Consider the following 104,062-nt stretch of genomic DNA (forward strand, 5'->3'; position numbering starts at 1 on the left):
TGCAGACTCTGATGTAGGGGGGGGCCTCTGTGCGGACTCTGATGTAAGGGGGGCCTCTGTGCGGACTCTGATGTAAGGGGGGCCTCTGTGCGGACTTTGCTTTTCAAACATTTTTATTAAAGTGTGGGTAACAATACAGTCAAAGTAAATACAGTAATCTTAACCAAATCATATGTATATTCAATCAGCAACTGCCATAAACACGGAAATATCAGTATATCTTCTATTGGTATTATCACCTTAGGCTGCTAGTTGCTATTATAATGTAAACCAAGTGAATATGGCGTGTTTAGAGCTAGCTGTACAACTGTGATATTCTTAACAGGATAGGCAGCTAAGTGTAAGATATGTAGAGGTTGAACATGCCTCTCGGGTAATGAGTGGGGATTTCACGGAGCGCCGATCCTCAGTACGAGCAGTGTGCCTCTGTGCGGACTTTCATGTAAGTGTAAACCTCTGTGTGGACCCTGATGTAAGGGGAGGCCCTCTGGGGACCCTGATGTAGGGGGGAGACTCTCTGGGGACCCTGATGTATGTAGGGAGGCTCTCTGGGGACCCTGATGTAAGGAGGGGCTCTCTGAGGACATTGATGTAAGGGGAGGCTCTCTGGGGACCCTGGTGTAAGGGGAGGCTCTCTGGGGACCCTGGTGTAAGGGGAGGCTCTCTGGGGACCCTGGTGTAAGGGGAGGCTCTCTGGGGACCCTGGTGTAAGGGGAGGCTCTCCGGGGACCCTGGTGTAAGGGGAGGGTCTCTGGGGACCCTGATGTAAGGAGGGGCTCTCTGAGGACACTGATGTAAGGGGGGCCTCTCTGGGGACCCTGATGTAGGGGGAGGCTCTCCGGGGGTGTCTCTCTGGGGACCCTGATGTAAGGGGGGCTCTCTGGGGACCTTGATGTAAGGAGGGGGCTCTCTGGAGACCCTGGTGTAAAGGGAGGCTCTCTGGGGACCCTGATGTAGGGGGAGGCTCTCGGGGGGGCTCTCTGGGGACCCTGATGTAAGGGGAAGCTCTCTGGGGACCCTAATGTAGGGGGAGGCTCTCTGGGGACCCTGATGTAGGGGGAGACTCTCTGAGGATACTGATTTAAGGGGGGCTCTCTGGGGACCCTGACGTAAGTGTCAGGTATGACTGTGTGGCAATGGAAAATGGTTTACATAGCTCACGGCATCACAGGGCAGGTAGAGGGCCCCTTTGCAGAATTTTGCTTAGGGCCCCAGGGAGTTCAGGATCAGCACTGCAGAGCACTATTGCTGGGACCCAGCAGAGGTAAGAAATAGAAGGGGGCTGCTGACCTTCACACTGAAAGTGTATCTAGTAGGGATGCACCAATACCATTTTATTTTTTACAAGTACCAATCCTTTTTTTTTTCTTAGTACTTGCACGTACAAATTACCGATACCACAACTGTTTTGTTTACATTTCAGCTGTCAGCAATAGTACAAAGCATTGAAAAGTTATTTAACATTTCTTTGTGCACTTTTTTTTTCAATGGAAACATGTAAAAATATGTTAAAGGTGTACAAATATAACAAACAAGTTAGAATAGATACCAGCTATCATTGTCCCCAATGTCCATCCCAACCTGGCCTGTGCATCAGAGATTGCTTCAAAAATGATCACACAGCCATCAGATATATTTTCCCCTTATTATTAACAGACTGCCATTTCAAATACCATGTTGCTATCTTCCATGTTAATTAACTGAGGCTGGCCTGTTTACCGACTATGTCTTTGCCTGCCGACTTAAACCAAGTTTCTGACTTCCACATGCACCAACCTCAGGCTGTTTACCTACGATGCCTCTGCCTGCCATTTTAAACCATGTTTCTGACTTCCACGCGCACCGACCTCAGCCTGTTAATCGACCATGTTTTAGCCTGCCACTTGGACTGATCTTTTGCCCTTCTACTTTAGTACACAGGGGTCTCACATATGTGAGGGGCTTCAGAATAGCGTTCTGAGTAGAGAAAAACATTTTTTTGTTTTCTGTGCTCCCAGAACAGGGCCTGGTTGCCCGGACACTTCAAAGAGATTTGGCTGGGAGAAGCCTCTACCCCTGTCCCCCCTGGCCCAAAGCTTGATGGTCCTTCCTGCTGCCTGGACCAATACTTTGGCTGTGCTGTCCATGTTGCTGCCTGTAATGACCCAGGACATTATGGACTATGTTTCTTCCTGCTGCTTGGACCAATACTTTGGCTGTGTTGACCATATATCTGCCTGCTGCCTCTACTGATGATGGACAGTATTTTTGCCTGGACACCTCTGCCTGCTACCTGGACCAATTCTTTGGCTGTGCTGATAGTATCTCTCTCTGTAAGAACTATGGACAGTATTCCTGCCAGCTGCCTGGATGATTGCTTTTGTTATAGCTGACCACATCCCTGCCTGCTGCCTGGAACAATTCTCTCCCCTGTGGAGCACGGCACTTCTAAAACAACAGATAATCTTTTGTTATTTGGTATGTACCTGCTATGTGTTAGACATTTGAAGGGCCTTCAAAAATGTGATCGGTAGTTAGAAAATTATATGTGTAATTTATGCTCCTAGAACACCTGGGGGTGCTACTTGGATGTTGGGCCTCTGTATGGGGCTAGGCTTTGTAAAAGTCTCACATGTGGTATCATCATACTCAGGAGGAGTAGCAAAATGTATTTTGGGTTGTCATTTCTGCTATGTACATACTGTGTGTTAGAAATATCTTATAAATGGACAACTTTGTGTAAAAAAAAGAAAATGCATTTTCATTTTTTTTCCACATTTTCCAAAAACTTCTGGAAAAAAAAATGAATTGTTCAAAAGACTCATTATGCCTCATAGATTATACATTGGGGTGTTTGCTTTCCAAAATGGGGTCATTTTGTGGGAAATTCCATTGTCCTGGTGCTCCAGGGCCTTAATAAGTGTAATAGGTGGTTGAAAAATGAGATGTGCAATTTATGCTCATAGATCGCCTGAAGGTGCCACTTCAATGTTGGGCCTCTGTATGTGGGCAGGCTGTGTAAGTCTCGCACGTGGTATCGCCATACTCAGGAGGAGTAGCAGAATTTTTTTGACGGTGTAGTTGCAATTATGCATATGCTGTGTGTGAGAAATAACATGTTAATATGACAAGTTTGTGAAAAAAAATCTTAATTTCTTAAAAATTCTAAATTCTTAATTTTCCCAACTTCAAAAAACTCACCATGCCTCTTAGTAAATACATTGGACTGTCTACTTTCCAAAAAGGGGTCATATTGTACTTGTACTTTCCCGGCTGGTTAGAGTCTCGAGAAATGAGGCTGTCAGTACATCAGGTGTGATCAGATGGGATCAATTTTCAGTGATTGGCACCATAGCTTGTAGACTCTAATATTCACAAATTTGGGTTATTTTTACCAAAGATATGTAGCATGTAGCAATTTATGAAGAAAAATTTACTTATTTGCAAAATTTTCCAAATAAACTAAAAATATGTGGGGGTTTTTTTCAAAATTTCTGTTTTTTTTCCCTTTTATATCGCAAAAAAATAAAACAGTGGTGATTAAATACCACCAAAAGAAAGCTCTATTTGTGAGAAAAAAATGTAAAAAATGTTGTTTGGATACAGTGTAGCATGAGTAATTGTCATTCAACCTGTGAGAGCACTGAAAGCTAAATATTGGCCTGGAAGGTGCATAAGTGCCTGGTATAGAAGTGGTTAAACACCCCATAATTGCTGGCTTTTTTTTCTTCTTCCATCTTAGCTGTTAGTGGGGGAATCCACTGACAGCTGAAAGAACCAAGCTGAAAGTATTGGTTTCAGGTATGGGTGCATTTGCACTTGTAATGATCGTGCAAATGCTTAGTATCACCACCAATACTGATATTGGTACAACCCTAGTACCCTAGTATCTAGTAGCCATAATATGTACATCAAAAAGTGGAGTAGAGATGACTGAGAAGTGAGGAAGGAACTACAGGGCACCAAGGGATAGTGGGAAATAATTAATGAGGAGGGAATGAATGAAGAGAAGGTGGATGGCTGGGGAGGGGCGGGGAAAGTCTTGCTCCATCCTCATGAAGCCAAAGGACGAAGGGGGAAAAGAGGGTACCAGTCACAGGGAGACCAATTCTCTGAACTCTTGGAAATACTGGAACACCATTCAAGTGGCCCAAGTTAATGTGAATTGTTCCACCCTATCACACTCTGCAGCCAAAAGGCGTTCTAGATTCATGAAAAATTCAAATTCCATCGCCCATTCTTCCAATGTTGGGATCTGGGAGAAGTGCTAAAGGCAAGAATGTGGCAGGGCTCTATTAAAATGGTTGCAAAGGCTGAAGGTTTTTACCTTAATGCATTCTATACATTAAGGTATGAAACCTTCTCTCTACAGCTCCCCAGCCCCCACCACCCCTTTATACTTACCTGAGCCCAATCACCATCCAGCGATTTGCACGAGAGCAGAGTTTTTCTCGGCTCTCTCTCTGCTCATTAGCTCAGACACAGCAGTGGGAGCCATTGGCTGTCAATTGCAGGCAGCGTGTAGGGAACGGGGCCAGGGCCAAGCCACGCTCTGTGTGGCTATGTACACACAAAGGCGGCTCACAAGCGAACCTGCATGAGTGCCCCCCTATCAAGCGGTTTGCTATGGTGGGCACTCTGTGGGGGCGGGAGGAACCAGGAGCCCCCCAGGGGGGAACCCAAGAAGAAGAGAATCGGGGCTGCGCTGTCCAAAACTATTAAAAAGAGTAGGTAAATATGACATCTTTGTTATTTTAAAAAAAATATGCCTTCACAATCACTTTATTTTTTTTAAAGCTGCTGATATTCTGACTTTTGTGCTGCTCATACACATTGAGATTTCTCTTGATCTGCCCTGTAAGTTGAGGGAGAGAAATCACTAAATTTCCATATCCACGCTAAACAGGGTTGATTGACAAATATGCAAAGTCAGCTATTGTATTCTGACAGTCGGCACCCATGCTGTGTGAGCTCTGAGTAGAGCGACTTTAGGCGTTTTCCCTTTACTAAGGCTTGCAATTAAGTTGACCTTTTGCCTATATAGGCAAAGCACAGGTTTGCTTAAGGAATGCTTTTTTCATTCACCCTGCCCCATTTCTCCCCACAGGACAATGCACAGTACCAAATATTTAGGAGTTTGGGTATAGACTGGAGGATATAAGGAGAGGAATACAATGTGCCTTGGCTCCAGAAACTCATTATTATAGGTGTAGCGCCGTCTCCTGAAGAGCACGCGCTATGTGTTTTTGTCATTTAATATTCCTGGAACCGCAGTTTGGTTTTGGGTTCATTTACACCAAATTTTGGTCTCGGTACCAGTCTAGCTGGATTGCATTGTGTTCTGCTTGACCATAGGTGGCGCTGGCAGGTGCAAGAACGCAGTCCAGTTAGGTGCATTGAGTGCCAATTCTTTCTCGGAACCAGCCCAATGGGAGTGTCATCCTGCTGTGCATTCTGGGAGAGGGTACTTAAGGTACTGACGACACGTGCTTCGGGTTCTGGTCCAGAAGTGCTTTCTGTCTGTTTGGTCCTGGTCATCCTGACCAGCCCCCCAGGGCTCTCATGGCCTGGGGTGCGGATCCATCCAATTCCGAGTCTTGGGGCTGGCTAGCCCGAGGCAAAGTAACTGGAAGGAGGATTCAGAGGTGGTCCGGTGCCATCTCGGTTTGTGGAGAGGCCCAGCAACTGGAGAAGCATCCAGGGGAGGACTGTTCGGGAGAAGGCCATGCAAAAGGCTGGCTTCTCAGAAGAAGCCTGGAGGCTTAGTTAAAAGACCCCAAGCGAATCTGGTCTTGTATGGTATCGCCGGACCGGCTGCAAGATCCTGGTACCATACGAGGGTTCTCTAAGTTTGTCTACATCCTTCAGTTATTCAAGTGTTCTCAACAAGTTTGTGGCAGAGACTTTGCTTTGCTTGAGCACTCTATCGGCTGCTAGGCCTAGTGAGAGAAGGACTATCTGATAAGGGTGAGGATCCAGTTGTGAATGGCTATTCTCTGGATTTTCTAATGTGAGAGACTATACTATTTGATAAGTTCCAAGAGTACCTGGACTTTCTACCTAAACCCTCTAACCCTCTTTGAGAGACCTGTGTTTTGTCTACTTCTTCCTTGCAAATAAAAATCCCTCAAGTGGATCTGATGTCAGTCTCTGCAGTTTTTGGGCCATCTACCTCGGGAAACCCCTAGACATACACGAGGTCAAGAAGGTAACGGTAAGCCCAATTAAATCAGCCGCTCCGTCGGGGTCAGTGCTACATAGGTTTTTTTTGATATGGTGAACTTTCTGTGGCTTAGTCATGTAAAACGAAGGTATAATCCAGAATCCTTATGGTGCTCATTTTTTTTTTTTTTTTTTTTTTTTTTTTTTTTAGCAGCAATTATAGTTGTGTAAAGTCACCACAGGTCTTCTTTAGAGTGGATCTGGATACAGACAAGTCAGATTTAAGAGCTGTGTCAGCCGTTATAGTTAGCCATTACTCTAGGTCCAATTTGTCAGCACTCTGTGGTTGTGAGGAGGCCACCATATTAGTGGAGGCGGAAGCTATCATCATTGTTTAAAGTTGTTGTAAACCCACAAAGAAAAAAAAAAAAACTGCAAGACAAAGGCATGATGCACTAGTATGCATAGCATACTAGCTGATTATGAAATACTTACCTTAGATTGAAGCCCCTGCAGCGGTCCCGGCACACCGCTGTGGCCAATGGCATCGCTACCGGAGTTATTTCTGGGTATTGCGGGCTCCGGCACTGTGAGCTGGAGCCAGGATGACATCATTCATCGGTAGCGGCACAGCAGCTGAAGAAACGGCATGAGCAAGCTGTTTCTTCAGTGCGCATGTGCCAATGATGTCAGCACATGCAGATACAGCGAATATCTCCTAAATGGTGCAATATTAGGAAATATGCATGGTACCTACAGGTAAGCCTTATTATAGGCTCACCTGTAGGTAAACGTGGTGTGTAAGGGTTTACAACCACTTTAATGTCACCACTCTAGAATCTGTAGTCAAGGTTTTAACCAGATGGTACTTTGTACCTTCCAGACACGCCCACGTGGGCATTCTAAGTTCTGTTTTAGAGGCTACCAGATTGTTGGAGATGTTCTTCATACTTTGTGGTCCTGCCCAATGCCGGGTCATTTTTGGACCAGAGCCTTCACTCTTTTGCACAAATTGTTTATGTCTGACTTGCCAACAGCATGTAAAAATAAACTTGCCTGTGTCTCTGAAGTTTTGTGTTGATGCTTTTTTTGTCAATGAGCAATTAACTAAGATTCTCAAAAATACAAATGGCAAGGTCTGGGATCCATGGATTTAATTTCACCATCCGACCTTAACAACCAGGAGCCAAATGGCCCCATAAGACACTGACCACGCTAACTGGAAATCCCCTGAGCCGCGCTTCCCTTATACCCCCTCCCCTCCACCTAATTCCATAACTTTCTTTCTGTGTCCACTTTCCATTCTCTTCACTCATAATTGGTGTCCACTCTCTCCATCGCCACCCCACCCCCCCCACCTCAGCTCCACTGAATCAGGGACTATTGAATTCCAAGACACAGTATATCTGTTTTTCTTAAACCAAACCTTCATTCAATTAACTTGACACTGTTTTCTTATATACCACACTGTTTTTTGTCATTTTGCATTTGAAAAATTGGTTACAATTTTTTATACCCAAAACAATTGCTGAACATTTCTGATAGAGCTTAAAAACCATTAAAGATATATGGAATTTTTTTGGCACAGCTTTTATGGAGGGAAAAGCCTGAAGGAGCTTTTCATTTCTTATGGGTGTGACAATGCTGCTTCTCCAAATATACTTTAATGTATGAGTGTCGTCACCCCTATGACGGGAAGTGACAGGAGCAGCCAGGAAAAATAAAGGGAAAAAAAAGCCAGACAAAAGAAAACAAATGCAGCCACCACATCTAAAGACTTGAAAATTGTTATATATTACATTTTGGTTCCTCGGTTTAAATACCCAAATCTGTGATGAAGGGTCATCGCCAATCCTTCTTCTGTGTAGGTGTTGGTAGCAGTCGATTTAACCTCCCAGAACTGTATAATTTTACTTTCTAGTCAGGTATTAATGCAGCCTAGAGCATTAACCTACTTCAGCTGCCCTGTGACATGGCACTTAATGAAATGGTCAAGGAGTTTGCAATTTAAATGTAAAGCAAGAGGTGTTATAAATGGGCTCGTTAGTACGGAAACTAGGTGTGACGAATGGTATTAGAGGGAATAAAAATTTTCCCCCAGCTAAAAAGGGAAAGTCTTCCAAAAAAAAAAAAAAAGAGAAAAATCCCAGTGTCTCCTGCGTACTATTGAATTTAATCACCTACCAGCTTTGTGAATCTTCCTCTGGCTCTAAACCCTACTGTTCTGGGGGGTTCCCTGCTGTTGTGGTTCCAAATTAACTTGAGTTTCTCTGATATTAAAAGCAGTTGTGTATTCATTAAATTAAGAAAAAAAGGGAATATGTCGACAGGCTGTGGCCTTGTGTATCGATGTCATCAGTTTGGGAAGCTTGTGAGATCATTCAGAATTCATCAACTGCTTTAATGTGGGTTTTACTTTCCCATAGACGTGTATGATATTGCAAAACTCTTCTGATGTGAACAGAAGCCCATGGACACAGGCCCTTAAAGTGTTACTACACCCAGGACCCTGCATTCACTATATCTGGTCTCCCACAGTACATAGAACATGGAAATGCAATGATTTTTGTAAATCTAAACTGCTAAATACCTTTTCTCATCTGCCATATATATAGCAGTCTTTTGTGACTTCTATCAGTATCCAGTCAAGCACTGGTTAAAGCTTGTAGGAGGCTTTTCATTCTACTCTGACTGCTGCATGACCCCTGACTTTCTGCCTGGACAGTGCTGATTGGCCCTGTACTGATCACATGCACCCTGAAAAAAAACTCTCTAGCAATGCACACCAAACTGAGCATGTGCAGAGTGCCCCCAAGGGTTTGTACTACTAGCAGATGGCTTGGGACAGTAAAAGAAAGGGAGGATCAGAGAAGACAGGATCAAACAAAATGCAGTGGATTCACCCCCTTAGCTTCCACAGTGAGTATAACCAGCATGCTTTACTGCATATACAGACTGATTTTATTGTTGTGGGTTTAGTAACACTTTGGGGGGGTGGATGTGTATGGACATACACAGCCTGGCTCAGAAGCGAGTCTGCACGTCTGCCCACCATTGCAAGTGGATTGCTATGGGGGCAGACACAGAAGAGGAGCTGTTAAGATCACTGGTGGGGGGACACCAGAAAAGGAGGTAAGGGGCAGCTCTGTGCAATACCATTTCACAAAATATGTAAGTATAAACCTGTTTATTATTTTACAATAATAATTAGACTTTACAATCAACTTAATCAGGGTCATCTTAACAGCATCATGGGCCCCTGGGCAAAGTAATACTCTGGGGCCCCTTTCAGCTTCCCCCAATTTACACACCAACCCTTAAGAATTCAAGTATTAATAGTTGATAGAATTAAGCATATTTTTATTAGTGCTTTCAATAAAATAGCTTTTAAACAACAAGAAAACATGTCGTATATCAAAGACTAATCAGCACAAAGAACACTGTATGAGGGGGCGGCAGAAGGACACAGTACAGGTTCTGGGACACTCAGGGCCATCTTTAATATTGATTGGACCCTGGGCAAAATTTTTCTTGCCCCCCCCCATGCAATTTCACTCTTCACCTGCCCCGAGACATACAATAAAAAGCAGCTAGACTTAAAATCAGTTTACTGTATCAGATCAGTCAGCAATTGCGATTGGTTGCCAGCAGTTATAGCATATCATTACTGCTTGCTGACTGGTTGCTAGAGGTTAAAACACACAATACAGCTCACTGATTAGTTGCTAGAGGTTACAGCACATCATCTCCTCACTGCAGGGGACCATAATATACATATGAATGCCGCCGGATGCAGCTATTATATACATATCAATGCCGCCGGCTGCAGCTATTATTTACATATCAATGCCGCCGGCTGCAGCTATTTACTTAGTAATGCTGCGGCTATTTACATATGAATGCCGGTTATTTACATGTAAACACAGGTCTGCAGATGAGTCATCTGTATACAACAATAGGCCAGAGCTGGGCAGCGTTAGTACCAGAACCTCACGCTGAGATAACGGGACACAGCACAAGACTGAAACTTCAAGGGAATTTAAACTGGGATAGTTGTCAAGTATGAGGGAGCTGCTTTGGGCCCCACAACGACAGGGCCCAGGGCAGCTGCCCCTTTTGCCCTGCCTTAAAGACTGCCCTGGGGACACTTCCAGGGACACAGCCTTCCCGGGACAGATTAGTAAAAAGCGCGACTGTCCCGGCAAATCTGGAACAGTTGGCAAGTATGATGTAATGCAAGATTATCATGGGAAAAATCAAGCAAAGGGCCACATCTGGCCCCTCAGGGCGCAGTTCGGAGACCACTGCACTATAGTATAGAAAGTAATTTGCACTCCAATACATTTTATTATGAAAACTTCATAAGGCCAATGCCAATGGGATGAGGCATTGCAGGATTCTGTTTCCATGAGACTGATGCCCTGAGAGCTCCCAGTACTTAGTCATTGATCCTGTAATTTCAAGTTTTCACAGTAAAATGGCTAAAAACACTCTGGATTGCTGGTCACTTTCTACACTTTTTTCAGGAGTTTAGTACCTGGCTGTACTGGTCAACAAGGGGTGTCTAGATAACAAGCTTGACGGAAGAGAATTTCCAATCCTTTTGGCAGGTCGAACAGTTTCCAAATATGTATTTTAACTGTGCATTTAACCACTGGGCACTTAAACACCCTTAATAACCAGACCAATTTTCAGCTTTAGGTGCTCTCACATTTTGAATGACAATTACTCAGTCATGCAACACTGGACCTATATGAAATTTTTGTCCTTTTTTTCACACAAATGGAGCTTTCTTTTGGTGGTATTTAATCACCGGTAAAAAAATGAATTTTTCTTTGTTTCTGTTATAAAAGTTAGCAGATTAGTAATTTTTTCTTCATAAATTTTGGCCAAAATGTATACTACTACATATCTTTGGTAAAAATAAGTACAAATTGGTGGATATTATTTGGTCTTTGTGAAAGTTATAGAGTCCACAAGCTATGGTGCCAATATCTGAAAATTGATCACACCTGAAGTACTGATGGCCTATTTCAATTCTTGAGACCCTAACATTCCAGAAAAGTACAAATACCCCCCAAATGACCCCTTTTTGGAAAGAAGACATTCCAAGGTATTTAGTAAGAGGCATGATGAGTTTTTTGAAGTTGTCATTTTTTTTCCACAATTCTTTGCAAAATCAAGATTTTTTTTACTTTTTTTTTTTTTTTTCACAAAATTGTCATATTATCAGTTTATTTCTCACACACAGCATATGCATACCACAAATTACACCCCAAAACACATTCTGCTATTACTCAGGAGTACGGAGATACCACATGTGTGAGACTTTTACACAGTGTGGCCACATACAGAGGCCCAACATGCAGGGAGTGCCATCAGGCGTTCTGGAGCACCCAGGACAATTCTGACATTTCTCTCCTACATGTAAAAATCATCATTTATTTGCTAGAAAATTACATAGAATCCCAAAACATTATATATGTTTTTTTAGCAAACACCATGCAGAATACAATGGTGGTCATTGCAACTTTATATCTCGCACAGTATTTGCGCAGCAATTTTTCGAATGCTTTTTTTGGAAAAAAACTGTTTTGTGCTTAAAAAAAAAAACACAGTAAATTTAGCCCAATTTTGGCATAATGTGAAAGATGAAGTTACGCTGAGTAAATAGATGCCTAACATGTCACTCTTCAAAATTGCACACGCTCGTGGAATGGCGCCAAACGTCGCTACTTAAAAATCCCCATAGGTGACGATTTAATTTTTTTTTACTGGTTATATGTTTTGAGTTACAGAGGAGGTCTAGGGCTAGAATTATTGCTCTCTCTCTAATGTTCGCAGCGATACCTCACATGTGTGGTTTGAACACCGTTTTCATATGTGGGTGGGACTTACGTATGCGTTCGCTTCTGCATGCGAGCACATGGGGACAGGGGCGCTTTAAAAAAAAAAATTTTTTATTGTTCATTTTACTTTATTTATTTTAGTTTGACATTTTTTTCCCCCAAAAATAAATTTTTTGATCACTTTTATTCCTATTACAAGGAATGTAAACATCCCTTGTAATAGGAATATGGCATGACAGGTCCTCTTTACAGTGAGATATGGGGTCAATAAGACCCCGCATCTCACCTCTAAGCTGGGAAGCCTGGAAAAAAAAAAAAAAAAAAAAAGATTCTGGATTTGATCGTATTGGCGAGTCGGTAGAAGCACCGGAGGGCGGCGGGGGGGCGGGGGGTGTGTCTATGGCTGGGTATTGCAGGGTATCACCGACTATGGCTGGGTATCTCAGAGTATGGCGTTGCAGAGCATTGCAGGATATTGGCGGGTGTTGCAGAGCATTGCAGAGTGTTGCAGGGTATTGGCGGGTGTTGCAGAGCATTGCAGAGTGTTGCGGGGTATTGGCGGGTGTTGTAGAGCATTGCAGAGTGTTGCAGGGTATTGGCGGGTGTTGCAGAGCGTTGCAGGGTATTGCAGAGCGTTGCAGGGTATGGCAGGGTATTGCAGGGTATGGCAGGGTATGGCAGGGTATGGCAGGGTAATGCAGAGTATTGGCAGGGAATTGCCCACATCGCTGCTGACACCGATCTCTTCCCCCTCCGCTGTTCCGATCGGTACAGAGAGGGGGAGGGAGGAACCGGCGTCATAACATGACGCCGGTTTGTTTACAAGTGATCACTCCGTCATTTGACGGAGTGATCACGTAGTAAACGGCCGCTATGAGCGGCCGTTTACCGTGATCCGTGATGTGGACCCGGCGGTCATGGATGCTCTCGAGTGCGCGCCCCAGGGGGCGCGCAAGAGCGGAATTCTGGGAGGACATCATATGACGGCCTCCCAGAGTTAAGAAACCGCCCTGTAGCCGTCATTCGGCTATAGGGCGGTTGTTAAGTGGTTAAAGTGATTGTAACAGCAGAAGGTTTTTAATCTTAATGCATTAAGATACTTGTTTTGAGTTACAGAGAAGGTCTAGGGCTAGAATTATTGCTCTCTCTCTAATGTTCGCAGCGATACCTCACATGTGTGGTTTGAACACCGTTTTCATATGTGGGTGGGACTTACGTATGCGTTCGCTTCTGCATGCGAGCACATGGGGACAGGGGCGCTTTAAAAATTTTTTTTTTTTTTATTGTTCATTTTACTTTATTTATTTTAGTTTGACATTTTTTTCCCCCAAAAATAAATTTTTTGATCACTTTTATTCCTATTACAAGGAATGTAAACATCCCTTGTAATAGGAATATGGCATGACAGGTCCTCTTTACAGTGAGATATGGGGTCAATAAGACCCCGCATCTCACCTCTAAGCTGGGAAGCCTGGAAAAAAAAAAAAAAAAAAAAAAGATTCTGGATTTGATCGTATTGGCGAGTCGGTAGAAGCACCAGAGGGCGGCGGGGGGGCGGGGGGTGTGTCTATGGCTGGGTATTGCAGGGTATCACCGACTATGGCTGGGTATCTCAGAGTATGGCGTTGCAGAGCATTGCAGGATATTGGCGGGTGTTGCAGAGCATTGCAGAGTGTTGCAGGGTATTGGCGGGTGTTGCAGAGCATTGCAGAGTGTTTCAGGGTATTGGCGGGTGTTGCAGAGCATTGCAGAGTGTTGCGGGGTATTGGCGGGTGTTGCAGAGCATTGCAGAGTGTTGCAGGGTATTGGGGGGTGTTGCAGAGCATTGCAGAGTGTTGCAGGGTATTGGCGGGTGTTGCAGAGCATTGCAGAGTGTTGCAGGGTATTGGCGGGTGTTGCAGAGCATTGCAGAGTGTTGCAGGGTATTGGCGGGTGTTGCAGAGCGTTGCAGGGTATTGCAGGGTATTGCAGGGTGTTGCAGGGTATTGCAGGGTATGGCAGGGTATGGCAGGGTATGGCAGGGTATGGCAGGGTATGGCAGGGTAATGCAGAGTATTGGCAGGGAATTGCCCACATCGCTGCTGACACCGATCTCTTCCCCCTCCGCTGTTCCGATCGGTACAGAGAGGGGGAGGGAGGAACCGGCGTCATAACATGACGCCGGTTTGTTTACAAGTGATCACTCCGTCATTTGACGGAGTGATCACGTGGTAAACGGCCGCTATGAGCGGCCGTTTACCGTGATCCGTGATGTGGACCCGGCGGTCATGGATGCTCTCGAGTGCGCGCCCCAGGGGGCACGCAAGAGCGGAATTCTGGGAGGACATCATATGACGGCCTCCCAGAGTTAAGAAACCGCCCTGTAGCCGTCATTCGGCTATAGGGCGGTTGTTAAGTGGTTAAAGTGATTGTAACAGCAGAAGGTTTTTAATATTAATGCATTAAGATACTTTAAAAAGCCTTCCGTGCACAGTAGCCCCCCTCAGCCTCCCTAATACTTACCTGAGCCCCATCTTAATCCAGCAATGTTGCACAAGAGACTGCTGTCCAGGACTCGCCCTCATCATTGGCTGAGACAGCAGCGAAGCACCATTCACTCCCTCTGCTGTCAAAGTCAGTGAGTCAATAAGGAGAGAGAGGGGACGGGGGTGGGATGCGGCTCCGTGTCTGAATGGGGACACAGAGCAGCGGCTGGGTGGTTGCTGTGGGGACACTCAACAGAAGGGAGGGGCCAGGAGTGCCGAAGGAGGACATGAGAAGTGGAGGATCAGGGCTGCTCTGTGCCAATCCACTACGCAAAGCAGGTAAGTATAACATGTTTGTTATTTTGAAAAAAATAATGAGACTTTAGTATCACTTTAACGACTTGCCTGGATTGAGCATGAAATAGAACTGCTTTAATGGTTTACTACTATAAAACTTTCTGCATCTCTGTAGAATGACTTTTTGATATGTTGTTGGATTTGTGTATTGGTGCAAGCAGCACGCTTTCCACTAGGAGGATGATGTGAACCTTAACGTGGTTGTAAACCCTCCCTAGTGACTTTTAACTATAGACTAGAATAAGGCTTATCTCTAGGTAGTGGAAATATCTTCTAAACGTGAGGTGTTTAGGAGATATTTCACTTGTAGTGCGCCGATGATATAATCAGCAAATGCGCTGTGAAGAAACGGACCTCCGTGCCATTTCTTCCCCCCAGCATGTGCTGTTACTGATGACTCCCACGTGCATACGCCATCAGTAATGCATGCATGCGCGGGAGTGATGTCGCAGGACTCCAGCCAGTCACAGAGCCGGAGCCTGCAGCCCCTGGAAGGAAGAGGGGGGAAGATGGACGCAGATTTTGTTGAATCTCAGTGCTGCTGATCTTTTGCTGATCTTTTGAGGCCCCCTTTTAGCCACTTTCTGTCTACATGCACTCTCCAGCAATGACTGCATGGTATTTTCTACTGTGGCAATAGTAGTTCATGCCTGTGTAATATGTGTTAAAGTGGCCACTTGCAGTTTTTGTTGGAAGTTTGTCTGTCAGGTGACAATGCAAGAGCACAACTGAGTGATTGGGACAGAGCATTGTCGCCAGGCATATACTGGCCATCGGGACTACCGGGAGTTTCCCGGTGGGCTGATGGCTCAGTGGGCCACTCTGATGTAAGGGGGCTGCTGATGGGCCACTCTGATGTAAGGGGCTGCTGATGGGACACTCTGCTGTAAGGGGCTGCTGATGGGACACTCTGCTGTAAGGGGCTGCTGATGGGACACTCTGCTGTAAGGGGGTGCTGATGGGACACTCTGCTGTAAGGGGGTGCTGATGGGACACTCTGCTGTAAGGGGGTGCTGATGGGACACTCTGCTGTAAGGGGGTGCTGATGGGACACTCTGCTGTAAGGGGGCTGCTCATGGGACACTCTGCTGTAAGGGGGCTGCTCATGGGACACTCTGATGTAAGGGGGCTGCTCATGGGACACTCTGATGTAAGGGGGTGCTGATTGGACACTCAAAATGTAAGTGGGCCAGTCTGGATGAAGTCCAGGGCCAAATTTCTGTCCCAGTCCAGCCCTGATTGTCGCTCTATAACAGGAAGTCCCTGAACAAGGACCTTCATACAGGTAGCAGGCTCACCGGGCATAATAATAAAAAAAAAAAAAACTTTTTAAATGATATTATTGAAGCTTTTATGTGAAGTTTTCATAATTGGGTGTCCATATCTAGCACCCTAAGAAACATTTAGTTCTTAGGTTTTATTTCTTTGGTTTTTACGTTTTTTCTATAGGTAGGTATAACATTTGTAGAGCAAACTAAAAGATTGTTTTATTGGGATTCTGGGCACTTATAAGGCGGTATAAGTGGATGCATTTAAAAACTTAGCATAGAGAGCATAAATATTCCCAGGAGCGCAAGAGCCAAGCTTTCTTGGGTTAAAATTGGAAGAAGGATCTCAATCTTTCACTCCTTCATTTTTCAATAGCACTTGAAAAATTAAAATTAATCTTTTACGCGGCGTGACAATGATAATCTTTCATGCTACATAACCATGTCGGCTGAATTGCCATGACAACCTTCTACTCCAGTTCTGAGAATTCCCAGGAATAATTGGCACATCACTTACTACAAATGAGATGACATGCACGCAGCTAATCCCCAAAGCAAACAGGAGTAGACTTTTACCTAAGCATAGTCTGCTTTTCTCTTGTGTAGTCCATATAAATAGCCTAAAATCAATTCTTGTGTGCTTGAGTGACTCTAACCTGGTTTGCTACAGAATAATTCATTTGCACCTGATAACACACTAAGAAACTCAATGCAAAGACACCGGTCAGGTACACTGCAGCTCAGTGTTTGCTACGGTGGAAGTGAATGCTTCAAGAGCCTTCCTAAGGGTTTGGGGTTTACTGTAGGTGCTTCAAATATCCTCTCCTAGGCATGGCTCTAATGTACCATGAAGGTGGCTTGGGTACCACTTTTGCAATGTTTTTAGAATACATTTTGAGTATCATTTGATATTCTGTACCTATGGTGCTTGGGTTGTGATGATGACCAATTCAGTTTTTTTAGTCATGGTATAAGATGGGTTCTAAACCAGGGTTATCCATAGACATCGGGAATATGAGACTGGATCTCTAATGCAGTGGTCTCCAAATTATGACCCATGGGCAAGAACTTGCCCGCAACAAGATTTTATCCAGCACATGGCCAAGGGGAGTAGAAAAACCCTAATGTGCACAGACTGATGATTCAGGTAAGCAGGGGTTGCCTATAGTCTCTGCTTCAACCTGATGTAAGGGGATCTAATGAGGACTCTGATGTAAAGTTGGGTTCACAGTAGTGCGAGTCAGGAACGTGTGCATAATTGTGTGTGTGTGTGTGTGTGTGTGTGTGTTCCTGACCCACACTGAGAAGCACTTCACTTTAGCAGATGTGCAGGGGTTCCTTTAATTCTTAATGACACCCCACCCAAATTGCAATTTAAATAAAGGGTCAAGGACTTCTTCCCTGTGTTTTTCATGGGTACAAACAAATGCCCACTGCCCTCACCTATAACTGTCTTTTACAGCAAGGAGCACATGCATGCAATTCAAAACCTTTGAGCCTGGAGGGAGCCCACCCCTCCTCTTGGTGAGGGGATGCACTGGACACCTTTGCTGCCATAGTGCTACATGCTGGGTGTCCAGTGGGCCCCTGTGCCTTTAAGGAGGGGTGGCCTCTCTCTAGGCTCAACTGCCCTCCTCCTATCCTTTACAATGCATGGGTTTCCACTCTCAAAATTTAGAGTTAGGACTACAGATACCAGGGTGCCTTGATGGGGCTCTGTGGATTACGCATGTTTTTGCAAAATATGTGCAAACTAAACTCCCGCTTTTAACGCAAACTGTTACAATTCGGTTGGTTAGCAGGCTGGTTGGTAAGTTGAGTCAGGAATTTCTTTGGTTTTACTTTTTATGGATACAGCAGCCAATTTAAATGAATCGGTTGCTGTACCCACGATGTGTGCGCACCACACTAATGTGAACAAAATGTTAGAGGGTATTCTGATGGAGATCCTGCTGTAAGGAGGCACTCTGATGGGTGCCCTGAGGTAAAGGGGGACTCTCATAGACATAAGAGAGGGCTTTACTGGAGACCCCAATGTACGAGGAGGCCATGATTTAAGAAAGCACTTTGATGGGCATGTAAGGCAGGGTCTCTATTGGAGATCCTGATCTAAGAGGGACTCTAATGTAAGAGGTGACTATGATGGGGACCCTGATGTATGAGGGAACTCTGAGGGGGACTCCTTTTTATTTATAAAACAGATTTTTTTCGGCCTGCGAATGTATGTGACCCTTGTACTTAAACAATTGTAGACCCCTGCTGTAATGGATTAACCAAAAAAAAAAATCCATCTATTAAATAAAACCATGCCATTGACATATTTTGAAGCCATATTGATAACTAATATGACTGGTGATGATGATGATTTGGACAGCCTGGTTAAGGGGTATGGGAAATTATTAGGCAATGCATTGGGGGTCTGTAATGATTTAAAAAAAAATGAACAAGCCGCTGGTGAAAGGGCGTGAAGGAGTAATTGCAGTCATAGCAGTCTGAGGAACGTAGACATCAGAGAAGGTGAACAAGACTCCAGCAAACGGGCAAACTGTTATGTTTCATCTCACATTTATCCATTGCTGAGAAATTTCATAACCGAAAGAAACCCAAGAAAAGCTTATTACACCCAAACCCTTGACCTCAACATACCCATTAAACCTTAACCAGGTCAATAGACATGAGCTTAGATCGACCCTGTAGTTAATTGCATTCACTGATGCCTTGTACACACGATCAAACAATCCGGTGGAAAAGTCCGGCGGACTCAAGGCCGCCGGACAATCCCCCCGTGTGTGGGCTCCAGCGGACTTTTTTTAGCCAAAAGTCCAGCGGACTAAAAGTATTTTTGCACTTCAATCTGTCCGCCGGACTCGCATTTCGGCAGACAATCCGGCTGTGTGTGTGCCAGTCCACCATACTTTTGAAATGAACAGACTTTTCCCGCCCGGAGAAAAGTCCGCTCGTTTTGAGCGCGTCTCCAGGTAGCCGGGACTAGCGAAGAAAACATTGCTGGCCCCGTCACCTGGAGTTAAATGGGAATCCCTACACTGAAAAATCGGTGTGGGGGTCCCCCCCTAGGTCCATATCAGACCCTTATCCGAGCACGCTCCCCGGCCGGCCCAGGGAAGGGGGTGGGGACGAGCAAGCGCCCCCCGCCCCCCCAAGCCGTACCAGGCCCCACCCCAAAGCACCTTGTCACCATTTTGATGAGGACAACCCTGGCCGACAACCCTGGAGATGTTGCCTCATCGCTGCCTATGGTCACAATTGCAGGGACGCAATTTATATAGGGACATCACCGGATGATGTCCCTGGCCATTATGATGTCACAGTCCCAGAGGACTGTATTAAAAAAGTGCCGTGTGTGGGCAAGTAGCTCTTTCGGAAAGTCCGCCAGACTAAGTCCGCCGGATAGTCTGCTACATGTGTACGCGGCATTAGTTTTACTGAATTTTTTTGCCCATTGTCTGCTGAAGTCCCTTCAGGGGCTGGCCCTAATATTAGCTGTGCAGGGGTACTCATGTGCCAATAGCCCCTTACTATGTATGCTTGATGTGCCAGTCTGATCATGCTCAGATAAAGGTGGATGAGTCAACAGATCAAGAACTATACATCAACATCAGCCAGCTGAAAATGAACCTGACTGGTATTGAACCTAGAGCAACGGGTTCTTAACTCTTGATATTTGTACCCCTGCCGTGATGAGAACTGTATGACTTGCCTTATGTAGTACGAAGTTCATTAAAATAGGTATCAGGTGGATGACAACGACTCAGAAATGAGGCATGAGCTGGGAATGTTTAACTACTGAGGTCCTCAATTAGCAGTCACCTCACATACAACAACGTGCAGTAACCATATTGGTGTTTACTTACAGGGGATAGAGAGTCCAGCCTATGTCAAAGCAATAGAACTTCACAAAGGTCACTGACCCTTAAAGCTGGACTCAGGCAAACCACTTAATACATATCTGAAACACAAACCGTCTTTGTCTCTAAAAAATGTGACCTTCTGTTTAGCCCGTCTTGGCATCCCTATAGCAGCAATAAGGCAGCATGGTCAAAAACACAGCTACGTAGCCTGCTAGTTGGAGAATGAAAAAGTAGCTGCACACTGCCGTTATCCATCTGATCACTCCACTCTTCCATTTTCCATTTGATCACTCTAATCTTTCCTTATATCGGCATGGTCCCTTTCTGCACATGTGCACTGACCTTATTGGCTCCTAGGCCTTTGTTACATTTCTAATCTTTCAATGTATTTGTTTTAGAAGACTATAAATCTCAACGCCCTCCGTCTTTTTAAATGACCGTATACATACCCCCAAATCCAGCAGTATTTGGTTTGGTTACTAGTCTTTATGGATCATTTCCCTTTACTAATGTTGGCGCTCCTTACACTTATAGCAGTGACTCTCTAAGGCAGTGGTCATCAACCCTGTCCTCAGGGCCTACTAACAGGTCAGGTTTGCAAGATAACTGAAATACATCACAGGTGATATAATTTGCTGCTCAGTGATTGCAGTATTCTAGTCTGCATCTCCCCAGGGTAATACATAAAACCTGGCCTGTTAGTGGGCCCTGAGGACAGGGTTGATGATCACTGCTCTAAGGAGCTACTGGATTTAATTGGGTTATTCTGCCTTTTCCAGTGGTGGCGCACCTTTATCTGGATCCAGAAACACACTGACACACCAATAGTAATTAAATGGGCTTTGCTGAAGCTGGAACATGTCCAAGGGGAATCTGGGGGTCAACAGGCTGCTGCAATCAGATGTGGCAAAACACTGCTCCGGACACAGCAGCACTCTATGGTGGCATACAAACTGGCCAATTGGCTACAGTAAGTTTGTGTGTACTCTGAAATGCCATCCTGAATGCACACTGCATCCAGGGCCAGTCCGTATTCCTAGTTGCATTTAACTGTGAAAAAGACAGAGGTAGAACCGGGCAGGCTGACATTTATTTATACAGGATACTGGCCAGGACTATGCCCACACACTGTGTGCATGCCCACTGACAAAGAATTGCAGATTTTTTGCTTGCATCCACCCTACATCATACGTTTGAATAACCCCTAAAAGAGGAGTACTAGAGGAGCTATAGGCAAGCAAAAGAGAATGAGTTTAGTACAGAAATTACAGGAGTAACAGGTAAATACCCTGGTAAAATAAGGTAGTGATTCTGGCAATGCAAATTATAGTGCAGCCTAGCTACTACGGTATGTACAAGCCACTAGCCAGTGGAGTAACAAGCATTGGTGTGGCCCTCAATGTGAGGGTATTGGTAATCCAAAAGCAGTGGAAGGAATGCCTTTAAACTTTCCTGGGCAGAGCTCTACTGGAAAAGGCAAAGTTCCAAAGACAACAATCCATTTAAGGGTGGCCAAAAGTCTCTCACCACACTGATGATACACAGATGTCCGCTGGTGAGCAGTTTGTTCCCCGATGACCACTTTTGTAGACTGGATGGAAGTAGGCCTCAATGCCTCTGGCTAGATAAGGGCAGATGAGTGTTGCAGTCAAGAACTATCTCTACTGGCCTCTGCGCTACAGGCATGTCTCTGGGGGTCAGGCAACAGGCAGCCCACAATACCCTGGGCCGCCACACTCTAGACTGCACCTCTTTCCCTGATGGAATTGTGGGTTCCTGTTCTGCTCCTTCAAAGTTATATGTGCCCATCACTCTTCTTCCACTCGGCTCTCCTTGTGCAGCTCAGCACTGCTCCTATGGGCTCCTGCTGGCTTATACCCCCTCTGCCCAAAGCTCTCTCCCTCTTTGTAGCCTGGGCTTTATTTCCTCGCTATCAATCACATTTTCTGCAGGCTCTGGCATCTTCATTCCTTTCCGCCATTCTCGTTTCTAGGGTCCAATGGTGAGGCTTAGGTTTTGGCCGGTCAATCACTTTCCAGCTCCCTGGTCTGTTAGTCTAACAGTCAAGGAAAAAATGGCAAGCCATGGGCATCAATGTTAGTGCCTGGTCTGTGTGGCTCCCATTGGTCAAAGTAACTGCCAGCCAGAACACTCCTACGCAGAATGGTATTTGCATAATATTGTGTGAATGCTGCTCTGCAGCAGCACTTTGAGTTCAGGCCAGTGCAATTAAATACCCCAAGGGTGTGGTTCTAGGACGATAACAATCCTCTGCACATCTATTTCTACTGTGGTTCCAGGACGACCTGAGCTCACTGGAAATGGGTTAAATGATGCTGGTTTTATGACAACCTGAGGTCATAGCAAATACTATTATTAATGCTCGGATTAATTCAACCTGGAGGAGGACTGGAGAAGTGAGTCTTCAGGGGACAGAGCTAAGGAGATAAGGGGACTTTTAACTGTTTTTGTACACAGTGTAGCACTCTTTCTACCCCTTATGCGCTCAACCATTAAAATTAGCCAGCATGGATCAACCCACTTGTGCGCCATCTATAATGGCTTTAGGGAACCGATAAGGTAAGAAATATGGAAAACGCAGTTTTTAAATTGGGTTTGAAGGTGCAAGCTCTCAACTTGCAAGCTGCAGGTCATTGGCTTGCTAAGACGTAATGTTCAGATAAGAATGACAACCATGGCGCCTGCAAGTCAGCCACATTAGGCCCTGTATTTCTATCCTCATGTTAGTTACCAGTCTACCCTGACATCAACTTTGTGATGTAACACAAGCAATTTAAACAATGTTGTCTTAGTTTTGTGCAGATAGCAATAGCCAGGCTCTTCTCGTTAAATGACGTCTGTGTTGCAGTCACTGGAGGGGACACGGAAGGTGCCAGTTTTCCGTCTGCCTTCGGATCAGGACTTTTCATTTCACAGCCATGTCTGGTGCCCACAATGCCGTTATCTCCAGCCGCTGGGAATCATCAGACTGGAGAGGGATAAGATTCCCTCTGCTGCCTTCAAGCAGCATTTAATTGAGGAGCATCCACACCGTGTAACGCTTTGTGAAATGAAAACTGTGTTGGCTAATGAGCGCTTATTTAAATGTCGATGCTACAAAGACAACAGCCATCGCATTTTAAATGGGTCAGTCCATCTCAAAGTGATATTTCAGTTTTTTGTAAATACTGGAGCTGAGTGTACGTAAACCTGAACAAATTCCTCTTATTTGCTCTCTTTTGGTTGGTTAAAGCTGAACTCTGGCAAAATAATATTTTTGGACATTTACTATTTATAAATTGCCTCTTTTTGCACGGAACAAATATAAAACAAACCTGCCACGTCCTTAGCAACCAATGACCACACCCGGCAAGGAATCCCCAGCCACTTTGTTTACAAGCAGAACGATGCGGCTGGGAGCTGTCATTTACTGGAAATTTAAACTGGTTGCAGAGGGTGATTTTTTTTTTACCTTTAATGCATTAAGGCAATAAACCTTCTGCATGCACCCCCCCCCCCCCCCATATACTGTACTTACCTGAGCCCAATCTTGATCCAGCGATGTGCACGAGAGCAGCGTCTCTCCACTCTCTCCCTCCTCATTGGCTCAGATACAGCAAAGGGAGCCATTGGCTCCTGTTGCTGTCAATCATATCCAGTGAGGGGGGAGCGGGGGGGGGGGGGCTGGAAACGTGCATGCATGAGTCCCCCCATAGCTAGCAGCTTGCTATGGGAGCACTTGGTGGGGGGGGGGGGGAGCCAGAAGCACCTTGTGCAAAACCATCACATGGAGCAGGTGAGTATAACAGGTTTATTATTTTAATTAACCACTTACACACCGGAAGATTTGGCTGCTTAATGATCAGGCCATTTTTTTGCGATACGGCGCTGCGTTGCTTTAAGTGACAATTGTGCGATCGTGTGACGTGGCTCCCAAACAAAATTGCTGTCCTTTTTTTTCCCACAAATAGAGCTTTCTTTTGGTGGTATTTGATCACCTCTGCTGTTTTTTTATTGGTTGCGCTATAAACAAAAATTAGAGACAATTTTGAAAAAAAAACAATATTTTTTACTTTTTGCTATAATAAATATCCTCAAAAATGTTTTTAGAAAACAAATTTCTTCCTCAGTTTAGGCAAATATATAGTCTTCTACATATGTTTGGTTAAAAAAATTTCAATAAGAGTATATTTATTGGTTTGCACAAAAGCTATAGCGTCTACAACCATTTTTTTAGCATTTTTATTATTATTTTTGTTCACTAGTAATGGTGGTGATCTGTGATTTTTAGCGGTACTGTGACATTGCGGCAGACAGATCGGACACTTTTGAGAGACCATTGACATTTATACAGTGATCAGTGCTATAAAACTACTAATACTGATTACCTTGTAAATGTCACTGGTAGGGAAGGGGTTAACACTAGGGGTTAAATGTGTGTTTCCTAGGGGTGTTCTAACTGTGAGGGGATAGCACTGACTAGAGGAGGAGACATATTGTTGTTCCCACTTAGTAGGAACTAAACTTATGTCTCTTCTCTCCTGACAGAACAGGGATTTGTGTGTTTACACACACAAATCCCTGTTCCTGCTCTCGTGCACTCAGTTGTGCCCGCTGGCCAGGTGCATCGGGTTCACTGCCATGCAGCGGGCACACGCACGCCTGCTATTGCCCTTAAAGATACAGACCTACCCATACGACGATTCGTGGGAACGAACCACTTTGCCACTGTATATTGGTTTGAGCCAGTCGGCAAGTGGTTAAAAAGAAAAACCTGGCATTTACAATCACTTTAAAGTGACTGTAAAGTTAGTTTTTTTGGTTAAAAATAACAAACATGTTATACTTACCTGCTTTGTATTGGTTTTGAACAGAGCAACCTGGATCCTTCTCTTCTCGGGTCCCTCTTTGGTACTCCTGGCCCCTCCCTCCTGTTAAGTGCCCACACAGCAAGCAGCTTGCTATGGGGGCACCGGAGCCGAGTCACAGCTCTGTGTGTCTATTCAGATACGGAGCCGCAACCCGGGCCCACCCCCTCTCTCTTCTCATTGGCTCACTGAATTAAATTGACAGCCAATGGCACTGCGCTGCTGTCTCCGCCAATAAGGAGGGAAGGTCTCTATCGCTGGATAGAGATGGGGCTCAGGAAAGGTTGTTTTTTTTTTTTTTTTTTTATATATCTTCATGCGTTAACCACTACAATACGGGGCACTTTCGCCCCCTTCCTTCCCAGCCCAATTTTCAGCTTTCAGTGTTCTCACAATTTCAATGACAATTGCGCGGTCATGCTACGCTGTACCCAAATTAAATTGTTATCATTTTGTTTGCACAAATAGAGCTTTATTTTGGTGTTATTTATTAACGACTCCGTTTTTTATTTTTTGTGATACAAGCGAAAAAAGAGCGTAAATTTGCAAAAAAAACTATATTTTCTTCTTTCTATTTTAAAAGAAATCCAATAAAATCGAATTCCCGATCATCTGAATGTTGCAGTTGAAATGGAGACTCATCAGACTAGGCAACATTTTTCTGTAGTGGTTAGTTACAACCCTTGCTGGATGACCTTGACTTGTTGGGCTTACCAGTTACCTTCTCTTGGCCTGCTCTTCCATGTCTAGGGGTTCCCAGGGTTGATACCCAACGACTTGAACACTGACACGAATAAAGTCCTTTTAACAAAGGTTTTATTTTGCAGTAGTAACATCCAGTAACACAGTCTCATATAGGAACAGAGGGCACCGGTGAAGAACTCTGGCACCTTGAACTGCAGGTCTAGCAAAGTCTCTAATTCCACCCAGAGAGTAGCCACTCGCAGCTGGGTACTTCAAGGCTGAACAGATCTCTAGCCAGAGATCATGGCAATCAGCACGTTGACTCAAAACTTGAAGCAATCCTATGAACATGTACAAGTTGTAACTAAGGGTGAACAGGAACCTTTTTCCTCAGTACCTGGAACGTTTCCCGTCTCCTCAATGGTACTGGAAAAGCGTGGATGTCCTTCCCAACTCAGTAACCAGGCACTTCCCAGGATGCCACTTGCCGGCCCTCCTCCGAAGAGTCCTCCCCCGGTTACTTCCACGAGCTGTGGTGTCCCTCCAAGATGAGAGCACAACCGGACACCTTGAATCCTCCCTCAGTTACTGTGCCTCAGACCAGCTGGGTCCCAGACTCGGGACCAGACGGATCCCTTCCCCAGACCCGACAGGTCTATCAGGGGCCTCCAACAGGAACATGTTGCGGGGTGTCAAACACCCCGAGACAGGGACCCCTCATGGGGCTACCCCGGTCCTGGAACCAGAACAGACCACACGGGTCCCACAAACTCCTCTCCCCTGAACACGTGACCCACACCTCTTAAGTACCCCATCCCAGACTCATCAGTGGGCCCTGGCACTCCCACTGATTGGTTCCGAGAAGGTTGATACCTAAACATTCAACCAGGCCTGGTTCTGGCCTGTCATGTGCACCTCACTGTTCACATGACAAGGCAGAACTTCCAAACACAGCCTGACCAGACTGATGTTAAGGCCAACCTATGTAATCAACCCTCAGAACCCCTACTGTTCTGAAGCAAAAACTAAATTTACATGCGTATGACATTTTGTCCAAAATGTCATCCTCTACATTTCCAATCTTCTATTGTTTGATTTTGGTGATCTGTGCAAATTCTAGCCTCAGTTTCCTGTTCTTAGCTGACAAGAATGGCACCCGACTTGGTCTTCTGCTGCTGTAGCCCAAAGTTTGATGTGTAGTGCATTCAGAGATAGTAGTCTGTATACCTTGGTGGTAATGAGTGGTTATTTGAGTTACTGTTGCCTTTCTATCATCTCAAACCATCTGCCCATTCTCTTCTGGCCTCTGAGATCAACAAGGCATTTTCCTCCACACAACTGACACTCACTGGATATTTTCTCTTTTTTAGACCCTTCTCTGTAAACCCGAAAGATGGTTGTGTGCGTGAAAATCCCAATAGATCAGCAGTTTTTGAAGTACTCAAACCAGCCCGTCTGGCACCAACAACCATGCCACGTTCAAAGTCACTTAAATCCCTTTTCTTCCCCATTCTGATGCTCGATTCGAACTTCAGAAAGTTGTCTTCACCACGTCTAAATGCATTGATTTGTTGCCATGTGAACGGCTAAATAGCAATTTGTGGTTCCAAGCAATTGAACAGATGTACCTAATAAAGTGACCAGTGAGTGTATACCATACAGATGTGCCACTTCACAGGCAGGATAATGGCATCCCTCAGGCATGTTATTTAGCTTAAAATTTAGCAATTTTATTGTTGCCCCTTTAAGCATTATTAAAATCGCTGCTCCCCGACAAAGACATTTTTTGAAAACCTTTTCTTTTCCTTCGTACATGTTTCATAAGGCAGTGCCCAGCTCCCAGTGCCATTTGTTTAACAGTGATTACCACTAATAGAAAAGGTATTATCAACCCTTGACTATTAGCTTAAAAATGGTCATCACTGTCACCTTCCATTGAATTCAGGGGGGTGTTATGTTATGATACCCAAACTTATGACAGGTAAGTTCTTCTCATCCCTCTCTCCTGCCCAGGCTGCCTTGATGATGATCCTGCTCTGCTCTGTACTATGGCTCTCTGTGCTACAGATGAACCAATCTATGACTTGGAGATTGTGAAAATGTAGAACATCCATAAACTAACATCACGCATGAAGCTGGCAGGAATTCCTAACATTTTTATGTAAACTTCGTAGAGAAGAACACAACCGTCTTTCTCTGGGATCTCTCAATGCAAATCTCCGCTAACAATGGGCACATTAAATAGAAAACTTGTTCTCCAACGCATTGTCTGTGGGAGGACCGAGAGAGCGCTAGATGCCTGAATATTTACCCCAATCTTGGGGGACACAGAGTTTTTACTATTATCTGCTTTTATATTGTTTTCTATTTGGTGAAGGGTTTCATATTAATATGTAGCTATGTAACAATACATACAGTGTAATATGTGTGTGTCCATAGCTTACATTGTTGTTAAAGTATCTAAACCCAAGAACAAAAAATATAATATATTGCAGCTTACCCAGTCCTGAAATGTTCTGGCTGCATTTGTTTTCGTTTTACAGACTTTTTTTCCTTTCTGGTTTACCTGGTGACCCTGTCAGTAACACTGTTCTAGAGTGACAACGCTCACCAACTGTAGATGGAGGAGCAGCATTGCCACCCTAAGAGCGGACTACAAGCAGTCCCCCTATCTCATGTTCTGCATTACCAAAAAAAGAGGGGTTCGATAGTCCTCAAAGAAGAACATTGTAACTGATCAGAATAACGCACATGAGCATGGGAAGTTAAATTAGAACTAAAGGCAAAACTTTTTTTTTTTTTTTTTTTTTTTTAGTTTTGGATAGAGTGAAGATGGATTAGAACACTTGTCCGTTTTTATTACGGTCTGTGCCCCCTTTAGGGAGATTCACCCTCTCTAATCTGACACTACCGGAAATGTGTTGACTACTGAGCCTTCTTCAATAAAAGTATTTGTTCCCCAAGAAAAACATGACTTAGTACTTGGTGGAGAAACCGTTGTTGGCAAGCACAGAGGACAGACTCTTCTTGTAGTTGGTGACCAGGTTTACACACATCTCAGGAGGGATTTTGGTTCACTCTTTTTTACAGATCTTCTCTAAATTCTTATGGTTTCTTGGCTGATGCTTGGCAACTCGAAATTTCTGCTCCCTCCATAAGTTTTCTACAGGATTAAGGACTGGAGACTAGCTAGGCCACTCCATGACCTTAATGTGCTTCTTCTTGAGCCACTCTATTATTCCCTTGGCGGTATGTTTTGGGTCATTGTCATGCTAGAAGACCCATCTTTAGTGTTCTGGCTGAGGGAAGAAGGTTCTTATCCAAGGTTTTACAATACATGGCCTCGGCCATTGGCCCCTCAATGTGGAAAAGTTGGCCTGTACCTTTAGCAGAGAAACAGCCCCAAAACCTAATGTTTCCACCTCCGTGTTTGAGTGTAGGGATGGTGTTCTTAGGGTCATAGTCAGCATTTTGCTTCCTCCAAACTAGACGAATCGAGTTAATGGCAAAGAGCTCCATTTTGGTATCATCTGACCACAGCACTTTCTCCTAATCCTTCTCTGAATCATTTAGATCAGCGGTCTTCAAATTACAGCCCTCCAGTTGTTCAGGAACTACAATTCCCATCATGCCTAGTCATGTCTGTGAATGTCAGAGTTTTACAATGCCTCATGGGATGCGTAGTTCCGCAACAGCTGGATGGCCATAGTTTGAGTATCCCTAATTTAGATGTTCATTGGCAAACTTCAGACGGGCCTGTACATGTGCCATCTTGAAGATGGTGACCTTGCGAGCGCTGCAGGATTTCAATCCATGGCAGTGTATTGTTACCAGTGGTTTGTTTGGTGACTGTGGTCCCAACTGCCTTGAGATCAGTCACAAGCTCCTCCCGTGTAGTTCTGGATTGATCCCTCACCTTTTTCATAACCATCCTTACCCCATGAGGCGGAATCCTGCTCCATACGATTGATGGTTATTTTGTATACCTTTCATTTGTGAAGTATCCCTACAGCAGTTGCCTCATTCTCACCAAGCTTCTTGCTGATGGTCTTGTAGCCCATTCCAGCCTTGTGTAGGTCTACAATCTTGTCCCCGACGTCCTTTTACAGCTCTTTGGTCTTGCCCATGATGTTGAGGTTTGAATGCAAGAAAAAGATTCTGAGGACAGGTGTCTTTTATACACATAACGAGTTGTCATTAGGAGCACCTTCTTACATTGACAGGACTAATCTGTGTATCACATGAGTACATATTGTAGCCAGTCTGTGGGAGCCAGAATTATTGTTGGTTGGTAGGGCATTAAATACTTATTTTACTCACTGAACTGCAACTCAATTTATAACCTTTGTATCATGTGTGTTTTTTCAGGATTTTGGGTTGATATTGTCTCTATAATTTTTGTCATAGGTGTATTTTAAATGATAGACACTTCATTTTTTTTGTAAGTGGGCAAACTTACAAAATCTGCAGGGGATCAAATAATTATTTCCCCACTGTAACTTGAGGCAAAACTTTTTTTTTTTTTTTATTAGTTTTGGACAGAGTGGAGAGGGATTACAACACCTGTCAGTTTTTATTGCCATCTGTGTCCCTGTTAGAGTGAGATTCACCTTCGCTATTTGACCGGTTAACCATTATTATGGAAAGTAAAATAAATATTTTGATACAGCAGCATTATGGCATGCTCGTTCAACAGACCTTTATCAAATACGACAGTTTTTTAACAATTTTCTAACCATGTATGGCCAGGTTCAGTTCTGTTGTTGATGGATCACTAACCAATCCGTGACTTCTGCCCCTCTCTGCTAATCCCTTCACTGGCTTCCCCTACCCCACCGTATAAAATTCAAAATGCTAACCACAACATATAAGGCCATCCACAACATCGCCCCCATCTACATCACCAACCTCATCTGCAGATATCGCTCTAATCATCCCCTCCGCTCCTCCCAGGACCTCCTCCCACACTCGCCTTCAGGACTTCTGCAGAGCCTCTCCCATCCTCTGGAATTCCCTGCCCCAGTATATCTGATCAGCCCCTAACCTGTCCACCTTTAGGAGATCCCTGAAAACTCATTTATTCAGGGAATCCTATCCCACACCCACCTAACAACTGTCCCCGAGCCACCCTATCAAATCATTCTCTGCAGCTATTAACTTTTGTACCACCACCCCCTCCCTTTTAGAATGTAAGCTCTATGAGCAAGGTCCTCCTGTCCCTTCTTTATTGAACTGTACTGTAATTGTGCCGTCCCCCTCTACATTGTAAAGCGATGCGTAAACTGTTGGTGCTATAAAAATAGCGTATATAATATATATATATATATATATATATATATATATATATAAAATATATAATGGATAAAGCAAAGTCTATCCAATTCAACCCACAGAGGAAAAAAAAAAAAACACAGATCAAAAACCTCCCATTATACAAAATCCAAAAACACAGTTGATCCAGAGGAAGGCAAAAAAAACAAAAACAATAAAGCATGATCCAGGGTGGGGGGGATTCCTTCCCAATACCATAATCCTGATCCAGCACATTCACATTCCCTAGCAGCTTTGGGATGAAACCTTCTTTTATTGTTTTTTTTTTTTTTGTGAACTGAGTGGTGTCGGCCCTGCCCAGTGTCTTTTGATAAACTACTCAATCACTCTCACACTTTTGGATCTCTGCAACGTAAAGGCTAATCATTCTATAGTCTAGGAAAAGGACTAGGAAGGACAAACAGACTATTTGAGATGCAGAGGACACAGGACAGCTCAGAATTATTGGGGTTTTTATTTTATTTTTTGTAATTATCGAACAGATATAGCAAAATACTTCCAATGGTAGATTTAAAAGAGAGACGTTAAGATTTCCCTAAATATATATATATATATATATATATATATATATATATTTTATAGTTGTGCTCATAAGTTTACATACTCTGGTAGAATTTGATTTCTTGGCCATTTTTCAGAGAATATGAATGATAAAACAAAAGCTTTTCTTTCACTCATGGTTAGTGTTTGGCTGAAGCCTTTTATTATCAATCAACTGTGTTCACTCTTTTTAAATCCTAATGACACAGAAACTACCCAAATGACCCTGATCAAAAGTTTCCAGTTCTTAATACCGTGTATTGCTCCCTTTAACATCAGTGACAGCTTGAAGTCTTTTGCGGTATTTGTGGATGAGGCTCTTTTTCTTCTCAATATTGAACCCTATGGACTAAAACTGGGATGCCATTAAAGATCATGTGCGTGTAAAGGCGGACTTCCTAATACTTTTGGTAATATAGTGTGTGTATATATAAAGTTTTTACTTTATCAATGCAAACATTTTTTTTGTCGCTTACATATTTTTGTTGTTGTATCAAATGTAGAATTTTGTAATTTTGTCCATTAGAGGGTAACACACACATATATATATAATAGGGCTGTGGAAATTAACGATTAATTGCTTGATTAATCGTTGACTTCTTTGATTGATCAAAATAATTTTGATTGAGGACGATCCACCGATTGAGCTTCGGATCGGCGGCCATCTTGGTCCGCCCGGCGGCGGCCTATTAGCTGTGCGCTGACATCATCATCACCCGCCTGCTTGTGCTGTCTACTCTGTGGACAGGTCTGCCTGCTGTCTATTCCGGACAGAGTGGATAATCAGAGATGTGGATATTACGGTATGGGGGGAGATGTGGATATTACGGTATGGGGGGGAGATGTGGATATTACGGTATGGGGGGGAGATGTGGATATTACGGTATGGGGGGAGATGTGGATATTGCGGTATTGTGGCAGATGTGGACATTACGGTATGGGGGGGAGATGTGGACATTACGGTATGGGGGGGAGATGTGGACATTACGGTGTGGGGGGGAGATGTGGACATTACGGTGTGGGGGGGAGATGTGGACATTACGGTGTGGGGGGGAGATGTGGACATTACGGTATGGGGGCAGATGTGGACATTACGGTATGGGGGCAGATGTGGACATTACGGTATGGGGGCAGATGTGGACTTTACGGTATGGGGGCAGATGTGGACTTTACGGTATGGGGGCAGATGTGGACTTTACGGTATGGGGGCAGATGTGGACATTGCGGTATGGGGGGGAGATGTGGACATTGCGGTATGGGGCGGATGTGGACATTGCGGTATGGGGGGAAGATTAATTTAAAAAAAAAATTGAAAAACTGTATGTGCGTTATAATTAATCGAAATTAGTTGATTAATCCTTTTTTTTTTTTTCTAAACGATTAATCGAACACGAAAATTTTAATCTGTGTGTGTGTGTGTGTGTGTGTGTGTGTGTGTGTGTGTGTGTGTGTGTGTGTGTATATATATATATATATATATATATATATATATATATGTGTGTGTGTGTGTGTATATATATATATATATATATATATATATATTTATTTAACATTACATAACATATTTAACATGTTAGTAACCATATTGAGCTAATGTTGATTTCTATTACATGTATATGCAAAAAAAAAAACAAAAAAAAAACACTGAAGACTTAATTGCAGTTTTGAATTTACATTGATGGTTGCAAATGGTAAAATCAATAACATGTTTTTTCATATGAAGTCTTTTGAAATTTTGCAAAAAAATCAGGGTTGTGGACATTTTGCAAAATATATAAAACTTGCAAACGTCAGATGCACACAAAAGAACTCCGCACATATAGACTGTAAAAACAATTTTCTTTAATATTTTATTACTGATGCATTGTCCCCGCTAGAGGTGTGATATGGGATTTAGTGGTATTTGTAATGCTGCTGCCCTCCTGTGGACAATGAAGGCACAGCATCTGCCCTTGGCCAAGGAAGCTAGAATGTCTTTTTTTTTTTGCACCCGTCTGTCTGTATACAGTAATACAGCTGTGGTCATCATTCACTTTGTATATATGCATCAGAAGTCCTGCATAGTGATGGTTCCACCAAATAATCCTTGCGACAAGCCGGTAGAACAGGATGGGACTTCTCCCAGACAGACGAGGTTACCTGAACAAGTCTGCTAAAAGTGGAGTTCCACCCATAATTAGATCTTTAGCTCAATCTGTCCATTCCAGCAACATGAACAACATTTGGCTATTTTTATTTTTTCCTTACTTTGTGAAGCTTGTTGCTAGGGTGTCTCCTGTATTCTGCCTCCTTCCAGGCTGTGGCACTGTACGTAATTTCCTGTGGTGCCAGGGCTTCTGGGAGATGTGAGTCAGTGGGCATCGCCGCATGATAACAATGGGGTGGGCACTTCCTCCATTGATGCCCATCGTGGTGGCAACCAGACACACTGCTTGCGCTACACCCTGTGTAGAATGCGTGAAATCAGGAGGTGCCAGCAGCACCTTATTCTGGAACAGAGTCCTACTGGGCTTCAAATGCCCACAATTAAGACGAAAGCCCTCAGGAAACTGAAAACTAAGGTAAGTAAATAAAAAATGTACTTCAAAACATGCTTTACAGTATGTTATTCATACAAGCAGAGCGGATGAAAAAAAAAAAATGTGGGCAGAACTCTGTTAAACTAAATCAGTCACAATAGTTACCACTGATCACCTCTAGGTGTCTAGAAAATCCAAGAAGGTAACGCTGTTCCAGGTGATCACGATGATGGATCCGGATGTGCTGGGTGCAAGCCACGGCTCACCACTGAAGTATAGGGAAGAGTATAGGCTGCAAACCGGCAATATCGATCCAACAGATTTATTTGAACAAAATTGGTCTCATGACTGCCACCAAGACAACAACCATGGAGGGCTGACGCGTTTCACATTGCAATAGTGGTTCTTCAAAGCTAAGCAACGACTGCCTTCTCCTCTGCAGGTGAGAGTTCATGCAATCAGCCTCCCAAATGCCTGAGAAGCAGGTATAAGACATACATACTGTATATACACCCCCCCAGTGAATAAAACACCAAAGGCAATGTTTACCCAGCATCACTTGATTAAAAACATATATAACCTTCATATGAATAAATATTAGGTATGCACTGATAAAATAATTTTTATTTTTATTTTTTTACAGTGAGTACGAGTACCGATTTTTTAATAGTACTCGCCGATACCTACCGCAACTGTTTTCTTTTAACTTCAGCTGTCCGCAATGGTACAAAGCATTGAAAAGCAATTTACAAATAATTTTTAGCACTTTTTCAATGTGAAATGTGTAAATATATGTTTGTTAATATATATGTGTGTAAAAATATTCACTAAGCAAACAAAGAAAAAGTTGAAATTGTTTATCGTTTATAAAATAGACGTGAACAAAAGAAAAAAAAGCAGGAAAATAATAATTTAAATGGAGGAGAATAGGGAATTTAATTAAGGCTGAGTAGATTAAGGGGTTAAACAGAGGAACATTTGTTCATCCTTTTGATCTGCAGATGTAGAAACAGAAAGATACAAAAAGAAACAATGTTTCTTTTTATTTTAGTGTTTCAGGGCTGAGCAATGGTTGTAAAACATTGCCGGCTGCTTTTTTTTTTTTTTTTTTTTTTTTACACAGCTCCAATTACCGGACTGCTTTAACACTGGGGAGACCCAATGACTGCTCAAAGAGCCAAGCCTTGAAAGTATCAGTTTCAGGTATTGGTGCATTTGCATGAGTACTGATACTTGTGCAAATACTCAGTATCGACACCGATACTAGAATCGGTGCAACCTTAATAAATAGTATTAGGAAATTATATATATATATATATATATATATATATATATATATAAATAATCGATCGGCGTATAACATGCACTTTTTCCCCCTTAAAATTGGGGGAAAGTCGTGGGTGCGTGTTATATGCCGATCCCCACTGTCTGCGAGTCAAAAATACCGACCCGACTTGCTCGGCTCCGCTCGTAGTCCCGCCTCCCTGCTGTTTCTGGAGCGAGCGCTGCCGCAAAAGACCGAGCCGACTGTACTGTGTACTCAGCTCGGCTTGGCTTGCAGTCCCGCCCATACTGGGAGGGACTGCGAGCGGAGCCCAGCCGAATACACAGTACAGACAGCTTGGTCTTTTTCGGCAGCGCTCGCTAGAGAAACAGCAGGGAGGTGGGACTACGAGCAGAGCTGAGCAAGTCCGCTCGGTCTTTTTCGGCCCCGATCGGTATTTTTCGACGGCGCTCGGTGTTAACCCTGCAAATATTGCTTTTTGACAAACAGAAGTGCAACTTTACAATATTAATGACAAAACTGTAAACTCTATTGGCTATAATGCAATTGCACACATTACCTGAATTACCTGAATATATTACCAATATTAAGGAGAAAAAAAAAAAGTCTTCCAGCAGCTTAGGCTTACAGTAGTAGATGCCCCCTACTTATTCTTATGTGGTAGTGCGATACATGTATAAACCTTTCATGCCTAAGCATATTTCTGGCATTTGTTGCTTAAAGAGGAAGTAAACCCTGATGAGTTTACTTCCTCTTTCATTCCCTGCAAAGGTAAAACATAATGGACTACTATGCATTGCATAGTAGTCCATTATGTGTCACTTACCTGACACAGGAGCCAGCGAAGTCACCGCTGTCCCCTGTAGTCCGGCGCATCCATCTTCTCGGTGGGTCTCGCTGCTCCGCCACTGTCATTCGGCGAAGCCGCGATGACGTCACTCCCACGCGGGAGACGCCACTCGCGGCATATCGCCGTTGACCGCGGCACGCTCAGTGCGCCGCTGTCTACGGCGCATACGCCTGTCTTTCGGCAAATATCTCCTAAACCGTGTAGGTTTAGGATATATTTCTTGGACCTACAGGTAAGCCTTAATCTAGGCTTACCTGTAGGTCAAAGTTGGTTGTAAGAGTTTACAACCACTTTAAAATTTGTATTTTTTTGCTAGAAATTTACTTAGAAGCCCCAAATGTATATTTTTTTTTTTTTAGTATAGACCATATAAAATAAAATGATGAACCTTGTAATATATCATGTCACGCGGTATTTGCACAGCAATCTTTCAAATGCAATTTTCTGGGAAAAATACACTTTTATGAATTAAAATAAAACGAATCGTTAAAGTTAGCCCAATTTTTTGTATAATGTGAAAGACAATGTAACGCCGAGTAAATAGATACCTAACATGTTATGCTTTGAAATTGCGCACACTCGTGGAATGGCGGCAAACTTCGGTACCTAAAAATCTCTGTGGGCGGCGCTTAAAAAAAAAAAAAAAAAAATGTAACGGTTGCCAGGTTAGAGTTACAGAGGAGATATTTTACTAGAATTATTGTTCTCACTCTGGCGACATCACATGTGTCTGATTTTAACACAGTTTATATATTCTTCGCTGCGCAAGCTCACGGGGACGGGGGTGCTTTTATAAATCAATACATTTTTTTCTTATTTTAATTTGCTTACATTGACACTTTAAAAAAAAAAAATTATCACTTTTATTGCGGTCACAAGGAATGTAAACATCCCTTGTGACAGTAATAGGTGGTGACAGGTATGCTTTATGGATGGATCGGGGGTCTAAAAGACCCCATATCCCTCCTTTGCACTTCAAAGTATTCAGATCACCAAAAACAGCAATACTGAACACCGTTTTTTTTTTATTTATTTTTTTAAACTGCGCCATTGGCTGTAGAGTAAATCGAAAGTGACACTGTGACATCGCTTCCGTGTTTACAGAAAGAAGACTGGAACAAAGCGGTTTCCGGCTTCCCTCCAGTCTTACTTCAGAGCGGAAGTGCCGGATCGTGGATCGGGTCTCCTGGTGGGATGGGAAGCCCAGAGAGAGCGACGGCTGCGGAACGTCTCTCAGTGTGAACCGGGGCTAAAACTTGCAAGCCGATTGGTTACTATGCACAGCTGCACCAGATTTTGTAACTCTTCCCCCAATGTGTCCTTCACCAAGTCTAGGGTACTATTAACCACCCAATCACAGCAAGTATACTGGCACATGTGTGTGTGAGCTGATCATCAGGTGGGTGTGTACACACGAGTATCGGTGAATGCTCATTGATCGGTGAATGTGCAATGCAAAACAGAGAACCAGTGGGCAACAGACTCGGTTTCTGACCCAATCTGCCAGACTTAATATTATTATGTAAAAATGACTCAAACACAGAATTAGAAAAGAAACATTTTACTGTAACAGTCTTTTTTTGTTTTCATTAAGGCACTTAAATACCCAGGAAGGATGGCACATATGGGCAACCACAAAGCGACACAGAACAGCCAAAAGGGGGTCTTATTTATATATAAAAAATATTAAAATATGGAGGAAAGAAAAATGTATGTATTGCCCAAAGCAACCAACCAATCAGATTTGGTCAATCTAAAGTAAAATAAATGGAAGCAGAGATGTTATGGATAACACAGATGCCATCTGTCCCAACAGTCTTTATAACCAGACCCCCATTAAGAGGAATAGTCCAACAGTACATTTAGGCTACAAACTTCAAATACTAAGCCTCAGCCCTCGTTCACATTGAAATCACACGACTTGATCTGATCTTGCACAATTTCAAAGCCGCATTTCAGTTCAACTTCAGGGAGGTGGGGTGACTTGAAAGACATTGTGCAGGTTCATGCACAGATGTCTATTGAAGTCGCCAAAAAGAACACTTACCCGTTCTATCCCTTTAAAGTGACACTCAGCCCCTGTTCACTCTGGCGCGATTTGACAGTTCCAAATTGTGACGTCGCAACTCATTGCCGGCAATGGAGCGGTTCAAATAGCTGTATAATGACGGTAAGTGGTTAAACTAGTGGATGTGTATAGTTTATAAGGATATAGTTTACGGTCATGTTAATCCATGTTACCAGCAACTGGCTAAGGCCCCATACACACTATTAGATTTTCTGCCGATTTTTGTCTTCAGATTTATCAAAACCATGTAGTGCAAGGGCCTGCCTGATTGCTTACACATTGAAACTCTTTAGGTTTGACCTCATATTATATGGTTTTGGTAAATCTGAAGACAAATATCTGCAGGGGCAGCTGTAATGGGTTCTGGTGTTCTGAGAAACTAGGATAGAATGAGTCAAGACACTGAAAAGAAACCCGTACCAAGAATCATATGTAGGCTACCGCTGATCTCCCCTCCTAAAACTAGTTGCCCAACTGTCAAGCTGATCCAATGGCTAGAACTCTTGCTTAAAATGGAGTTCCATCCAAAAATGGAACTTCCACTTTAAGTACTGGTGACTCCCTGACGTGGCACATTTGGCATGTCATTTTATTTGGGGAAGGAGCAGCTACCCCATTTTTATGGTCACCCAGCGCTCCCACTTCCTCCTTGGCACGGGAAGGAAGTTCATCTCTCCCCCCTCCCTCCCTGAAATCTTCTGGAAAACGTCACAGGTCCCAGAAGACTGCCTGGCTAATCTCAGTGCACCCAGCTGTGAAGCCAAAGCTGGGCGCCCACAGCAACAATGCCAGCGCCATGGAGAGGATCGGGGCTCCGTGTGCCCGCATCGCTGGACTGTGGGACAGGCAAGTGTTTGATTATTAAATGTCAGCAGCTTTTTGTAGCTGTTGACGTTTAAACGAGTGGAACTCCACTTTAGGAAGTAGATTACTTCACTGGCTACACACTTGTTCCAGACCATGAACTAGGAAAATACACTGCTCAAAAAAATTAAAAGGAACACTTTTTAATCAGAGTATAGCATTGAGTCAATTAAAGTGGAGTTCCACCCATCGGACCCCCCCCCCCCCCCCCCCCGGTATCACAATTGCCACCTTTCAGGGGGGAGGGGGGTACAGGTACCTCTCTAAGACAGGTATTTGCACCCACTTCTGGGCACAGACTCCCACGGGTGTCTATGCTTCTTCCTGTCCCACCGCGCTGTCTGCTGGGACACACACAGGTCCCAGAGACAGTGTGGCCCATTCCCATTGTGCTACGTGACTCGCGCATGCAAAGTAGGGAACCGGGAAGTGAAGCCGCAATGCTTCACTTCCTGATTCCCTCACAGAGAATGGCGGCGGCAACAGCCAAGAGCCGAGCGATCGATCGGCCTTGGCTGCCGACATCGCTGGACCCCGGGACAGGTGAGTGTCCATTTATTAAAAGTCAGCAGCTGTAGTATTTATGGCTGCTGGCTTTTAATAATTTTTTTTTTCCAGTGGACTCCCTCTTTAAACTCCTGGGATATTGATCTGAGTTAAAGCGGTTGAAAACCACTGCACTTTTTTTTTTTGCAAGGCAAAAAGCATAACAGCACATCATGTGAAACTTGCCTCAAAAGGAAGCCCTCCAACGATGCGAATCACTGTAGACGGCATCCATCTTCACCCTGTCTTCCTTCCGGGTTTGTGGACTCCGGCTCTGTGACTGGCCAGGGCAGCGATGACGTCACTCCAGCGCATGCACGCGGGAGCTGCTAGTCACTGCACAGGGCTCTGAAGAAACGGGCGACCGTTCCTTCCAGTGAGGTTACTAGCTGCATGTACAGTAAATATCTCCTAAACGGTGCAAGTTTAGGATATATTTACACTACCTATAGGTAAGGCTTAAAAGATGGAAGTTTACTTCCTCTATGTAACAGAGGGGATTGTTAATTGGTGTCAGCTGCTTTGGTGTTAACTAAATTAACAGGTGCACTAGATGGGCAACAATGAGATGACCTCCAAAACAGGAATGGTTTTACAGGTTGAGACCACTGGTATTTTTTTCCCTACTCATCGTTTCTGTTTTGCATTTGGCTAGGGTCAGTGTCAGAACTAGGAGGCGATACTTGGACCCTATATTAGAAAGGCAGTCCAACTGCTCCCGGATGGCACAACATCAATATGTGCCATTGCCAGAAAGTTTGCTGTGTCCCCCAGCACAGTCTCAAGAGCATGGAAGAGATCCCAGGAGACAGGCAGTTACTCTAGGAGAGCTGGACGTGGCCATTGAAGGTCCTTAACCTATCAGCAGGACCGGTATCTGCTCCCTGTGCAGGGAGTAGCACTGCCAGAGCCCTACAAAATGACCTTCAGCAGGGCACTGGTGTGAATGTCTCTGACCAATCAGAAACAGACTTCATGAAGGTGGCCTGAGGACCCAACGTCCTCTAGTGGGCCCTGTGCTTACTGCTCGGTGCCGTGGAGCCTGTTTGGCATTTGGCACTGAACACCAGAATTGGCAGGTACACCACTGGCAACCTCTGCTTTTTACAGATGAGCGTAGGTTCACCCTGAGCACGTGACAGACATAAAAGGGTCTGGAGAAGCCATGGAGAACATTACGCTGCCTGTAACATCATTCAGTATGACTGGTTTGGTGATGGGTCATTGATGGTCTGGGGAGACATATCCATGGAGGGACACACAGACCTCTGCAGGCTGGACAATGACACCCTGACTGCCATTAGGTATCGGGATGAAATCCTTGGACCCACTGTCAGACCCTACGCTGGTGCAGCGTGTCCTGGGTTCCTCCCAGTTCATGACCATGCCCGACCTCATGTGGCGATAGTATGCAGCAAGTTCCTGGAGGATGAAGGAATTGATACCATTGAATGTGCCCCCATGCTCGCCTGACCTAAATCCAATAGAACACCTCTAGGACATTATGTTTTGTTTCATCCAATGCTACCAGGTTGCACCTCAGTCTGTTCAGGAGCTCAGTGATGCCCTGGTCCAGATCTGGGAGGAAATACCCCAGGACATCATCTGTAGTCTCAATAGGAGTAGCCCCACTGTTGTCAGGCATGCATACAAACTACTGAGGACTATTTTGAGTTGCTGCACTGAAATTTAAGAAAAATGGAGTCGCCTGCTGCATAATTTTTTCACTTTGTTTTCGGGTGTCTTTGAATTCAGCCCTCTTTGTACATTGATCATTTCCATCAAATGATGTGGCATCCTTTCGTTCCTAACACATTACCCAGCCCATATCAGTGTAGAGATGCAGCGTCACAATTTTTTCCCCATTGAGATCTGATGCATTTTCAAAGTGTTCCTTTCATTTTTTTGAGCAGGAAAAGTCCATCTGCCATGTCACATCTTTTTATAGACCTGTACCCCAGAAATGTAATTATTTTGTACTGGGAAATACTTTAACATTCATTTTATTTTGAATGCTTCTTTCTGCTCTTCCGTGCTGGCAGAGCCAAGGAACGACCACACCCTTTACTACAAGGGTCCGTGTATAGAAGAAGGAAAGGGACATGTCTAGGTCTATTATTGATTTTGCTGGGTCTAAAGCTGGCTACACATTCTACAATTGTATTGTACAATTTTCCTATAGATTTACTAAAACCATATAATAGGAGGTCAAAACTAAACACTTTTAAATTGTATGCATCAGGCCAGCCCTTGCACTACATATTAGGTAAACAAATGGTGCGCTAAGCCAATTAAAAAAATAAATTTTAAATTGGTAGATTCCTTCACCTTTTATTGTGCTACTATTTAGGTAGTAGCCCCTCAAACTGTCAATTCCCTTAAGACAAGTAACGCAACGCGTTGGGAGGAGCTGGTGCCATCGCTACTTGTGGCTTCCGGGTATACGAGACACGGGGAGGAGGCAAGCTCGCCAAGGCTTTTAATGTTACAAAGGTGATTTTACAAGATGTTCTACATGTGAGTGGGCACTTTTTATATGTTTAAAAAAAATGCATATACATTAGCACATGTCTAGCTCCAACAGCAAATTGCGGCCACTAATGTATAATCTCTCATGCAGCAATCGCATGCGAATGATCAGCTCTGGAGCAGTCTACATCCAGGGCTGATCACTCACATGTAATCACTACATATGCGATTACATGCGAGTGGCCGCAATTCGCTGTTGGAGCTATTTGTTTTAAATTCTTTTTTCAATGAAATTCTGCAAATTTGTTAATTTGGAAATATTCAAATTAACGAAAACCCATTTAATGAATTTTTCGGGAAAAAAAAAAAAAAAAAAAAAAAAAAAAAAAAAAAAAAATCGAAAGAAAATTTGAAAATCTGAAATAAAAAATAACCAATACTAACTATTCAATGATAGATTTTGGAATTTTTCTAAATTTGGCTGTTGGTGAACATAGTTAATACAAAATGTATGAATTAGCCGAAATGATGAATGCGCAGGGGGCTTGGAGGATCAGGTTAGTATATCTCATCTCCACTCTCCTCACCCCTAGGTAAAAACAAGGCGTTAACCCATGCAGTGCAGCCACAGTCCCCCCCATAGTTCCTCTTTAAGAATCCAATACAACAGAACACATGGAGATAGAGCACAGCTGTCTGCATTGCTCATAGCAACCAATCAGCACCTTTTTTTTTCTTCCTTGACCTTTACCAGAATGCCAAACAAAAGAAGCCTGATTGTTTGCTTTGGGTCTTTTTTTTTTTTAATAGTCCAATTGTATGCTGTATCAAATCCTCTTGGAAATAATTAGGTTTCATATACAGTCTTTTGTTCAGAAAATACTCTAACATCCCCTTTCATATCAGTTTCCAAGTACAGACAGGGACGGAAATAATGGATTTTCTGACATCAACCACCAAAAATTGCACAAAGGCGTGCAATAATAAATAGCACCTGTGTGTGTTAACGGAAATGGAGATTTACCTTATTAAAAAAAAAAAAAAAAAAAGTATATAAAGCTTCTTGAGGTCCTCCTCCTATAACAAGATTTTGGCTTCTGTTTTGCAGTCCACAGCAGAAAACCTCTTAAATAAACGTTGGGTCAGGAGGCCGAGGTCTATTTCATGAGCACAGTCTGGCAAACAGATCGCGGAGACTCGCGAGTCATAAAACTGCCTTTTAACTAAAAAACACTTTCAAATACTTTAGGAAAAAAATAAATGTATACTGTAATGGCAGCTTGGTTCCCTCAAGAAAATGATCTGTGGCAATGGATCCCTGATTCACAGATTCCATCCAGGCAGCAGTCTGCAGGTCAATGTCTGTGTTTCCGTTATAATTCCGTTTTTGTTTGCAGAGACTCCAATGGTGGTCCGAGGACCCCTTCCTTGGAAGTGTCAGAGTCTGGAGCAGTCGGTGGCTCTGGTTGTGTAGCAGAGTCCACAGGGCCATCAGATGCATGCTGGGCGTTGCCACCTTCTGAAGGTATTCTCTCGTTGCTTAAGAATATTTCCACGTCTTCTGTGTTAAAAAGCATCTTTATCAAATCATCTGCTTGGATCCGTTCCTGAAAACACCAAAAAGGTATTAAAAAAAAAAAAAAAAAAACTGTAGAATTATGGCCTCTTATTAACCACTTACCGACCACCTCACGTAGATATACTGTGGTTCGTACAGGCAGAATCGCGTACCTGTACACTGCCCTTTAAGAGGCAGCTTGGGGGCGCCCGCTGAGACTTCGTGAGCGTGATCGCGGGTCCCGCAGACTCTGTCCGCGGGGATATCCACAATCGTCTCACGGAGAGGAGGAACTGATTTATAATAAGCATCTCCCCGTTCTGCGTAGTGACACTGATCACAGCTCCCTGTAATCTGGAGAGGTGATCAGTGTTGTGTCACACACAGCCCCTTCCCCCACAGTTAGAAACACTCCCTAGGACACACTTAACCTCCCTGGCGGTATGATTCAGTCCGGTTTTAGGTGCTGAAAGCGGTACAATTATTTTGCATGGGAATTTGGCGTTTTATTTTGTAGTCCTGTAATTCTTAGGAATAACTCTCTTAAATCTGTTCAAACCAGAGTCTAGCAGACATCCCGGGTATGATAAAGTTTATAATATAATAAAGAATAATAAAAAATTATTCAATAATGTAAATCAAATCCAAAAACACTGAAAAAGGGACACTTTTTGGTTGCTATGGGCAATCTCCAAATTCCAGGCAGAAAAAAACAGTATTTATAATATAAAAGTGCATGCCGGGCACTGCACAGACCACTAGGGACAAAGGGGGTGTGTATTTAATACAGTACTGTAATCTGTAAGATTACAGTGCTGTGTGTGTTTTGTGTCTTTTTACTTTTTTGAATTTGCCGCTGTTCTCCGCTCCCGTGCGCCGTAACGTCGCAGGGAACGGAGCTCGGCGGCATTCGGCACTGTGAATCGAGCGGAGGACAGCTCGATCACACAGTGCGGGGGACATCGCTGGATCCAGGGGACAAGGTGAGTAACTCTCCCTGTGTCCTCCCTGCATCCAGCGAAGCCATCCCGAGTCTGGCTCGGGGTTACCGCTTCTATCAGAAAATTCCTAACCCGAGCCAGACTCGGGATTACCGCTAGGGGGGGTTAATTCCTACAGCGCCACCTAGTGCTTAACCCCTTCACTGGCAGTCACATTTACACAATTATTAATGCATTTTTTAATTGCAATGATCGCTGTATAAATGTGAATGGTCCCAAAAATCGCACCAAAAGTGTCCGATCTGGCCGCCATAATGTTACAGTCACGATTAAAAAAAAAATTGCTGATCTCCGCCATTTCTAAAAATAAATTTATAATAATAATAATAATAATAAAAATTCCATAAAAATATCCCCTATTTTGTAGATTCTAGAACTTTTGCACAAACCAATCAATATACGCTTATTGTAATTTTATAATTTTACCAAAAATATGTAGCAAAATACATATTGGCCTAAACTGATGAAGACTACTTTTTTTTTTTAAATTGGGGATATTATAGCAAAATAAATTTAAAAAAAAGCGAGTTTTTGAAAATATTTTTGATAACGCAAAAAATAAAAAATAAACTGCAGAGGTTATCAAATACCAAAGGAAAAGCTCTATTTGCGGGAAAAAGAGGATGTCAATTTTGTTTGGGTACAACGTTGCACGACTGCACAATTGTCAGTTAAAGCGACGCAGTGCTGTATCGCAAAAAATGGCCCGGTCATTAAGGTGGCAAATCCTTCCGGGGCTGAAGTGGTTAAAAGGGAATTAGGGGCTCACTGACTTTCTGGAGTAACAAGTATTTCTGTGTACTTGGGATAAAACATTGAGAGGGGTGGAAATATTACTGCATATTTTTTTTTTTCTCTTACCAGGACACGATTAATCAGCAGCATACAGACCTGTTTAACTTCTATTTGTTCCATGATGTCACTTACCCTTTCATTATGTCGGGGGTCCAGTGTAAACCACAATGCCACAGCACATCTCTGACCCTTAGTGACTGCTTTTACTCCATGGGGGTTCTCTGCTCCGGAGGAGAACCCCACCATTCGCCCACACTGTGGCCTGACTTCAGCCTATAGATAAAACAAAATTATATCAGATGTTTTGGACAATTCCATTCGAATGGTCCAAAAATCTCCAAATTGTGTGCACATGTACACTTCATTCAGACTTCACTGATGCCTACGAAAAGCAACCAGAAGTGGGGATCTGAGTACCCCCCCCCGGTGGCCACGTCATCGGATTTGACAGCAGCGGGGGCCAATGGCTGCGCTGCTAACAATCTATCCAATCAACAGCCAAGAACCCCCTAGCAAAGAGAAGGCACGTCCCCGTGGGACAAGGTTGAGGGTTCAGGTAAATAAAAACTTGGGGGGGGGGGGGGGGGTCGCTAACAGGTGTTTTTTCACCTTAATGCATAAGATGCATTAAGGTGAAGAAAACAGGAACCTTTACAACCCCTTTAAGGTCTAAGCCCTAGTTCACACCAGTGAGGCTTTGAAATAACGCTACTTCAGTGCCATTTCAAAGCCACAGATCAGTGCGATTTGCACCACCGGTTTCATTGTAGCTTGCGACTTCATTTAAAACAGAAGTGTAAGCAAGTAGCAATGAAATCCCCAAAAAGTAGTGCAGGAACTTTTTTCAAAGTCGCTGTGACTTGAGTCGCAACAATATTAATGGTTCCATTGCCAGCAATGGGGTGTAACTTGTCATGCAATTTTAAACTGTAAAATCGCATAACAAATTGCACCAGTGTGAACCAGGGCCAAGGTAAGAAGAGATCTGAGGAATCTGGCAAGCTACAGTGCACCTCTCTTTGCTCTAGGTCAGTGGTTCTCAACTCCTGTCCTCAGGACCCACTAATAGGCCAGATTTTAAGTATCACCTTGGGGAGAGGCAGACCAGAATACTGCATTCACATCACCTGTGATGTATTTCAATTGTATTGCAAACCTGGCCTGTTAAGCCCCATACACACCATCAGATTTTCTGCTGATTTTTGTCTTCAGATTTACCAAAACCATGTAGTGCAAGGGCCTGCCTGATTGCTTACACATTGAAACTCCTAAGGTTTGACCTCATATTATATGGTATTTGGTAAATCCGAAGGAAAAAATAAAAAAATCAAGAGAAAATCTGAAATCTGTGTGTATGGGGCTTTAGTGGGTCCTAACAGGCCAGGATAGGTCCTGGGGACAGGAGTTGAGAACCACTGTCCTAGGTGGTCGATAGGTGATGACGCCAAGGGCCTAACACAGGGCTATTTCTGCATTGTGCCAGGCCTTTTCTTTGCACTAGAATCGGATCCCATGGGTGTTCACACCCATGGGGTCAGCTTTAGCCAATCGCATTGCTTTTTGCAAAACATTTTTGGAGTGTTGTTAAGACACCCACAGCAGTGCGCATAGTGCCATTGTGATGCGGTGCGGGAAACGCACAGGAAGCGCTGTGAATTTCGCACAGCATCAGTGTGAACCAGGACTTAATCTGCATATTTGTTCTTTGGATAGTTACATAAAGTAATAAAGCCTCAGGAAAAGTAAAAGAAAATAACAGAAAACTAAAAACAACAAGTCCTTGTGCCTTTTAAGAGCCACACTTACCGTGACGGTTTTGGCATCCAGCTCTGTGAAGTAGAAGTTTCCTCCCTCAAAGTCTCCATTTAAATATAATATGGCACTAAAAAAAATAAAAAAACACACACACACATCAAAAATTAGGGAGTGTGCAAAGCAGAACAAGAGTACATTTCGGTCTATCTGCAAAACCACGTATGATGCAATTTGCAAAGGCCAAATTACACCTCTTACTTGCCATAAGCAAAAAACGCCACTTGTAGGCTTTATGTGGCCTTCAGCCTGGGCAAAGGTCATGTGGTCTCCTGCCGTATAGAGCACTGTGAGCGTTTCACATCATTAGAGATTTTAAAACATCTATGGCTTTCAATAGCCAGACGTCTTGATGCGCTTGGCTGAAAACCGAAGTGGAAAAAATATATAATTCATACAAGTAGAGTTGATGCCAAAGAGCTCAATTTTGGTCTCCGCACTTTCTCCCAATCCTTCTCTGAATCCTATAGATGTTCATTGGCATAACTATACGTTTGCCTTCTTGAGGAAGACTCGCTATGTTAGGACGAAGAAAAATGGTGACTATGACCCTAAGAACATCAACCCTACAATCTAGCACGGAGATGGAAACATTCTTTGGGGCCGTTTCTCTGCTAAAGGTACAAGCCAACGCTGCTGCATTAAGGGACCAATAGATTGTAAAATCTTAGATGAGAACCTTCTTCCCTCAGCCAGAACACTGAAGATGAGTCTTCTAGCATGACAATGACCCAAAACATACTACCAAGGCAACAAAGGAGTGGTTCAAGAAGAAGCACATTAAGGTAATTGAGTGGCCTAGCCAGTCTCCAGACCTTAATCCTATAGATCAGGGAACTTCAAACTACGGCCCCCCAGCTGTTGCGAAACTACACATCCCATGGAGGCATTGTAAAACTCTGACATTTACAGACATGATGGGAATTTTAGTATTATATATATATATATATACCCCTGTTTCTTTATCAATTCACCACAGCTCTCCATAGCGCAAACCCATTCTCCTCTGTTATATATTTCAGGAAGGCTTTTGTCCCACTCCTCTTTGCAGATCCAAATTCTGCAAATCGTTAAGGTTTTGAGCTCCATCCACATATTTTCTACAGGATTAAGGGCCGGAGACTGGCTAGGCCACTCCAGGACCTTAAAGTGCTTCTTCTCGAGCCACCCGCTTGTTGCCCTGGCTGTGTGCTTTGGGTCATCTGGAATACCCTTCTATGTCTCATTTTCAATGCCCTGGCTGAGGGAAGGAGGTTCTCACCCAAGATTTCACAGTACATGGCCCTGCCTATCGTCCCTTTGATGCAGTGAAGTGGTCCTCCAAACCACCCCCAAAAGCATAATGTTTCCACCTCCATGTTTGACGGTGGGGATGGTGTTCTTGGGGTCATAGGTAGCATTCCTCCTCCTCCAAACACAGCGAGTTGAGTTGATATAAAAGAGCTTGATTTTGGTCTTCTCTGACCAAAACAATTTCACCCAGTTTTCCCCTGAATTATTCAGATGTTCATTAGCAAACTTCAGATGGGCCTGTACATGTGCTTTGTTGAGCAGAGGGACTTCAGTCCTTCATGGCTCAATGTGCTACCAATTGTTTTCTTGGTGACTATGGTCCCAGCTGCCTTGAGATCATTGACAAGATTCGCCCGTGTAGTTCTGGGCCGATTCCTCACCGTTCTCATGATCATTGAAACTCCACGAAGTGAGATCTTGTATCTCCCAGACGGAGGGAGATTGACAGTTATTTTGTGTTTTTTCCCATTTTGCGAATAATCGGACCAACAGTTACCCTCTTGCCAAGCGGCTTGATGATGGTCTTGCAGCCCATTCCAGCCTTTTGTAGGTCTACAATCTTGTCCCCGTCATCCTTGGACAGCTCTTTGGTCTTGACCATGGTGGAGAGATCTTATTGGATTGCTTCTGTTCACAGGTGTCTTTTATACAGGTAAAAAGCTGAGATTAGGAGCACTACCTTTGAGAGTGCTCCTAATCTCAGCTAGTTACCTGTATAGAAGAAACCTGGGAGCCAGAAATCTTGCTGATTGATAGGGGACCAAATACTTATTTCACTCATTAAAATGTAAATTTATCACTTTTTTGAAGTGTCCTTTACTGGATATTTTTGTTGTTCTGTCTCTCACTGTTAAAATAAACCAACCATTAAAATTATAGACTGATCAGGTAAACAGCCAAAAATAGAAACGAACAGAGCTTACTTATCCCATTCCATCCAAAAATGTAAAGTTTGGTGATGGGTTCAACAAAGCACATTACTGCAGCTATATAAGGAACATTTCCTGTGCAGATCGCAGGTCTCATCAGGTTGCCTTTGGCCTAAGGCAGAACATTAGCCTGAATTTTCCTGTCTATGCATTGCACAGAGATTCCAATGTATTCATTTCATGACCTTTGTTAACAGAACAACCTGAATCTCAGACAGGTAGCAGCTTGACTGAGATAAAGAAAAGCAGTCTGTGCCCCTACAAATGTTTAACCACTTTAATACAGGGCACCTTCACCCCCTTCCTGCCCAGGCCAATTTTCAGCTTTCATCGATGTCGCACTTTGAATGACAATTGCACGGTCATGCAACGCTGTACCCAAATCAAATTATAATTTTTTGGAGACAGATAGAGCTGTCTTTTGGTGGCATTTAATCACTGCTGTTTTTTTTTGTTTTTTACTGAACAAATAATAAAAAAGGGGGAAGAAGTGGTTTTCTTCTTCGTTTCAGTTATAAAAGTTTGTACATAAGTAATTTTTATCCTTCATGGATATGCTGCACTGATAATCTGTGTAAAATGTTCCCTATGAAAAGGAGGGGAGAACACAGGAAGCACCACCCGAGTGTAGTATTAAGGTACAATTTAATTGCAAGGTAAGTAATGCACTTACAAGATAGAATGTAAGGCTCATCTGTATGTGGGTAGCTTCCCCAGTCTCTGACCACCTCCTGTACCATGTCCCCAGTCTCTGACCACCTCCTGTACCATGTCCCCAGTCTCTGACCACCTCCTGTACCATGTCCCCAGTCTCTGACCACCTCCTGTACCACGTCCCCAGTCTCTGACCACCTCCTGTACCACGTCCCCAGTCTCTGACCACCTCCTGTACCACGTCCCCAGTCTCTGACCACCTCCTGTACCACGTCCCCAGTCTCTGACCACCTCCTGTACCAACGTCCCCAGTCTCTGACCACCTCCTGTACCACGTCCCCAGTCTGACCACCTCCTGTACCACGTCCCCAGTCTCTGACCACCTCCTGTACCATGTCCCCAGTCTGACCACCTCCTGTACCACGTCCGCAGTCTCTGACCACCTCCTGTACCACGTCCGCAGTCTCTGACCACCTCCTGTACCACGTCCGCAGTCTCTGACCACCTCCTGTACCACGTCCGCAGTCTCTGACCACCTCCTGTACCATGTCCCCAGTCTCTGGCCATCTCCTGTATAAAAATGTTTTTTAAAAACAGTCATTTTCAGTATCGGTGCTGTTTCGGTATCGGTTTTCGGCCTAGTGTATTTTTAATTTTCGGTATCGGTTTCGGCACCAAAAAACCCATTTCGGTGCATCCCTACTCCCTAAGACACACTTTACCCCTTGATCGCCCCCTAGTGTTTAACCCCTTCCCTGCCAGGGACATTTATACAGTAATCACTGCATTTTTTTTATAGCTCCGATTGCTGACAATGACAATGGTCCCAAAATAGTGTCCGATGTGTCCACCATAATGTTGCAGTCACGATAAAAGTCGCAGATCGCCACCATTAATAATAAAAAAAAAACATAAATCTATCCCCTATTTTGTAGACGTTATAACTTGTCCAAACCAATCAATATATGCTTATTGTGATTTTTTTTTTAACCAAAGATATGAAGAAGTATACATATATCAGCCTAAACTGAGGAAAATTATAGTTTTTTTTTTATAATTTTTGTGGGATATTTATTATAGAAAAAAAATAAAAATCATTTTTTTTTTCAAAATTGTCGCATTTTTTGTTTATAGCGCAAAAAATAAAAACCGCAGTGGTGATCAAATACCAGCAAACCAAAGCTCTATTTGTGAGGGGGGAAAAAAAAAAAAAGGAGGTCAATTTTGTTTTGGTGTAGCGTCGTACAACTGTGCAATTGTCAGTTAAAGCGACAGTGCCGAATCGCAAAAAGTGCTCTGGTCAAGAAGGGGGTAAAATCTTCCGGGGCTGAAGTGGTTAAAAATGGAGAAATGTAAGCAAAAACTATTTTTTTTTTCATTTTGGATAGAGCAAGTGGAGGGTTGGAACCTCTGTTACAACGAGGGAAAAAAGTATTTGATCCCCTGCTGATATTGTATGTTTTCCCACAGAAATGATCAGTCTATAATTTTAATGGTAGGTTTATTTTAACAGTGAGACAGAACAAAAAAATATCCAGAATATATCAGATTAGCAGCCCAGGGTGATGAAGCTGCTCGTCCAGACACAGTGCAGTGAGATAGTGTTGTCCCTCTAGAACAGGAAGTGTGCTACTGGCAGGATCCCCAGATAAAAAACAAAACAAAAAAAAAAAAAAAAAACAACAACCCAGCCACTACATCTAGGGACTAGTAAACTGCAATAGATTACATTTTTTAGATATCGGACAGCAGTGCACTAAATGGCAAACTCCATGTAGCGGCTGTGAGTACAAAAACTCAGAACACATGGAAGAGGGGAATGATAACACTACCTGTAATCTCTGAAAGTATATGCTGGGTGCTCCTTTACACACATGAGAGCTTCGGCATTTAAAATGCAGTTATCAACATGGACAGGGTGGCTGAGGTCTTTTCTGTCCCCTTGTTTCTCTGCAATATAAGAAATTCAACTGTTTAATTCCAAGAGAATAACCTACAGTTGCTGTACAAATGCATTTTTTTTTTTTTACAGTTTGATTATATATATATATATATATATATATATATATATATATATATATATATACATATATATATATATATATATATATATAATCATATCTATATCTATCTAATCATATTATCTCTCTCTCTTATAGAAAGAGAGATTATATCTCTATCTACAGTGCCTTGCGAAAGTATTCACCCCCTTGAACTTTTCAACCTTTTGCCACATTTCAGGCTTCAAACATAAAGATATAAAAATTTTATTTTTTGTGAAGAATCACCAACAAGTGGGACACAATTGTGAAGTGGAACGAAATCTATTGGATTTTTTAAACTTTTTAACTAATAAAAAAATGAAAAGTGGGGCGTGCAAAATTATTCGGCCCCCTTGCGTTAATACTTTGTAGAGCCACCTTTTGCTGCGATTACAGCTGCAAGTCGCTTGGGGTATGTCTCTATCAGTTTTGCACATCGAGAGACTGAAATTCTTGCCCATTCTTCCTTGCAAAACAGCTCGAGCTCAGTGAGGTTGGATGGAGAGCGTTTGTGAACAGCAGTTTTCAGCTCTTTCCACAGATTCTCGATTGGATTCAGGTCTGGACTTTGACTTGGCCATTCTAACACCTGGATACGTTTATTTGTGAGCCATTCCTTTGTAGATTTTGCTGTATGTTTGGGATCATTGTCTTGTTGGAAGATAAATCTCCGTCCCAGTTTCAGGTCTTTTGCAGACTCCAACAGGTTTTCATCCAGAATGGTCCTGTATTTGGCTGCATCCATCTTCCCCTCAATTTTAACCATCTTCCCTGTCCCTGCTGAAGAAAAGCAGGCCCAAACCATGGTGCTGCCACCACCATGTTTGACAGTGGGGATGGTGTGTTGAAGGTGATGAGCTGTGTTGCTTTTACGCCAAACATATCGTTTTTGCATTGTGGGCAAAAAGTTTGATTTTGGTTTCATCTGACCAGAGCACCTTCTTCCACATGTTTGGTGTGTCTCCCAGGTGGCTTGTGGCAAACTTTAGACAAGACTTTTTATGGATATCTTTGAGAAATGGCTTTCTTCTTGCCACTCTTCCATAAAGGCCAGATTTGTGCAGTGTACGACTGATTGTTGTCCTATGAACAGACTCTCCCACCTCAGCTGTAGTTCTCTGCAGTTCATCCAGAGTGATCATGGGCCTCTTGGCTGCATCTCTGATCAGTCTTCTCCTTGTCTGAGCTGAAAGTTTAGAGGGACGGCCAGGTCTTGGTAGATTTGCAGTGGTCCGATACTCCTTCCATTTCAAAATGATCGCTTGCACAGTGCTCCCTGGGATGTTTAAAGCTTGGGAAATCTTTTTGTATCCAAATCCGGCTTTAAACTTCTCCACAACAGTATTACGGACCTGCCTGGTGTGTTCCTTGGTCTTCATGATGCTCTCTGCGCTTTCAACAGAACCCTGAGACTATCACAGAGCAGGTGTATTTATACAGAGACTTGATTACACACAGGTGGATTCTATTTATCACCATCAGTCATTTAGGACAACATTGGATCATTCAGAGATCCTCGCTGAACTTCTGGAGTGAGTTTGCTGCACTGAAAGTAAAAGGGGGCCGAATAATTTTGCACGCACCACTTTTCGGTTTTTAATTTGCTAAAAAAGTTTAAAATATCCAATAGATTTCGTTCCACTTCACAAAAAATTAAAATTTTATATATCTTTATGTTTGAAGCCTGAAATGTGGCAAAAGGTTGAAAAGTTCAAGGGGGCCGAATACTTTCGCAAGGCACTGTATATGCAAGAAGCACCGGTGATGAGATGTATTGCTCCTTAATGACTGTACCTTCAATTGCTGAGCGGCACACCAGATGAGAATAGGAGAAGTACAGAGGGTTTTCCAGGCGGAAGTAAGACTCCACCAATCGTCGCACTTTGTCTGTGACGTTATAGTAAAGGTGCGCACTTTTCAATGGCACTTTCCCTTCTTGCCCCATCTGAAAAAAAATATATATAAAAAAAAAAAAAAAAAAAAAAAAACTAAAAAAGTGAGTTACTACATCTTGCTAATTAAGGCTTTATGTAAACCTAAGACAAGAGTAATAAAAGGTTTAACCACTTGACCTCTAAGGTTTACCCCCCTAATGACCAGGCCATTTTTTGCGATACGGCACTGCGTTACTTTACTTGACAATTATGCGGTCGTGCAAGGCTGTACCCAAATAAAACATATGCCCTTTTTTCCCCACAGATAGAGCTTTCTTTTGGAGGTATTTGTTCACTTCTGCATTTTTTTTTATTTTGTGTGCAAAAAAAAATAAAAATTTATTTTATTTTAAGTTCTTCCTTTCTGCTATAAAACATATCTAATAATAATAAATAAATAATAATAAAAAAAATCGAATTTATTCATATTAGACCAATATTTATTCTGCTACATATTTTGTGAATAAAACCCCAATGAGCCTATATTGATCGGTTTGCGTAAACGTTATAACAGCTACAAACTATAGTATACATACTATAATCTTTATTTAATTTTTCTATACTAGTAATGGCAGCAATTAGTGACTTATAGCGGGACCGCAATATATTGCGGCGGATTTTCTGACACTTTTTGGGGACCAGTGACACAAATACAGTGATCAGTACTAAAAATATGCACCGTCACTGTACTAATGACACTGGCTGGGAAGCGGTTAAACATCTAGGGCGATTAAAGTGTTAAAGTGTGCATAGCCAGTGTGTACGCGCTGTGTGGTGCTTTTAATAAGGTAAGTGATGGAGTTTATTCCCTGCTTTGCAGGGAAAGATCCATCGCTTCCATTTGTGCATTTTCCAGAAGATCGGCAGGTGCCGGTGGACATCTATTGGCCGGCAGCCGCTGATCAGCTTCTGCTGTGACAAATCACAGATAAAGCATACTGTGTATGTGATCTGGCACAGAAAAGTTTCTCTGTCGCCGTAAATCCTCGTGATGCGGTCAGCAAGCGGTTAAAAGCCAACTCCGGACAACAAATAAATAAGAAAAGGTTCCCATGGAAATCGGTTTTGCTTGCACAGCACAGGTTAACTGCTTGTTTTGTCCAGGGGAGATGAGGAAGCTGTATACTTACCCGATCCTCCGCTTCAGAAGCAAAACGGTGCCCCCCACCCCCCACGATCCAGCAGTGAACTGGAGGCTTACCCTACATAGCCTCCAGCATTGTTCTGGATTCTTCTTGTTGGAGGCTGCCATTCTTCTGAAGCCCCTGAACAGCAGTAAATCATAAAGAGGAACTAAACCTATCACTTTAACGATTTCAAAAACAGTTACATTCCTGGAATGTCAGGATTGCCAACTGTTACAATTGCTTGTGTCCTCAGCCAAACAGTTAAACTATCCAATGGCTGGTGTCATAACTGATCACATGTGCAGCACCATGGTATCTGCAGATCAAACAGAAGCAGCTTCTCTGGCTGTAACGGATAGGAGGGTTTAATTTCACTTTAAGGTTGTCAGCAGCTCGGCCGCTACAAAATTTTTGGCACAGTGCCTAAAAATGGAGAGCAACTGAGCATGTGCAGAGCAGGGCAAGCCAGTGTATTACTGGATTTTAAACAGTATAGACACTTTGTAATTTTTTTACATAGCTATACCTGCAAAAGGGGTCAGCCTGAAGTAATCTAGCAGGACTTAATTTTCTGACTAAAGTTCCATTTTAAGTTGGCCACACACTATACAAATCGAATTGTACAATCTCCTCTAGCTGGACAAACCCTAACCGTACTTTGAATTATGATAAAATTAGGAAGGCCCTCGTACTACATAGTTGAGAGGAGATCGAAAAAGGAGATTTACAATCACATTGCATAGTTAGCCTTATAATAATTATTATTTTAAGCTGGTTCAATTTAAGAGCACCATGCACTTTGACCAAGGTGTCACCTAGAGCAACCAATCAGACTTTTATTTAACCTCTTGTCATACATTTACTGTGGGATGGAGACTCCTGTGCTTAGACTCACATACAGGTATGCGATTATGCACTTCCGGGTCAGGGGCACACATGCGCACCCCACCAGCGTCTACTGTGATTGGACATAGCGGGAGCCAATCAGTGGGTCCAGCAGACCCGATGTCTGCCGTACCAGCCATCCTGCCTCTTTAGGGAACAACGGGCGGGTCCCAACAGACATCGGGTCCACTGGACCCACCGATTGGCTCCTGCTGTGTCCAATCTTCCCATGTAAACAAGGCAGATCGGCGTTCTGTTAGTAGGGAAGACAGAGATCTTATGTTTATGTCAAGCAGGAACATGGATCTGTCTTCTCACAGTTAAAGCACCTCCCCACACAGTTAGCAAGCACTCCCTAGGGACACATTTAACCCTTTGACCACCCCTGATGTTAACCCCTTCCCTGTCAGTGCCATAAGTACAGTAACAGTGCTTTTTTTTTTTTTTTTTTTAGCACTGATCACTATTAGTGTCACTGGTCCCCCCCCCAAAAAAAAAAAAAAAAAGTATCAAAAGTGTCAGTTGGGTGTTAGATTTGTCCGCCACACTGTCACAGTCCCGCCATAAGGTCGCTGATCGCCGCCATTACTAGCAAAAAAATTAAAAAAATTCCATAAAAATATTCCAGTTTGTAGACGCTATAACTTTTGTGTAAAAAGCAATATACATACACTTATTGGCCTAAATATCGGATATGTTTTATGGCAGAAAGTAAAAAAATATAGTTTGGGATCATTTTTAAAATTGATGCTTTTTTTTGTTTATAGCGCAAAAAATAAAAGGCGTAGGAGGTGATCAAATACCGCCAAAAGAAAGCTCAATTTGTGTGGGGGGAAATTACATAAATTTTGTGTACAGCGGCGCACGGCCACGCAATTGTCTTAAAGTAACGCAGTGCCGTATTGCAAAAAAATGGCCTTCTTAGGAAGGGGGGGGGTAAATCTTCCAGGGCTGAAGCGGTTAAACCCTACTGCAGCAATCCCTATAAAGGCACAAAACGACAGTTGTGGATTGTATTTATGAAATGGAAGCGCTTCTAGATTAAATCGCCGACTTACCTTCAGAGCTTTATACACGGTTACCCCATAGAACTTCTCATTAGGAGTGTGGGGGGAGGTTGTACCCCGATAGCCATCACCAGCGGAGGCTGCAGCCTGGGAAACAGAACAGAAATGAGATTAGAACTGGAGCATATGATACGGATGATGAATAGAAACCATCTGTATTTTAACCGCTTAGCTAAAAAAAAAACTTGTAAAGTTTTTTTTTTTTTTTTTACCCGAAAAGATTTTTCAAGTCTCAAATGCTTATTGTAGTGATATTTCATACAAACAATTCTGGATTTGTCCCTTTAGGGCCGGTTCACACCAACACACAGCCCTTGTGAAGAACAGATCGTCACCGCATTACTTTTGCAGGCACCAAGGTAACACCGTACCATGTGATTTAGTGCAGAGCAATACTTTTTTTGCGCAGTCCAGCACGTTTTTCAGCCCATTCAAATTAATAGGCTGACAAAATGCACTTTGTGGGAATCGAATGTTCGCATACAAAGTGTGAACCAGCCCTGAGCAGTTATATACTTATCAGACAGTGTAGTCAGCACCTTTACTGGACTGCTGCAAGAAAGTAATTTAACCTGAACCTGCTTAAATAGGAGCTCCAGCCTCTCCCAAAAAAAAATGTAAGTCAGCACCTACAAACACTGTACGGGGAGAACCAAACCTCAGCACAGATCACCACAACAAACTGGAAGAGGCAGCGGGTACCTGTCAAAACCAGCTACCTGTTCCCCAGCCAATCACAGTGGTCACATGATTCAAGATCCTTCATGCCCCACAGCCTTTCAGAACCTTTTAAAAAGGGATGCCAGGGAAGGTGGGAAGAGGTTAAAGCGGGAGTCCACCGGGACTTGGCGTTTTTTTTTTTTTTTTTTTTTTTAAAGCCAGCAGCTACAAATACTGCAGCTGCTGACTTTTAAAATAGTGACACTTACCTGTCCAGCGCGCCCGCGATGTCGGCACCCGAAGCCGATCTCTAGATCGTCTCTCGAGTGCTGCCGCCGCCATCTTGGGTATGGGAATCAGGAAATGGAGCCTTTCGGCTTCATTTCCCGGTTCCCTACTGCGCATGCGCGAGTCGCGCTGTGCAATAAGGACGGTCCCCGCTGCCTCTGGGATCTGTGTGTTTCCCAGCAGGCAGTGGGGCACTTGCGGAAAGGGGCGGGCACTTGCGGAAAGGGGTGTAATCTACGCCCCTTTCCGCAGAGAGCTATCCCGGAAGTGGGTGCAGATACCTGTACAGTACAGGTATCTGCACCCACTTCCGGGATAGCTCTCTGCGGAAAGGGGCGTAGATTACGCCCCTTTCCGCAAGTGCCCGCCCCCTCCCCCCTGAAAGGTGCCAATTGTGGCGCCAGAGGGGGGGAGGGTTCCGATGAGCGGAAGGTCCACTTTAGGGTGGACCTCCGCTTTAAAGGCCAAGTCATTAAATAGAAAAAAAATAAAATAATGTTTTGCTTCCCAGCTTACAATCTCAAATTTGTTGGCAACAAATTGCTGCAATTAAAATATAATAAAATAAAAAAAAGCCACGAATAGATGTTACCTTACCTTCAGTGATTGTGTGTGTGTGTGTGTGTGTGTGTGTGTATGTATATATATATATATATATATATATATATATATATATATATATTATGGCTGCCTTCTTCTGCCCTCCCATTGGCCTTTAAACACGATGGACAGCCTCACTGACCATTAGGGAAGCTTGACATTTACAAGTAAAATCCACATATCTGCACATACATTCATCTCTGGATACACATGTTGGCATGCGGTTTTCGCTGAAGATCTCTGCTTATGCATTTTTATATCTTATGAACCCTCCCGTCCGCAGCCAGATATAGAATGTCTTGAATGGTTTATTCAGCCTGCCAACCCCAAAAACATGAGGAATGGAAACCGAGAAGATAAAGATCTGAACATGAATACAATAAGGAGGTTTTGGCATAAGCTACCAATTAGAGAAAATCAAAGTGCTATTATAAAATAGGTGGAAGGGAAAACCAGACCCCCACAGAGGCTGGAAATTGTTTAGGCATTTAATCAGAAAGACCATGTAGCCACCTTTGAATGAGCATTCACACAACGTTATTATAAAGGATTTATAGTATCTCACAAAAGTGAGTACACCCCTCACATTTGTGTAAATATTTTATTCTATCTTTTCATGTGACAACACTGAAGAAATGACACTTTGCTACAATGTAAAGTAGTGAGTGTACAGCTTGTATAAAAGTGTAAATTTGCTGTCCCTTTTTTTAACCTGATGGAGAAAATAAAAGTACAGTTGATAGGTGGAGGTAAATAGGCTTCTCTGAAGCAAAAGGGTTAAGGACCACCTAAAAGTAGACAGAGTAGGAGATTCGGGCAGATTGGGGTAGGGAGTTCCAGAGGATGGGAGAAGCCCTGCAGGAAAGCATGGGAGGAGGCGACGAGGGCGTCAGAGAGCAGGAGGTCTTGGGAGGAACAAAGAATGATTAGGTTGTTGTTATTTTGAGACTAGGATAGTGATGTAGCTGGGGATAGAGTTGTGGGTGGCTTTGTAAGTAGTTAGTATTTTGAATTTAATGTGAACATCACCCTGCAGGGGGCTGTGCTTACATTGGTGAGCCGTAAGAGTTCCCGGCATTCATCTTCAGAGATGACCCCATCAGTCACCACCCTCTGAGATCCGTTCAGAGTATTTGAATTCATCACAACGCTGACATCGTCAAATAGAACTGGACCACCTGTGGAAGGAGCCCTGGGGTTACATATTCTTCAAACAAACAGAAGTTCAGTAAAAATGAAAGCGGTAGTTAACCGCAAAAAACAAAAAAAAAAAAAAAATTAAATAGCACCTGGCAGTTCCGGTCATAACGTTCTAGTATGCATTGCATATTATGACAAACTTGTCTGAAATAAAGCCCTCCAGCAGCACACTGTCAACATTGGAGGCGCTTCCATCTTCATCCGGTCTTGCTTCCAGGTTCACAGACTTCGGTGTTATGAATGGGTGAGCTGGCGATTGTCACGCACGCGAGTTTCTGTTTACGGTGTGGCTCTGAAGGAATGGCACAGCTGGCCTTTCCTTCAGAGTGCTTGCGATGATGACGTCACTGGCTGCATCTAAGGTAAATATCTCCTAAACGGTGCAGGTTTAGGAGATATTTACAGTACCTATAGGTAAGCCTTATTATAGGCTTACCAACAGGTAAAGATTATACAAGGGAGCTGTCACTTTATGCCCATAAATGGCTGATCTTTAATGGGGGGGGTCTCCTGTTTTTTACCAGGTTGTTTCTCCTCTTTTTTTAAAAAGGTACCATGTCATACCAACGTGTGTGGCGTTACAGCACTTCAATTGTGTGAAGGGACCCTTGATCCGCTAAATACATTCCAGGTACATCAAAACAAAAAGTCATTTCAAAAGTCTTAAAATTGGTTTTCTTTAGAAAGTAGCCACAGCCTTAGTAGAAAAGCCAGCCAGCATGCACCAAATAAGGACCTTTGCTCTGTGTAACAGTGATTTCTCTGCAGGAGGTCTAATATGTGAAATAATGAGACAGACCTATCAGCAAGCTCGTGTTCCCAGCTAACGGAGGAGCTCTAACTCTAGTGTATGAATGTAAAGGAGAAGTACAACCAAAGCTCGTTTGGCAGTACTCCTCCTTTGAATCGCAGTTCTTTCTGCACTCCTGTAACCAATTTTCAGCAGACTGCGGTGCAGGTCCAGGCTCAAGCAAGATCGCGACAAGAGAGTTGGGATCTGCCCACATCCCTGGACCAAAACCCGGCTCAGCCCCTCAGCAAGCCGAGAGGCTGAGCCGGCCACTCGCCGCCCCCTCCACAGCTCAGAACTCCAGTGAGCATGGGGGGGCAGAAAACTGCGAATACTACTCATCAGCTCTTTGTTCACAGAGCCCTGAGAACCGAGGGATTGGCCGTGTTTGATCACTCGGTTCTCAGTGTTGGAGCCGATAGGGGACAGATGCTGCATCCAACTAGTTAAAAGTACAATTAAAAAAAAAAAATCCCATACATCTCTTTTAAAGCCCATGGTCATCTGCTAGAGTTAAAAAATAAAAAAATAAAAAGCAGTGCAGCTCTAATTGGCTTCAAAAAATTGTGGACTCCGGGCGCAGAACCAATCCAGTTGTGTGTCAATAGCAAAATTAAATATTCGCTATGGTCTTCCCAATTCTCCTCCCGGCTAATCAGGAATCGGATACCAAGACCCAATTGGCCAGGGAGTCTTGGCGGCAATCAGGTCTCAGGACCCATTTCCTGTTCGGCTTGGAGGAAAAGCCCCACCGCTCGTCATCTCCCAAGGTAAGGCCGCCTCCCTGTTAATCTCCCGCAGGGAAGGGGGTGGTGGCAGTGCGATTGGGGGGGGGGGGGTAAGGCATGTTTGCGCCCCCTCCCCAAAAATTGAGCAGAAGTCGCCACTGAGAACTTTAAAATATCTTCCGACTGGTTGCCATGTAATCCTTTTCCTTGCACATTGCAGCTTGCCTTACTGAATAAAAAAGCATGTATAAGGCTAGTGAGGTTAGGGGAAATCGCACCTTCTCTGACACCACGGTTCATATCCAGGGCCTCCTTGGTTTTTTCATCCACCAGATTTTCAATCTCTTTCATCAGGTTTCCAATTTCCTCAGATATTCTTGCCGCCGTCTCACGCTCCATCCTGGAAAAAAAAAATAAAAAAAAATAAAAAAAGGTATACATATATTATAATATATATAGGTTCAGATGGTGTCAAGCGTGTGGCAGCAACCAGGTAAGGAGTACAAAGACAAGTGTGTATTGCCTACAGTCAAGCACTGGGGAGCTACAGTTCATTGAGGGAACCATGAATGCCAACATGAACTGTGACATACTGAAGCAGAGCACGATCCCCTCCCTTCAGAGACTGGGCTGCAGGGCAACATGATAATGACCCCAAACACACCTCCAAGACAACCACTGCCTTGCTAAAGAAGTTGAGGGTAAAGGTGATGGACTGGCCAAGCATGTCTCCAGACCTAAACCCTATTGAGCATCTGTGGGGCATCCTCAAATGGAAGGTGGAGGAGTGCAAGGTCTCTTAACATCCACCATCTCCCCGATATCATCATGGAGGAGTGGAAGAGGACTCCGGTGAACTCCATGCCCAAGAGGGTTAAGTCAGTGCTGGAAAATAATGGTGACCACACAAAATATTGACACTTTGGGCCCAATTTGGACATTTTCACTTACTCACTTTTGTTGCCAGTGGTTTAGACATTAATGGCTGTGTGTTGAGTTATTTTTAGAGGACAGAAAATTGACACTGTTATACACTCACTACTTTACATTGTAGCAGTGTCATTTCTTCAGTCTTGTCACATGAAAAGATAGAAGAAAATATTAAAAAAAAACACATGAGGGGTATATTATATAGTTCTTCTAAGCCAGGGATAGGCAATTAGACCTCCAGCTGTCCCATGAGGCACAGCAAGACTGACAGCCACAAGCATGACACTCAGATGCAGAGGCATGATGGGACTTGTAGTTTTGTAACAGCTGGAGGTCCGCTAATTGCATATCCCTGTTCTAAGCAATGTGTAATTATAGGATTTTGAGGAAAGTTATATCTTTATACTTAGGGATCGGTGTATAAAGCTGCAAAATGGAAGCACATATCATGCCATACTTTTAAAAACAAACTCAGGCCATTTTATAAATGTAACTGCATTTAATGTAGTCCAAAAAGCAATCCTCCGGTGTTACCACTCTCCCTGCACATTCCACCTGCATTTTGTTTTGTTATTTTAAATCCATGTATATCTTTTTTCAAGGGTCTTGTGGATGGCCCAGTGACATTGCAGGTCCTGTCATCCTCTCATCTGGTGGTCCTTACTCTTGCACTGAATGGCATTTACTAATGACGTATTAGCACTATTCAGTGCAGTAGTGGTCACCACAGTGGTTAGTACTGCTACCTAGCAGCACTAGAGTCATCACTTCAAAACCCAACCACGGCACTACCTGTCTGCAGTTTGCATGTCCTCCCTGTGTAGGTTTCCTCCGGGTACTCTGGTTTTCTGGTTTCCTCCCACACTTCAAAAGACACGCTGGTAGGTCAACTGGTCCTAGTATGTGTATGACTGAATGTTGGTTAGGGACCTTAGATTGTAAGCTCCTTGGTGGCAGGGACTGATGTAAATGTTCAATATATAAGTAAAGCTCTGCATAAAATTGACAGCGCTATACAAGTACCTGTAATAAATAGTACTCTGAGCCCAGGGTGCCATGATTAAGCAACCCCAGAGGGAAGGTCCATGACAGTCTGGGCTCAGAAAAATTGTCCGTCATTCAAACTGAAAGCCTGGTGACATTAAGTGGTGGAGAGGAATCAGTACAGGGGGACAGAAATTAATAGCAATTTATCTTGCAGTTAAAGTATTACTTAACCCAGGATCCGGTATCCACTATATCTGGTCTCTCACACTACACTGAGCATGGAAATATAATTTTAGTAAAAAAAAAACTGCCAAATACTTTTTCTCATCAGCAGGAGTCTTTAGACTTCTATCAGTGTCTGGTTAAAGTTTGTACGAGTTTTCATTCTCCTCTGACTGTCCTATGAGGCTGCAGGACCCCTGACCCTCTGTCTGGACAGTGCTGATTGGCTCTGTGCTGATCACATGCACTCTCCCAAGAACAAAATACAACCTCTAGCAATACACACCAAGCTGAGCATGTGCAAGGTTCTGTACTATTGGGAGATAGATTGGAGACAGTGGAAGAAGGGGAGGATCAGAGAAGACAGGATCAAACATCCTTTTTACACAATGCAGAAGAAGATTAACCCCTTAGGTTCCACTGCGAGTAGAACAAGCATGCTTTACTGCATATACAGGCCGATTTTACTTGTAGGTTTAGTAACACTTTATAAGGCTGCTTTTTTAATGTGTACATGTCTTTTTCCTGGAGTTCTGATTTAAATGTGTACCGTGTGCACGTGTTGACTTTAAAGTTCATCACAACTAAACTTACTTTTGTTTTTCTTGCAGTCTCTTGGGCATTACATATCGTGGTGTCCATGTGTCCTGCAAAAAAGCAGATGTCTGATGAGATCAGGGACAGACGCTGCACTTGGCATTCCATAACCTTCACCCCGCTTGCAGAACTTGGCTTATATACTACAAGGGAAAGGGCACAGTATACAGGTTGTATTTGATTTAGATATACAAGAGCGGACCAGTGTCAAATGGTTTGATTCAGTCCCTGCAACCCAAAAAAACTTTTGCTGGACAGCTTGGCCTGTTAAAAAAAAAAAAAAAACAAAAAAAACACACACCACACACTCTATATCACCGAAAGTATTGGGACACCTGCCTTTACATGAACTTTACCTGCATCCCAGGTCTTAGTGTATAGGGTTCAATATTACATTGGCCCTCCCTTTGCAGCTATAATAGCTTCAACTTTATAACAGCTTTATGGACCTTGCTTTGTGCACTGGTGCTCAGTCATGTTGGACAGGAAGGGACCATCCCCAAACTGTTCCCACAAAGCTAGGAGCATGAAATTGTCTTGATATGCCGACGCCTTAAGATATGGGTGCTCAACCTGTGGCCCTACAGCTGTTGTAGAACTACAAATTCCATCATGCCTTTAGGAGTGATACGTGTAACGGTCAGCCTTGCGATGCCTCATCGGACTTGTAGTTTTGCAACAGCTGGAGGGCCGCAGGTTGAACACCAATGCCTTAAGACAAGAATATGCAATTAGCGGACCTCTAGCTGTTGCATAACTACAAGTCCCATGAGGTATAGCAAGACTGACAGCCACAAGCATGATACCCAGAGGCAGAGACATGAAGGGATTTGTAGTTTTGCAACAGCTGGAGGTTCGCTAATTGCATATCCCTGCCTTAAGAGTTCCCTTCACTGGAACCAATTTGGACCAGTGCACAAAGCAAGGTCCATAAAGACATGGATGAGCGAGTTTGGGGTGGAGGAATTTCACTGGCCTGCACAGAGTCCTGACCTCAACCCAATAACACCTTTGGGATGAATTAGAGCGGAGACTGCAAGCCAGGCTCTCACATCCAACATCAGTGCCTGACCACACAAATGCGCTTCAGGGAGCATGGTCAAACATTCCCATAGACGCACTCCTAAATCTTGTGGACAGCTTTCCCTGAAGAGTTGAAGCTGTTATAGAGAGATCATTTAAAAGGCAAGCGTCCCAATACTTTTGGTAATACAATATATCTCTCTATAGAGATTCATATAAGAGAGGGAGAGATTTTTTTTTTCTCTCTTTAGATTACAGAGGGACACAAATTAGTATGTAAATATTTATGACAGACTGCGTCAAATGTCATTTTGTTTCCAGTGTAGTGTGATATTTTGCTTCCCATCATAGAATGCTCCGGAAGTGATGTTGCGGCCAGAATTTTAGCACTGCGCATGCGCGATGTGTTCCAAACACTTGCGCCATGCGTTCCAAATGATTTGCGACAATGCAGACCAGTGAAACCATCAGATAATGTCAGAGAAGTGAGGGGAGGTAATCCCCTCCCTGAGCCACAGTTACCTGCTCTCTCTCCGCGGCTCTCTGCTCTGTCTAAAGTTAATGTCACGATTACCTCCCCTCACTCCCGTGACATTATCTGACGGTTTCACTGAACTATATTGTCGGAAATCCTCTGGAACGCATGGTGCAAGCATTTGGAACGCATCGCGCATGCGCAGTGCAAAATTTCTGGCCGCAACGTCACTTCCGGAGCATTCTATGATGGGGAGCAAAATATGACACTACACCCCCAGATGCACTACATCATCCTTTCCAATAAAAGTTCAACTTTTCATGAGAGGCACTATAAAAAAGCAAGCACTGCAGCCTCTCTCATCACAGAACTCAGACTGTCCATGTGGTTACTATGATGGCTGAACTTCCCATACAGAAAAGTCTGAGAACAGCCATGGTACAATGAACAGTGATTTCTTCAGAAGAGTGAAAAGCATTAAAGTGGTGTTCCACCCCCCCAAAAAATAAAATAAAATAAAAAATTCATAAATGTGCATGAAATCAAGTCAAAAAAAGAAATTGGAGACATTTTTTTTTTTTTTTTTTTTTTTACTTACCTTTTTTCCCCCCCGTTGCTATGTGGTCCCTCGAAATCTGCCTCCTCCAGTGCCTGGGCTCCTGACGTCACTTCCCTCGGCGCCTCTGCTCGCTACTGCTCCTGGGAGATGTGTGCCCACATTTCTCAGGAGGCAGTGGGCAGCACCGAGGGTTAGAATTTATTAATTGTTATCTCCATTGTCATCACAGCGGAGCGGGACTTCGACGACAACGTCCGTTGCAATGGCAACCTGAGCAGTTGACGGAGCTCCGATTAAAGATTACTGCGCATGCGCGAGATCGGGCAGTGCATGCTGGTCTAACAGCAGCACCATATCCTGGAAGAGGATGCCTGTGAGCTTCACATTCCCACAGGCAAGATGAAAACATTTGAGATGACAATTTCGAAGTTTATTTTTTTTTATAAGAAAAAGGGACATCATGATTCTTGGCAAACGAAAAAAGTGAGCAATACATTTTTATTACATCATCTTTGTCAGTTTGACAAAAAAAAATAAAAAAATAATCCCATTCAGATCTACCCCTTTGATTTAGAGCGACTGAACTTCCAAGTGCACTTGCAGTGCAAAGTGGATTTGCCTTTCGTAAATAAGCCCCAAGGTGAGGCACACAGATGTCCTGTAATTATTCTGGAAGTTTGGGATACACTGCCAGCTACAAAAAAAAATATAAAAAATAAAATAAAAAAAAAGGGGAAGGAAAGACGGGGAGCAGCAAAAAGTGGTCAACATTTAACTTACAGGGTCAACAAAGGGAATTCCAAACGTATCATAGGCAAAATACAACAGCTCTTTCTCCAGCAGACTTCGTTGCATGTATTGCTTTATATCCTAAAGAGAAATAAAGAGGAACTTTACTAATTGTTATGCTTTTTTTTTTATGTATTATTTAAAATCAGTGTTTCTCAACGCCAATCCTCAAGGCACCCCAACAGGTCATGTTTTCAGGATTTCCCTCAGACGAAAACAGCTGTTGTAATTACTAAGACCCCATACACACACTATTAGATTTTTGTCTTCAGATTTACCAAAACCATGTAGTGTAAGGACCTGCCTGATTGCATACAAATTGAAACGCCTAAGGTTTGACCTCATATTATATGCTTTTGGTAAATCTGAAGACAAAAAAAATCAAAAAAAAAAAAAAGTGTGTATGGGGCTTTAGGCAGTGAAATTGATCAAATCACCTGTGAAAAAAAAATGGACAGCCTGAAAACATGACCTGCTGGGGCGCCTTGAGGACTGGAGTTGAGAAACACCGATTTAAATGGCAATCATGATTAAAAAATAAAATAAATAAAAAAATGAAATATTAAAAAAGGCAAGCATGCATAAACAAAATGCCCAAAAATGTTAACATTACCGCTTCATCTTATATTAACCTGGTCTAAGTTGTTTTTATCCCTTCTTATACAAATGTATGATGTAATCTTTTGCGTACTTAGATACATGCTAAAATTGTTTTAGTTAAACTACTTTTAGTTTATGTTGGAACTACAACTCAATATTATTACGATATTATATGTGATCTTTTCTTTTGCTGCCACCATTTGTTCTTATATATTCCATGTGTTAAAAATTCAATAAACAAATTTGACAAAGCAAAAAAATGAATGAATAAAGAAAAAAAAATTGCTGTGTGCCACGTGTTTGGGTCTGACGTGAAGAAAAGGTGGCAACCCTATTGTCATCTATAAACAGGAAGTGCCCAAAAAAGGAACTTTATGGTTGGATTACTAAAGAGTACCCTGGGATTTAGGGCCTTAACTACTTCAACAACTTCCTGCCCAGGCCAATTTTCAGCTTTAAGCGCTGTTGAACTTGGAATGACAAATTGCGTGGTCATGCAACACTGTACCCAAAATTAAATTAATTACATTTTTTACTTTTTTTTTCACACAAATAGAGCTTTCTTTTGGTGGTATTTAACCTCCTCGTGCCCGCCCTATAGCTGAATGACGGCCGTAGAGCAGGCGCTTTCGTCCGGGGGGCCGTCCCTGGACGTCCAAATGTTTACTTCCGCAATGCGCGCCGCCACGGGCGCGCATAGGGGAAGTTCTGTGTTTGCTGTATCCCCCGGGGATAGGCAAACACAGATCGCTGTAAACGGCCAATCACAGCGGCTGTTTACAGCGCGATCGGCGTATCCAATGGGAGATGATCTCATATGTAAACATATGAGATCATCTCTCAGCGTCGCTCTCCCTCCTCACACAGACAGAGTGTGAGAGGGGAGAGATGAACGGCTGCAGCGGCCGTCAGTGTAAGTAAAAAAACAGTGCCATCCTGCCCCAGTGCCACCTGTTGTCAGTGCCATTTGTCCCCAGTGCCATCTGTCATCAGTGCCACATAGTGCCATCTGTCATCATTTGTATAATTCTGTCACAGAAACAAAGAAATATGCGTTTTTTTTCAAAATTTTCGGTCTTTTTTCATTTATAGCGCAAAAAAGAAAAGTTCTATTTGTGGGAAAAAAAGGACCAAAAAATTCATTTGGGTACAGTGTTGCATGACTGAGTAATTGTCATTCAAAGTGTGAGAGCACCGAAAGCTGAAAATTGGTCTGGGCAGGAGGGGTGTTTAAGTGCCCAGTAAGCAAGTGGTTAATCACCTCTGGGTTTTCATTTTTTGCTAAACCAAAAAAAAAAAAGTTTACTTTTATTTTTGCAAAACAGGTACATTTTCTCCTTCACTGAGGGACACGGATAGGCTGCACTGATAGGTGGCACTGATCTACACTGTCTGGACCGATGTCCCTCTAACAGAAGCCAGTTAACGGCTTTCTTCTTCTCTTACGCCAACAGCAAAATAAAATAAATAAAAAGGGTGATAACCGGCTTCTGTTTACTTCTGTGGCCAGTCATCATTGGCTGACGGCTGATCAAATGGTAAAGGGCCCACTGCTGTGATTGGCCCTTTACCCGATCTGTGATCAGCCGAGGACCCAAGGACTCAGTGATCACAGAGCACACCATCCAAGTACCTGAAGGGGGCATGTGAGAAGCACGCTCATGTTCGCCCTCTTGGCATTTTAAGCCCGTGCTGAACTAGTCTTCGGGCTATAGCGCGGGCTATAGCGTGGGCGCCAAGAGGTTAAAGAAGCAGCATGCCAGATGCCTTTTCAGGATTAAAAACACAACGGTCACTTTAAAGCTCAACTCCAAAATGCCATATACCATATTTATCAGCGTATAACACGCGCCCCAAGTTTGGGAGGAAAAACTTACATTTAAATGCCCATCAATGCAGCCTTGTCAGTCATTTGCAGCCTTGTCAGTGTCATTTTAAAAATGGCGCCGCCGAGATACAGAGCGGATGTCCTGTGTATCTCGGCGGCGCTCGTTCTCGTCGGCTTTTGGGTATTTTCGGCCATTCTCGCCTATTTTCGCTCGCATTCGGCAGCTTTCGGTTTTTCCGAAAGCCGTCGAGCACAGCCGAAAAAAGCTGAGAACGGCCAAATATACCTGAAAGCCGCCGAAAGCAGCACAGAAGGTTAGTAAAGGAGGGGGGAATCGGCATATAACACGCACCCCCCATTTACCCCCAATTTTAGGGGGGGGGGGGGTGAGAAGTGGGTGTTATACGCCGGTAAATACTTTCTGCATTTAGAAAACAATGATTTTAAAACACATTTCCTAAGTACCTGGATCTGTCCTCCAGTAATATCCTGACAAACACTTGAAACGAATGGGAGGAGGATCGTCATTCTGTCCCATTTGGGGCTCCAATTATTTGCACATTTTTGTCAATCTAAAACTGCAACCATGTTGGATAACAATGGACTTGTCCATCACCACTCTCTGATTTACCCTTCCAGCTCTCACTGGAGCGCCAAGCTGGAGAGGGGGTGGCCTCAGCTGGCTCTGGCCCTCAGCCACATGCTAAGGGGCGGAGCCAGCTTTCAATCAGGCAGCTGAGTGAAACCCAAGAATATTGTCAGGATCCCTCCAGAGTCTGGATCAGCTCTGCAGAAACACACGCTAAATTTCCCAGTGCAAAAGGAGCCACTACCGTTAAATGAGGAAGAAAAACGAGTAAAACTCCAATAGCATTTAAAAGTAGGGATGCAGAGATGCCAATATTTAAATCTACTATTACATCTAACATAACCAGATTAACAATGCTGCTGTCCTAAAGGTGCCAAATGTGCTCCTTCATCCAGAGTGGGGGAATGCTAATACAAGGAGGTGTTTTACTGGCCAGATTACCAGATGAAAACCCGAGAAAAAAAAAAAAAAGCCTATTAAAAAAAAATAAAAAATAAATGAATGCAGCCACCACATCTAAGGATCGATAATCTGCAATACATTTTTGGTTTTGGGTTTGTACCGCTTCCAGGTGTTCTAAAGGGGCCACTCAAGCAATATGGTCACTGGATAGGCTACATTTGATGTGATTTGTCATGCGATTTGGAAATGTTGCATCAGTGTGAAAAGGGGCTTACTGTTCATCCTCCAAATCAGTGGCCTCCAAACTGCAGCCAGGGGGCCAGATGTAGCCCTTTGCTTTCCTTTATCTGGCCCCTGGGACACTTTTCCTCTCACTGATACAAAAACACCATTCCTCCCACTGACACCAACGATGGGGCACTATTCCTCCCACTGACACCAGGACAGTTTCTACTCCGAATGGCTAAAGTCTGAAAAATAGTAAATTGGCCCTTTGTTTAGAAAGTCTGGAGACCTCCTGCTTAAAGCGGAGGTCCACCCTAAAGTGGACCTTCCGCTCATTGGAATCCCCCCCCCTTCTGGCGCCACAATTGGCACCTTTCAGGGGGGAGGGGGGGGTACAGGTATCTGCACCCACTTCCTGGATAGCTCAATGCGGAAAGGGGCGTAGATTACGCCCCTTTCCGAAAGTCCCCCGCTGCCTGCTGGGAAACACACAGATCCCAGAGGCAGCGGGTCCGTCCTCATTGCGCAGCGCGACTCGCGCATGCACAGTAGGGAACCGGGAAATGAAGCCGAAAGGCTCCATTTCCTGATTCCCATACCCAAGATGGCGGCGGCAGCACCCGAGAGACGATCGAGAGATCGGCTTCGGGTGCCGACATCGCGGGCGCGCTGAACAGGTAAGTGTCACTATTTTAAAAGTCAGCAGCTGCAGTATTTGTAGCTGCTGGCTTTAAAAAAAAAAATAAAAAAAAATAAACACGCGGAGTCCCGGCCGACTCCCGCTTTAAATCAATCTGATTACTCAAGTAAACGTCAGCAAAATGGCAACAAGGAGGAAACTATTCTGAATGGAAATAAAAGCCCACTATAGAAATGGAAGACATGAAAATTCGCATTTTCAGCAAACTTACTTCTCGGAGTTGAATTAAAGCGGCTTGTTCCTCCCCCAGGACCGCGGTGTAGTACACCAAATTCTGATTCATCACCTCGTCCGCCGGATGGAACAATAGGTAGGTCTTCGTACATTCGATCGCTTTGGTGTAATTCTCAGCTGGGAACCAGTAAAGGGCCACAAACAGTTAGCAGTGGAGACCACAGTGTTCCCAACATGATTACTGCCTGGAGAAGCACAACCCAGGATCATGGAATTTATTATTCCTCCATCAACATTCAAAGGCATTTTATTCTGAGTTTTGTATAGAGTGGGGAGGGGGTTGAACCCTTTGTTGGGTTTCTATTGTTCTGTGTTTATGCTGAAGAGATCATGCCTTCATTTGCCCGGATGACGCCGACACAGACACAAAGCGAGGGGGAAAAAAAATCAACAATTTAGCGTTGTCACCAGGGACAGCCAAGGCAAAAAATAAAAAAAATCTTACATTGGGGGACACCTGTTCTTGTGACAACTCCCTCGGGTTCAATTCACACTAACATGACTCCAAAGTCACATGATTTTCAGCGTGATTTTGATCTGACTTTACACGCTCTGGATCAAAGTTGCATCAAAAGTAGTGTAGGAACCTTTTCAAAGTCGCAGCGATTTGAACGGGTGCCACTGAAACAAATGGGCTGCTACTTGTCATGCGACTTTGATGTCCAAAGTAACATAAGTCACACAAGTGTGAATGGATGGGAATTCTGTTCACTTTGGAGAGATTACCTCCCATTTTCCTTGGTGTCTCCAGGACAAAACATAAAGAAAGCCCCACAGTCCACAAAAAAACAACAACCTGAAAATGGTTTTAACCCTTCCCTTCTTTGTACTAATAAAAAAAAAAAAAAAAAAAAAAAAAATTGGACTTTGCATACATCAACTACTTGAGTACTGGCCTGTACACCCCTTCATGACCAGCCCATTTTTTAGTTTTCAGTGGTGGGATAGTTTGACCATTACTTGGTCATGCAATAGTGTACACTAGGGTTGCACCAATACCAATTTAAGACCAATTACCAATACTTTGTTTTTTTTTATGTCATGTGACAGTTGTACCAACATGCAGCAGTGTCAGTAATTTATTTATTTTTTACAATGTTAGAACTTTTACAATTCTCTTTTTTTTTGGGAGGGGTGGGGGTGGGAGGGCAGTGTCCGATCTTCCTGAAAGCTGCAGGAGGAGGAGGAGAAGCGGCTGAGGCTGCCCAGGTATTGGTTGTAGCATCCCAGCATTTGCACGAGTGCAAATACTCGGTATCGGTGCAACCCTATCTTACACAAAAATGTATTTTATATCATTTTTGAGACAGAACTTTTGTTGGCATTTATTAAATTTTTATTTTTTGTTTACTACTTAACAGGATAAGTTCACCTTCAAAACATATTACAGATCCTGCCTCCTCTCCTCCCAATCCCATCCCTGTGTGATAGCAGGAAGGAGATCCTTTGCCCGCACAGCCACATCATTCATTCGCAGAGTTCTGTGAATGAATGAACTACAAGTACCATTGGCCACCATGGCCGACGCTTGTAGTTCTTAATGAACTGTGAGGGCGCTGGTGAGTGCTCTTGTAGTTCATGGATTCTTCCTGCAATGGAGTAACTGCCTGCCCATATCGGAGGTACAGGCATACAGTGTACTAACAGTCTATAGGGGCCTGGCATTGCCTCCATGTTCTGCTTTTCACAGGTGCAATGCTTTACAGGCTCCAGTGTGAAAAAAAAAAAAAAAATAATAATAATTCACTGCAAAAAAGATGGAAACTAATCTCAGTTTTTTTCATCAGGCTCCGCCCACCCCTACTACAAAACACCACCGCAATTTTCTGTTCATGTGCATTGATGTACAGGAAAAACGCATCATAACAGACATGGTGTGAACAAGCCCTCATACGTTACAGTATATCCATGGCTCATTTACACTGCAAGGTAGACCCACGGCCCCTTTACATTACAAGGTGGACCCACGGGCACGGCTAATTTACATTACAAGGTGGACCCACAGGCATAGCTCCTTTACATTACAAGGTCGATAACCTGGGAAGCAGAAGGTCCACTTACTGCTGTGGTAGGCGAACTGCAGGTAGTTGAAGTGCGATGGGAGGAAATCTTCAATGGGCCTCTCTTTGCCGGGCGGTGTGGCCAGTTCAGAGACACAAGCTTGTCTGCAGTTCATCACCTGCACATAATGATCTGCAACACAACATGCGACATAAAAGGTTAAGTTAAAATTACAGGTTAAAGATATAAGTGAAAAAAAAAAAAAAATACTTTAATGCAAGAGTACATGAATTAGCTTCTTTCAATGCCCTGTATAGTGGAGCTTAGATGGGAGAGGAAGATCAGCCAATCCGTAGAGCTTGTGTGCTATTAAGGAGTATGAGGATAGGAGGAGGGGGCATAGAGGCAGAGGAGCTCATCAGTATGCCACTACTTTTACTGTCACAGGCTGTGGGAGAGACAAGACCAGCAAAGATGACTGAACTACAGCAGAGAAAATTCAGGTCCGCCCTACCCTACTAGAGAGCTAAGCTGTGGGGCATGGCAGTATAAATCTTAGGGCTGAATGGACATAAAATATAAATTGATTGTCAGATCAAACAGCTCTTGCATTTCATCTCTGAATTTAAGTTTGCCTGGAGTTCAGCTTTAACTTAATTTCCAACTTCAATACTTTAGCGTTATAAAATATAGATTTTATGTCTGGTTCACACCGCTAAAAATGCACTCCAGATTGGTTTCAGTTGTGTTTCGGCATGAGCATTTTGTCGTTCCGGTGCTTTTTTTTTTTTATTTTATTTTTTTTGATGCGTTTCCGGATGGTTCTTCTTGACTTATTTTCTAGTTTATCCACTGAACTGGGGTCTGGTTCGTTTGATGCGTTCGGGTACATTTGAGGCATTCCACCATGTTCCAGTACAGAAAATAAAAAATGCAGCATGTACTACTTTTTTTTTTTTTGGAACTGGAAAGCCCTGGAACTGACCGCACTGGTGTAAACTATGCCATTAGAAATCATATAACCTACTTTTTTTTTGCATACGTTTTTTTCTGCATCAAAAACGCACTAGACTGCATGTGGTGTGAACGGGCTCTTAATGAGGGTAAACACACACACACACACACACACACACACACAGTTGTAGGCACTAGAAGCTACCCCATCATCACCCACAATATTCCAAAGTTTACCTTTACAACCTGATTGGAAATATATTGTGACTACATTTTTAGGGCTGGTGCGTCAAAAAGCATGGATAGTGTTTAACATGTATTCCAATGGAGGAGGAGTCCTCAAAAAACGCCCCAGACACACGCATCCAGGATGCTGAAATTGTGTTGTCATCCAGCTCTTAGAACCCATCTGCTTCAAAACTGCAATTTAAGAGGAGCACTTGCAGAACGAAAATCAAACATTTATAAGCAAGTGGAGCAACAATATATCAGAACCTCCAATTAAAATAATAATGTTAATAATGGCTGCATTGTATAATGTGGATTATTTCAGAGAGAAGACAAGCAGGCTTAGGGAGATTAACCCAAGGCTAGAAGGAATCTGGATAAAAAGGAGTTGCATGAAATGCACACATTTGAAGCACCATACAGAATATAGGATGTCGACCTCAAAATAATTTAAATAAACAGTCCAACAGGGGGTTTAATAGTAATTTAAAAGCAGAACTCTAGGCAAACACATTAAGAACAATCATGTGAAAAAGAGGTCTTTGTACCTACTGTAAAAACATTTTTTTCTTTTTTAGATTAAAAAGCCATTCACTTGGAAGTTCAGTGTAATGCTGTTTCTCCACCCCTCCAAGCGCTTATGCTGCTGCTGAGAAATTATATAATTGAATATCTCTATCAGATGGTGGAGATAGATAAATAATGAACAAAAAAAACCTGACAAAATAATCATTTCTGACATTTCAAAAAATAAATCAGTGACCAATACAGCCACCCTTCTCTTCAATAGCAATCATAAGCCTTCCATTCATGGAATCTGTCAGTTTCTTGTTCCACCGACAATCAACTTTTCGTGCAGCAGCAACCACAACCTCCCCAGACACTGTTCAGAGAGGTGTACCGGTTTCCTTCACTGTTAAACTCCAGTTTAAGAAGGGCCCACAAGTTCTCAATAGGGTTTAGTTCAGGTGGGGGAAGGCTGACAGGTCATTATTCTTTTATCTAAGGCCTTCACTGGCTAGCCACACAGTAGAGTACTTCGATGCATGTGATGGAGCATTGTCCTGCATAAATATCATGGTGTTCTTGAAAGATGCAGACTTTTTCCTGTACTTCTGCCTGAAAAAGGGGTCTTCTAAAAACTGGCAGAAAGTTTGGGGCACCCAAGGCAGAGCGGAGCTCCTGTGCCCGTTACCGATCCAGCCACAGGCCCATCCATCTGGTCTGTCAAGAGTCACTCATCTCATCAGTCCATAAAACCTTTGAAATCTGTCTTCAGATATTTCTTGGCCCAGTCTTGATGTTTCATCTTCTGTGCCTTGTTCCATGGTGGTCGCATTTCAGCCTTACCTTGGCCATGTCTCTGAGCACTGAACACCTCGTACTCCTGGGCACTCCAGGTAGGTTTCAGTTCTGGAATACAAAAGTACTGGAGGATAATGGGTGAGTGGTAGCTTCAGGTTTTATTCTTCTCAAATTCTTGGCAGTTCATTTGCTTCTTTTTTTCTCTCTCAACACGTTTCTTATGACCGTGTTGACCATTTGCAACAAAACATTTGATGGTTCTGTGATCACACCCCAATTTATCAGAAATTTCAAGAATGCTGCATCCCTAAATCTTTTGGGCTTTTCAAAGTTGGTTAAATCTCTTGTTTGGCCCATTTTGCCCGAGGAAAAGAAGCGGACTCAGAATTACGCACACCTTGATATAGGGTGTTGATCACCTTAGGTCACATCCTCCCCCATTTCACAAATACACATCACCTGATATGCTTAAATCCAATAAGCATTCAAGTTTATACAGCTTGGAGTTGGACAATGTGCATAAAATGAGGATTTGGTCAAAATACTCACTTGCCTAATAATTGGGCACACAGGATCTGAAGTATGTCTGGGATAACTGGGTTATATGACACTTACATAAGAAAACCGGACAGCCAATGGGAGGGGGAAAAAAAAAATCATTAATAAGGCATAACCACTAGGAGACACAGGATCAAAAAGTAACTCGGATTAATTGGATTTTCCAAGCAGTCTAATAGAAGGGCGAGCTACACAGCAAAATAATTGCCTAAAAGCCCACATAAAAGAAAGCAGTAAAAACTGGGGGCTGCCTGCAGCTTCAAGAGCTAGCTGAAGGACCTTATGCTTAAAGCTGGAATCAGTAGACGCCTCAACATCCATCTGGTAAAATGTTCTAGAACATGTAAAACAGAGAACCAGGTGGCAGATTTGAAAATCTGCAAAACAGATGCCCAATTCTGAAAAGCCCAGGAAGCACTCACAGGCCTAGTAGAGTGTGCCTTGATAGTTTTATATTTTAGGCCATAGATTTTGATGATGATCTGCCCTTGATATGGTGGAGCGGGAAGATGGTTCCCCTTTGCAGGCACCATTCCAAATCACAAAAAAAAACACAGCATTATTGCTTACACATGATTGGATGATGGAAATCAGCAGGGCTTCTGCTCATTTACCAAGCTTTGGAGCAAATGGTCTTGCTGAGTGCAACTGCATTGTCTATCTGCCTTTAGTAAATCAACCCCACAGGGTCAAATATTGATCAGATCCAATTGCATAAACTACAGGAGTCATCGCACAAAGTATTTCTTGGGGTAAAACTTTTTGTCATTGCTCCAGGCAAAATATGAATTCCATGTGTGATGGCAAACCCTCCCAAAGAGGCCTTTTTCTCTTGAGAGAAATATGGGAATCCGGTTTTTCCCATAATCATACTTAGCTAGGTGGATGCAGCATTGGGCCGATGCTGCATCTGTCCCCTGGCATTTCTGCACTGAAAACCGAGCCACTGACCACCGCCTGTCAGTCAGTATCTCTCCTCCATGCTCACTAGAGCGCTGAGCTGTGGAGGTGTGAGAAGCGCCTGTCTCAGCTGAGACGGGTATCAGTCCAGGTACCTGGCGAATCCAGACGTCCATTGTCGTGATGACGCGGTGCCTGGACTGATTCCAGTGACGTCAGCAGGGAGCGGACTTCAGACCAATCTCTGCTGAAAACGTGTCACAGGAATGCAAATCTAACTGCGCTCCTGTGACCCTTAGGAGAAGCCTAGCCTAACAAGCTCAGGATGGACTTCTCCTTTAACACCCCTGAAGCCAGCGGCGAAGCAGGGTGGTAAAACCCTCCTTGAGATAGGAGACCCAATCGATCTGAAGAGCCTATGGAGTACCTGTCAGTAGTTCAATCATGTTGGAGTACCAAATCCATCTGGGTCAATTTGGAGCTATAAGTAACACCTGAATGCCCTTCTTTCCAATCCTGCAGAGTAGATGAGAAAAGCATTTCAGAAGAGAAAAATCATAGATCAGGCTGTACTGATCACATGGAGCCACCAGACCATCCACTGCTCCTGCCATATGATCTTTACATCTGGAGACAAACCAGCCCAGTTTGTTGTTGAACTTGGAGGCCCACATCTGGCATCCCTCCATGTAACCCCTGATGCAAAGGCCCTGGAACATCTGACCTCTGGGTCCAAAACACTGCTGGTTGAGGTAGACATCCTGGCAACTGCCCATGCCTGGAATGCGACTTACAAAACAAGGCTGGGATGCAGAGTTCTGCCCAAGACAAAATCCTTTCCACCTCTCTTGCTCCAGCAAGACTTCTGGTTCCTCCCTAATGGTTGATGTAAAGTGCTGGTGTGGTATTGTATGACTGAATCCCAATTGGATGATAAACACTGGAGATACAACCAGATTGTGTGATTGGGGCTGAAACAACGAATTAATTGACAACTAATCAATTATGAAATTAATCGATGACTATTTTCATAATGGATTATGTGACACTCCAGGTTTAATGGAGAGATGGATTTTTTTTTTTTTTTTTTTTTTTTTTTTTTTTTAAGCAAAAGTCCTGTACCACAAGGTGTCCGGGACTCCTCCTCAGCCTGTCCATTTGGATTCCATTGTGAGGATCTTCCAAGAGATCAAGAGGATGGATTTGCTCAAAATCTAGGAGCTGTATTCCTGAACCATCAAGAAAAGAATAGCCTGGTCTTTGGCATCAGACAAATAATTTTTTTTTGCAGACTGCGGCGACTTTCTCCACAAAAAACGTAAAATATTCAATTGTAAGGCCGCGTACACACGGGCGGACTGTTCGCCCAACTTTGTTCGTCAAACAATCCGACAAACAGTCCACTCAAAATTTGCATGAACGGACTTGACCACACACGATGAACGAACAGTCCGCTGAAAGCGTGCGCGATGACGTGAACGGCACGTACGACGGGACGAGAAATACGACGTCCAATACACTGCAATGCAAGCTTCGCCATGTAAATCCTTTCTGAGCATGCGCGAAACTTAGTTTGTCGAACAAGCCTACACACGAGCGGACTGTCCGCTGAAACACTGTTCAGCGGACAAAGTTGGGCGAACAGTCCGCCCGTGTGTACGCGGCCTTAGGCTCTAAAACGCTTAAAGCGGAGGGCCAAAAAAAAAAAAAAGAAGAAAAAAAAAAAAAAGAAGGGGGTATATAAATTTACATTAAAATGTTCCAAACTTAACAGAAAATGCCTGTTGCTAGGCAGATCGTCCTAATCTGCCTCTTCCTACTCGGCGGTGATCTTCAGTCTTCTCCTCGCATTGTCTTCTGGGGAATGGGGAGCGGTGTGTTCTGGGAACTGTGTGTTGCACAGTAGGAAACGGGCTAGGCTCCACTGCCCGTTTCCCTTAGATAGAATGGCGGTGCCAGTACCCGAGAGACGGGTCAGCTGACATCGCAGGCACCCTGGACAGGTAAGTGCACTTAGTAAGTCAGCAGCTGAAGCGTTTGAGGCAGTATCCTTATGCCTTAAAGTGGTTGTAAACCCTTACAAACCACTTTGACCTACAGGTAAGCCTAGATTAAGGCTTACCTGTATGTCCAAGAAATATCTCCTAAACCTATACGGTTTAGGAGATATTTACAAAAAGACAGCCACCGCTGTCTACGGCGCATGCGTCGTAGACAGCGGCGCGCAGGCACACTGGGCAGGCCACAGATCGAGGCGATATGCCGAGAGTGTCGGCTCCCATGCGCAACGTCATCGCTGCTCTGGCGAATCACAGCGCCAGAGCAGTGAGACCCAGAAGTCACTCCGGGATCCATGGCAGTGGCGGACATGAAGACGGAGGACCGCTTCGGGGGGTTCGTTCTCAGGTATGTTATTCATAATGAGCTAGTATGAATATGCATAATAGCTCATTATGCCTTTGCCTTGCAGGTTGCTTTTTTTTTTCCCCCACCCATGGGTTTACAACCACTTTTAAAAGGGGAGGGCCAGCTGAAAAAATTTTTTTTTTTAAAGTCAGCAGCTACAAACACTGTGGCTGCTGACTTTAAAAAAATAAATCAGCTGGCCCTCCCCTTTAAGGCATAAGGATACTGCCTCAATTGGCCTGTAATTGGAAGGTGAAGAAGCAGCACACTGGTGACATTATAGCTCTGCTCTCCCCTTCTGTTAAGCAAGGAATGTTAAGAGAGTCTGACAGTAGTAGTGGTAAAGCCCAGAGCTGTTTAGAGAGCTCTCCTTCCCCTTTTCACGAAGTGTCCTTCAAGTCACAAGATTGCAGAATGCAAATGAGAATACAAATTTAGCTATTATTACTATGTCTTTGAATAGTAACTAACTGCTACCTGCATATAAAAAAAATTGTAGCAAGACGACTCTGGACCCCGGTGCTTGGAGGTCCCACAGCAGTCACATGGTCCATTATGGTTTAATTATAACCTTACCAACATGGTCTCTTTTCCTTATATAACTGGGTCCCAAATGTTCTCTACACTGTGTAGTGGTACATTTCTAATGAGCAGGAAAGTGGGCAAGCAGTCAGCATTCTGGTCTTGCAACACTTCCTGCCAGTGCACCAGCTAAAATAATTATAATGAAGAACATACAGATTTTATTATTTAAGGTACTTGTATAGCACTGTCAATTTACACAGCGCTTTACATATACATTGTACATTTACATCAGTACCTACCCTCAAGAAGCTTACAATCTATGGTCCCTAACTCACATTCATATACTGAGGCCAATTTAGACAGAAGCCAATTAACCTACCAGCATGTCTTTGGAGCGTGGGAGGAAACCGGATTATCTGGAGGAAACCCACGCCAGCAGAACATGCAAACTCCAGGCAGGTAGTTTTATGGTTGGGATTCGAACCAGCGACCCTTTTTACTGCTAGGCTCTTTCCTTCTTTGCTTGGGTTATCTCTCACAGTCAAACGCATAGGTGGGGGGGAACTGGCTTTCAGCCAAACAGGCCCTACTATATGCAAACGCGTGCCAAAGGGACATTCAGTTTTAACTCCTTTGGAGGCAAGGACCTGGGTTCATTTAGAGTTCTTATTAGATAAAATTAACACCTTAGAAAGAAGTATAATGTATGCTATATAGTCTGTTCATACCAGTAATACTCTGGAATAAATCTGCAGCATAATCCATGTAGTTGTAACCTTCATAGTCATAGGGTCCTTCGCAAAGACTGCGACATTCAAGGTCTGCAACAAAATATTCCTCCAAGGCTTTTTCAAAGTGAACAATGGAAACGGCATACTCCTCATCTGTGTAATGGCCGACTCCCTTGCGGTACTCTTGCTGCAGAGAAAATAAATACATTGTCAGGTTACAAGTAACACAAATGAACATCATGGAGAGGCAGACAATAGGGAATCCAAGTCTATCTTTTGTCAGCACTGCTGTACTAACATGTCATAAAAAATGTTGTGCTCCTGTTCTCCTAACTACGGTGTTTGATGACAAATCGCATTGGTCGGGGCTTGACCGGCGACATCATCATACCCACCAAGTGATAATGGTGAGGCAGCGTTACATGCTTGCACATGCTGCTTTTCCATCTAACTCTGCAAGTACCGTCTCATTTTTACTAAAATGTAACCACTTGCTGACTTGGCTCATGCCAATATACGTTTGCAGAATGTCTCTCCTGCACAAACTGACTTACCTGTACATGAGGCCATAAAAGCAGGATATCGGGCGTGCAGCGGGAGCTGGTCCCGGTGGCCTACGATCACGGTATACAACGGCAGAACGGGGATATGCCTATGTAAACAAGGAGATTCCCCATTCTGCCAGACGACATGACAGATCTACTGCTCCCAGCAATGGGGTGCATTGATCTCTCATGTTTCAGTTAGCCCATCCCCCTACAGTTAGAACACAACTAGGGAACACATTTAACCCCTTGATCGCTCTCCTAGTGTTAAGCCCATTCCCTGCCAGTTTTACATCGATTAGCGCTATAAAAAAATAAAAAATAAAATAAAATGCACTGAACAATGTAATAATGTCACTCGTCCCCAAAATGTGTAATTTGGGGTCAGATTTGTCCGCCACAATGTCGCAGTTCCCAAAAAAAATGAATTGTAGATCGCCGCCATTACCAGTAAAAACAATCAAAAAAACTATTTTTTGCGCTATAACAAAAACAATATATTTTTTTATTTTTTGCTATAATAAATATCCAGAAAGAAAAAAAAAAAAAAAAAAAAAAACACATTTTTCATCAGTTTAGGCCATTGTATACATTCTTTTTTTTTACCAAAAATACAAGGATAATAATAAAAAAAAAAAAAAAAAATTATATATATATATATATATATATATAATAGAGATGATATCCATCTTCTATATCGCAATAAGCGTATATTGATTGGTTTGCACAAAAGGGAGAGAGCTGTTCCTAATCACTAGGAACAGACGATCACTCTGTTCTTCCCTGACAGAATGGGGAACTGTTTGTTTACATTGACAGATCCCCGTTATGGCTCTCTGCAGTGTGGATTGACCGCGGGTGGCCGGCTGACATCGCGTCCACCGGCCATGCGCATCAGCTCCCCAGCCGTGCAGCAGGCGCGCCTGCTTTAGCTGTTAAAAAAGACCGATTTACAGCTACAGCAATTTGCGGGAACGAGCCGACCTGCCACAGTATAACAACGGCGGCTGGTCGGCAAGCGGTTAGGATGACAAAAAATAAAAATACGAATAAAAACGCGGAAGCCGATTGGTTTCTATGCAAAGCTACACCAGATTTTGCACTCTCCAGTTTTAGTAAATCAACACCTGTGTGAGATATGATCTGCAAACAGTGGAGTAGCCAAAACTTCCCTTCTGATCGATTTAGATTGAATGCAAATGTATCAGTTATTTTGCACCGATCTGCAGCGCTGCAAGACTTTAATCAATTGTAATGCAATCATATTCATGGACAGATTATACAATTATGTGTTAGAAACGGATGCGATTGATAACTTACTATTGTATCTTAGTCATTTTTTTCATCTTTCCATCTATTAAATCTTCTGTCCTTGTTGTTTTAACTTTGGATCATAAAACATTTTTTTTTCTGCCAGCAAATACCTTATACAGCCCACTTCCTGTTTCTTGTCTGGGGGAAAAAAGCCTAAAAGCTTATGACATCATGCACAGCTCTCTCTAGTGATAGTTTGCAAGGAAGGGAGGGTGGATGAGTCATAAGAGGGCCAATGAGAGCTGCAGAGCTGGGGGCGTGTCTGTGTAAATCCAGGAAGCGAACAGGCAGCAGCTTCAGCTGCTCACCGATAAAACGGATGCGGCCAGACTCAGTGGAGGGAGATTTCTGCAGCATATTTGGCAAGTACAGAATAACAGTATATATAAAATAATATGCAAAGTGGTTGGCGGGAAGCTTCAGAATGGCAAAGATGTTTTTATTACAAATTATATAAGCAGATTCTAGTTCCTTTTTAATAACTGATTGAAATACACTTCCTCTGTGCTTAGCATATTGATTGAATAGTTTGTCAACTGTAGATTGGATGGGATTAGATTGGATAAGAATAATCAGAGATTGATCAAAGAAGGTCATCATTTATTGAACAGGCCGGGTTTTATGTATTACCTCGGGGAGACTCAGACTAGAATACTGCAATCACTGAGCAGCAAATGATATCACCCGTTATGAATTTCAGTTATCTTGCAAACCTGGCTTGTTAGGCCTAATTCAAACCTATGCATTTTTAGTGCTTTTAGCATATTTGCACTACAGAACGTGTTCCATAGAAAACCATGTTAAATGCACTGTAGCGCAAATCGGAAAAAGCACTAAAAATGCATAGGTGTGAATCAGGCCTAACAGGCCAGGTTTGCAAGATAACTGAAATACATCACAGGCGAGATAATTTTCTGCTCAGTGATTGCAGTATTCTAGTCTGCATCTCCACAAGGTAATACATAAAACCTGGCCTGTTAGTGGGCCCTGAGGACAGGCATGGAGAAGCACTGCTGTATGGCCACCAGAAGACAGACACCATGGCCTAGAACACCCACATAAGAAACGGTACGAGGGATTTTGCAGGTGGTCAGATTCTTGCACACAAGTGATTGTGACAGACGATTGAAGATGGAGTTCTCCTTTATTGCTAAGTTTTTCATTTCCAAGTGTCCCGTCTATAGAAAGAGCCCCGACTAAACAGCCGGCACATAATGCAGCCACTGACCCGGAAACAACATGTTTTCATGTTCCGAGGCCGGGGCATGGAATGGCCAACCAAACCCACTGAGGTGCAAACATTACTAATCCCACCTCTGCATTCCTGGGACCTATACGGGGCCCGGCCTGCTTTATACTCACCATATGCAGCTTGGCTTCCAAGTCTTTGAAGTCGGATTCTGACACGCCCTCCATCATCTTGTAATACTCCAAGTTCTGCCGCATCTCCATGTGATCGGGGTTTCCCACGTAGAATGTGTGAGCTGCCGCCACAGCCTTATCTAGTTTGTGGATCTGAAAAATACAAACATACAAAATATTGGGATCCATCATTCCATGGAGAGAACAGTTATTAAAACAAAAACACTCCAAAGAGCTGCAGCCCCTGGTTCTTGTATTCTGACAGCGGCAGGCCGAGGCTGACAGAATCCGATAACCAGCAACAGAAGATCTGTCTATTCACACCAATAGCACGAATGAAGGAATAGAAAGATCGCTCATATATGGCCAACACACAGAACAAGCGCGTGCATTTAGGAGGTGCAATGCAGCAGCAGCATGCATTCTGGAGATGCGTGGGGTGCCATTTGGAATTAATGGCACTGCAACTCATGTCCTATGCATTCATATGTTCCACCATACTAGAGCCATAGAAAGTACAGGCTGGCAACTCAACAGCTTCTCCATAGAAAATATTTAAGCATTACAGCAATAACATCATCCAAAAAATGTTGACGCGTTTTGCCCTTAGGCCTTCAAAAGCTTGCTTTTGATGAAGGCCTATGGCCGAAACGCGTGTTTTTGAACATATTTTCTTCCATCTTTTCATGTGACAACAGTGAAGAAATGACACTTTGCTACAATGTAAAGTAGTGAGTATACAGCTTGTATAACAGTGTAAATTTGCTGTCACATCAAAATAACTCAACACACAGCCATTAATGTCTAAACCGCTGGCAACAAAAGTGAGTACACTCCTAAGTGAAAATGTCCAAACTGGGCCAAATTAGCCATTTTCCTTCCCCGGTGTCATGTGACTCTTTAGTGTTACAAGGTCTCAGGTGTGAATGGGGAGCAGGTGTGTTAAATTTGGCGTTATCGCTTTCACTCTCTCATACTGGTCACTGGAAGTTCAACATGCCACCTCAAGGCAAAGAACTGAGGATCTGGAAAAAAAAAAAAAAAAAAAAAAAAAAGAATTGTTGCCTTACCTAAAGATGGCCTAGGCCAGGGGTCCCCAAACTGTGGCCCGGGGGCCAGATGTGGCCCTTTGCTTGCTTCCTTGAATGTTTCATCCACTGATACTAACAATGGGACATAATCTCCCCCACCACCACTCATACCAATGAAGGGACACAATTTCTCCCAATTACACCAAGATGGGGCACTATTCCCCCCCTCGATGATGCCAACAATGGGGCACATTTTCTCCCAATGACACTAATAATGGGGCCCAAAGACACCAATGAGGAGGCAAAATTGCCCCAATGACGCCAACAATGGGGAACAATTTTTTCCAATGACAGGGGACAATTCCTCCAAGTGATTCCAACAATGGGGCACAATTTCCCCCATTGACACCAATGATTGGGCACAATTCTTCCGGATCACACCAACAATGGGGAACAATTTCTTCCAAAGACACCACCAATAACATCAACGATAGGGGACAATTCCTCCAAGTGATGCCAACAATGGGACACAATTCCTCCCACTGACATTAATGATGGGGCACAATTACTCCCATTGAGACAAAACCTTTTCTACTCCCAATGGCCACAGTCCGGCCCCCCTAAAATCTGGAGGACAGTAAACCGGCCCTTTGTTTAGAAAGTTTGGAGACCCCTGGCCTAGGTATAAAGATTGCCAAGACCCTGAAACTGAGCTGCAGCATGGTGGCCAAGACCATACAGCGGTTTAACAGGACAGGTTCCATTCAGAACAGGCCTCACCATGGTTGACCAAAGAAGTTGATTGCATGTGTTCAGCGTCATATCCAAGAGGCTGTCTTTGGGAAATAGACGTACGAGTGCTGCCAGCATTGCTGCAGAGGTTGAAGGGGTGGGGGGTCAGCCTGTCAGTGCTCAGACCATACGCCACACACTGCATCAAATTGGTTTGTGTGGCTGTCGTCCCAGAAGGAAGCCTCTTCTAAAGATGATGCACAAGAAAACCCACAAACAGTTTGCTGAAGACAAGCAGACTAAGGACATGGATTACTGTGGTCTGATGATAGCAAGATAAAACTTATTGGGTTCAGATGGTGTCAAGTGTGTGGCAGCGAACAGGTAAGGAGTACAAAGACAAGTGTGTATTGCCTACAGTCAAGCACTGGGGAGTTACAGTTCATTGAGGGAACCATGAATGCCAACATGTACTGTGACATACTGAAGCAGAGCATGATCACCTCCTTTCAGAGACTGGGCTGCAGGGCAACATGATAATGACCCCAAACACACCTCCAAGATGACCACTGCCTTACTAAAGAAGCTGAGGGTAAGGGTGATGGACTGGCCAAGCATGTCTCCAGACCTAAAATCTACTGAGCATCTGTGGGGCATCCTCAAATGGAAGGTGGAGGAGCGCAAGCTCTCTAACATCCACCAGCTCTGTGATGTCCTCATGGAGGAGTGGAAGAGGACTCTGGTGGCAACATGTGAAGCTCTGGTGAACTCCATGCCCAAGAGGGTTAAGTCAGTGCTGGAAAATAATGGTGGCCACACAAAATATTGACACTTTGGGCCCAATTTGGACATTTTCACTTAGGGGCGTACTCACTTTTGTTGCCAGTGGTTTAGACATTAATGGCTGTGTGTTGAGTTATTTTGAGAGGACAGAAAATTGACACTGTTATACAAGCTGTACACTCACTACTTTACATTGTAGCAAAGTGTCATTTCTTCAGTGTTGTCACATGAGAAGATAGAAGAAAATATAAAAAAAAAAAAAAAAAAAAAAAAAAAAAAAAACGTGAGGGGTGTACTCACTTTTGTGATAGAGAGCAAGAATATATATATATATATATATATATATATATATATATATATATATATATATATATATATATATACACATATATATATATACATATACATACATACATACATACATACATATATACAAAATACACCACTTGGGATGGCGTTATACAGGAAGATATAACTAGATAGACCTATTAAAAAAGGAAAATGAGCAAACACTGGTTGTGAGATACTGTGTAATTATATATCATCATCAGTCCCCTCAGTACCCACCAGCGCTGCTAACCAGTGCCACCCTATCAGTGCCTCATCAGTGACACTAATTAGTACTGCCTACCAGTGCCGCCTCATTAGTGCTTCCTGATCAGTGCCCACCAGTAGAGGAGAGAAAAATTCTATAACAAAACTAAAAAAAATAAAAAAAAAAACAAACAAAAAAAAAAGTACCAGTACTACAGTAGTGATTAAAAGACCACCCAAAGAAAGCTCTATTTTTTTCCCACAAAAAAAAAAAAAAATTCCATTTAGGTACAGTGCTGCATGACCGCGCAATTGTCTTTCAAAGGGTGACAGTGCTGAAAACTGAAAATTGACCTGGGCAGGAAGAGGGTGCAAGTGCCTGTTAAGCAAGTGGTTAAAATAAAAAACTAAATAAATGTGTGTGTGTGTGTGTATGTGTGTATGTATGTATGTATGTATGTATGTATGTATGTATGTATGTATGTATGTATGTATGTATATATATATATATATATATATATATATATATATATATATATATATATATATACTTATTTTATTTATTTATTTTATTTATTTATTTTTTCCCCCAGTATAAGCCTGCATGTGATTGGTTTGCTTTACTTCTTTGGAGCAGCAACCGCCCCACATCTATAGAAAGGTCATAGAAATGAATATTAAATGATGAGATTGCGCTGTATAGAAGGGACGCAGACTTTACACTATTACGTATATCATACACACGGGAGGTAATCCAGAATAATAATCATCATTCTCCAGTGTCAGGCACATAGGGAATGCAGGGAGTCGGGGGAAGTGAGATCTCGCTGCAGTGAGACATTCCTGGGAGAAGTGACGGAGGATTCCCCACCTCACTACGTGGCACTGATGGGGGAGGGAAGTCTAAAGATGCAGCCAGCGTTCTCTTCTACAACTCCACAATCACAGCTGTCTGAACTCTGCACACCTGGGCCATCACCGCCCAATACACTGAGCGGGACAAGCAGCAGATCCGCTGCCATGGCAAGCTGTCGCTGTCTGGGACTTGTTGTCCTCCCAGAACTGACCAATCACACATCTGATGTGCAAAAACAAAAAAGTTCCATTCAACAGGCAAAGCACATCAGAGTAATGAATCTATAGAAGTTTGTGTATTGGTGACACACACACACACACACACAGATCTGATCACACGATTCTTCATACAAAAAAAAAAAAAAAAAAGTGATGGAATCTATAAAATTACTGAAAATACACATACTGCTCCATCAATCAATCTGAGCAAAGCGGATCAATGACAGAAGTATTCTGATCAGTCTGGATCAACAACAAAAAATTGATCAATAGTAGAGTGATATGACTTGATCTTCTGATCATACTTTTCTCCTAAAAAACAGTAAATTGATCCACAATAGGATTGTATATAAAAATCGCTATGTATGGCCAGCACAAGCCAATGCTGGACTGGGACTCCACCGGATACTCTGGCATCTGCAAAATTGCGGCAAAATTGCATGATTTTCAAGTCATGGCAGTGTGAAAGGGGCCAAGGCTCATATGGCTGTACTTTCCTTATGGGTCACAGTTCATCCTGCACGTCTGTGACCCGACAGTGGGCTGACATCACAGAGCCGGTGCAGGCTCAGGCAAGATCGTGACAATAAAGTCATGATCCGCCCACAATACTGGACCGGCACCTGGCTAAGCCTCTCAGCAAACTGCCGAGAGCCCGAGCCAGCTGCTCCCACCCCCCTTTCTGCTTACGGAGCTCTGGAACCCGAGCGATCGGCGGTGTTTGATCGCTCAGTTCTCTTCGAGTCTGATTTTTTTTTTTCTCAAAGTCATACTCTCCTAGGTGGATGCTGCATCTGAATGCAGCATCCACCTAGATAAGTATGATTTTGAGAAAAAAATAATTAAAATCCCCGAACTTCTCTTAAGAAAATCCTCCCCCCCCCCCCCCCCCATTTTCCCAATTAATCTCTTACAAAGTTTCTTCCCCGGTGACAACGCTGAGCTACCACCTCCCAATCATCAGCAGTGTTGTCACCCTGCTGGATGTCCTCCTTAAGCCACCTATTTGATCCATCAGATAAGCAACCCAACAAGCAAGGGAAGCGGCTCACAGGGCTGGCTGACAACGCTGATGCCAATTGTTAGGTGGTGGCTCAGGGTTGTCAGAGTACTGCACCTGGCAGGATCTCCAAAAAAAAAAAAAAAAACTTTTTATTTTTTACGTTTTTGTAAAAGTGAGAGCTAATTTCCAGAAAAACTTCAAGTCCTCCATTGCAGTTGGGCTGCACCCACACTTCACTGCTCATTTGGGGGGTGGGGGGGTAAGTAAAGCAGGTTTACTTACCTGATCCTCCGCTCCTTCTCCCCCATTCAATGGGCTGCTAAATGCGTGGGAGCGTGCAAAAAGTATCGCAGGTTCAACTTTTAAATATTACACCCTAATTAAACTGCACAGTACTGTGCATTTCAGAGGTTGCAAAAGCGTTCGTTGGACGCATTTGGGATGCAATTAATGGCACACGCAAACCTAAGAGGAGCAGTGCGCTCCCAGGCGATGAATGCACACGTAAACGCACCTTTCCCACACCATGTTCTGGTATGAGTGGGCCATACACCAATATGTGGCCCCTCGGGGGGGGGGGGGGGGCCACATATTTGCGTGAATCGCTGCCCATACACCTGTGCCAAGAGCATGTGCCAGGCACAGTTACTGTGTAACTGAAAAGCTCCCGATCGCTCCTTATGATTGGGAGTTTTTTGGATCATGTGCCAATCACGGTGGTCACGTGGTCTTAAACCCCGCCCCACCTCTCGGGAATCGGAAAAATCTTAAAGGGCCAGGAGACGCCAAGAGGTTAAAGAGCAAGTTAACCCCCCTACCAGGGGGGTAAATTAGTACTTAACCCCTTCATACTTGTTCTGCTCAGTGAATCCAGCATTGTCCCACACATTATAGTTATACATATATACACACACAATATATTACAAAAAACGGTTTTCACATCGCCATCTTCTATGTGATGTCATCAGGAGGCCGGCCATCTCTTACGGATTTTAGTTGGCGGCCCCCTGATGACACTCTCCGTGAATCCAAAAAGTCTGCTGCAGACAGATTTTGTGTAAGTGTCCCTTATGTGGTCTTCACATCCGATTGCGAGCATCAGACGACAAATCACAATGCACGCCGCTGTTGCCCACAAGAAGCGCGTTTTTTTTTGAGCGTCAAGCGCAGAACGATGCGACTGCAGCGTGATTTACCTTGCAACACTATTCATAAACGTGTCCCGCGTTTGGCAGCGGTTTGAAACCCTGGGCAGAATCATTGCACTTCTGGCTGCTGGTGAACGCAGCCTAAAAGTGGCACAGCCTGCAACAAATCCGTGGCAAGAACTTCTTACTTAAATTGGACGCACCCTGCGCCACTTTTAGAACGCAGGCGAGTCAAGACACTTTGAGCCAGCTTCTCAAGAGTCAGCCTTTATTACCTCCACTTTGGTAAGATGCAGACCGCCGGTAATTTTATTTTGAATTTGGCACAGGCAGTGCGCCACAAAGTCAAAACGCCACTATATGAATTTGGCGCACAAATCCCTGTCATAAAGGGAAGAGTTGCATGAATTAGAGGAATTGGCACCAGAAAAAGGGGCGCAGCCAGGTCCCCCCGAGGTCTCCTGGGATGTGACATGGGTATTCTGGGAGACCTTGGATGCGGGACGTCATTTTTGCCTAAGCGCTCTAAAAAAATAAAAAAAAATTAAAAAAAATAAATAAATCAATAAAAAAAAAGGGGGAAGAAGATGAGTACAAGAGTACAAGAACATAAGGGTGCAGAATTTAGTGAAGGTGCCCTTTAAAAAAAGGCATAATGAAAGACCTGCTGAAAAAGATGCTGTCCAAGTATGGAACATGCAGAGTGATGACGGGATGGGGGGGAGGGGTATCGGGGGTCCCTGGCTGGACTGATGATGTGGGGGGTTATCGGGGGTCCCCTGGCTGGACTGATGATGTGGGGGGGTTATCGGGGGTCCCCTGGCTGGACTGATGATGTGGGGGGGGGGGGGTTATCGGGGGCCCCTGGCTGGACTGATGATGTGGGGGGGGGGGGTTATCGGGGGCCCCTGGCTGGACTGATGATGTGGGGGGGGGGGGTTATCGGGGGCCCCTGGCTGGACTGATGATGTGGGGGGGGGGGTTATCGGGGCCCCTGGCTGGACTGATGATGTGGGGGGGGGGTTATCGGGGGCCCCTGGCTGGACTGATGATGTGGGGGGGGGGTTATCGGGGGCCCCTGGCTGGACTGATGATGTGGGGGGGTTATCGGGGGTCCCCTGGCTGGACTGATGATGTGGGGGGGTTATCGGGGGTCCCCTGGCTGGACTGATGATGTGGGGGGGGGGTTATCGGGGGCCCCTGGCTGGACTGATGATGTGGGGGGGGGGTTATCGGGGGTCCCCTGGCTGGACTGATGGTGGGGGGGTGGTTATCGGGGGCCCCTGGCTGGACTGATGATGTGGGGGGGGGTTATCGGGGGCCCCTGGCTGGACTGATGATGTGGGGGGGGGTTATCGGGGGCCCCTGGCTGGACTGATGATGTGGGGGGGGTTATCGGGGGCCCCTGGCTGGACTGATGATGTGGGGGGGGGTTATCGGGGGCCCCTGGCTGGACTGATGATGTGGGGGGGGGGTTATCGGGGGCCCCTGGCTGGACTGATGATGTGGGGGGGGGTTATCGGGGGCCCCTGGCTGGACTGATGATGTGTGGGGGGGGGGGTTATCGGGGGCCCCTGGCTGGACTGATGATGTGTGGGGGGGGGTTATCGGGGGCCCCTGGCTGGACTGATGATGTGTGGGGGGGGGTTATCGGGGGCCCCTGGCTGGACTGATGGTGTGTGGGGGGGGTTATCGGGGGCCCCTGGCTGGACTGATGATGTGTGGGGGGGTTATCGGGGGCCCCTGGCTGGACTGATGATGTGTGGGGGGGGTTATCGGGGGCCCCTGGCTGGACTGATGATGTGGGGGGGGTTATCGGGGGCCCCTGGCTGGACTGATGATGTGGGGGGTTATCGGGGGCCCCTGGCTGGACTGATGATGTGGGGGGGGTTATCGGGGGCCCCTGGCTGGACTGATGATGTGGGGGGGGTTATCGGGGGCCCCTGGCTGGACTGATGATGTGGGGGGGGGTTATCGGGGGGCCCCTGGCTGGACTGATGATGGGGGGGGTTATCGGGGGGCCCTGGCTGGACTGATGATGGGGGGGGTTATCGGGGGGCCCCTGGATGGACTGATGATGGGGGGGTTATCGGGGGGCCCCTGGCTGGACTGATGATGGGGGGGGTTATCGGGGGGCCCCTGGCTGGACTGATGATGGGGGGGGTTATCGGGGGTCCCTGGCTGGACTGATGATGGGGGGGGGTTATCGGGGGTCCCTGGCTGGACTGATGATGGGGGGGTTATCGGGGGTCCCTGGCTGGACTGATGATGGGGGGGTTATCGGGGGTCCCTGGCTGGACTGATGATGGGGGGGGTTATCGGGGCCCCTGGCTGGACTGATGATGATGGGGGGTTATCGGGGCCCCTGGCTGGACTGATGATGGGGGGGTTATCGGGGGTCCCTGGCTGTACTTATGATGATGGGGGGGGGGCCCAGGCTGTACCTTGAAGTAGGCCACCTGGAGGTAGTTATAGGGACTCCTCTTCCTGAATTCCAGCTCCAGCTCTTCCCCGATCACATAGTGCACAGCCGGGCTCCGATCCGCTCCTCCTCACACCGGCGCAGACATCCCGCCCGCTCCAGCACCCTCTGGAAGAAGCTCAGGTCCCTGCACGGCCCCCGCCCCCTGGGGCTGCCCCGACAAGTCTCCGGCGGAGGCACACTGCGCGCTGCAGGAGATGCGGTACCGGCGGACCAGATCCCGGTTCCGCAGCGCCTTCTCCATGTTCAGGATGACGGAGGGCCAGTCGGAGCGGTAATACGCCTCCACCCCGCTATCGTACAGAAAGTCATAGGGCTCCAGGGGGGCGGCCAGCGGATCCCCCACCGCCAGGAGGGCAACGAGAACCCCGGAGAGGAGCACACACACCGCCATCACCACCGCACTGCCAGCACAGCCACTGACACGCCCCCGCATACACCACTCCCACATTGCATTCTTTCCCCGCGGACCTGATCCGCCCACTGGCTGTACAATAACACGCCTCCTCATAGACCACTCCCACACTGCATTCTTTCACCGCGGACCGATCCGCCTACAGGCTCCACAATGACACGCCCGCTCATAGACCACTCCCACCCCTGCATTCGTTCCCGCTGACCTGACAGGCTCTACAATGACACGCCCACATCTCCCTAGACTCGGCTGGTCCACGCTGTCACTAAACGTCTAACCACGCCCATCAACGTAACCACGCCCCTTACTTATTACTACTACCCTGCACGCTTCATCGTTTCCCACAGCCTCTGTAATAACACGCCCTAAGTGTTTAAACACGCCCATAGCTCCAAAGACTCGAGGGCAGTCCACGCTGCTAATAGTTACCTAACCACGCCCTCTGATAGACCACTCCCACACTGCATTCTTTCCACGGCGACCTGATCCGCCCACAGGCTCTAAGGTGACACGCCCTACACGTATAAAAAACACGCCCACAGCTCAGCCAGTCCACGCCACAGCGGACACTATCCGATGGGGGACTCTATATGATAGGACACCGCTACTAATTATCCAACCACGCCTCCTCCTAACCACTCCCTCTCTGCCTCCTTTCTCCGCTAGGCCTGCCCCGCCCACATGCTCTACAATGACACGCCCTACAGGCGCAAACACGCCCACAGCTCCAAGACTCAAGTCCCGTCAACGCTGCTACTAATTATCTAACCACGCCCCCCCCACGCCCTCTGCCCTTCTAATTATAGTTTACTACTTTTTATTACAGGAGCTGAAGCTAGAAATCAGTTGAAGTGAGTGTTCTATATCACCAGTGTGCCATTACAGGGGTACTACACCCCAAAATACACATTCTACACATTCACCCCAAAACACACATTCTACATATTCACCCCAAAATAAACATTCTACATATTCACCCCAAAATACACTTTCCAATTATTCACCCCAAAATACACATTCTACATATTCACCCCAAAATACACATTCACCCCAAAACACACATTCTACATATTCACCCCAAAATAAACATTCTACATATTCACCCCAAAATACACATTCTACATATTCACCCCAAAATACACTTTCCAATTATTCACCCCAAAATACACATTCACCCCAAAATACACATTCTACATATTCACCCCAAAATACACATTCTACATATTCGCCCCAAAATACACATTCTACATATTCGCCCCAAATACACTTTCCAATTATTCACCCCAAAATACACATTCTACATATTTCACCCCAAAATACACTTTCCAATTATTCACCCCAAAATACACATTCTACATATTCACCCCAAAATACACTTTCCAATTATTCACCCCAAAATACACATTCATCCCAAAATACACATTCTACATATTCACCCCAAAATACACATTCTACATATTCGCCCCAAAATACACATTCATCCCAAAATACACATTCTACATATTCACCCCAAAATAAACATTCTACATATTCACCCCAAAATACACATTCTACATATTCACCCCAAAATAAACATTCTACATATTCGCCCAAAATACACATTCACCCCAAAATAAACATTCTACACATTCACCCCAAAATACACATTCTACATATTCACCCCAAAATAAACATTCTACACATTCACCCCAAAACACACATTCTACATATTCACCCCAAAATAAACATTATACATATTCACCCCAAAATACACATTCTACATATTCACCCCAAAATACACTTTCCAATTATTCACCCCAAAATACACATTCACCCCAAAATACACATTCTACATATTCACCCCAAAATACACATTCTACATATTTGCCCCAAAATACACATTCTACATATTCGCCCCAAAATACACATTCTACATATTCGCCCCAAAATACACTTTCCAATTATTCACCCCAAAATACACATTCTACATATTCACCCCAAAATACACTTTCCAATTATTCACCCCAAAATACACATTCTACATATTCACCCCAAAATACACTTTCCAATTATTCACCCCAAAATACACATTCATCCCAAAATACACATTCTACATATTCACCCCAAAATACACATTCTACATATTCGCCCCAAAATACACATTCATCCCAAAATACACATTCTACATATTCACCCCAAAATAAACATTCTACATATTCACCCCAAAATACACATTCTACATATTCACCCCAAAATAAACATTCTACATATTCGCCCCAAAATACACATTCTACATATTCACCCCAAAATACACATTCTACATATTCACCCCAAAATAAACATTCTACACATTCACCCCAAAATACACATTCTACATATTCACCCCAAAATAAACATTCTACATATTCACCCCAAAATAAACATTCTACATATTCACCCCAAAATACACATTCTACATATTCACCCCAAAATAAACATTCTACATATTCACCCCAAAATACACATTCTACATATTCACCCAAAATAAACATTCTACACATTCTACATATTCACCCCAAAATAAACATTCTACATATTCGCCCCAAAATACACATTCACCCCAAAATACACATTCTACATATTCACCCCAAAATACACATTCTACATATTCACCCCAAAATACACATTCACCCCAAAATACACATTCTACATATTCACCCCAAAATAAACATTCTACATATTCACCCCAAAATAAACATTCTACATATTCACCCCAAAATACACATTCTACATATTCACCCCAAAATAAACATTCTAAGTATTCACCCCAAAATACACATTCTACATATTCACCCCAAAATAAACATTCTACATATTCACCCCAAAATACACATTCTACATATTCACCCCAAAATAAACATTCTACATATTCACCCCAAAATACACATTCTACATATTCACCCCAAAATACACATTCTACATATTCACCCCAAAATACACATTCTACATATTCACCCCAAAATACACATTCACCCCAAAATACACATTCTACATATTCACCCCAAAATAAACATTCTACATATTCACCCCAAAATAAACATTCTACATATTCACCCCAAAATACACATTCTACATATTCACCCCAAAATAAACATTCTAAGTATTCACCCCAAAATACACATTCTACATATTCACCCCAAAATAAACATTCTACATATTCACCCCAAAATACACATTCTACATATTCACCCCAAAATAAACATTCTACATATTCACCCCAAAATACACATTCTACATATTCACCCCAAAATACACATTCTACATATTCACCCCAAAATAAACATTCTACATATTCAACGCCATCCCGAGCCATTTCTGCATTTTATACACATGTAGCCAGGAGCTCTCTATTATGCTTGCAATTCAGGGACAGTGTGCAGTGCTAATAATGTGGCGCTGTCTCCCTCTAGTGTTGGATTGGACACCATGTGTCATTTCCTAAAAAAACTGAACGCAAAGCATTGTGGGACGTGTAGTTCAGAATGCCGGGGTTTCAATTTCAGCCGGACTGATCTGAACTACCACTACCAGACTGCTGAGGAGAGCAGAACATAATGCTGGGGAAGGATAGAAAAAGTCAGGTCCCGGTCTAGGTCACTTTCATGGGACCTCAGCCTGAAACTGCCAGCAGGAGCGCATACCTCCCAACGTTTTGAGATGGAAATGAGGGACACCTACTAACAAACATATGTAGGAATAGGACACGCCCCCTGCCACACCTCCTTATAGGGGAATTAACCCCCAAAAAAGGTTAATTAAATCCATTTTTTTTACCACTACTATTCCTTTATATTGGCTGTTAAAATGTACAAATGCAGCAATTTAGAAATTGGATGAAAGGTTTAGCACTGGGAAACACCTTTTTTAAAGATAAAAAGTGAATTTTATATACAGCTATATAGATCAGACCAAATGAGGGACAAATGTGGAGGAAAGAGGGGCAGAGGGACATTGCTCCAAATCAGGGACAGTTGGGAGCTATGGGAGCGCTGTGCCAATGTGAATCGCAGCCTGCATAGGAGAGCGTTATCTACAGCTGCATACAGAGGGACATTTGCGGACAGAGTCGCTTACCATCTACCGTGGTCCGGAGGCTGTTCTCGACCTGCACTTCAGATGCGGGTAGGCCACGGCGCAGTGTGACGGAGGTCAGACGCCGTCCCTTGAGCCAGGACCCAAAGGGAGTTCCTATAGGAGTCTTCCTCATCATCTGCAGCACTGCCAGCAACATCTGTGTGCTGTGGGTGAGCGGGCACCTGCCCAGTTGGTACCATAGACCAGGGATATGCAATTAGCGGACCTCCAGCTGTTGCAGATTTATAAGTCCCATGAGGCACAGCAAGACTTTAACAGCAACAAGCATGACACTCAGAGGCAGAGGCATGATGGGACTTGTAGTTTTGCAACAGCTGGAGGTCCGCTAATTGCATAGACACTGCATATAGACATCATTGTCTCCGCTCACATTCCCGATACTTGTAGTGCTACTGGAGTCAAGTTCAGCCAATCCCATAGACACTGTATGCAGACATCTGTGCTTTGCTCACATCCCTGTCATCAGTAGCTCCACTGGGTTCAATATTAGTAAAGCAGCCTACATGGTGACCAGTTGTGTTTAGGTCATGCAGGAAGAATCTGCAGTCTTAAAGGGGCCAATCACATACCAGTTAAAGTTGCTTTGCTCTAACATCAAGGATTATTCCCTTCATCATACTTAAAGTGCTAGCTGAATATTTGCCGGATTCTGCAGTGTTGCCATTAACCCCTTTTATCCTCTCCTTAGTGTAGCGCCGGCTCCTGAAGAGCACACACTATGTGTTTTTTTTCTATTTAAAATCCTTAAAGCCACAGTTGGGTTTTAGGGTTAATTATACCAAATTGTAGTTTCAGTACCAGTCTGGCTGGATTGCACTGGGTTCCGCTTGGTCACAGGTGTCGCTGTCACCACTGGCAAGTGTGGGAACGCAGTTTAGCTGGGCGTATTGAGTGCCATTCTTTCTCAGAACCAGCCCAGTGGGAGTGTCGTCTTGCTGTGCATTCTGGGAGAGGGTACTTAAGGTACTGACATCACGTGCTTCAGATTTCCAGTCCAGAAGATCATGTTTGGTCCTGGTCCTCCTGACCACCCCCCATGGCCCTCATGGCCTGGGGTACGGATCCATCCAATTTCAAGTTTTGGGGCTGGCTAGCCCCAGGCAAAGTAACTGAGAGGAGGATTCAAAGGTGGTCCGGTGCCGTCTCATCTGTGAAGAGGCCCAGCAACTGGAGAAGCACCCAGGGGAGGACTCTTCGGGAGAAGGCCACGCATAAGGCTGACTTCTCAGAAGGAGCCTGGAGGCTCAGTTGAAAGTGAATCTACACTCATACAGTATCACTGGACTGGCTGCGAGATACTGGCACCATATGATAGCTCTATAAATTTATCTACATCCCTCAGTTACATTCAAGTCTGTGGCAGAGACTTTATTCAAGGGTCCTACATCCAAATCTGTGGCAGAGACTTTATTTTACTTAAACACTCTATCGGCTGCTAGGCCTAGTGAGAGGAGGTCTATCGGGTAGCTGTGAGAATCCAGTTCTGAGCAGTGATTCTCTGGATTTCTATAGTGAGAGAATTCCTTCTTTTGCAGTTCTTTTGCAGTTCCAAAAGTACCTGAACTTCCTACCTAACCCTCTACCATTCTTTGAGAGACTGTTTTGTCTACTTTGTCTATTTGTTGTCAAATAAATATCCCAAAAAGTGGATTGAGCGTCAGTTTCTGCAATTCTTTGGGCCATCTACAGCTGGCCATACACCTATAGATTATCTGCAGATTTTCTATGGTTAGATGGAAAAAGTGGGAGATTCCTCCATCCACACAGTTTAGCGAACATGGAGAAATCTGTTGCACTTTTTCCATCTAACCATAGAAAATCTGCAGATAATCTATAGGTGTATGGCCAGCTTACCTCAGGAAACCCCTAGACGTACACAAGGTCAAGAAGGTAAAGGTAAGCCCAACAAAACCAGCAGCTCCTTCGGGGGTCAGTGCTACATTAGTATCACAAGTGATTAAGTGTTATCTAACACAAGGGAACCTGCTCTCATTCTCTGGAACTCTGCTTAAAGGAGCCAGACAATTTAACCACAACAGTTTGCTAATGTTTGTTAATTGATGTAAAGTGCCTGTGGGCTGAGGAGATAGAGAGGAGTGGCCTGACATAGTTATTAAGTTATATTAAGTGTCTGTCCCCTGCCTCTTTGCTGCCTGTTCACACAGGCTTCTGTGATTGGACTTAGTCACACTGTGTTCTTTGCATTTTACCTTGCTAGCATAAATCTCTAAACTGCAAAACAACATTTCATATTCATATTCCTCCTGTCACACTGTTCCCTCATCACACTGACCCCCTCCTTTTACACTGCCCTCCTCCTGTCACTATGACCCCCTCCTGTCACACTGCCCCCCACTTTCACATTGCCCCCCCCATCCTGTCACACTTCCCTCCTTCTGTCACACTGCCCCCCTCCTGTCACACTACCAACCCGTGACACTTCCCCCTCCTGTCACACTGCCAACCCATCACACTACCCCCTTCCTGTCACATTGCCCTCCTCCTGTCACACTGCCCCCCTGCTGTCACACTGCCCTCCTCCTGTCACACTACCAACCCGTCACACTGCCCCCCCTCCTGTCACAATGCCAACCCATCACACTACCCCCCTCCTGTCACACTGTTCTCCTCCTGTCACACTACCAACCCGTCACACTGCCCCCTCCTGTTACATTGCTCTCCTCCTGTCACACTGCCCCCCCTGTCACACCGCCAACCCATCACACTGCCCCCTCTTTCTGTCACACTGCTCTCCTCCTGTCACACTGCCTCCTCCTGTCACACTGCCCCCCCTCCTGTCTCACTGCCCTCCCCCCATCACACTGCCCCCCCTCACACTGCTCTCCTCCTGTCACACTGCCCTAATCTGTCATACTGCCCCCCTCTTGTCACACTGCCAACCCTTCGCACTACCCTTCTCCTGTCACACTGCTCCCTTATCACGCTGCCCTCCTCCTGTCACACTGATCCCCTTCTGTCACACTGCCCTTCCTCCTGTCACACTGCCAAACCTTCGCACTACCCTCCTCCTGTCACACTGCTCCCTTATCACACTGCCCTCCTCCTGTCACACTGACCCCCTTCTGTCACACTGCCAACTCGTCACACTGCCCTTCCTCCTGTCACACTGCCTCCAACCTGTCACACTGCCCCCCCTCATGTCACTCTGCCCTCCTCCTGTCACACTGACCCCCTCCTGTCACACTGCCAACCCATCATACTGCTCCCCCATCACACTGACCCCCTCCTCTGTCAAACTGCCCAGGTATCCTTCTTAGATATGATGACTGCATTCATTTTCTTGTTCAACAGAACAAGTTCTCCAGCAGATGTGGAAGTTCGAGGAATATGGCAAATCATCTCCCACTGACAAGGGTGCTTAGAATGATCAGTTTTTTTTAATGCAAAACCTATATCCCAAAAAGGAAAAAAAATAGTTTGCTGTAGCTGATTGTGAAGCGTTAGCTGGAGTTTGGCTTCAGTTAGTGCATTTAGATCTGCTAATACATTTAACACCCCCCCCCCCCAGACTAAAGGTGCCCTCTAGACATGTGCAGACTGAAATATTTTGTTTCGGAATTTCGTTTTCGCCCGAAAAATAAATGTATTTAGTTACTCCAGAAATTCGTTTTTATTTATTTAGCTTTTCGTTAAAAAATTGCATTCGTCTGAAAATCAAAATGAATTACGGTCGGATCTGTAATTGAAGGCTTATGGTGTCTGTCGGAATGTTTAAAGAAGATTCGACGGAGCAGCAAAACTCACTTCAATCACTCAATTATACATTCCCGGACGAATATTTCGACTACAAGCTATAGTAGGATTCTAAGGTTGTATGACTTCTATGGGTTTTTTTAAGGCTATTTGCATTGCACACAGGTCATGTTAGCATTAAGAAAAAAAAATAAAAAATTAAGAAAAAAAATGCGTGGGGGTCCCCTGAAATTCCATACCAGGCCCTTCGGGTCTGGTATGGATATTAAGGGGAACCCCGTGCCAACAAAAAAAAAATGGCGTGGGGTCCCCCTCAAAATCCATACCAGACCCTTATCTGAGCACGCAACCTGGCAGGCCGCAGGAAAAGAGGGGGGACGAGAGAGCGCCCCCCCCTCCTGAACCGTACCAGGCCACATGCCCTCAACATTGGGAGGATGCTTTGAGGTAGCCCTTCAGAGCACCTTGTCCCCATGTTGATGAGGACAATGGCCTCATTCCCACAACCCTGGCCGGTGGTTGTGGGGGTCTGTGGGCGGGGCGCTTATCGGAATCTGGAAGCCCACTTTAACAAGGTGACCCCCAGATCCTGGCCTCCCCCCTGTGTGAAATGGTAAGGGGGTACAAAAGTACTCCTACCATTTCACCAAAAAAGTGACAAAGTGTTAAAAATGACAGGAGACGGTCTTTAACAATTCCTTTATTAAAGTCTTCTTTCATCTTCTTTCTTCCTTCTTCTTTTCTTCATCCTTCGGTTTCTTCCTCCATCTTCTTCTTCCTCCGATCCTCTTCTTCCTCCGATCCGCTTCTTCTTGGTCTGGTGTTCTCGCCTGGCATCTTCTTCCACGGCGTCTCTTCTTGGTTCACGGGCCGCTCCGCGCAATGGGAGGCTCCGGCTGTGTGACGCTTCTCTTCTTCTGACAGTTCTTTTATAATGGAGGGCGGGGCCACCCGGTGACACTGCCCCCCCTGTCACACCGCCAACCCATCACACTGCCCCCTCTTTCTGTCACACTGCTCTCCTCCTGTCACACTGCCTCCTCCTGTCACACTGCCCCCCCTCCTGTCTCACTGCCCTCCCCCCATCACACTGCCCCCCCTCACACTGCTCTCCTCCTGTCACACTGCCCTAATCTGTCATACTGCCCCCCTCTTGTCACACTGCCAACCCTTCGCACTACCCTTCTCCTGTCACACTGCTCCCTTATCACGCTGCCCTCCTCCTGTCACACTGATCCCCTTCTGTCACACTGCCCTTCCTCCTGTCACACTGCCAAACCTTCGCACTACCCTCCTCCTGTCACACTGCTCCCTTATCACACTGCCCTCCTCCTGTCACACTGACCCCCTTCTGTCACACTGCCAACTCGTCACACTGCCCTTCCTCCTGTCACACTGCCTCCAACCTGTCACACTGCCCCCCCTCATGTCACTCTGCCCTCCTCCTGTCACACTGACCCCCTCCTGTCACACTGCCAACCCATCATACTGCTCCCCCATCACACTGACCCCCTCCTCTGTCAAACTGCCCAGGTATCCTTCTTAGATATGATGACTGCATTCATTTTCTTGTTCAACAGAACAAGTTCTCCAGCAGATGTGGAAGTTCGAGGAATATGGCAAATCATCTCCCACTGACAAGGGTGCTTAGAATGATCAGTTTTTTTTAATGCAAAACCTATATCCCAAAAAGGAAAAAAAATAGTTTGCTGTAGCTGATTGTGAAGCGTTAGCTGGAGTTTGGCTTCAGTTAGTGCATTTAGATCTGCTAATACATTTAACACCCCCCCCCCCCCCAGACTAAAGGTGCCCTCTAGACATGTGCAGACTGAAATATTTTGTTTCGGAATTTCGTTTTCGCCCGAAAAATAAATGTATTTAGTTACTCCAGAAATTCGTTTTTATTTATTTAGCTTTTCGTTAAAAAATTGCATTCGTCTGAAAATCAAAATGAATTACGGTCGGATCTGTAATTGAAGGCTTATGGTGTCTGTCGGAATGTTTAAAGAAGATTCGACGGAGCAGCAAAACTCACTTCAATCACTCAATTATACATTCCCGGACGAATATTTCGACTACAAGCTATAGTAGGATTCTAAGGTTGTATGACTTCTATGGGTTTTTTTAAGGCTATTTGCATTGCACACAGGTCATGTTAGCATTAAGAAAAAAAAATAAAAAATTAAGAAAAAAAATGCGTGGGGGTCCCCTGAAATTCCATACCAGGCCCTTCGGGTCTGGTATGGATATTAAGGGGAACCCCGTGCCAACAAAAAAAAAATGGCGTGGGGTCCCCCTCAAAATCCATACCAGACCCTTATCTGAGCATGCAACCTGGCAGGCCGCAGGAAAAGAGGGGGGACGAGAGAGCGCCCCCCCTCCTGAACCGTACCAGGCCACATGCCCTCAACATTGGGAGGATGCTTTGAGGTAGCCCTTCAGAGCACCTTGTCCCCATGTTGATGAGGACAATGGCCTCATTCCCACAACCCTGGCCGGTGGTTGTGGGGGTCTGTGGGCGGGGCGCTTATCGGAATCTGGAAGCCCACTTTAACAAGGTGACCCCCAGATCCTGGCCTCCCCCCCTGTGTGAAATGGTAAGGGGGTACAAAAGTACTCCTACCATTTCACCAAAAAAGTGACCAAGTGTTAAAAATGACAGGAGACAGTCTTTAACAATTCCTTTATTAAAGTCTTCTTTCATCTTC

At 44.1% G+C, this 104,062-nt stretch overlaps 1 protein-coding gene across 1 annotated transcript; it reads right to left on the reverse strand.

Annotated features, from left to right (window-relative positions):
- Positions 1–42,376: 42,376 nt before the first annotated feature.
- P3H1 (prolyl 3-hydroxylase 1) lies at positions 42,377–93,547 on the reverse strand. Its single transcript, XM_077457929.1, is given in 17 exon segments — positions 42,377–43,580; positions 45,460–45,600; positions 47,134–47,209; positions 51,848–51,965; positions 53,852–54,002; positions 57,062–57,157; positions 59,669–59,796; positions 61,615–61,736; positions 64,070–64,122; positions 66,910–66,999; positions 71,474–71,613; positions 73,558–73,689; positions 81,102–81,291; positions 84,326–84,478; positions 93,075–93,166; positions 93,169–93,242; positions 93,244–93,547. Coding segments are annotated over 17 exon segments (2,253 nt in total). The 5' UTR covers positions 93,507–93,547; the 3' UTR covers positions 42,377–43,346.
- Positions 93,548–104,062: the final 10,515 nt, after the last annotated feature.

Source organism: Lithobates pipiens, unplaced genomic scaffold (genome assembly GCF_037356315.1).
Source record: "Lithobates pipiens isolate NorthernLeopardFrog02 unplaced genomic scaffold, aLitPip1_a1.2 Scaffold_27, whole genome shotgun sequence".
Classification (NCBI taxonomy): Eukaryota; Metazoa; Chordata; class Amphibia; order Anura; family Ranidae; genus Lithobates; species Lithobates pipiens.